Below are 144179 nucleotides of genomic sequence, written 5' to 3'. Positions count from 1 at the left end.
AGCTACCTCCATATATAATGAACAAATAAAGTAGCACACTGTAACACTAAGTATATAGATATGAAATATGAAATATGAATAGCTTAACTGCTGTAGAAAATAGAAATAAATGAAAAAAATTTTTTGAAAAATTTTTTTTTTCGCATGTAAATATGAAGTATAGAAAATGAATAGCATTACTGCTGTAAATAAATGAGAAATCTTAGCGCATAAATTGGCCAATTCATGTGTACCTGACAGCCGCGGTAAGGCGTTTCTCGATGTCAGGACCTATAATGTGAATACCTCTCTAAGAGACCTCCGTCTGCTTATGTGTGGGAAAGACAGATCCTGATGCATTTAAAACCACCTGCGGCATGGGGGTGGGTGGGGGTGGAGTGCTCAGTCAACGCTAAATCTAGTAACAATTTATGCGCTAAGATTTCTCATTTATTTACAGCAGTAATGCTATTCATTTTCTATACTTCATATTTACATGCGCAAAAAAATTTTTCAAAAAATTTTTTTCATTTATTTCTATTTTCTACAGCAGTTAAGCTATTCATATTTCATATTTCATATCTATATACTTAGTGTTACAGTGTGCTACTTTATTTGTTCATTATATATGGAGGTAGCTGCTCTTAGTAAGCACCTGTTCACACCTAGTTTTTGTAGTGGAAGTGCCGTCATTTTCTTTGTTACTAGATTTAGCGTTGACTGAGCACTCCACCCCCACCCACCCCCATGCCGCAGGTGGTTTTAAATGCATCAGGATCTGTCTTTCCCACACATAAGCAGACGGAGGTCTCTTAGAGAGGTATTCACATTATAGGTCCTGACATCGAGAAACGCCTTACCGCGGCTGTCAGGTACACATGAATTGGCCAATTTATGCGCTAAGATTTCTCATTTATTTACAGCAGTAATGCTATTCATTTTCTATACTTCATATTTACATGCGCAAAAAAATTTTTCAAAAAATTTTTTTCATTTATTTCTATTTTCTACAGCAGTTAAGCTATTCATATTTCATATTTCATATCTATATACTTAGTGTTACAGTGTGCTACTTTATTTGTTCAAATATGGAAATGGACCAGTGAACAGCTCTTCAGAGTGTCCAAGTGTGGGATCAGTTGCTGTCTGACGACATTTGGCATGGTGGGAGGAAGGAGCATCAGGGTGAGGAGGAGTATGCGGTCAAGACTCACGGCTACTAACACTTGACCGTGTGGAAGACAGACCGGAGGTGGTGGTGCCCAGGTGACTGGAAGTATTATCTGCTATCCAATTAATAACCTGTTCACACTGATCAGTTCACAATAGTGGTCTTGTTGTGTGCTTCCCTAGTAATTCGGTCAAGAACTGGGAGCGAGAAGATGTGGCTGTTGGTTGTGGGACATTTTCACCTTGGCCACTGCCCCGTCCTCTACACGCACCATCACCAGAACGTCCAGTTCCACGTCCCTTGCCACGCACCTTGCCCATTGTAAATGAAGTAAAATAGCTTACACTCCCACTATCAATGGCAAAAGGGTAATAAAAAGGAGATTAGAACCGTGGAAGAGGAAAACCACAGTTCTAGTTATCTGGCCTACACCAGAATCTTTTAAACAGATATATTGGTGTCTGAACAGTCAGCGAGACACTGAAAATGTTTTTTTTATGGAAAAAAGACAAAAGAGTGGATAATACAGAGATTTGAACCGTGGAACTGCAAAACCACAGTTATAATTTCCTGGTGTATACCAGACTTGTTAAAATATATATATTTGTGTCTGAACAGTCAGCGACACACTCAAACTGTTTTTTTTTTATGGAAAAAAGGCAAACAGGTTGATAACACCCAGATTTGAACCGTGGAAGAGGAAAACCACAGTTCTATTTCTCTGGCCTACACCAGAATCTTTTAAACAGATATATTTGTGTCTGAACACTCACAGACACACTCAATTTTTTTTTTTTGGGGGGGGGGATACCAAAAGGTTAATAAGTCGCTTATTTGTACAGTCTGACTGAGGAAAAAAAAAAACAGGATTTAGATGAAATAAAAAGAATTTTTCCTGGCCCCTGAGACCTGGGGATAAGTCTAGCAATTTGACCAGCAGGACCACACAGGACTGTAATGCAGTGTTTGTTGGTATAACCACTGCGTCTCCTATACAGCCTGCCTGCCTGATATCTGTTTTGGATATTAGTCCTGAGAAGGACTGTTTGTTTGATTTTTCAGGCTTTAGAGACCCTACACTACCTATTTCGCAGTATAAATCTCTCCCTAGCTCAGCAGCACTGACCCTACTCTGTCTGATCCGGAGCGACTGTGTCCAAGATGGCGGCGCCCGGTTTTAAATACTCGAGGTGACGCTGTGCGGCCAGCCAATCACTGTAATGCCCACAGACAACATGGCTGCGGCATTACAGTGACTGGCTGGCAATCCCTGCATGTTCATTGGCTCTGTAAAGAGCGCCAAACATGCAGGGCAGAGACCCGAGCTCCCGCCCAAGTAACCCGGAAATGCTCGGTGCTCGCTGAACATCCCGAGTAGTGAGATGCTCGGGCGAGTACAGGGCAGTGTCGAGCATGCTCGCTCAACACTATTAATGGCAAATCAATTTGACGAGAATCTCAAGTACGGCAAAACCTCTAATTGCCCAGAAAACACAAGTGTAACACTCTGAGGTCTCCTAGGGCTTTATTGAGTCCATTTCAAACCCTTAAACAAAAGCACAGCCTTATAAATGTCAAAGTGACCTCAATAAATATGGCTATGGGTAAACGGATGGCAGTTATTTTTTCACCCCTGTGCTGTCACACACTATCTCTATTGTTTATTCAATGGTTTACAATTTTCTCTCCTTATCTCTATTGCTAAGCTGTGAGATCTGAATTTCTCTCACTATCCAGATTTACTATAAAATATGTGCTGCATTCCCTGCCTCTGCTTTCATACAGTCTACGATAGTCCTTTCTGATTGGCTGCACTATACAATGTGATGTGATAGCTGCAAGGCATTATGGGAAAGCCAGCTCTGCTACACCTGAGGTCATGTGGTCCTTACCTGGCTTATGAAGTCTTCTGCAACTTGAAAAATAGTGGTGGGCACTTTTTTTGTGATGAATGAGAAACGAGTCGTTAATCAAATTTGCCAGGTGCAGCAAGTTTCCTAAAATTTGTCACAATTTCGATTTCATTAGGTAGTCACCTGGAATGGCTTTCCAACAGTCTTCCTTGACCAGGAGAGTTTATAGAGATGCTGAGCACTTGTTGACTGCTTTTGGGTTAAGGTCAGTTGATTGAGGAGGCAATGTAATTTGCGGCATCACTCCATCACTCTTGTTCTTGGTCACATAATCCTTATACAGACTGGTGGTGTATTTTGGGTCATTGACTTGTGGCAACACAAATGATGGTGCCATTAATTACAAATCAGATGGGATGGTTGTAAATTTGCAGTTTATGAGTCTGGTAACTCTGATGAACTCATACTTTCATTCCTGGTGTGGTCTTCATGAAAGTCAGTTTAATCATAGTGATTGATGGTTTTCCTAACTGCACTTGAGGATACCTTTACGGTTCTAACAATCTTCCGTATTGACTGACCTTAATGTCTTAAATAGTGGTTACTTTATTGGTTCTTTCCATATTCTGGCTTAGAACAGTTGTGGAATAGCACTCAGTACTGTGTGGAACTGTGTACCAACACTGCCTTTGCAAAAACACTTGATAAACTCAAACACTTTCTGGAAGCCGACGATTCCACAGATGAATTCCTGATGAAGTTGATAAAGCTACTTGAGAGAATCCCGCGGTAAGTAAAGCTGTCAACAAAATAAAAGGTGGGTATGTAGACGAATCTAATACATTCTGGTTTGTTTCACATGTGTTTCTTTACTTGTTATGTCCACATGTGTTCCTTCGTGGTTTTGCTGCCTTCAGTCTGAATTTACAATGTGCACATTCCAATATGAACAAGAAAAACTATTGCATGCACAAGTGTGTCCAAACTTTTAATCAGTATTGTATAACTCTTCATAACCTACTCCTTTATGTCATCATGGAAGCATCCACTATTACGGATGAGGGAATCTATAAAAATCCAAACTCATCAGTTTCACCAAATTTTTCCCCAAAATTTAATTTGTTTCAAATTCATTTACCAATAATCAAAAGTACTTCAAAGCTTCCAGTTGTCTTTAAAATACAGTATATAAGAGGTTTCCTAGGACTATATCTGTCTACTTTTAAGCTTTGTAATGCAAACACAGCCTTAGTAATGTCAAAGTGACCTCAACAAGAAGCTGCCGAGCATGTTACTTCTCAGCTGCAGGATTATCTTCCTCATGCTGGCTATCCGGGTCTTCTGCTTCAGGACATGCTTGGTTTAGCTGCTGATTGTGGCTTCTGAGCCATGTTTGGTGAAGGTGAGGTGCCACTTTCTTTCTTTTTTTTGCAGGTTTCTTAGCAGGCGACTTTTTAACATGTACGCCATTGATAATTGAAGGCACCACATCCAGGCGCAGGTTAGGGTATGAGGTTACTGGCCGCAGCATGTAGTCTTCTTCTGTGAAGTGGTCATTGCAGAATCTACTATAAATTGAAGGTTTTCACTTGTCACAATGAATGACTTTGAGCCATTTGGCATGATATTCTGGATTTTTCATTGGAAACCTGAAGAAATGTTTACCACATCCTTTTGACAGTCAATTTTTGAAGCCTTTTGCTGCACAGGCCATCATCCTTTGATCAAAATTCAGGTCAAAGTTGAGGAAATAAGTGGAGAACTGCTTGGCGCTGTGTCTTCTAGAAAATGATGGCCGCACTTCTCGGAACACAGCTGCGCATCAGAAAAAAGGTATATGATGGAACTGGTGGTGGCCAACAGCCCGTTTTCACACACTGTATAGTTTGCTCAGTATTTTATGGCTTTATCGCTCTATCTACATGGCTAAGCTGTGAGCTGTGACGTCAGCTCACTTTCCAGATTCACAATAAAATGACTGCTGTATTTCCTTCTTCTCCTTTTATATAGTCTATGATAGTCACTCCTGACTGGCTGTGCTATAACATGTGATGTCAGAGCTGTGAAGTATTATGGGGAAGCCTGCTAGGCCATGGCCTAGGCCATGTGAGTCTTGTTTGGCTGATGCAGTCGTCTGCAATACGTAAAATGGCTGCAGCCAAGTTCAGCAAATTCCTAAAAATGTAACACAAATCCAATTAGCATCAAATCAATTCACTCATTTCTATGCACAGTGACTTTTTGAATAAAGTTTCTTGACAGTGTCAAACTCATAAAGTGGTGATACTTCTCTCCGGAACTAAACAAAGTCAATTGATTGGGTTTATTGACCCTCAATGATGGATTGATGGATTACTGTTGGTTTGGCAATAAACTACCACTGACCTGCTGCCAAGAAGTCCATCACCAGACCACTTTTTGCTTGTTGGATTGTTTATCATTTTCCAAACATTAAATTTGTACCTTTCAACATTTCTAATATGCAAGCTGGAAATACTATTCATCTTCCAATCCTTCAAAACTATTTTCTTCAATATCCACTGCCCAGCATAATTGAAATACCCATTTTATAGATATCAAATTACATATTTTAGTTTTTTTTTATTTAGACACAACCGTATGTAGTTTCAAGACAACAGCCTTCTAGACGATAGGTTTCCAGGCGATTTGTGATTTAACTCTACCGAATGTAGCATTGTAATTTTCGCAATATAATTGTCCCAAATGAAACAATTTAAAATATGAAATGAAATGATAAAAGCAATTGGTCATCAGAAATGGTACAAGATGTATCTGCTCCGAGCACAGCAAACACACAAAGCCATTAATATCTGAAGATGAGTCTGTGTCACTGTCTGTAAATATAACAGGATCAATTTCTTCAAATCCATCTTAGACAGTCATATTTTAAAATGATTAGATCTTCAAATTGTAAAAGGTCCCCAGCGGGTGGAATTTAGCTAGCATTATCAACTCCGGCAATGTCTCACACAGCTACTGACGAGATAGCAAGGCTGCAATCTCAGCCCAAGAATCACAAAGTTCTGTTATTTGCTGGATCACTTAAGACTGAGATTTTCGTGAACAATGAAAATGCATATTATCAAAAGAGTGACCTTGGGAATCATTCTTAGTGTCCTTCAAATTAAGAATACCATTACGTTTTATACAGACATTGCAATCCATCAGTTTGATGAGATTAGGAAAGATAGGTATGGACAGACATATCTCTTAAGTTCTGCGGAAAACTCTATCCATCATGATTATGGTCATCGAACTAGATACGTAGATTTAGATTTTTTTTTTGTAATTTGTTAGTAAGTTGGATTCCCGTCCCCTCAAAAGTCAAGTAAGGTGAGATGGATTGAGACTTTATCCAGCTGAAATGATCTCTGTAGGGACTGCTTTATGGAAGAAGAATGTTGTGTGTGTCCTATCAGAAAAAAGATGGACCTCTATGAGGGTTAACATCCAGAAAAGCATTTCATTCCAAAGCAATCTGCAACTCATCTATGATTCTAGTTTTAATTTCTTGAACTTGGCGCAAGACACCACTTCCATTCGTTTATGAACATGGCAGAAGTACAATATAGTTCCACAATATGTCACATGTAAAGAAAAAACTAATAAAACTAAAACTTTACGAGTCCATATTACACCTTAACATATCTCTGATTGTTGAGTCATTGAAGGTTTTCCTTTCACAACTTTACATAGACTCTATTTAAAAAATGTCTATTGCAATGTTCTACATAATTTCCCTAAAATGATTGAAAATAAATTTGCCACCCTCTTGCAAAAGATTTCCAAGAGGCGCAATAAATTGCTGCAAGTGAAAGCCTACCATTGTTATGGATACTAATCGTCAACCTCTGTTTCAACTGTTGCATCTTTTGAGGTTGTCTGTAACTTGAGGTGAGTAAATCTTCTTAATTTTTTTTTCGAGCTTATTCTCTTGATTTAGTAGGGAGAAAGGATCCAAATAAACTTGTTTTGAATCAAAAGTGCCCTGAAAAGAGGTTTATTATGGTCTGAGGTTTCTTCAAATATCCATGGGGTGCCAAACATCATTGATGTCAAAGACGTGAATTGACCTCCACATGGCAGCTTGAGGCAAAGTACAGAACTTAGAGCTCTCTGAAATTCAAAATGCCAATGACAAAGGACTAGAGAGGTATAGTAGCGTAAGGAAAGGTCAGTATATAATTTTTTTTATTTTTAACCCCCTTAAAAGAAGACTTTAAAATTGTTGGGAAATTCATAACAGATTTCATTCCTTACGAATCGATTTACTTATCTCTGTCTGTAACTATCAAGCACGTTGCCTGATGTAAAGATTTGTAACTATCAAGCATGTTGCCTGATGTAAAGATTTGTAACTATCAAGCACGTTGCCTGATGTAAAGATTTGTAACTATCAAGCACGTTGCCTGATGTAAAGATTTGTAACCATTTAGCATGTTGTCTCTTCGTGACTAAAGCTGTTTCTGAATGGTCTCATTTGTACATTAGCAACTTTTCCACCATCCTAGAGTGAATAAATGACTCTACCACCATATCCTTATTTTTTAAAAAGTCAAAACTAACGACCAACAAATGTAACTTCCTTACATGTCATATTGTAGAGAAAGAATGGTGCATCAAGCACAAATTGCCTATTCACACAGACACAGAAGAGTCAGGTTAGTCTTTTGGCACACTCACCATTAGGGATGAGCAGACCCATGGATGCTTGGGTTCGTCCAAACATTAGTCCAAAGTTTGGTTCGGGTACCAGAACTCTACCTGACCTTGAAAGCGAACCCCATAGAAGTCAATGGGCACCCAAACTTTGGTGCTGTAAAATGGTCTCGCTCTCCTCCGAACTCTAAAACGGACTTCCGGGAGAAGTCCATGCTCGGAATTCAGCACCTAGCGTCCAGAACTAACCCCTAACTTTACAGTTCGGTTTTCTTATCTCTACTCACCATATATAACTTTTCTAAACTATTCTGTGAAGACTCAAAAGCAAAAGTGTTGATGAAGTGGATGGAGAGGTAACACTCTCACCTAGGTACTAATAATATCAGTATTATAAATGGCACACATGCACAGTGGGAAGCTATATTGCATATTTCATATAGGAGCTTCAAGTTACACCTACAGGATGCGAGCCATGCATATAGGTTTTCACATAGTCCCCTGTCGAAAAAAGTCAATAGTTCAAATACAGTTCAAGTCCAACATAGAGAGCAGGACAGAGATAGATGTGAATATTCAAGTTTAGCCATGTATATACTTAAGATAACCGGATAGATCGTTGCTTGTGGCTACTTAGAAAAATGGATGACTTCTTCTTTCTTGTCCTGGATATTTTCTAATTTTTTAAAATTATTATTGCTATATAAAATGTTGCAATTATGTTGCAACGATGCATTGTGTCTTTTTATTCACTAATGTATCAAATTAATTTGCAACAGTAAATATTTACATTTTGATTGTATTCTTGTACTGCCTGCAAAATAGACATTATTAGCAGATACAGTAACTTTAAACTTACATTCACCTTGTAGATGTTTATATATTAATAAGAAACAATTGCATCCATTATTGCTGTACTCCGGTGGATTTAAACCCCAAATCTGAGTATGACAAGTATGCAAATGTGAGCGCAGAACCCTGCCAATGAGATACTAGTCTGGAGGGAAAAGCACATCCACTTCATAAATCACAGATATCAAGTTAAAAAAAAGTTACTTTCATCCTGTTAAAAGGATGTAGCTTGCTTTGAAGCTCTTCTGTGCTTAATTATTCTGTACCTGATTGGCCCATATTGCACTTGCTGCTCACAACAGTTGGTGGAAGTATCCAGCACAGGAATGTAATTAGGAATCCGTATGATATCTCAGGCAAAAAAAAAAATGGATAATTTATCTCTAGCACATTTATGCACAACAGCACTGAGAGATTAGCTTTTGGTTATATACCTCAAAAATGACACTAATAATAATAATATTTATAGCAACAATTTGAAAACTAGAGCAGTTATTGACTTTTCATTTATTTTCTGTGAATTGAAATTATTTATCTTAACCATATAGTGATTTTAAAGGCCATGTACACCTTACACAGATTTTTTTTTATTGTGTGCTTCCTAATTGGAAAATGAAAAAGCTTCCTAACAGTGTAGAGCGAATGTGCTCGGATAAGGAGTTATCTGAGCATGCTCGTGTGCTTACCGAAAGTCTTCGACATGCTCAAAAAATATGTTCGAGTCACTGCGGCTGCTTTTCTGGCGGCTGTTAGACAGCTGCAGCACATGAAGGGATTGCCTGTTTCTCAGGCAATCCCTGCATGTGTTGCGGCTCTCTAACATCCGCGGCGAGGCAAGCATATTTTTCGAGCACATCGAAGACACTTGGTTAGCACACGAGCATGCTCAGATAACGCCTTATCGGTGTAACATCCCTGGCGGCGTGCTGGCATGGCTTACCACCTCCCACCATGCAAGACCGCCATCTTACCTATCAATCCAGGCTGCACACTTTGCTCCAGTACCTGCTGTGTTTCTTGTCTGATTGCTTAGGGCGGCGGCGCGGCTACTGCCTGATTCTTATAGTTACTGTGTGTGCACTCCTAATGCCTCCCCAGCCTATTGCTGTGAGTCACTGGATACTTAAACCCCCTCCACCCAGTAGGGGGTGCCTGAGCAACACTTTCATTCAGTGTGTTCTGTGCATTTGAGTTGCCAGGTCCTGTCCTGTATCTTTTCTGTTTCCGCCTCTGGGGGCTGTATACCCAGACCTGTTACCTGTATCTGTGACTCCTAGTCTGTCTCTGCCACCCTGGGGGCTGAGTTCCCAGGCTCGTTTCGGTATCTTATTCCTGGTTCAGTTCCTGTCTGAACTGTGTCCTAGCCCGTTACCTGTTTCTCTCTATGTCCGAAACTTCCCTTTTCCTGCAGTGTCTGAACCTGCACCTAACTCCAACTCGGTGTCTCTGAACTTCTGTTTGTGAGGTTTGTGTACACTCACTACTTCATTGTAAGTACCTTGTGTGTATATGGTTCTGCTTGTTCACAGCACCTGCGGTTTTGCTCTGCTCTGCTTGTTCACCGCACCTGCGGTTTTGCCCTGCCTTGCTTGTTCACCGCACCTGCAGTTTTGCTCTGCTTTGCTTGTCCACCGCACCTGCGGTTTCGCTCCGCTCTGCTTGTCCACCGCACCTGCGGTTTCGCCCTGCTCAGCTTGTTCACCGCACCTGCGGGTTTTGCTCTGCTTGTTTACCACACCTGCGGGCTTTGCTCTGCTCTGCTTGTCTACCGCACCTGCGGCTTTTGCTCTGCTCTGCTTGTCTACCGTATCTGCGGCTTTTGCTCTGCTCTGCTTGTCTTCCGCACCTGCGGGTTTTGCTCTGCTCTGCTTGTCTACAGCACCTGTGGGTTTTGCTCTGCTCTGCTTGTCTACCGCACCTGCGGGTTTTGCTCTGCTCTGCTTGTCTACCGCACCTGCGAGTTTTGCTCTGCTCTGCTTGTCTACCGCACCTGCGGGTTTTGCTCTGCTGTGCTTGTCTACTGCACCTGCGGGTTTTGCTCTGCTCTGCTTGTCTACCGCACCTGTGGGTTTTGCTCTGCTCTGTTTGTCTACCGCATCTTCGGGTTTTGCTCTGCTCTGCTTGTCTATCGCATCTGCGGGTTTTGCTCTGCTCTGCTTGTCTACCGCATCGGCGGGCTTTGCTTTGCTCTGCTTGTCTACTGCACCTGCGGGTTTTGCTCTGCTCTGCTTGTCTACAGCATCTGCGGGTTTTGCTCTGCTCTGCTTGTCTACCGCATCTGCGGGTTTTGCTCTGCTCTTCTTGTCTACTGCACCTGCTGCTCCGTTCCTGTGTCCCAGTCTGTACTGGTCCCTATCCTACCTGCATTCCTACCTGCCAGTACCCGCCTGTCTGCATGTCAGCCGTGCCTGCCAGTGCCCACCTGTCTGTATGCCAGCCGTGCCTGCCAATACCCACCTGTCTGCCTACCAGCCGTGCCTGCCAGTACCCACCTGTCTGTATGCCAGCCTAACCTGCCTGTTCCTGCATTCCCCGGTGTGGATCAATAGCTGTGACCGGGGTCTGACCTGGAGTAGCACCTGGTCCCTCTGCTCGGTTCCTCCCTGGTTCACGGAGTCAACTGAGCCGCCGTGTGACCTTGGTCGGACCGAGTTGATACTTAGTTACGCCCCTCCAGGCACTCCTCGGTTCATGGTCCAGTGAGATCACTAATCATGCTCACGCCCGTCAGTCCGGGCGTGTGCGTAACAATCGGAGCACGTTCGCTCAACACTGCTTTCTAAATAATCCTTATTAAAGACATTTTCCTACCATTTTGCTGCTTCAGAGTGTGTTCCTTTCACCTACCTTGTTTGCTTGCAAAATTATCTGATGAGAGGAGCTAACTAGACAGAAAAACCTCAGTGAGCTAGCTTTTGAGCATGTGCCTAGTGTGGAGAGTGCGACAGAACGGGGTTGTCTGGTCTAAAATGAAAAGTCTGCAGTCACTCTGTGTGACTGCAGACTTATGATCGCCCCCAGCGAGCACAATGTGCGCTACAAAGATTCGCCGGTTTCTGAGCCGAGAACGGCGGTGATGTATGTAATATGCAAGCTCCCTGCCAGAGTCCGACTAGTGGATGCATGGAGCGAGGCTGCGCCCACTAGATGTCCGCACCCACTGGATGGACGCATATCTCGATGGGGCATGGCCTCGCTCAATACAAGTGTATGGAGAGACTCTGCACCCACTAGTCGGGTTCTGGCCGGGAGTGTGCATATCGCTTACATCACCGCCATTCCCGGCTCAGAAACCGGCGAATCCTTGCAGTGCACAGTGCCAGCGCTGGGGGGATCATAAGTCAGCAGTCACAACGAGTGACTCCAGATTTTTCATTTTAGACGGGACAACCTCTTTAAGAAACATGGAGAGTATAGTTCACAGCACCAGAAACACCTCTTGGCAAAAGTTCGGGATGTACCTTGTGCTCGGTTGCGAATTCGAGGAAGTAAAGACTTCTGGTGCATTTGTGAAAAAATTGCACTTAGGGAGCCTTAATAATTAAAAACATGGCATATGGCTCAAAAAGCCCATTTAAAACGTTTGGTAAGTTGAAGACATCAAAATCTAACTATGTCCAAAATTACAAGCTAATTCTGTTCTATAGCTTAGACTTTCAGTGCAACCGACTAACCGAATGGGTTAATTCCTGCGCTGCCGGGACAAGGAAACTGTTGACAGATGGAGTCAGATACCTGTGAAGATTAAATGCGGTTTATTTTTCAACGCATTTCGAAGTGGCACACTACTTCAAGTCACTGTGGTTTGTCCTGAACAAGTTTGAAACGCGTTGACAAATAAACCGCATTTAATCTTCACGGTTATCTGACTCCATCTATCAACAGTCTCCTTGTCCAGACAGCGCAAGAATTAACCCATTCGGTTCCACTTTTCATGTTCTTTTATTCTGTGGGTCTGCAGCATCCTTTATATAAGCGCATTAATTGGTTGTGGATGGTAACACAACCCTGCCAGGTGAGGAAATCTGCCTACCTACTAACTATTGTTTTCTCATATAAGACCCTATTGTGCTATTGTCTTTTCAGTTTACTCATCTATAGGTTAGACATTGACATATGCGGGGTAACAATCTCAATCCCAGGGGTTGTGATCATGACCAGGTCTGTGGAGGAAGGGGCAGCTCCAATTGAAAACCATTGTGGAGCAGAGAGCCGCTGACTCCCTGCTCTTCACTTACTCTATAGTCATGGACCTATTAGAGGTCTGCAGCTGCAGGACATGTGAACGCAATGATGTCAGGTGGCAGGCGGAGCAATACTTTGACATCATGTACCATGTATTGGGGTCCACATAGTGGGACATTATTAATGTATGGGGGCCACATTGGGAGACATTATTAATGTATGGGGGCGATAAAAAAATCACAGTAACATGAATGAAAACAAACTTTATAGCTACATTATATTGTGAGACTTGTTCTGCACTTTTGTGGCACTGTCTTCTTTATGGGATGCAGTGTCTGGAATCCGCAGGGTAAGGTTCACCCTTGACATCAACGCTGGCCTGCCTAAGAGAAAAAAGTTGTGTGCTAGACTACCAAAGGACACCATGCCACCAGTGTGGTCTGAGAAGTTAGCGGCTATTTTTTAAACATGGAGAGTAGAACTGTACATTTTATAGGACAGTAATTTTTTTCTACTCAGAAATAGAAGGTCGCTTTAACTGGTGACGTTTACAGGATAAAATCCATGTACAGAAATCTCCACAAAGACAGATCAGAGACAGATCAGAGATAAGGAGGAGATACTGAAGGGAAAGAAGTAAAGAGACAAACAGAGATAGCTGCTGCTTTCTAGTAAGTACTTTATTTCCTCCCAGGGATAGATTCACAGCTACACTGCTTAGTACTGCTTTCTATAAAGTTCTCCATGCTGCTGCTACTTTTGAGGGTGTTGAGGAACTCCTCATGTTTGTGTGTTCACTGTATATGGGAGACATCATAGCAGCTAATCTCTATTCACAAGCTAGGAGACAATTGAAAATTAGAGATGGGGTCTGCATATGGTAAAACTGAAAAAGGCGGGATGCAAGACATATAATAATGATATTCTTTATGTACACACCTGACAGATTATTCTGAAAAGTCATTGAAAAGATTAGGTCTGATTTAAACAGCATGATGTTAAAAGATGCAAATTCACTTTGTGATAGTTTCCACCCACAAGCCTGGGGAAGCTGGACAGTTAAAAATAGTGTTTGCATGAAAGTAAAACTGCTAAAAACAATTCAGGATACAAATCATATAATGGATAGAAATATTGTTAATCCTTATGCATACAGGACATTGTATTCTGAAAAGTCATCCAAAAGTTTAGGTCTGATTTAAATTATAAAACCAGACAATGTGAACTGAGGTCTAAGATGGCAGACATACAAGAAACAGAGGCATGTTCACACTAGCAAAAAAGAAGCAAGACAAAAATATATCTCATACCCTACCATAATTATATATAAATGTAAAGCAAAGTTGCATAATAAATATAGGGTACTTAGTGAACTATTTTTGATCAAAAAAAGTATACAAGCCGTCCCACCAGCGGCAAGGTGACCCTAAATTGGGACGGTACCTATACTGCCTATATTAAAAACCTTACTGTATATCAAAGTTGAAGTAATGCATATAAAAGGGTAGACAAATAGGACCGGGTCCCAACTCCAGACCACCTAGGCCCGTGGTAAGCTACATATATACCAATCAGCTCAACAAAGGGCATGCCACACCCTTAAATTGCACAGAATGCAAACAAGTCAAAAAAACAGACAATGTGAACTGAGGTCTAAGATGGCAGACATACAAGAAACAGAGGCATGTTCACACTAGCAAAAAAGAAGCAAGACAAAAATATATCTCATACCCTACCATAATTATATATAAATGTAAAGCAAAGTTGCATAATAAATATAGGGTACTTAGTGAACTAATTTTGATCAAAAAAAGTATACAAGCCGTCCCACCAGCGGCAAGGTGACCCTAAATTGGGACGGTACCTATACTGCCTATATTAAAAACCTTACTGTATATCAAAGTTGAAGTAATGCATATAAAAGGGTAGACAAATAGGACCGGGTCCCAACTCCAGACCACCTAGGCCCGTGGTAAGCTACATATATACCAATCAGCTCAACAAAGGGCATGCCACACCCTTAAATTGCACAGAATGCAAACAAGTCAAAAAACCAGACAATGTGAACTGAGGTCTAAGATGGCAGACATACAAGAAACAGAGGCATGTTCACACTAGCAAAAAAGAAGCAAGACAAAAATATATCTCATACCCTACCATAATTATATATAAATGTAAAGCAAAGTTGCATAATAAATATAGGGTACTTAGTGAACTATTTTTGATCAAAAAAAGTATACAAGCCGTCCCACCAGCGGCAAGGTGACCCTAAATTGGGACGGTACCTATACTGCCTATATTAAAAACCTTACTGTATATCAAAGTTGAAGTAATGCATATAAAAGGGTAGACAAATAGGACCGAGTCCCAACTCCAGACCACCTAGGCCCGTGGTAAGCTACATATATACCAATCAGCTCAACAAAGGGCATGCCACACCCTTAAATTGCACAGAATGCAAACAAGTCAAAAAACCAGACAATGTGAACTGAGGTCTAAGATGGCAGACATACAAGAAACAGAGGCATGTTCACTAAGTACCCTATATTTATTATGCAACTTTGCTTTACATTTATATATAATTATGGTAGGATATGAGATATATTTTTGTCTTGCTTCTTTTTTGCTAGTGTGAACATGCCTCTGTTTCTTGTATGTCTGCCATCTTAGACCTCAGTTCACATTGTCTGGTTTTTTGACTTGTTTGCATTCTGTGCAATTTAAGGGTGTGGCATGCCCTTTGTTGAGCTGATTGGTATATATGTAGCTTACCACGGGCCTAGGTGGTCTGGAGTTGGGACCCGGTCCTATTTGTCTACCCTTTTATATGCATTACTTCAACTTTGATATACAGTAAGGTTTTTAATATAGGCAGTATAGGTACCGTCCCAATTTAGGGTTACCTTGCCGCTGGTGGGACGGCTTGTATACTTTTTTTGATCAAAAATAGTTCACTAAGTACCCTATATTTATTATGCAACTTTGCTTTACATTTATATATAATTATGGTAGGGTATGAGATATATTTTTGTCTTGCTTCTTTTTTGCTAGTGTGAACATGCCTCTGTTTCTTGTATGTCTGCCATCTTAGACCTCAGTTCACATTGTCTGGTTTTTTGACTTGTTTGCATTCTGTGCAATTTAAGGGTGTGGCATGCCCTTTGTTGAGCTGATTGGTATATATGTAGCTTACCACGGGCCTAGGTGGTCTGGAGTTGGGACCCGGTCCTATTTGTCTACCCTTTTATATGCATTACTTCAACTTTGATATACAGTAAGGTTTTTAATATAGGCAGTATAGGTACCGTCCCAATTTAGGGTCACCTTGCCGCTGGTGGGACGGCTTGTATACTTTTTTTGATCAAAAATAGTTCACTAAGTACCCTATATTTATTATGCAACTTTGCTTTACATTTATATATAATTATGGTAGGGTATGAGATATATTTTTGTCTTGCTTCTTTTTTGCTAGTGTGAACATGCCTCTGTTTCTTGTATGTCTGCCATCTTAGACCTCAGTTCACATTGTCTGGTTTTTTGACTTGTTTGCATTCTGTGCAATTTAAGGGTGTGGCATGCCCTTTGTTGAGCTGATTGGTATATATGTAGCTTACCACGGGCCTAGGTGGTCTGGAGTTGGGACCCGGTCCTATTTGTCTACCCTTTTATATGCATTACTTCAACTTTGATATACAGTAAGGTTTTTAATATAGGCAGTATAGGTACCGTCCCAATTTAGGGTCACCTTGCCGCTGGTGGGACGGCTTGTATACTTTTTTTGATCAAAAATAGTTCACTAAGTACCCTATATTTATTATGCAACTTTGCTTTACATTTATATATAATTATGGTAGGGTATGAGATATATTTTTGTCTTGCTTCTTTTTTGCTAGTGTGAACATGCCTCTGTTTCTTGTATGTCTGCCATCTTAGACCTCAGTTCACATTGTCTGGTTTTTTGACTTGTTTGCATTCTGTGCAATTTAAGGGTGTGGCATGCCCTTTGTTGAGCTGATTGGTATATATGTAGCTTACCACGGGCCTAGGTGGTCTGGAGTTGGGACCCGGTCCTATTTGTCTACCCTTTTATATGCATTACTTCAACTTTGATATACAGTAAGGTTTTTAATATAGGCAGTATAGGTACCGTCCCAATTTAGGGTCACCTTGTCGCTGGTGGGACGGCTTGTATACTTTTTTTGATCAAAAATAGTTCACTAAGTACCCTATATTTATTATGCAACTTTGCTTTACATTTATATATAATTATGGTAGGGTATGAGATATATTTTTGTCTTGCTTCTTTTTTGCTAGTGTGAACATGCCTCTGTTTCTTGTATGTCTGCCATCTTAGACCTCAGTTCACATTGTCTGGTTTTTTGACTTGTTTGCATTCTGTGCAATTTAAGGGTGTGGCATGCCCTTTGTTGAGCTGATTGGTATATATGTAGCTTACCACGGGCCTAGGTGGTCTGGAGTTGGGACCCGGTCCTATTTGTCTACCCTTTTATATGCATTACTTCAACTTTGATATACAGTAAGGTTTTTAATATAGGCAGTATAGGTACCGTCCCTATTTAGGGTCACCTTGCCGCTGGTTGGACGGCTTGTATACTTTTTTTGATCAAAAATAGTTCACTAAGTACCCTATATTTATTATGCAACTTTGCTTTACATTTATATATAATTATGGTAGGATATGAGATATATTTTTGTCTTGCTTCTTTTTTGCTAGTGTGAACATGCCTCTGTTTCTTGTATGTCTGCCATCTTAGACCTCAGTTCACATTGTCTGGTTTTTTGACTTGTTTGCATTCTGTGCAATTTAAGGGTGTGGCATGCCCTTTGTTGAGCTGATTGGTATATATGTAGCTTACCACGGGCCTAGGTGGTCTGGAGTTGGGACCCGGTCCTATTTGTCTACCCTTTTATATGCATTACTTCAACTTTGATATACAGTAAGGTTTTTAATATAGGCAGTATAGGTACCGTCCCAATTTAGGGTTACCTTGCCGCTGGTGGGACGGCTTGTATACTTTTTTTGATCAAAAATAGTTCACTAAGTACCCTATATTTATTATGCAACTTTGCTTTACATTTATATATAATTATGGTAGGGTATGAGATATATTTTTGTCTTGCTTCTTTTTTGCTAGTGTGAACATGCCTCTGTTTCTTGTATGTCTGCCATCTTAGACCTCAGTTCACATTGTCTGGTTTTTTGACTTGTTTGCATTCTGTGCAATTTAAGGGTGTGGCATGCCCTTTGTTGAGCTGATTGGTATATATGTAGCTTACCACGGGCCTAGGTGGTCTGGAGTTGGGACCCGGTCCTATTTGTCTACCCTTTTATATGCATTACTTCAACTTTGATATACAGTAAGGTTTTTAATATAGGCAGTATAGGTACCGTCCCAATTTAGGGTCACCTTGCCGCTGGTGGGACGGCTTGTATACTTTTTTTGATCAAAAATAGTTCACTAAGTACCCTATATTTATTATGCAACTTTGCTTTACATTTATATATAATTATGGTAGGGTATGAGATATATTTTTGTCTTGCTTCTTTTTTGCTAGTGTGAACATGCCTCTGTTTCTTGTATGTCTGCCATCTTAGACCTCAGTTCACATTGTCTGGTTTTTTGACTTGTTTGCATTCTGTGCAATTTAAGGGTGTGGCATGCCCTTTGTTGAGCTGATTGGTATATATGTAGCTTACCACGGGCCTAGGTGGTCTGGAGTTGGGACCCGGTCCTATTTGTCTACCCTTTTATATGCATTACTTCAACTTTGATATACAGTAAGGTTTTTAATATAGGCAGTATAGGTACCGTCCCAATTTAGGGTCACCTTGCCGCTGGTGGGACGGCTTGTATACTTTTTTTGATCAAAAATAGTTCACTAAGTACCCTATATTTATTATGCAACTTTGCTTTACATTTATATATAATTATGGTAGGGTATGAGATATATTTTTGTCTTGCTTCTTTTTTGCTAGTGTGAACATGCCTCTGTTTCTTGTATGTCTGCCATCTTAGACCTCAGTTCACATTGTCTGGTTTTTTGACTTGTTTGCATTCTGTGCAATTTAAGGGTGTGGCATGCCCTTTGTTGAGCTGATTGGTATATATGTAGCTTACCACGGGCCTAGGTGGTCTGGAGTTGGGACCCGGTCCTATTTGTCTACCCTTTTATATGCATTACTTCAACTTTGATATACAGTAAGGTTTTTAATATAGGCAGTATAGGTACCGTCCCAATTTAGGGTCACCTTGTCGCTGGTGGGACGGCTTGTATACTTTTTTTGATCAAAAATAGTTCACTAAGTACCCTATATTTATTATGCAACTTTGCTTTACATTTATATATAATTATGGTAGGGTATGAGATATATTTTTGTCTTGCTTCTTTTTTGCTAGTGTGAACATGCCTCTGTTTCTTGTATGTCTGCCATCTTAGACCTCAGTTCACATTGTCTGGTTTTTTGACTTGTTTGCATTCTGTGCAATTTAAGGGTGTGGCATGCCCTTTGTTGAGCTGATTGGTATATATGTAGCTTACCACGGGCCTAGGTGGTCTGGAGTTGGGACCCGGTCCTATTTGTCTACCCTTTTATATGCATTACTTCAACTTTGATATACAGTAAGGTTTTTAATATAGGCAGTATAGGTACCGTCCCAATTTAGGGTCACCTTGCCGCTGGTTGGACGGCTTGTATACTTTTTTTGATCAAAAATAGTTCACTAAGTACCCTATATTTATTATGCAACTTTGCTTTACATTTATATATAATTATGGTAGGGTATGAGATATATTTTTGTCTTGCTTCTTTTTTGCTAGTGTGAACATGCCTCTGTTTCTTGTATGTCTGCCATCTTAGACCTCAGTTCACATTGTCTGGTTTTTTGACTTGTTTGCATTCTGTGCAATTTAAGGGTGTGGCATGCCCTTTGTTGAGCTGATTGGTATATATGTAGCTTACCACGGGCCTAGGTGGTCTGGAGTTGGGACCCGGTCCTATTTGTCTACCCTTTTATATGCATTACTTCAACTTTGATATACAGTAAGGTTTTTAATATAGGCAGTATAGGTACCGTCCCAATTTAGGGTCACCTTGCCGCTGGTGGGACGGCTTGTATACTTTTTTTGATCAAAAATAGTTCACTAAGTACCCTATATTTATTATGCAACTTTGCTTTACATTTATATATAATTATGGTAGGGTATGAGATATATTTTTGTCTTGCTTCTTTTTTGCTAGTGTGAACATGCCTCTGTTTCTTGTATGTCTGCCATCTTAGACCTCAGTTCACATTGTCTGGTTTTTTGACTTGTTTGCATTCTGTGCAATTTAAGGGTGTGGCATGCCCTTTGTTGAGCTGATTGGTATATATGTAGCTTACCACGGGCCTAGGTGGTCTGGAGTTGGGACCCGGTCCTATTTGTCTACCCTTTTATATGCATTACTTCAACTTTGATATACAGTAAGGTTTTTAATATAGGCAGTATAGGTACCGTCCCAATTTAGGGTCACCTTGCCGCTGGTGGGACGGCTTGTATACTTTTTTTGATCAAAAATAGTTCACTAAGTACCCTATATTTATTATGCAACTTTGCTTTACATTTATATATAATTATGGTAGGGTATGAGATATATTTTTGTCTTGCTTCTTTTTTGCTAGTGTGAACATGCCTCTGTTTCTTGTATGTCTGCCATCTTAGACCTCAGTTCACATTGTCTGGTTTTTTGACTTGTTTGCATTCTGTGCAATTTAAGGGTGTGGCATGCCCTTTGTTGAGCTGATTGGTATATATGTAGCTTACCACGGGCCTAGGTGGTCTGGAGTTGGGACCCGGTCCTATTTGTCTACCCTTTTATATGCATTACTTCAACTTTGATATACAGTAAGGTTTTTAATATAGGCAGTATAGGTACCGTCCCAATTTAGGGTCACCTTGCCGCTGGTGGGACGGCTTGTATACTTTTTTTGATCAAAAATAGTTCACTAAGTACCCTATATTTATTATGCAACTTTGCTTTACATTTATATATAATTATGGTAGGGTATGAGATATATTTTTGTCTTGCTTCTTTTTTGCTAGTGTGAACATGCCTCTGTTTCTTGTATGTCTGCCATCTTAGACCTCAGTTCACATTGTCTGGTTTTTTGACTTGTTTGCATTCTGTGCAATTTAAGGGTGTGGCATGCCCTTTGTTGAGCTGATTGGTATATATGTAGCTTACCACGGGCCTAGGTGGTCTGGAGTTGGGACCCGGTCCTATTTGTCTACCCTTTTATATGCATTACTTCAACTTTGATATACAGTAAGGTTTTTAATATAGGCAGTATAGGTACCGTCCCAATTTAGGGTCACCTTGCCGCTGGTGGGACGGCTTGTATACTTTTTTTGATCAAAAATAGTTCACTAAGTACCCTATATTTATTATGCAACTTTGCTTTACATTTATATATAATTATGGTAGGGTATGAGATATATTTTTGTCTTGCTTCTTTTTTGCTAGTGTGAACATGCCTCTGTTTCTTGTATGTCTGCCATCTTAGACCTCAGTTCACATTGTCTGTTTTTTTGACTTGTTTGCATTCTGTGCAATTTAAGGGTGTGGCATGCCCTTTGTTGAGCTGATTGGTATATATGTAGCTTACCACGGGCCTAGGTGGTCTGGAGTTGGGACCCGGTCCTATTTGTCTACCCTTTTATATGCATTACTTCAACTTTGATATACAGTAAGGTTTTTAATATAGGCAGTATAGGTACCGTCCCAATTTAGGGTCACCTTGCCGCTGGTGGGACGGCTTGTATACTTTTTTTGATCAAAAATAGTTCACTAAGTACCCTATATTTATTATGCAACTTTGCTTTACATTTATATATAATTATGGTAGGGTATGAGATATATTTTTGTCTTGCTTCTTTTTTGCTAGTGTGAACATGCCTCTGTTTCTTGTATGTCTGCCATCTTAGACCTCAGTTCACATTGTCTGGTTTTTTGACTTGTTTGCATTCTGTGCAATTTAAGGGTGTGGCATGCCCTTTGTTGAGCTGATTGGTATATATGTAGCTTACCACGGGCCTAGGTGGTCTGGAGTTGGGACCCGGTCCTATTTGTCTACCCTTTTATATGCATTACTTCAACTTTGATATACAGTAAGGTTTTTAATATAGGCAGTATAGGTACCGTCCCAATTTAGGGTCACCTTGCCGCTGGTGGGACGGCTTGTATACTTTTTTTGATCAAAAATAGTTCACTAAGTACCCTATATTTATTATGCAACTTTGCTTTACATTTATATATAATTATGGTAGGGTATGAGATATATTTTTGTCTTGCTTCTTTTTTGCTAGTGTGAACATGCCTCTGTTTCTTGTATGTTTGCCATCTTAGACCTCAGTTCACATTGTCTGGTTTTTTGACTTGTTTGCATTCTGTGCAATTTAAGGGTGTGGCATGCCCTTTGTTGAGCTGATTGGTATATATGTAGCTTACCACGGGCCTAGGTGGTCTGGAGTTGGGACCCGGTCCTATTTGTCTACCCTTTTATATGCATTACTTCAACTTTGATATACAGTAAGGTTTTTAATATAGGCAGTATAGGTACCGTCCCAATTTAGGGTCACCTTGCCGCTGGTGGGACGGCTTGTATACTTTTTTTGATCAAAAATAGTTCACTAAGTACCCTATATTTATTATGCAACTTTGCTTTACATTTATATATAATTATGGTAGGGTATGAGATATATTTTTGTCTTGCTTCTTTTTTGCTAGTGTGAACATGCCTCTGTTTCTTGTATGTCTGCCATCTTAGACCTCAGTTCACATTGTCTGGTTTTTTGACTTGTTTGCATTCTGTGCAATTTAAGGGTGTGGCATGCCCTTTGTTGAGCTGATTGGTATATATGTAGCTTACCACGGGCCTAGGTGGTCTGGATTTGGGACCCGGTCCTATTTGTCTACCCTTTTATATGCATTACTTCAACTTTGATATACAGTAAGGTTTTTAATATAGGCAGTATAGGTACCGTCCCAATTTAGGGTCACCTTGCCGCTGGTGGGACGGCTTGTATACTTTTTTTGATCAAAAATAGTTCACTAAGTACCCTATATTTATTATGCAACTTTGCTTTACATTTATATATAATTATGGTAGGGTATGAGATATATTTTTGTCTTGCTTCTTTTTTGCTAGTGTGAACATGCCTCTGTTTCTTGTATGTCTGCCATCTTAGACCTCAGTTCACATTGTCTGGTTTTTTGACTTGTTTGCATTCTGTGCAATTTAAGGGTGTGGCATGCCCTTTGTTGAGCTGATTGGTATATATGTAGCTTACCACGGGCCTAGGTGGTCTGGAGTTGGGACCCGGTCCTATTTGTCTACCCTTTTATATGCATTACTTCAACTTTGATATACAGTAAGGTTTTTAATATAGGCAGTATAGGTACCGTCCCAATTTAGGGTCACCTTGCCGCTGGTGGGACGGCTTGTATACTTTTTTTGATCAAAAATAGTTCACTAAGTACCCTATATTTATTATGCAACTTTGCTTTACATTTATATATAATTATGGTAGGGTATGAGATATATTTTTGTCTTGCTTCTTTTTTGCTAGTGTGAACATGCCTCTGTTTCTTGTATGTCTGCCATCTTAGACCTCAGTTCACATTGTCTGGTTTTTTGACTTGTTTGTGACGCGCCCCCTGGGCCATATTCTTTAGAGGAATACCCGGAGCCGGATCAGATGGGGGTTGTAGTCTCCGAGTGGCTGTGACCCGGTCCGTGCCCAGGGTGTCAAACTCAGTTGTATGTGGCAGTCCTACAGATGTTATTAAGTTCTTTATTGTCGACTACGCCACCCGTTGTATTGCTGTCACTACGGCCGCCGCTGCAGCAGGGTCCGCTGAGGCTGATGGTGTTGGTGCAGCTATTGATAGTATAACCCCCAACGGGTGGGGTATAGCCTCAGGGGGTCAGGTGCAGAGGATGGGGGTTGTGGTGGTGCAGCATAGATGTTAAGTGAAGACAGAGTCGGGTTGTGAAGTTTAGGGTATTTTCTCACTGCTGATGTTCCGGTCACTCCAGCTTCAAGTGACCACCCGAGCCGTGCTGCGTCCACCAGGTCCTGGATTCAGCAAACCCCCAAACAAGTCCGGAGCGTGACCCTGAGCTCTCCTTCTGTCCTTTCCTCTGGCCGTCCCCACTAGTGATCCACCTAGGTCCAGCTCCCTCGGGCCTTCTGTTGGGAGACCCTTGGCCTTGGGTTCCCTGACCCTCCACGTGGTCTGCCTTCGGGGTGCATGTGGTGGGTGGCCGTGGCAGACGCTGCCCACGGCCTCCGGTCTCTGGCTAGGGTGTGCTTTAGCCCCCACCAGTTTGGGATCCGGTTCCCTTTTGCCAACTCTTCACCCGATGATGGACTTTGGGTTCTCAGAGTCCTTTTCTTTCACCCCCTCTGGGTCTTTCTTCCTTTCTCCTCTCTCTCTCTCTCTGGGGCTGCTCTGCTCCTCTTCCTCTACTCTGCTCTGACAAAAGGCTGACAGACTGACCCTGATCTTTGATGGTGCCCACCTTATATACTCCCTCTATGTGTGAGCTCAGGTGACCAGCACCCAATGAGCTCCTAACTTTACCCAGGCTGCTCCCCCTATCTGCCCCTACACTACTGGGATGTACCACCCCCCTCCCACTCCAGCCAGGAACAGACTCGGTCGTACCTGCACATTTCTAAGTGGGAGTACCGTTGGTCTGTTCCTCGGAAATGGGATGTGTGTAGTGCATGCAGCCTACCGAGCTCAGTCCCACACTCCATCCTTACCCGGGAGTGGAATATCACACCTCTGGGTTGAGGTGCAATACCCCTGTAGCAGCCGAATCCTCAGGGTGCTACATTCCCCCCTGGTAAATCACAGCACGTCCTCGGGCTGTAAGAACAAAACACCACAAAACATACAAATTTTTGCATAATCATATAAAACATCATACAAAACATTATATATATAAAACTTTTCATATAAAACATTCTTGTAGACTTTTCTTCGCTTCTTGCTCCTCCTCCGGTCACTGTGCAACGTGTGACCGGGTAAAGTGCGACTGTCTTTAGAACTCGTGGTTTTCCTATAAAACCGGTAGGGAGCGCTTTAGGACGCGCAACTATTTACAGGGGATATGGCCGCTCTCAGTCCTCGGCCAGGTATTAGGGAGGAATGACCGCTCTCAGTCCTCGGTCAGTGGGATTTAAGGGTTAAACGGGTAAACAGTTCACACTTGCTGGTCCCAACGGGGACTATGATAGCAGCAGTAACAGTTCACGGTGCCCCGACGGGCAACTATATACAGCTTCTGCTTCGCTGTACTTAACGACGACGTCCTCCTGCTCTTTCTTTATGGTTACCTCTAACTTCAGACCCGTCCGGGTCCTCTTGTTCTTCCTCCTCACACCGCAGCTCTTCCTCCGTCAGGCGATGCACATGGAGGGCGTAGGGTCCTTTGGCACACTTGTGCCGGGTGAAGGTGACCTCGTCCCCGATGTAAAGGTCACGACCTCTGTGTCCCTCCGGTAGGTGGGACTCAACGTCTCTCCTGGTTACAAAGACGTCGCCTGGGGTGCGGTGGTCTCGGATGAAGCCCCACCCATGCTGCATGTTAAACTTGATCACAGTCCCGGTGGTGCGGGGACTATGCGCTGCACGGGGGTCTCTCCTGGCCCGGCTCTTCTGCTCCGCGCTCCTTATTTGAGCTTGCTGTTCCCGGACCCGCCTCTCTCTCCGCTCCCTCTCGAAGACCTCGAGCTGTTGGCGGCAGCACTCAGCACGCTCCGCTGCAGCTGCCCGAGTCTCCTGAGTGAGCCCCATGAGATCTTCTCCGGTGGGGTCCCACTCAAACTGCGCTTCTGCCAGCGGGGGCGAGATCCTCTTTACGGGCTTTGGAGCCGGGATCAGGGGTTCATCTAGGGGTCTCTCTTTCCGGAGTCGGGGATGGTGAAACTCCGGTGGCCAAATAAAGGGCTGCCCATCCGGGCACGTGTGTTGGCTAAACAGGTCCTCTCCCAGATGCGGCACTCTCGGTCTTATGGGCGCGGTGGTGTTAGCGCCCGGGTTGCCCGGACCTTGCGGCCAGGCCTGGGGTATCTGGAAGGTGAAGGGCACCGTAAGGACGGCGGCGCCCTGGGCTACTTGGCCCTGCGACCAGTCCGGGGGCTCCGGAGGTAGGGGGCGCTGTTGGTATTGCGGCGCCCGGGGGTACTGGGCCTTGCGACCAGGCTGATGGTACTTCCTGCTTGGTCACGCTCGGGGTCGAGGCGTGTGACGTCACAGGGGTCGCGGCTCCCGTTTGAGGCCTAGTCTGCGGCGGTGACGTTGCAGCGACGGGCACGGCAGGATAGACTTCGGGCTCTGCGACGGGGAGCTGGGGCAGGTACGCGGTTTCCCGGTTTGGGGTATAGACGTCCCCTTTACTTGCCTCCACTCGTTCGGCTCCCTTCTCGGCGCCGTCTCCGGCCTTCAGTCCTCCCGCACCATCCTCAGAGGCGGTCTGTCTCCTCGTCTTGGGTGGCGTGCTCCGCTGACAGGTCTCGGTCTGCTGGGCCAGCTCACGGCTCCACTCCGCCAACGTCTCTCGCTGCACCCGGGCCATCCTCCTTGCGAGGCCCTCCAGAGCGGTCTGTGCACACTCCCGGTCTCGGGGGAGCTGTGCTAGGACCTCCACTAGGCCTAGTGGGGTCGTTGTTTCCAGCAGGCTCCTGACCAACGGGTCGGTGCTGCTCTGCTCTCCTTCCGTTGTCTCCAGCAGGCTCCTGGCCAGCGGGCCGGTGCTGCTCTGCTCTCCCTCTTCTGTTTCTAGCAGGCTCCTGGCCAACGGGCCGGTGCTGCTCTGCTTTCTCGCCATCTCCGGGTAAGCTCCTCCGATACACTTCTCCAGGCTTCTTGCCTCCGGGTGCGCTCTCTCCAGACTACTCCAAGCGACACCCATCTTTGTTCTCTTCTTTCGTCTCCTCCCACTTCGAGGGCGGTCCCGGGGCCACTCGGTGATTGTCAGCTCCAGGGGCAGTTCTTTCACGCTGACAGACACCTCTAGCATCACAGTCTCTGTTGGTGGGGGCGGTTTCCACTTTTGGCGCCATTTTCGGTCCTGGCCCACGATGGGAGGTGGCCTCTTGCCACCCTCTGGCACGCCCATAATGGCGTCCGCTCTTCCAAGGCGGGAAACCTTTGGAAATGGCGGGAATCGCTTCCCAGTGGCGGGAAACTCTGCAGATGGCGGGAAAACGCTGTTAATGGCGGACAACCGGCAGGAATCGATCTGTGATGGAGTCCGATGGCGGGGACCCTCCGGAACCGGCGGGAGACTTCTTTTTGAGGTAAACTCGTTCTTTTCTTCAGGCACGCAGTACCCGGGTGTTGCGGGCACGAGATCCTGCCGACTACGCCAAAGTTGACGCGCCCCCTGGGCCATATTCTTTAGGGGAATACCCGGAGCCGGATCAGATGGGGGTTGTAGTCTCCGAGTGGCTGTGACCGGGTCCGTGCCCAGGGTGTCAAACTCAGTTGTATGTGGCAGTCCTACAGATGTTATTAAGTTCTTTATTGTCGACTACGCCACCCGTTGTATTGCGGTCACTACGGCCGCCGCTGCAGCAGGGTCCGCTGAGGCTGATGGTGTTGGTGCAGCTATTGATAGTATAACCCCCAACGGGTGGGGTATAGCCTCAGTGGGTCAGGTGCAGAGGATGGGGGTTGTGGTGGTGCAGCATAGATGTTAAGTGAAGACAGAGTCGGGTTGTGCAGTTTAGGGTATTTACTCACTGCTGATGTTCCGGTCACTCCAGCTTCAAGTGACCACCCGAGCCGTGCTGCGTCCACCAGGTCCTGGATTCAGCAAACCCCCAAACAAGTCCGGAGCGTGACCCTGAGCTCTCCTTCTGTCCTTTCCTCTGGCCGTCCCCACTAGTGATCCACCTAGGTCCAGCTCCCTCGGGCCTTCTGTTGGGAGACCCTTGGCCTTGGGTTCCCTGACCCTCCACGTGGTCTGCCTTCGGGGTGGATGTGGTGGGTGGCCGTGGCAGATGCTGCCCACGGCCTCCGGTCTCTGGCTAGGGTGTGCTTTAGCCCCCACCAGTTTGGGATCCGGTTCCCTTTTGCCAACTCTTCACCCGATGATGGACTTTGGGTTCTCAGAGTCCTTTTCTTTCACCCCCTCTGGGTCTTTCTTCCTTTCTCCTCTCTCTCTCTCTCTGGGGCTGCTCTGCTCCTCTTCCTCTACTCTGCTCTGACAAAAGGCTGACAGACTGACCCTGATCTTTGATGGTGCCCACCTTATATACTCCCTCTATGTGTGAGCTCAGGTGACCAGCACCCAATGAGCTCCTAACTTTACCCAGGCTGCTCCCCCTATCTGCCCCTACACTACTGGGATGTACCACCCCCCTCCCACTCCAGCCAGGAACAGACTCGGTCGTACCTGCACATTTCTAAGTGGGAGTACCGTTGGTCTGTTCCTCGGAAATGGGATGTGTGTAGTGCATGCAGCCTACCGAGCTCAGTCCCACACTCCATCCTTACCCGGGAGTGGAATATCACACCTCTGGGTTGAGGTGCAATACCCCTGTAGCAGCCGAATCCTCAGGGTGCTACATTTGCATTCTGTGCAATTTAAGGGTGTGGCATGCCCTTTGTTGAGCTGATTGGTATATATGTAGCTTACCACGGGCCTAGGTGGTCTGGAGTTGGGACCCGGTCCTATTTGTCTACCCTTTTATATGCATTACTTCAACTTTGATATACAGTAAGGTTTTTAATATAGGCAGTATAGGTACCGTCCCAATTTAGGGTCACCTTGCCGCTGGTGGGACGGCTTGTATACTTTTTTTGATCAAAAATAGTTCACTAAGTACCCTATATTTATTATGCAACTTTGCTTTACATTTATATATAATTATGGTAGGGTATGAGATATATTTTTGTCTTGCTTCTTTTATGCTAGTGTGAACATGCCTCTGTTTCTTGTATGTCTGCCATCTTAGACCTCAGTTCACATTGTCTGGTTTTTTGACTTGTTTGCATTCTGTGCAATTTAAGGGTGTGGCATGCCCTTTGTTGAGCTGATTGGTATATATGTAGCTTACCACGGGCCTAGGTGGTCTGGAGTTGGGACCCGGTGCTATTTGTCTACCCTTTTATATGCATTACTTCAACTTTGATATACAGTAAGGTTTTTAATATAGGCAGTATAGGTACCGTCCCAATTTAGGGTCACCTTGCTGCTGGTGGGACGGCTTGTATACTTTTTTTGATCAAAAATAGTTCACTAAGTACCCTATATTTATTATGCAACTTTGCTTTACATTTATATATAATTATGGTAGGGTATGAGATATATTTTTGTCTTGCTTCTTTTTTGCTAGTGTGAACATGCCTCTGTTTCTTGTATGTCTGCCATCTTAGACCTCAGTTCACATTGTCTGGTTTTTTGACTTGTTTGCATTCTGTGCAATTTAAGGGTGTGGCATGCCCTTTGTTGAGCTGATTGGTATATATGTAGCTTACCACGGGCCTAGGTGGTCTGGAGTTGGGACCCGGTCCTATTTGTCTACCCTTTTATATGCATTACTTCAACTTTGATATACAGTAAGGTTTTTAATATAGGCAGTATAGGTACCGTCCCAATTTAGGGTCACCTTGCCGCTGGTGGGACGGCTTGTATACTTTTTTTGATCAAAAATAGTTCACTAAGTACCCTATATTTATTATGCAACTTTGCTTTACATTTATATATAATTATGGTAGGGTATGAGATATATTTTTGTCTTGCTTCTTTTATGCTAGTGTGAACATGCGTCTGTTTCTTGTATGTCTGCCATCTTAGACCTCAGTTCACATTGTCTGTTTTTTTGACTTGTTTGCATTCTGTGCAATTTAAGGGTGTGGCATGCCCTTTGTTGAGCTGATTGGTATATATGTAGCTTACCACGGGCCTAGGTGGTCTGGAGTTGGGACCCGGTCCTATTTGTCTACCCTTTTATATGCATTACTTCAACTTTGATATACAGTAAGGTTTTTAATATAGGCAGTATAGGTACCGTCCCAATTTAGGGTCACCTTGCCGCTGGTGGGACGGCTTGTATACTTTTTTTGATCAAAAATAGTTCACTAAGTACCCTATATTTATTATGCAACTTTGCTTTACATTTATATATAATTATGGTAGGGTATGAGATATATTTTTGTCTTGCTTCTTTTTTGCTAGTGTGAACATGCCTCTGTTTCTTGTATGTCTGCCATCTTAGACCTCAGTTCACATTGTCTGGTTTTTTGACTTGTTTGCATTCTGTGCAATTTAAGGGTGTGGCATGCCCTTTGTTGAGCTGATTGGTATATATCTAGCTTACCACGGGCCTAGGTGGTCTGGAGTTGGGACCCGGTCCTATTTGTCTACCCTTTTGTATGCATTACTTCAACTTTGATATACAGTAAGGTTTTTAATATAGGCAGTATAGGTACCGTCCCAATTTAGGGTCACCTTGCCGCTGGTGGGACGGCTTGTATACTTTTTTTGATCAAAAATAGTTCACTAAGTACCCTATATTTATTATGCAACTTTGCTTTACATTTATATATAATTATGGTAGGGTATGAGATATATTTTTGTCTTGCTTCTTTTTTGCTAGTGTGAACATGCCTCTGTTTCTTGTATGTCTGCCATCTTAGACCTCAGTTCACATTGTCTGGTTTTTTGACTTGTTTGCATTCTGTGCAATTTAAGGGTGTGGCATGCCCTTTGTTGAGCTGATTGGTATATATGTAGCTTACCACGGGCCTAGGTGGTCTGGAGTTGGGACCCGGTCCTATTTGTCTACCCTTTTATATGCATTACTTCAACTTTGATATACAGTAAGGTTTTTAATATAGGCAGTATAGGTACCGTCCCAATTTAGGGTCACCTTGCCGCTGGTGGGACGGCTTGTATACTTTTTTTGATCAAAAATAGTTCACTAAGTACCCTATATTTATTATGCAACTTTGCTTTACATTTATATATAATTATGGTAGGGTATGAGATATATTTTTGTCTTGCTTCTTTTTTGCTACTGATTTAAATTATGTGATGTTAAAAGGTGCAAATTCACTTGGTGCTAGTTTCCACCCACAAGCTTAGAGAAAGTGGACAGTTAGAGATAAAGCTTGCATGAAAGTAAAACTGATAAAAATGTAGGATGCAAATCAAATAATGAAGATAAAAAGTGTTATTCCTTATGCAAAACAGACAGCTCATTCAGAAAAGTCATCCAAAAGTTTAGGCCTGATTTAAACAGCATGGTGTTAAATGGTGCAAATTCACTACGGGCTAGTTTCCACCCACAAGCTTAGAGGAAGTGGACAGTTAAAAATAAAGCTTGTATGAAAGTAAAACTGCTAAAAATGCAGGATGCAAATCATACAATGGATAGAAATAGTGAAGTAAGGTAATTCCCTGTAGGGTATGTATAAAAAACAAACATGCGGCTCCAATCTCAGCGCGTTACCAATGTAACTCTCTGGTGCCCTCTTGATGAAGTTTTATGCACTCACCTCTTGCCACAAAAACTTCAAGCATATGGTTCCTCCTCACGCTTCGGGGTTTAGTCCGGGTCTGCTGCTCGCCTCGAATTGATCCTGTGTTTTATCCTGCCACGGATTCCCACAGGCATAAAGGTTCAATAGAAAATAATCCAATTCTATAGTGGCTGCGCTTCCCGTGGTAATGATTTTAAAAACTTCTTGTCTACAAATAAAATTTATTGCTCAAGCATGCAAATGTAAAAAAACGGATACAACGCGTTTTGGCGGAAACAACCGCCTTCCTCAGGTATCTGAATAAAAATACATATGACTCTTTGCTTTATAGGAAAAAAATAATTACACCTTACTACGTATTCAAATCAGGGTGTGGAAATCACCACACCTGTCTAATCAGTCTCACTATCCGCTTCATCTATAGTGCTTCATTAAATGGTAAAAACAAACCACTATACAACAAATCACAAAACTAAAAATCACTCAAGACATGTATCAATAAAATTACTACCCACGAAGAATTCACTTGATTTACAAGAAAAGTGAAAAAAGTTTTTTATATATAAATAAATAATTTTTTCTTAATGTTTTTAATTTTTTTTAAAAGGGATATATATATATGTATATATATATATAAATATAAATATATATATATATATATATATATATATTAAATTCTTTGCACTATATCATTGAGGCCATTGGGATGCAATGTATGAAGGCGATAAATCCAATATGTCTCTTTGCAGTCAAACAGAGAATTTCTATTAATAGTTTCCACAGCTACAATTAATAACGTAAACAATATAATCGCTATCGCAAGTCAGATTCTGTTTTATTCTAATCATTTCACCTGTACTTTTGCTTGCAATCTGTTTCGCACCATGGTTCAGGATCCCACAAGTATGACATTTCCTGGAACTGCATCTAAAAACTCCAACTCATTATCTTTACTTTTTCCATATTTTGCAGATCTTTTTTTATTATCTCTTAACCTACTTGGGGCTATTAGACTTTTTATCGTTTTCCCCCTCTTAAAAGTTATCCCTGGTTCCTCAGGCAGACATTTTCTCAAAATCGGATCCCGCTTAAAAATATACCAGTACTTTTTCAGAATCATGCGTATCATTTTGTTTCCCCTATTAAAAGTCGTGATAAAATTAAATTTCCACCTGCCTCCTTCACCTCATTTTCTTCTCCTTCTTTTTTACTCAAACAATCCTCCTGCTTTCTTGCTCTATTTTTTTCATATGTGGCATGAACCAATTTTTTTTTATATTTCTTTTCCTATTACTTAAGCATGATAAGAATTTTAATATAAATGGTGACACCTATAGAACAAATACCTGTGAAAATTATTAATGGAAATTCTCTGCTTAATCACAAAGAGACATATTGGATTTATCGCCTTCATACATTGCATCCCAATGGCCTCAATGATATAGTGGAAAGAATTTAATATACACTGTGTGCAGAATTATTAGGCAAATGCATATTTTGATCACATGATACTTTTTATACATGTTGTCCTACTCCAAGCTGCATAGGCTTGAGAGCCAACTACCAATTAAGTAAATCTGGTGATGTGCATCTCTGTAATGAGGAGGGGTGTTGACTAATGACATCAACACCCTATATGAGGTGTGCTTAATTATTAGGCAACTTCCTTTCCTTTGGCAAAATGGGTCAGAAGAGAGATTTGACTGGCTCAGAAAAGTCCAAAATTGTGAGATGTCTTGCAGAGGGATGCAGCAGTCTTGAAATTTCCAAACTTTTGAAGTGTGATCACCGAACAATCAAGTGTTTCATGGCAAATAGCCAACAGGGTCGCCAGAAGTGTGTTGGCCAAAAAAGGCGCTAAATAACTGCCCATGAATTGAGGAAAATCAAGCGTGAAGCTGCCAAGATGCCATTCGCCACCAGTTTTGCCATATTTCAGAGCTGAAACGATACTGGAGTATCAAAAAGCACAAGGTGAGCGATACTCAGGGACATGGCCAACGTAAGGAAGGCTGAAAAACGACCACCTTTAAACAAGAAACATAAGATAAAACGTCAAGAATGGGCCAAGAAATATCTTAAGACTGATTTTTCAAAGGTTTTATGGACTGATGAAATGAGAGTGACTCTTGATGGGCCAGATGGATGGGCCAGAGGCTGGATCAGTAAAGGGTAGAGAGCTCCACTCCGACTCAGATGCCAGTAAGGTGGAGGTGGGGTACTGGTATGGGCTGGTATCATCAAAGATGAACTTGTGGGACCTTTTCAGGTTGAGGATGGAGTGAAGCTCAACTCCCAGACCTACTGCCAGTTTCTGGAAGACAACTTCTTCAAGCAGTGGTACAGGAAGAAGTCGGTATCGTTCAAGAAAAACATGATATTCATGCAGGACAATGCTCCATCACATACATCCAACTACTCCACAGCGTGGCTGGCCAGTAAAGGTCTAAAAGAAGAAAAAATAATGACATGGGCCCCTTGTTCACCTGATCTGAACCCCATAGAGAACCTGTGGTCCATCATAAAATGTGAGATCTACAGGGAGGGAAAACAGTACACCTCTCGGAACAGTGTCTGGGAGGCTGTGGTGGCTGCTGCATGCAATGTTGATCGAAAACAGATCAAACAACTGATAGAATCTATGGATGGAAGGCTGCTGAGTGTCATCATAAAGAAAGGTGGCTATATTGATCACTAATTTTTGGGGTTTTTGTTTTTGCATGTCAGAAATGTTTATTTCTAAATTTTGTGCTCTGATATTGGTTTACCTGATGAAAATAAACAAGTGAGATGGGATTATATTTGGTTTTTATTAAGTTGCCTATTAATTCTGCACAGTAATAGTTACCTGCACAAACAGATATCCTCCTAAGATAGCCAAATCTAAAAAAAAAACACTCCACCTTCCAAAAATATTAAGCTTGGATATTTATGAGTCTTTTGGGTTGATTGAGAACATAGTTGTGGATCAATAATAAAAATAATCCTCTAAAATACAACTTACCTAATAATTCTGCACACAGTGTACACCGTATTTTTCGGACTATAAGACGCACTGGACCATAAGACGCAGCTAAGTTTTAGAGGGGGAAAATAAAAAAATAAAAATGTAAGCAAAAAATGTGGTCATGATGCACTTTTAATGGGGAGGGGGTCTTCTGCTGACACTGGTATAGGGGTAATGTCCCCCAATTCTGACAATATCCCCCATCCTGGTATATATGACGCCCCCCTTCCTTTTATATGTGGTCCCTATCCCCATCCTGGTATGCATGGCACCTCTCATCCTTATCCTGGTATGCATGGCACCCCTCATACCTATCCTGATATGCATGGCACCCATCATCCCTGTCCTGGTATGCATGGCACCCCTCATCCCTGTCCTGGTATGCATGGCACCCCTCATCCTTATCCTGGTATGCATGGCACCCCTCATACCTATCCTGATATGCATGGCACTCATCATCCCTGTCCTGGTATGCATGGCACCCCTAATCCCTGTCCTGGTATGCATGGCACCCCTAATCCCTGTCCTGGTATGCAGGCACCCATCATCCCTGTCCTAGTATGCATGGCACCCCTCATCACTGTCCTGGTATGCAGGCACCCATCATCACTATCCTGGTATGCATGGCACCCCTCATCCTTATCCTGGTATGCATGGCACCCCTAATCCCCGTCCTGGTATGCATGGCTCCCCTAATCCCTGTCCTGGTATGCATGGCACTCCTAATCCCTGTCCTGGTATGCTTGGCACCCCTAATCCCTGTCCTGGTATGCTTGGCACCCCTAATCCCTGTCATGGTATGCTTGGCACCCCTTATCCCTGTCCTGGTATGCTTGGCACCCCTCATCCCTAACCTGGTATGCATGGCACCCCTAATCCCTGTCCTGGTATGCATGGCACCCCTAATCCCTGTCCTGATATGCATGGCACCCCTAATCCCTGTCCTAGTATGCATGGCACCCCTAATCCCTGTCCTGGTATGCATGGCACCCCTAATCCCTGTCCTGGTATGCATGGCACCCCTAATCCCTGTCCTGGTATGCATGGTCCCCCTAATCCCCATCAGGCTGCACATTAAATAAAATAAACACTCATACTCACCTTTCTTCTCTCCTCCAGCGCTGTGTCTGGTCTGCCTGCACTGATCTCTCTATGTGAGCCGCGCATGACATCACTGCCATGCGCGGCTCACAAGGAGAGATCAGCTGCCGGAAGTCACTACTCCCCACGCCGGGTCTGTGTGCGCGGGGAGCAGGGACTTCACTCTCCTTCATAGCCGGCACACAGCGGAGCCGCGCTGCGGCTGCTTCTGCTGCCGGCTATCTCCTGTGCCCACTCATTAAAGGGCATGAATATTCACGCCCTCCCCACGCCCCTCCCCCCCTTTAATAGCGGGCTCAGGAGATAGCCGGCAGCAGCAGCAGCGGCAGCGTGGCTACACTGTATACCGCTATAAAGGAGCATGAATATTCAGTGCTCCCCACGCCCAATGGGAGTGGGGAGCAGTGAATATTAATTTTCTTTAGCAGCGGGGACAGTGTAGGCTGCAGTAGGCGGCTGCTGCCTCCTGTGCCCCGCTCCTCCACCGATACCGCTCCCCCCACACCACACATAAATATACACCCCCCCAATATTCGAACTATAAGACGCACCCCCCATTTTCCTCCAAAATTTTGGAGGAAAAAAGTGCATCTTATGGTCCGAAAAATATGGTATATCCCTTTAAAAAAAAAAAAAAAAAAAAAAAAAACTTTTAAAAAAACTTTAAGAAAAAATTATTTATTTATATATAAAAATCTTTTTTCACTTTTCCTGTAAATCAAGTGAATTCTTTGTGGGAAGTGATTTTATTGATACATGTCTTGAGTGATTTTTAGTTTTGTGATTTGCTGTGTAGCGGTTTGTTTTCACCATTTAATGAAGCACTACTGATGAAGCGGATAGTGAGACTGATTAGACAGGTGTGGTGATTTCCACACCCTGATTTGAATACTTAGTAAGGTGCAATTATCTTTTTCCTATAAATCAAAGAGTCATATGTATTTTTATTCAGATACCTGAGGAAGGCGGTTGTTTCCGCCGAAACGCGTTGTATCCGTTTTTTTACATTTGTATGCTTGAGCAATAAATTTTATTTGTGGACAAGAAGTTTTTAAAATCATTACCATTATTATTGGATAGAAATAGTGTTATTCCTTATGCACAACAGACAGCTTATTTGGAAAAGTCATCCAAAAGTTTAGGTCTGATTTAAACAGCATGGTGTTAAAAAGTACAACCAAAGCACCAAATAGAGTACCAGAAAACCATCAATATATATATTGTGGTAAAGCGACTTGCTCGGCTTTCCAGAGGCAGACACAGAACACACGGTTTGGGTTAACTTCCTGCTGGTTTATTGTGCGGCATAAACTCCAGCAGTGTCCCATAAAAATAAACAGACCCTCTCAGGGTTAATGGGAAAAACAAAAAGATAAAGTATGACTGAGTCCAATAGTAAGCGAGGCTCTGCCTGCTTCAGGTAGCACAGTGAAGTCTTCAGCAACACCAGTCCTCCGGTGTTGCTCTCTGGTTTCACCCAAACAGCCTGGAGACTTCACTCTCAAAACCACACACTCCACAGAGACTAAGCTGACTGAACACTTATTCCCTGTTCAGTCACACCCGGAGGGGAGGTATGGGGAATGTCTTCCCTCCCATCTCTATGTCATTCCCATAAAACCACACCATTTAAATGAGTTAACCCTCCAGCATATAACATGCTAGCAGAAAGTTTTATTGATTTCAGTTCACACAGGCCAGCAACCTGCGTGACATATACCTCTCCTCATAGATCCTACCAGTGACTCTGTCACATATTTCCCCCCTCTGCCCAAAGCCAGGGGTTTGGGCACCTTCTGACACCAGGCAGGGAATCCTAGAGAGGGCATCTGCGTTCCCATGTAACTTCCCGGGCCTATGCTCCATGTGAAAGTTAAAATCTTGGAGCCCTAGGAACCATCTAGTTACCCTGGCGTTTTTTCTCCTCTTCTCCCTCAACCATCTCAGCGGGGCATGATCAGATACTAATTTAACCCCTTAATTTCCGTTTTTGCATTTTCGCTTTTTGCTCCCCTTCTTCCCAGAGCGAAAACTTTTACATTTTTCATTCAATATGGCCGTGTGAGGGCTTATTTTTTGCGGGACGTGTTGTACTTTTACGACATCACTGGTTTTACCATATCGTGTACTGGAAAACGGGAAAAAAATTCCAAGTGCGGTGAAAATGCAATTCCACAGTTATTTTTTGGCTTTTTTTTTAACCACGCTCACTGAATGCTAAAACAGACCTGCCATTATGATTCTCCAGGACATTTCGAATTTGTAGATACCAGACATGTATAGGTCCTTTTTTACTTAAGTGGTGAAAAACAAATCCAAAATTTGCAAAAAAAAAAAAAATGGACCCATTTTCCGAGAACCGTAGCGTTTCAATTTTTTGGCATCTGGGGACGGGTGAGGACTTATTTTTTGCACACTGAGCTGAAGTTTTTATTGATACCATTTTGGGATAAATCCAATGTTTTGATTGCCCGTTATTGCACTTTATTACAATGTTGTGGCGACCAAAAAAACGTAATTCTGGCTTTTGGAATTTTTTTCTCGTTATGCCATTTACCGATCGGATTAATTCTTTTTTTATTTTGATAGATGGGGCAATTTTGAATGCGGCGATACCAAATATGTGTATGTGTTTTTTTTTTATTATTATTGTTTTATTTTGAATGGGGCAAAAGGGGGGTGATTTAAACTTTTATATTTTTTTTATTTTTTTCATACTTTTAAAAACATTTTTTTTACACTTTTTGCTTGCTTCAATAATTTCCATAGGAGACTAGAAGCAACAATTACCTGATCGCCTCTGCTACATAGAGGTGATGAACAGATCACCTCTATGTAGCAGAAATGCTCCTGTGCTATGAGCGCCGACCACTGGGCTGCAAAAGACATCATGACTCCTTTTATTAACCTTAAAAGAAGGAACAAACCTCTTCTTCTTTTCAATTTGTCACCTAAGTGACGACTTCTCTTTTAAAAAGACGACTTCATATTTTTTGCTTCGGAATTGACACTGCGTCGTTTGTCCTCTGCAGATGGAACAGGAAGGGGTTAAAGAGAAAGGTCTTTGCGAATCACATTCGAGGAGAACATTCGTTGCGGTTTCCAAGCACGGCTGTAACTACGGACAGTTAAAAGTCTTGTCAACTGTCCCTGATTTCATACCTCAGTGGTTGTTAATGGCCAGGAAATGTACTGACAATAAGTAATAGTTTTGTATTTGCTGTCAAATTATGAAATAAAATTCTGCCATCTGACAGCCTATGACGGCAGTAACTGTCTTCGGGCTCCAAGTAAAAAGGTCCTATTCAAGACCATTATTTTTCTCTACAGAAAAGCCGTTTTATTATTAATCTTGTTTTTTTTTTTTTTGTCCTTTTAGTATCAATAAAATTGCTGCAAAGATGCAGGTCTCGAAGGACAGAATGGTGCTGTCATCTTTTCAGATTCTTTCTTCCAACAATTGTTTTCTTCACTTTAAAAAATTACATTTATGTCCCGACGTTCATCCGGATCAGAAACTTCATTATGGAATCTGGCCATATGCTTGTTCTGCGTACATATATCAGACAATACATGTGTCACAGAAATGGATGCAGTTATTTATCAGTTGGACAAATGTATCCGTGACAGATATTTGTATCACACTGTAGCACTGGAAACAATAATAGTTTATGTTTTTTTTAACTCGTAATGAAAATATTGAAAATATAGAAAATTCACAACAGCATCTATTGTAGGTTGACAGTAATTGGCTTAGATCACACATATCAAACTCTGACCCGCGGGAAAAATCTGGCCTACAGGGTGATTATATTTGGCCTGCGACGTCGGCACCGCCCCCCATTATACTTTATGGAGGACTATGTGGGGCCATTATACTGTATGGAGGACTAGGTGGGGCCATTATACTGTATAGAGCACTATGTGGGGCCATTATTCTCTATGGAGAACTATATGGGGCCATTATTCTCCATGGAGAACTATGTGGGGCCATTATACTGTATGGAAGACTATGTAGGGCCCATTATACTGTATGGAGGACTATGTGGGGCCATTATACTGTATGGTGGAGTATGTGGGTCCATTATACTGTATGGAGGATTATGTGAAGCCCATTATACTCTTTGGAGGACTATGTGGGGCCATTATACTCTATGGAGCACTATGTGGGGGCCATTATACTCTATGGAGAACTATGTGGGGCCATTATACTGTATGGATGACTATGTGGGGCCAATATTCTGTATAGAGGACTATGTGGGGCCATTATACTCTATGGAGCACTATGTGGGGCCCATTATACTGCATGGAGGACTATGTGGGGCCCATTATACTGTATGGAGGACTAGGTGGGGCCATTATACTCTATGGAGCACTATGTGGGGCCATTATACTCTATGGAGAACTATGTGGGGGCCATTATACTGTATGGATGACTATGTGGGGCCATTATACTGAATGGAGGACTATGTGGGGCCATTATACTCTATGGAGCACTACGTGGGGCCCATTATACTGTATGGAGGACTATGTGGGGCCCATTATACTGTATGGAGGACTATGTGGGGCCCATTATACTGTAAGGACTCTGTGGGGTCTATTATACTGTATGGAGGACTATGTTAGGTCTATTATTCTACAGTGGAGGGTGAGTAAGTGGAGGGTGAGTATAACAATTTTTCTTATTTTTTATATATTACGTCTATTTTGCTTTGGGGTCTGGAAAGACCCCAGATCATAATAAGGGACATTAAATTTGCAGAAAATAACTTCTCCCGCAAATATAGTTTCCCTTGGGACAAAACATGAGAACAGGCGAATTCAAATTGACACTATGAAAGACACATTCAATGGCAGCAACAGCGGCATGGAGGACATTATACAACACAATTAAGCAGTGTAGCTGTTAATCCAGCTCTGGGACTACATAGACATTTACTAGAAAGCATCACTACTGTCTCTGTGTGTCTCTGTCTCTCTCTTTCACTCTTTTGTTCCCTCTACCAACTCCTCCCTTTTCCTTAGACTTCAATAGGTAGTGGTAATATGATTCCCCAGTGAATTGGCAGTCTGATTTATTTTAATCTAGATGGATAAAGTCATTGTGTTTTTCCAAAAAGAGGACCATACCCTTTTGCGAATTGTGTGTGGTGTTGCAATAAAGCTCCTCTGAGGTAAATGAGGCTGAACCTCAATACCATACACAACTTGCAGAAAAGACAAGGCATAATTTTATTTTTCTTACCTTTCCTTATTTTGGAAAATGCTTTAAAATAGATATATCCCCCCCATCCACAACCAAAATTGTCCCACATGTTCTATTATGTTGCCAAATTTTTTATATGCATCAACCTTTTTCTCTTCATTCAGACTTCTTTTGTTTTGCAATTTGATTGTATGAAGCTTTTGAATGATGCACACTGTCATGGCTCGACTCCGGGGCTTGATCCAGTAACATCTGACTTTGTGGTCAGTTTACCTCTCTGTTTGACCACAGCCTCTGTCTATGTCCAACTGATGATAATGCTCTTGGCTTTGCTGTGTTGCTTCTACACAGTTGTATTTACTTCCTCATTGGTTTGCGCTATCACATCTTAGGAGAGACTATTTATATCCACCAGGTACTTGCAGTCTTTTTGTTTCATTGCAGCCATTCGGTAAATTCTAAAAAGTTCATTTTTTTCTCATTAAAATACACTCTGCACCCCATCTTGACTGAAAGAAACAGAAATGTAGAAATTGTTGCAAATTTATTAAAAAAGAAAAACTGAAATATCACATGGTCATAAGTATTCAGACCCTTTGCTCAGACACTCATATTTAATTAACATGCTATCCATTTCCTTGTGCTCCTCCTTGAGATGGTTCTACTCTTTCATTGGACTCCAGCTGTGTTTAATTAAACTGATAGGACTTGATTTGGAAAGGCACACACCTGTCTAAATAAGACATCACAGCTCACAGTGCATGTCAGACCAAATGAGAATCATGAGCTCAAAGGAACTGCCCAAGGAGCTCAGAGACAGAATTGTGGCAAGGCACAGATCTGGCTAAGGTTACAAAAGAATTTCTGCAGTACTTAAGGTTCCTAAGAGCACAGTGGCCTCCATAATCCCTAAATGGAAGAAGTTTGGGACCAGCAGAAGTCTTCCTAGACCTGGCCATCCAGCCAAACTGAGCAATCGTGTGAGAAGAGAGGTAAAGAAGAACCCAAGATCACTGTGGCTGAGCTCCAGAGATGCAGTAGGGAGATGGGAGAAAGTTCCACAAAGTAAACTATCACTGCAGCCCTCCACCAGTCAGGCCTTTATGGCAGAGTGGTCCGACGAAAGCCTCTCCTCAGTGCAAGACATATGAAAGCCCGCTTAGAGTTTTCTCAAAAACACATGAAGAACTCCCAGACTATGAGAAATAAGATTATCTGGTCTGATGAGACGAAGATAGAACTTTTTGCTGATAATTCTAAGCGGTGTGTGTGGAAAAAAACAGGCACTGCTCATCACCTGCCCAATACAATCCCAACAGTGAAACATGGTGGTGGCAGCATCATGCTATGGGGGTGTTTTTCAGCTGCAGGGACAGGACGACTGGATGCAATTGAAGAAAACATGAATGCGGCCAAGTACAGAGATATCCTAGATGAACACCTCTTCCAGAGTACTCTGGACCTCAGACTTGGCCGAAGTTCACCTTCCAATAAGACAATGACGCTAAGCACACAGCTAAAATAACAAAGGAGTGGTGTTATGATCTGCAACAAGAACTAAGGAAAGATAGGGGAAAGCTGTCCCTAAAATAAGACTAAGCTGAATCCCTACGATGTAGCGGGCTGCCTGTTCCTTGTGAACAGACCAGCCTTTGTCCTCGGCTAGTCTGAACGGAGACCTATAGAAATAAGGGAGGAGTCCCTAAAAGTACTAAGGACTGGGACAAAAAAGGGACACCTCCTAACAGAAGTTGCTGAAGAACACAAAAGACAAACTGACACAAAGTACTAGAGGTCCCAGAGGACCAAACGAACTAGAGAGAGATAGGCACCGAAGCACCTGGCTAGAGAGACAGTCAAACAACACTGATGTCCAGCAAGACCAGAAGGGTGGAGCCGGAATATATAGGCAGATGGTCACGTGACCGCAAAACACAAAATAGAAAAAACTAACAGGAGGGTTCTAACAGTACCCCCTCTTTTATGAGGATCCTCCGGATCCTCCAGGCCCAGGCCTATCAGGAAACCTCCTGTGGAAAGCTTTAACAAGCCTAGGAGCAGAGACATCATCCGTCCTTACCCAGGAGTTGTCTTCAGGACCGAAACCCTTCCAGGAGACAAGATACTGTAATCTCCCTCTATGCCATCTAGAATTCAAGATACGCGAAATTTCAAATTCGCCGTCTTCCACCACAGGGGGAGCTGTGACAGTGGCGTCCCTATCAGATACGTCAGCCTTTTTCAACAAGGAAACATGAAAACACAGGATTAATCTTCCAGGAAGTAGGGACATCCAACCTAACAGCAGACGGGTTAACAACCTGAAGCACTTTAAATGGACCCAGTTTTTTGGAGGGAATCCTCAACCGCAGGCTCTTCGAGGACAACCAAACCATGTCATCCACAGTAAACAAAACCTCTTTACGTTTCCTGTCAAAATACTTCTTGGACTTTTTGTTAGCCTCTTGAAGGTTGCAACGTACATTAGTCCAAACTCTCTCCAAATCACCGGAAAAATTCTCCTCCTCCAGCACCGCCGACCCTAATTTGGAGAACGAACCAAAAGACAGATGTCTCCCAGTACACCAAAAAAAAGGAGAACACCCAGCAGAGGAGGATGTATGATTGTTAAGAGCAAATTCTGCGAGAGGCAGAAACTCAGACGACACCTCTTGATTGTCTGCCACAAAACAACGCAAAAACTGTTCAACATCCTGGTTCTTTCTTTCAGTCTGTCCATTAGACTCTGGATGATAACCAGACGAAAATGACAAATGGACTCCCAACCTGTCACAAAAAGCACGCCAAAAGCTATCCACAAACTGAGGTCCTCTATCAGAAACAATATCCGTGGGAATGCCATGGAGCTTGACAATCTCCTTAACAAACGCCTTAGCGAGTGTCTTGGCGCAGGGCAACTTAATGAATGGAACCAAATGACACATCTTATTAAAGCGGTCCACGACCACCCAGATGACAGTAAAACCCTCGGACACAGGAAGATCAGTACTAAAATCCATAGTGAGATGCGTCCAAGGCGCACTAGGAACCTCCAGAGGGCAAAGCAACCCCACAGCTGGAGTATGTGAAGCCTTTGACCTAGCGCACACAGTACACTGACCCACCCACTTGACTTCCTTCTGCCATCCAGGCCACCAAAAACTGCGACTGATCAGTCTCTTAGTCTCCGAAATTCCTGGATGACCTGCCAACAGAGACTCATGACACTCCACAAACAAATCTCTCCTAAAGGCTCTAGGCACGAACAACCTCCCATGGGGAGTGTTAGATGGAGCATCATCTTGAGCTTTCAGAATCCCATTCTCCAAAACGGAGTGCAAAGCCGCCACCACAACTCCTTTCTGTAAAATGCTCTCCTCCTCCTCGGCACCGACCGTAGGAGAGAAGCTGAGAGATAAAGCATCGGCTTTAACATTGTTAGTACCAGGGATATAGGTAACAGAAAAATTAAACCGAGAAAAAAAAAGTGCCCACCTAGCTTGACGAGCATTCAAGCGCTTGGCAGCATCCAGATAGATCCAATTCTTATGATCTGTGAAAACCTGAATAGGAAATCTAGCGCCTTCCAAAAAATGACGCCAATGTTCAAACGCGAGTTTAATAGCCAGCAACTCCCGATTTCCAACATCATAATTCAGTTCGGTTTCCGAATTTTTTTTCGAAAAGAAGGCACAAGGATGTACTTCACCCTTGTTCTCCTGAGACAAAACTGCACCGACCCCCACCGATGAAGCATCGACCTCAACCAAAAAAGGCTTGGTCTCATCAGGCTGCATAAGGATAGGGGCAGAACTGAACCTCTTTTTTGAGATACTCAAACGCTTCAATGGCCTCAGTAGTCCACTGGGCCGTATTCCCACCTTTCCTGGTGAGATCGGTTAGAGGTTTAACAATTACAGAAAAATTCTTAATGAATTTCCTGTAATAATTGACAAAACCCAAAAATCTCTGTATAGATTTCAAACCAATAGGCCTAGGCCATTCCTGTACAGCCTGAACCTTCACAGGGTCCATCTCAAAGCCCTCGCTGGAGACAATGTAGCCCAAAAAACTAATTTTCTGCACAGCGAACTCACATTTCTCCAGCTTAGCAAAGAGTGAATTATCACTCAATAACTGCAAAACTTCACGTACACTCTGTCAATGAGACTCCAGATCTGGTGAATAAATCAAAATGTTATCCAAATACACAACCACATTCTTACCAATAAGAGGTCTCAGGACGTCATTAATAAGGTTCTGAAAAAATGCAGGTGCATTGGTAAGACCAAAAGGCATCACCAGATTCTCAAAATGACCTACCAGAGTGTTAAAAGCAGTTTTCCATTCATCAGCCTCCTTCACGCGTAAAAAATTGTATGCCCCCCGGAGATCAATTTCGGAGAACCACTTGGGTCCCACTAACTGGTTAAACAAGTCAGGAATTAACGGTAATGGGTACGAATTGCATACGGTAATCTTATTAATTTCACGAAAATCCAGACATGGACATAAACCGCCGTCCTTTTTTTTAACAAAGAAGAATCCAACTGCCACAGGCGACTTAGAAGGTCTAATGTGACCAGCAGCCAGGCTAGTCTGTATGTACTCCTCCAAGGCCTTTCTTTCAGGGATAGTAAGATTAAACAAGCGACTTTTGGGAATAGTAGCACCCGGAAAAAACTCAATAGCGCAATCATAATCCCTATGAGGAGGTAAAACTTGCGACTCCTCCTCCGAAAAAACCCTCCAAAAATCTTGAATAAGTACAGGTAATTCCACTTTTTCCACAGCCGCAGTGCAACCATTACAACATTTATCATAGCACTTTGGACTCCAAGACTTAATCACATTAGTAGACCAGTCCAATAAAGGATTGTGCAGTTTTAACCAAGGCAATCCTAGAACAACTGGAGAGGGTAAATTATCCAAAACAACCAAGTCCAAAATTTCTTTGTGATCTCCATTGATAGTGAGGGGAAATGTAGCAGTCTTGTGAGTAATACATTTAAAGGAGTGTTATCAATTGCAACCACAGAAATATGTGATGACAAAAGTTTGGATTTCAATTTAAGGTTTTCCAAAAACCCTTTATCAATCACATTAAGTGCTGAACCACAATCCACAAATACCTGAAATTCAATCAAATCTCCCTGCAGAGTAGTACTCCCAGAAAGGAATACTCCTGCAGAGCGTAAACAAGCTATACGGGCGTAACTGACCTTTTTTATTTCTTTACTTAAACGACGCTCACAATACTTAATCAAATGGTCACTTTTACCACAATAAAGACACAATCCCTCAGCGAACCGCCGGTCTTTTTCCTGAGAGCAGAGTGACATCCCCCCAACCTCTATCGGTTCCCCACCATCAGAGCAGATTTTCTGGGGACTAGGACCTGACATTACAGGAGTCTTTACCTCATTGAGCCTGCACCTCAATCTCCAGTCTATGCGAACAGCTAACTGCATAGCTTCCTGCAGAGTCTCAGGTGCAGGGAATGCAATTAGCAAATCCTTAACCCTTTCACTCAGACCAGCAAGAAATAAACATCTCAGCGCCAAATCATTACACTTAACTTCTGAAGCCCACCTTCTAAAGTGTGTGCAATAATTTTCAACATCATCTGACCCCTGATTCAAACGTCTAAGTTCTGTTTCAGCAGATGAGATTCGATCAGGATCGTCATATAATAGCCCCATAGCAGAAAAAAATTCTTCAACAGAACTTAAACACGGATCATTAGGCTGGAGAGAAAAGGCCCAACCCTGTGGTTCTTTGCGCAAAAGTGACATAATAAAACCAATGCTCTGTGATTCATTCCCAGAGGATCTTGGTCTCAAATGAAAATATAACAAACAAGCATTTTTAAAGGAAAAAAAATCTTGCTGTTTACCATAAAAAACATCAGGCAGTCCTACCTTCGGTTCCACAAAATGCGCTCCAGGACAGCTACTCACGAGTTGCTGAAGCTCGGCCACCTCCAGAGACAATCCCTGCAGGCATTGAGCCAACTCCTGGACGGAAACCATACTGATCCCCGAATTTCTTTCCTTTTAGTTTTTTTTTGGGCTGGACTTACTGTTATGATCTGCAACAAGAACTAAGGAAAGATAGGGGAAAGCTGTCCCTAAAATAAGACTAAGCTAAATCCCTACGATGTAGCGGGCTGCCTGTTCCTTGTGAACAGACCCGCCTTTGTCCTCGGCTAGTCTGAACGGAGACCTATAGAAATAAGGGAGGGATACCTAAAAGTACTAAGGACTGGGACATAAAAGGGGCACCTCCTAACAGAAGTTGCTGCAGAACACAAAAGACAAACTGACAAAAAGTACTAGAGGTCTCTAGAGAGAGATAAGCATCGAAGCACCTGGCTAGAGACACAGTCAAACAACACTGAAGTCCAGCAAGGCCAGAAGGGCGGAGCTGCAATATAGAGGCAGATGGTCACGTGACCGCAAAACACAAGATAGAAAAAACTAACAGGAGGGTTCTAACAAGTGGCTTCAGAACAACTCTGTGACCATTCTTGACTGGCCCAGCCAGAGCCTCGACCTAAACCCAATTGAGCATCTCTGGAGAGACCTGAAAATGGCTGTCCACCAACGTTCACCATCCAACCTGACGGAACTGGAGAGGATCTGCAAGGAAGAATGGCAGAGGAGCCCCAAATCTAGGTGTGAAAAACTTGTATCATTCCCAAAAAGACTCATGGCTGTACTAGCTCAAAAGGGTGCTTCTACTCAATACTGAGCAAAGGATCTGAATACTTATGACTAGTGTTGAGCGAGCACTAAAATGCTCAGGTGCTCGAAGCTCGTGCCGAGCTCACCTTGATACTCGGGTGCTCGACCCGAGCAACGAGCCCAATGTTAGTCTATGGGAGACCCGAGCATTTTTGCGGCGGCACCCCCGGCAGTCTGTAGAAAGCCTAAAAAGTGCCCATAACGATAGTGACAGTGCTCAAAAGACATGGGGACAGCATGGGGATCGCCCCTGGAAGCAATTCTGACCCCCAGGTCACTGCTGTCAACAACGTGGTCAGAGGTATTAAGCCACTTTTACGGGCTCACAATAAAACATTCAAAAATGAAACTTAAAGTGCTTTCCTGTGAAATATGTTAAGGAATTTCCTTTCCAGGGTAAAGACTTATGTATAAGGTAAAATAAATAACCAAAAACAAAAATAATCCTCCACACCTTGGGCTATGTTCACAAGTAGAATTTTTCATGCGTTTTTGCACTTTTGTATTGCTTTCAACCGTGACAAATGCATTCACCGGGAAATGTCATTTTAACATTTTACAACCTTATCTGGCCATGTGCTGTGTGACACATGCATACAGTGCTGAAAAGACATGGGAACAGCATGGGGAAGACCCCTGGAAGCATCTCTGACTTCCAGGTCACTGCCTAAAAGTGTGCCCATCAGAAGTGATCCTTGCCGCATCAGAAGATGCAGACTTGAAACTATCCCTGTGCAAGTCCTTGTCCCAGGGCAGTGTTCAATTGTACCTCCCCCATTCCTTGCAATGCAAGCGCAAATATGCAGCCAACCACCCACCCACCCGCAGGCTGCAATACCATACTGCTAGCTTTCACTTGAAATGGGGCCTTTAGTTTGGAGGAGGCCGAAGCTGGCCACTACCTCATGGCTGCTTCGGCAGCGAGGTATCCATACTCAGTCCAAAGCCGCCCGGCGGCCGGGTGTCCATGCTCAGTCCCCAGCCGCCAGGGGGTGGCCGGGTGTCCATACTCGGTCCCCAGCTGCCCCGCGGCCGGGTGTCCACACACGGTCCCCAGCTACCTGGGGGCGGCCGGGTGTCCATAAACGGCCCCCAGCCGCCCCTATTTCTCCTTTCAACTTCCCCCACACTTTTCTTAGCCTGGCCTGCTTTAGGGCAGCATTGGACGAGCTCACCAGAGAACTAGACTCCTCCGGTGGGCCCTGGCTTCTCCATCAGGGGAGTTGAGAGTGCCAAGGTGACGAGCATGATGATGATGATAGAAGTTATCATCTGCTTTGCTTTCTTTTAATGCAAGCTTAAGTGTGCTGCCTGCCACCCACCCACCCCCAGGCTGCAATGCCATACTGCTAGCTTGCACTTGAAATGGGGCCTTTTAGTTTGGAGTAGGCCGAAGCTGGCCACTACCTCATGGCTGCTTCGACGGCCTGGTATCCATACTCAGTCCCCAGTCGCCCGGCGGCTTGGTGTCCACACTCGGTCCCCAGCCGCCATGGGGCGGCCGGGTGTCCATATTCGGTCCCCAGCCGCCCCACGGCAAGGTGTCCACACACGCTCCCCAGCCGCCTGGGGGCAGCCGCGTGTCCATAAATGGTCCCCAGCCGCCCCTATTTCTCCTGTCAACTTCCCCCACACACTTTTCTTAGCCTGGCCTGCTTTAGGGCAGCATTGGACAAGCCCACCAGAGAACCAGACTCCTCCGGTGGGCCCTGGCTTCTCCATCAGGGGAGTTGAGAGTGCCAAGGTGAGGAGCATGATTATGATGATAGAAGTTAGCATCTGCTTTGTTTTCTTGGAATGCAAGCGCATGTATGTAGAAGCGGCTAGGCCTGAGGTGGTCAGCGTTTTGGCGCATATCCTACCTCCTCCGAGGATTGCTGGATGTTTTCCTGCTACTATCCCAGTTCTATGACTCCCGTTAAAACAAAGCTTCAGGTGATATATGATGGATGAGTTGGTGGCAAAGGAGAAAGAGAAGGAGGAACAGGGACCAATCACATCAATATCAGGCCAGTCAACCACACATGTCTTGTTGGATATGTTTCTGTACCAAAAGGAGCGGTTTGGCTACACAGTTATAGGGCATACAGTGAGTGCAATGCCTACCAAAAATTTAGAGGCACTCTAATGCCCCTTGGAAGTGACATGGAGGTCAGAGGGCCTTAACTAAACCATTTTTTCCATTTATAGCAACTGGGTCTCCTGTGCACTGTTGGCCTAAGCAGTGAATGGAAGGCTTTCCAAAAATTATGAGGAACTGCAATGCCCCTTGAAACAGACGTGGATTATAGCGTACTAAAAACCTTCTATCCATTATTGGGGAGTGGGTCTCCCTTATTGTTCGCCTATGCATTGAAAAGAAAAAGCTGACTAAAATTAGGAGGAAATGCAATGCCCGCTGGAAGAGTCGTGGAGGTCGCAGTAGCTTAACAAGACGGTTTTAATGCCCCTTGGAAAAGTGGTGGAGGTCACAGTAGCTTAACAAGACGGTTTGAATGCCCCTTAGAAAAGTGGTGGAGGTCGCAGTAGCTTAACAAGACTGTTTTAATGACCCTTACAAGAGCCATACAGTACAGCATCTTAAAAACATTATTCCCATTATTGGGGAGTGGGTCTCCCATAGTCTTTGCTTATGCCTTCCAAGCAAAAGCTGCCAAAAATTAGGACAGAGGAACTTGCAATGCCCCTTACAAGAGCCATGCAGTACAGCATATTACAAACATTATTCCCATTATTGGGGAGTGGGTCTCCCATAGTCTTTCCTTATGCATTGCAAGCAAAAGCTGCCAAAAATTAGGACGGATGAACTTGCAATGCCCCTTACAAGAGCCATGCAGTACAGCATATTACAAACATTATTCCCATTATTGGGGAGTGGGTCTCCCATAGTCTTTGCTTATGCCTTCCAAGCAAAAGATGCAAACATTAGGAGGAAATGCAATGCCCGTTCGAAGAGTCGTGGAGGTTAGAGTTAATTAAAAACAACATTTCAATGCCCCTTGGAAGAGCTGTGGAGTTCAGAGTAGTTTAACAAGACGCTTTTAATGCCCCTCGGAAGAGACGTGGAGGTCCCAATAGCTTAACAAGACGGTTTAAATGCCCCTCGGAAGAGACGTGGAGGTCGCAGTAGCTTAACAAGCCAGTTTTAATGCCCCTTGGAAAAGTGGTGGAGGTCACAGTAGCTTAACAAGATGGTTTTAATGCCCCTTGGAAGAGACGTGGTGGTCCCAGTAGCTTAACAAGACGCTTTTAATGCCCCTCGGAAGAGACGTGGAGGTCGCAGTAGCTTAACAAGACGGTTTTAATGCCCCTTGGAAAAGTCGTGGAGGTTGCAGTAGCTTAACAAGACGGTTTTAATACCCCTTACAATAGCCATACAGTACAGCATCTTAAAAATATTATTCCCATTATTGGGGAGTGGGTCTCCCACAGTCTTTGCTTATGCTTTCCAAGCAATAGCTGACAAAAATAAGGACGGAGGAACTTTCAATAATGGCAACACGGACCACGGTCACCCTGGTGGTATAGTGGTGGTGGAGGCTGAGGATAAGGAGAAGAACATAAAACAGCCGAAATGAGGAAGCGTATACCCATGTGTGGGTGTGAAGCGGGGCATGTGAATACACCTCCCGAAATAACACAGTGGATTTGACTTTACGTTACTCTGCTGTCATTTGGTGGTGATGAGAAGTCTGGCCTATTCCAGCCCTTGTTCATTTTGGTAAGGGTCAGCTTGTCAGCATTGTCAGTAGACAGGCGAGTGCGCTTATCAGTTATAATTCCCCCAGCGGCACTAAAAACATGCTCCGATAACACGCTAGCGGCAGGGCAGGCCAGGACCTCCAAGTTCATTCCAAGTGTCCAGCTTGGATACCCAATAATTAAAAGGCACAGAGGAGTCACGGAGGATGCTGGTACGGTCGGCAAGGTACTCCCTCACCATCTTTTGAAACTTTCCACTCCTTGTGAGAGTACCCCGCACCTCAGGGTCTGTTCGAAAGGAGGGTCTTAGAAAACTGTCCCAGAACGTTGACAGTGTTCCCCTGCCTCTGCTGAATTGGAGTTGCGTCTCTCTCGCATGTACGCCCTGGTTGGGCAACGAACTGTGACCTCTGCCGCTAGCATGCTCAGATGGGAATTTTTTTTAACAGTTCTGCAGCAAGGGCCTTCTGGTACTGCCCCATTTTTGTAGACCTCTCCACCTCAGGAATAAGAGAGTGAAAGTTCTCCTTGGGTCTAAAAGTGTCACCAACCAGTAATGATTGTCACCCAACATTTATGACAATGTGAGGGTCACGGTTAAGGCAGCGTAACATATAGCCAGCCATGCGTGCCAGACTGGTAACGGGCAAGACTTCCGTGTCCTCACCAAGATGACGACTGACCATGCTCTCCTCCTCCTCCCCCCTGTCCTCAGGCCACCCATGCTGAACCGACAGTATGACAGTTGTACAGGCACTACCGTTTACAGCGCATGATACAAGCTCCTGTTCTTCTTCCTCCTCCTCCTCCTCTCCCTCATTGTCCGCCATTGCACGTTGGGATGAGATGAGGCTGTGCTGTGTGTAATCGACCGCTACGGCTTCTTGATCCATCTCATCATACTCTGGCTGCAATGCCTCCTCTTTAATTCTCTGCAGAGAGCGTTGCAAAAGACAGACAAGTGGAATACTGACACTAATGATGGCGTCATCAACACTCACCATCTTGGTGGACTCCTCAAAGTTTGTCAAGATTGTACATATGTCAGACATCCAGGTCCACTCCTGAGGTCTTATGTGTGGAGTTTGACCTGAATATCGATGTCCTTGTTGCAGCTGGTACTCCACAACTGCTCTCTTCTGCTCACAAATCCTTTGCAACATGTGGAGGGTAGAGTTCCAAGGTGTGGGGACATCACACACCAGTCGGTGTGACGGAAGCTGCAAACGCTGCTGCAACACAGCAAGGGCGGCGGAAGCTGTAGCCGACTTGAGAAAATGAGCTGACAGGCGGCGTACTTTGACGAGCAGATCTGGCAGCTAGGGGTACGATTTAAGAAACCGCTGAACCACGAGGTTAAGCACATGAGCCAGGCATGGTACGTGTGTGATCTCGCCTCGCCTCAGAGCCGCCACCAGGTTGCGGCCATTGTCACACACGACCATGCCTGGATCTAGGTTCAGCGGTCTCAGGCACAGATCTGCCTGCTCTTTCACAGCTATCCACAACTCACAAGCAGTGTGAGTTTTCTCACCTAAGCTTATGAGTTTCAGCACAGCCTGTTGCCACTTGGCGGAGGCAGTACTGCAGTGCTTCCAGTTTGTAACTGATGTGGTGATATCTGAGATGCAGGCTGAACATGAGGAGGAGGAGGAGGATGATGCGCAGGAGCTGTACACTGTGGGGGCAACTCTGACTGACATAGGGCCCGCAATCCTCGGTGTGGGGAGGATGTTTTCCGTCCCAAGGTCCGACTGGGTCCCGGCTTCAACTATGTTTACCCAGTGTGCCGTCACGGAGATGTACCGTCCCTGGCCACAAGCACTTGTCCATGTGTCCGTTGTTGAGGGCACAGCAGATGTTTTGGGAAACGTGCTTGTGTAGTGCGGGGATGGCACACCGGGTAAAATAGTGTCGGCTGGGGACCGAGTACCGAGGGACGGCCACCGCCATAAGGTTGTGGAAGGATTCCGTCTCCACCAGCCTAAAAGGCAGCATTTCCAACACAAGCAGTCGTGAAATGTGCGAATTTAGGACTGTGGCCTGTGGGGCATTGGCTGCGAATTTCCGCTTTCATTCAAAGGTCTGGGATATGGACAATTGAACGCAGCGGTGGGACGTGGACGTGGACGTTGATGCTGTTTCTTGAGAAACTGCCATAACAACTGAAGAATGAGAGGAGGGGGCATCTTTGCATGCAGTATGGACAGGGGATCGCCTTGCACACACAACAGGGGGTTCTTTTGCACGCACAACAGCGGAAGAAGCAGTGGTGACACCCGCTGACACTGGTCGTGGACCCTGGAGTTCACCCCACAAAGTCTGGTGCTTTGCTGCCTTCTGCCTGATCATGTTGGTGGTGGTCAGATGGTAGTTTTGTCACCCCTGCTGATGCTGGCATGGCAGGTGGTACAAATGGCCTTTTTGGGGTTATCAGCAGAGTCTTTAAAAAAATTCCAGTCTCTGGAAGACCTACAGGTTGTACTGCCACCGTCCCTCATGTTGGTGTTATGGGGAACTGTTGCCTGCCTTCTGTATGCGGCCACCACACTGCTTCTTCCTGCCTGTTGGGGTACTCTGCCTCCCTCACCCTGTGTGCTGCTGGCCACGCTCTGCATGTCCTCCTGCCACGTTGGGTCAGTTACTAGATCATCCACCACCTCCTCCTCTTCCACTTGCGCACCACGATCCTCCTCCTCACTTCCTGGCAATTGTGTCTCGTCATAGTCCACCTCTTGTGACAAATTGCCAGCGTCGACTTCCTGTGGCCGTGGCTGTTCAAATATTTGGGCATCGCTACATGGGATCTCCTCTTCCACCACTTCAAGCGGAGCGGGCGAGGGGCACAAATCTGGAAATGGACCAGTGAACAGCTCTTCAGAGTGTCCAAGTGTGGGATCAGTTGCTGTCTGACGACACTCGCCATGGTGGGAGGAAGGAGCATCAGGTTGAGGAGGAGTATGCGGTCGAGACTCACGGCTACTAAGAGTTGACCGTGTGGTAGACAGACCGGAGGTGGTGGTGCCCAGGTAACTGGAAGTATTATCTGCTATCCAATTAATAACCTGTTCACACTGATCAGTTCGCAATACTGGTGTTGTTCTGTGCTTTTCTAGTAATTCAGTCAAGAAGTGGGAGCGAGAAGATATGGCTGTTGGTTGTGGCACATTTTCACCTTGGCCACGGCCCCCTCCTCTGCACGCGCCATCACCAGAATGTCCACTTCCACGTCCCTTGCCACACGCCTTGCCCATTGTAAAGTAAGTAAAATAGCTTACACTCGCACTATCAATGGAAAAAGGGTAATAAAAAGCAGATTAGAACCGTGGAAGAGGAAAACCACAATTCTATTTCTCTGGCCTACACCTGACTCTTTTAAACAATCTGAACAATCAAGGAGAAACTATTACTGTTTTTCATTACAGAAAAAATACCAAAAGCTGAATAATAGAGATTTTTTACCGTGGAATGGCAAAACCACAATTATTGTTTACTGGGGTATACCAGACAATTTTAAATAGATATATTTGCGGCTGAACAGTGAGCGACACACTCAAACTGTTTTTTTTTAGGTAAAAATGGCCCAAAAGTGGATAATACAGAGTTTTGAAACGTGGAACAGCAAAACCACACTTCTATTTCTCTGGCCTACACCAGACTATTTTCAACAAATATATTTGTGTCTGAACAATCAGGGAGACACTATTAAATTTTTTTTTTTACGGTAAAAAATGACAAAAGCAGGATAATAGAGATTTTTTACCGTGGAACAGACTCTTTTAAACAGATATATTGATGTCTGAACAATCAGGAGACACTATTACTGTTTTTGTTTACGGAAAAAATACCAAAGCAGGATAAAAGAGATTTTTTTACCATGGAACGGCAAAACCACAGTTATAATTTACTGGTGTATACCAGACTTTTTTAAATAGATATATTTGCCGCTGAACAGTGAGCGACACACTCAAACTGTTTTTTTTTAGGTAAAAATGGCCCAAAAGTGGATAATACAGAGGTTTGAACCGTGGAACTGCAAAACCACACTTCTATTTCTCTGGCCTACACCAGGCTCTTTTAAAAAAATATATTTGTGTCTGAACTGTCACAGACACACTTTTTTTGGTGGGGCGGGTGGGACACCAAAAGGTTAATAAGATGGGTACAGTGTGAAGGAGGAAAAAAGAAGAGAGGATTTAGATTAAAAAAAATGATTTTTCCTGGCCCCCGAGACCAGGAGCTAAGTCCATCAATTTCAGCAACAGGAGCACACAGGACTGTAATGCAGCGTTTGCTGGTATAACCACTGCATCTCCAATACAGCCTGCCTGCCTGCCTGCCTGATATCTGGGATGGATATTAGTCCTGAGAAGGACTGTTTATTTGATCTGGCAGCCTTTACAGACCCTACACTAACTATTTTTCAGTATATATCTCTCCCTAAATCAGCAGTGCTGTCCCTACACTGTCTGATCCCTACCGTCTGTGTCCAAGATGGCGGCGCCCTGTTTTAAATACTCGAGGTGACGCTGTGCGGCCAGCCAATCACTGTAATGCCCACAAACAACATGGCTGCTGCATTACAGTGATTGGCTGGCAATCCCTGCATGTTCATTGGCTCTGTAAAGAGCGCCAAACATGCAGGGCGGAGACTCGAGCTCCCGCCCAAGTAACCCGGAAATGCTCGGTTCTCGCCAAACATCCCAAGTAGCGTGATGCTCGGGCGAGTACCGAGCAGTGTCGAGCATGTTCGCTCAACACTACTTATGACCAAGTGATACTTCAGTTTTTCTTTTTTAATAAATTTGCAAAAATTTCTACATTTCTGTTTTATTTCAGTCAAGATGGGGTGCAGAGTGTACTTTAATGAGAAAAAAATAAACTTTTTAGAATTTACCAAATGGCTGCAATGAATCAAAGAGTGAAAAATTTAAAGGAGTCTGAATACTTTCCGCACCCACTGTGTTCCAAGATAGATGGATGTTTCGAGTCCCAGCTCCCCAGTCAAGGATTATCTTGCTGAGATTTTCTTTAATGCTTCTCCTGCAGTTTGTTTACGCTTTCCCCTTCTCAGGACTTTTTGCCATTTTGTTACATTCAGGGTCTGGGGGTTTTCATGTATACCAAAAATCTTTTGGATTCCTTTCTTTTTCTTCCGTCTTTCATGCATGCCTTTAACCCTGTGTCTCACCCTCTGTCTGTGTGCACTACATTCTGTTGTGGTGGTTGTGGGTTACACTTTGTGTATAGTTGAGGGTGCAGTTAAGGACCCTCAGGGTTAGCCAACATTGAGTGGGAGCGCTATTGTGTCATTTTAAGATGTCAACCTCCGCAGTCAGGCAGGGACAAATCAGGATCAAGTTAGGGATTTGCCTAGTCTGTATAGTAACCTGTGGTGTGTAGCTTTAACACCTTCCCTGGTTTGTTCATCTCCATGCAATTGTTAGGGCTCAGTCATAACACACAAATTGTTTCCACACTATATAATTAGTTTAATTAAATAATCAAAGGGAACCTGTCAGGCAATTTATGCTGCCAAAACTACGAATAGCATGAATCAAATCCAGGCTGCACTGTTGTCGCAGAATATATTTTTTCAGAGAAAATACAGTATACTCTGAAAATCCGTTCATGGACTGTAGCCGGACATGAGACTGATCCTGCAGCCGGCTCTTCCTAGAACTGCTTGATGTGATTGACAGATCTCTCCCTATGTACATGTAAGAGAGACCTGTCAATCACCTGCAATGGCACTGGGAAGAGCCGGCCAGACACAAGATAAATCCTTCCGCCAACTCTTCCCAGCACTGCTAGATCTGATTGACAGATCTCTCCCTATGTATATGCAAGAGAGAAAGCTGTCAATCACCTGCAGTGGCAGGTGGGAAGAGCCGGCTAGAGGTGATGCAAGTCTCTGGCCATGGTCCCTGCCTGGATATTAAAAGTATATTTTCTCTGAGACTCTGGAGCATTTTAAAGAAATTTATACGAGACTGCAATCATGTAGCCCATGTTTTGGGTAGCATGAATTATATGACAGGTTCCCTTTAACTATGACAAATGTAAATTAAGTCATAGTGCCCCCTTTAAGATGAACGTTTCAAAAAATGTCAAACATGTGGACATTTACCTCTAGATGCTATAGTATATTTTTTTTAAAAAAAAATTATGATATTCATACAACATTTCATTATTTAACCTGGATCTGAGAAATTTTGATTTATTTCTGCCTTCACAATTTGTAACACTAGACATTTAGAAAATAGAAAAAGAAAAGAGACTGTAGGGTATTTAGAAAGTTAACAAAGCAATCAGTAATCTCTCATTACGTTGTCTGTCCACGCTCACAATAACTCCCACACCTTGTGTGATATCCGTGTGTTCAACCATCTCATTGATTTCAGAATAGAATTGTGATATGATTTGGGATTTAATATTTAATCCATATACTTAGGCAGACTTCACCAGTTCTCTTCCATCTAAAACAATCATTGAGATTTACAACATTATTACAAGCAATTGAGTTTTGCTAAAAGCCGGCTGCACAATCGAAAGCATGGAAAAAAAAAATTAAATGATTGCTTGATCCGTGTATATACCATTAATAAATAAAATAACAGAACATATTTATTTATCAGTGAAATTATCATTTATTGTACGGCATGATGCAAAACCAAATGTTATAGCCGCCATTAACACAATAAAATTCAATGGCTGTTGTGTCGCAATCAATCTTTTAAGATAAATTCACAAACGCCATGTGACTAATGCATTTCCCTTGAGAGCTAAAGACTACCTGCCCCATCAAATATTATTTTTAAAACCACGGAAAAATAATGCACATCAGTTAACTTAAAATTTCATTTTGGAAATACCTCCTAAGTTCTTAAAGGGAGTTCTCCCAATGTAATAAGTAGTGATGAGGGAGCATGCTCGTTGCTCGAGATTTACGAGCATGCTTGGGCGAGCACCTTTTATCTTCAGCGTGCTCTGGGGTTAAGTTTTCGTTGCTCCGTGAACATGATTTGCAACTGTTTGACAGCTTTAATACATGTGAGGAATGCCTGTTTTTCCAATAGACCAGTGCTCCCCAACTCCAGTCCTCAAGGCCCAACAACAGGCCATGGTTTCAGGATTTTCTTAGTATTGCACAGGTGATAATTCCATCACCTGCACAGGCAATAATTTCATCGCCTGTGCAATACTAAGAATATCCTGAAAACATGATCTGTTGATGGGCCTTGAGGACTGGAGATGGGGAACTCTGCCACAGACGATGAACAAAGAAGGAATATATATGTGTGGTCATCACTAGTGTTGAGCCACCCCCGTAGTGTTCGGGTTCGGTTCGGTTCGTCGAACTCCGGGATGTTCGAGGAACTGTTCGTCGAACTGTTCGTCGAACACCTTAGAACACCGTCGAACACCGTTAAAACCAATGGCAGGCAAACAAAAACACATAGAAACACATAGAAAACACCTGCAAAGGTGTCCAAAAGCTGACAAACTGCTCAGAAGACACTCTCTTTAAAAAAGCCGGCCGGCAAATTCAGCAGCGGCATACACCGGTACCCGACAATTTAGACAAGAAGGAATAGAGCATCACATATAGATTAGATAGATAGAAACATGTCAGTCACACATATAAGAAGCACAGTGACAGTGTTGGTTACTGCACTTGTCATTTAGTGTAAAGGATTTATTAAAAAAAATATTAGTGTTTTCATGCACCGTCTCTTTAAAAAAGCCGGCCGGCAATTCAGCATCTGTACCCGACAATTTAGAACAGAAAGAATAGAGCTTCACACATAGATTAGATAGATAGAAACATGTCAGTCACATATATAATAAGTACAGTGATAGTGTTGCTTACTGTACTTGTCATTTAGTGTAAAGGATTTATTTAAAAAAATAATAGTGTTTTCATGCACTGTCTCTTTAAAAAAGCCGGCCGGCAATTCAGCAGCGGTACCTGACAATTTAGAACAGAAAGATAGAGCATCACACATAGATTAGATAGATAGAAACATGTCAGTCACATATATATGAAGTACAGTGATAGTGTTGGTTACTGTACTTGTCATTTAGTATTAAAATAAAGGATTTATTATTAAAAAAATTGGCGTCGGGTTCCCCTTAATTTTAGGCTCTAGCGGAGGTTAAGCAGACGGCTGGGGCAGATGTTTGAAGCCTGGGAAGGGGGTAATACCCACGGAGCTTCCCAGGCTACTAATATCAGCCCCCAGCTGAATACATAGCCTTTACTAGCTATTAAAATGGGGGACCCCCCAAAAAAAATGACGTGGGGTCCCCCCTAATTTAATAGCTAGCAAAGGCTAGGCAGACAGCTGGGGGCTGATATTAATAGCCCAGGAAGGGAGCCATGAATATTGGCCCCCTCCCAGGCTAGAAACACCAGCCGTCAGCCGCCCCAGAAATGGCGCATTCATAGGATGCGCCAATTCTGGCACTTAGCCTCGCTCTTCCACGCTGCCCTGGTGCGGTGGCAGGGGGTAATAGGGTTGGGGTTGATGTCAGCTTATAATGCCAGCTGACATCAAGCCCAGGTTAGTAATGGAGAGGCGTCTATAAGACACCCCCATTACTAACCCCATAGTCAAAGTTAAAAAAAACACAAACACCCAGAATAAAGTCCTTTAATTGAAATAAAGACACAATCCTTTATTGTTCTAAATTAAACCATACTTACCATCACGCCCATTCCAGCTGAAGCCAACGATCTCCTGCAATAAAAGAAAAATAATAAAGCAACCTCATCCTTACCTTTCCATGGTTCCCACGACAGCTTCAGCTCTGCTACATCGAGATGACAGGCTGGACCGCAGCAGAACGCTGCCATCCAGCCTGTCATCCCGCAGACACTGAGAAGCGCAGGCTTGCTTGCGCTGCTCAGCGTCTCTCTGTGACGACATCCAGATGAGCCGAGTTCATGTCCAATGAACTCGGCTCACCTCATGCACGTCACTGACAGCGTGGGAAAATTCTCACGCTGAAGCGCTGATTGCAGGAGAATTTTCCCACGCTGTCAGTGACGTGCAGGAGGTGAGCTGAGTTCATTGGACATGAGCTCACCTCATGCACATCACTGACAGCGTGGGAGAATTCTCCTGCACTCAGCACTTCAGCGTGAGAATTTTCCCACGCTGTCAGTGACGTGCATGAGGTGAGCCGAGTTCATTGGACATGACCTCGGCTCATCTGGATGCCGTCACAGCGAGACAGTGAGGAGCGCAAGCATGCCTGCGCTTCTCAGTGTCTGCGGGATGACAGACTGGATGGCAGCGTTCTGCTGCGGTCCAGCCAGTCATCTCGATGTAGCAGAGCTGAAGCTGTCGTGGGAACCATGGAAAGGTAAGGATGAGGTTGGTTTATTATTTTTCTTTTATTGCAGGAGATCGTTGGCTTCAGCTGGAATGGGTGTGATGGTAAGTATGGTTTAATTTAGAACAATAAAGAATTGTGTCTTTATTTCAATTAAAGGACTTTATTCTGGGTGTTGTGTTTTTTTTAAATACTTTACTAGAAATTCATGGCGGTCATGTCTAATACTGGCGTGACCCCATGAATTTTGGGCTTGGGGCCAGCTGATAATACCAAGCTGGCCCTAACCCCTTTATTACCCAGTGAGCCACCGCACCAGGGCCCTGGATGAGTTGGGTACAGCGCCAGAAGATGGCGCTTCTATGAACGCGCCATTTTCTGGGGTGGCTGCGGACTGCAATTTGTAGCGGGGGGGGGGCCCAGAAAGCTTGGGCCTCCCTGCGCTGCAGATTCCAGCCCCCAGCTGCCTAGTTGTACCTGGCTGGACACAAAAATAGGGCGAAGCCCCACGTACTTTTTTTTTAATTATTTCATGAAATTCATGAAATAATTAAGAAAAAAAGGCCTTCCCTATATTGTTGTGTCCGGCCAGGTACAAATAGGCAGCTGGTGGATGGGGGCAGCCCGTTCCTGCCTGCTGTACCTGGCTGGACACAAATATAGTGCGAAGCCCCACTTCAATTTTTTTAAATTATTTCAGGAAATTCATGAAATAATTAAAAAAAAATTGACGTGGGGCTTCGCACTATATTTGTGTCCAGCCAGGTACAGCAGGCAGGAACGGGCTGCCCCCAACCACCAGCTGCCTATTTGTACCTGGCCGGACACAACAATATAGGGAAGCACTTTTTTTCTTAATTATTTCATGAAATAATTTAAAGAAAATTGACGTGGGGCTTCGCCCTGTTTTTGTGTCCAGCCAGGTACAACTAGGCAGCTGGGGGCTGGAATCCGCAGCGCAGGGAGGCCCAAGCTTTCTGGGCCACCCCCGCTGCAAATTGCAGTCCGCAGCCACCCCGGAAAATGGCGCGTTCATAGAAGCGCCATCTTCTGGCGCTGTACCCAACTCATCCAGGGCCCTGATGCGGTGGCTCACTGGGTAATAAAGGGGTTAGGGCCAGCTTGGCATTATCAGCTGGCCCTAAGCCCGAAATTCATGGGGTCACGCCAATATTAGACATGACCACCATGAATTTCTAGTAAAGTATTTAAAAAAAACACAACACCCAGAAAAAAGTCCTTTAATTGAAATAAACACACAATTCTTTATTGTTCTAAATTAAACCATACTTACCATCACGCCCATTCCAGCTGAAGCCAACGATCTCCTGAAATAAAAGAAAAATAATAAAGCAACATCATTGTTACCTTTCCATGGTTCCCATGACAGCTTCAGCTCTGCTACATCGAGATGACAGGCTGGACCGCAGCAGAACGCTGCCATCCAGCCTGTCATCCCGCAGACACTGAGAAGCGCAGGCTTGCTTGCGCTCCACAGTGTCTCTCTGTGAGGGCATCCAGATGAGCCGAGTTAATGTCCAATGAACTCGGCTCACCTCATGCACGTCACTGACAGCGTGGGAAAATTCTCCTGCACTCAGCGCTTCAGCGTGGGAGAATTCTCACACTGAAGCGCTGAGTGCAGGAGAATTTTCCCACGCTGTCAGTGACGTGCATGAGGTGAACCGAGTTCATTGGACATGAACTCGGCTCATCTGGATGTCGTCACAGAGAGACGCTGAGCAGCGCAAGCAAGCCTGCGCTTCTCAGTGTCTGCGGGATGAGAGGCTGGATGGCAGCGTTCTGCTGCGGTCCAGCCTGTCATCTCGATGTAGCAGAGCTGAAGCTGTCGTGGGAACCATGGAAAGGTAAGGATGAGGTTGCTTTATTATTTTTCTTTTATTGCAGGAGATCATTGGCTTCAGCTGGAATGGGCGTGACGGTAAGTATGGTTTAATTTAGAACAATAAAGGATTGTGTCTTTATTTCAATTAAAGGACTTTATTCTGGGTGTTTGTGTTTTTTTTTAACTTTGACTATGGGGTTAGTAATGGGGGTGTCTTATAGACGCCTCTCCATTACTAACCTGGGCTTGATGTCAGCTGGCATTATAAGCTGACATCAACCCCAACCCTATTACCCCCTGCCACCGCACCAGGGCAGCGTGGAAGAGCGAGGCTAAGTGCCAGAATTGGCGCATCCTATGAATGCGCCATTTCTGGGGCGGCTGACGGCTGGTATTTCTAGCCTGGGAGGGGGCCAATATTCATGGCTCCCTTCCTGGGCTATTAATATCAGCCCCCAGCTGTCTGCCTAGCCTTTGCTAGCTATTAAATTAGGGGGGACCCCACGTCATTATTTTGGGTGGGTCCCCCATTTTAATAGCTAGTAAAGGCTATGTATTCAGCTGGGGGCTGATATTAGTATCCTGGGAAGCTCCGTGGGTATTACCCCCTTCCCAGGCTTCAAACATCTGCCCCAGCCGTCTGCTTAACCTCCGCTAGAGCCTAAAATTAAGGGGAACCCCACGCCAATTTTTTTAATAATAAATCCTTTATTTTAATACTAAATGACAAGTACAGTAACCAACACTATCACTGTACTTCATATATATGTGACTGACATGTTTCTATCTATCTAATCTATGTGTGAAGCTCTATTCTGTCTGTTATAAATTGTCGGGTACCGCTGCTGAATTGCCGGCCGGCTTTTTTAAAGAGACGGTGCATGAAAACACTATTATTTTTTTTGATAAATCCTTTACGCTAAATGACAAGTACAGTAAGCAACACTGTCACTGTACTTCGTATATATGTGGCTGACATGTTTCTATCTATCTAATCTATGTGTGAAGCTCTATTCTGTCTGTTATAAATTGTCGGGTACAGCTGCTTAATTGCCGGCCGGCTTTTTTAAAGAGACGGTGCATGAAAACACTATTATTTTTTTTGATAAATCCTTTACGCTAAATGACAAGTACAGTAAGCAACACTGTCACTGTACTTCGTATATATGTGGCTGACATGTTTCTATCTATCTAATCTATGTGTGAAGCTCTATTCTGTCTGTTATAAATTGTCGGGTACCGCTGCTGAATTGCCGGCCGGCTTTTTTAAAGAGACGGTGCACGAAAACACTAATATTTTTTTTGATAAATCCTTTACGCTAAATGACAAGTACAGTAAGCAGCACTTTCACTGTACTTCGTATATATGTGGCTGACATGTTTATATCTATCTAATCTATGTGTGAAGCTCTATTCTTTCGGTTCTAAATTGTCGGGTACAGGTGTATGCCGCTGCTGAATTGCCGGCTTTTCATGTTTCACTGTTGGCACTGTTCCCATCGATTTGGGCAATCACTGTAATGCCACAACCACCATGGCTGTGGCATTACAGTGAGTGGCAGACAATCCCTGCATGATTGGTGCTCTAAATAGCGCCAGACATGCAAGACACGCTTTTGGTGCACGAACAGTTATCGAACATAACCTCGAACAGCCGAATTTTTTGCAAATCGTTCGGGTTCGTCGAACAACTCGAACACCGCCCAAAACAGCTCGAATTTGAGATTGGCGAACAGTTCTAGTCGAACACCGCTCATCTCTAGTCATCACTAGAGATGAGCGTTGTTCTACTCGAACTGTTCGCCAATCTCAAATTCGAGCTGTTTTGGGCGGTGTTCGAGCCGGTCGGCGAACACGAACAATTTGAGAAAAATTCGGCTGTTCGAGGTTATGTTCGATAACTGTTCGTGCACCAAAATCATAACTGGATTTTTTCTCAGTAATGATGAAAATTAATGTTAATACGCAGTTTGAGTGTACAGCGGGGCGGGGGGAGGGGCAGGGGATGGATCTTTGCAGGAACAATGAAGATCTCCATTTTTTTTTCTCTTTCCCGCATTTGCAGTGGGGAGGTGCAATCTGTCAGCCTATCAGCAGCGCACACACGGAGCGAAGTGCTTTTTTTCACACAAGCAAGGGCATGTGTGATTGGCAGTGTATGTCACATGTCCTTGCCCTATAAGACCAAGCCATTTTCCCCGTCGCCACCATTTTCTCACTGCTGCAGCTGCGTGTTAGACGGCACCGCTGTTGCTGTGTGCGCTATACCTTGTTAATTTCAAGCCAATTTTCGCACAAATATACAGATAGCTTGGGAGTAGGGAATAGTTGTGATTGCAGTCCTTTTAAGGACTAGGTTACAGCATTTCCTACGACTTTTATCAGGCAGGTCTGTGCTCTTAAATAGATAGATTGTGGGAGTAAAGACTAATTGTAATTGGAGTCCTTTTCAGGACTAGGTTACATCAGTTCCTATCAGTTTTTGCCAGGCAGGTCTGTGCCAGTGCTGTGCAAGTTTTTTTCACAGCATTTGGCTGAATCTAGCAAAGCTAATCCTTTTTGGCCTATTGCAGAGTGTGTTAGTCAGTGGAGTAGCCTATCTGTGTTGCAAGATATACCACCTGTGTATAGAATACCAATTTTTTTACTGCACCTAGTGAAGTAAAATCTTTTGGGCATAGCATCATTCTATTAGTCCATCTATACTGACCTCCATCAGGTTGCAAACTGAATATAATTTTTTTCTGCATCTAGCTCTGAAAAAATATTTGGGCTTCTAGCAGTGTGTGGGACTTGGTCTATTAGTCCATCTATACTGACCTCCATCAGGTTGCAAATTAAAAATAATTTTTTTCTTCATTTAGCTCTGAAAAAATATTTGGGCTTCTAGCAGTGTGTGGGACTTGTTCTATTAGTCCTTCTATACTGACCTCCAGCAGGTTGCAAATTGAATATAATTTTTTTCTGCATCTAGCTCTGAAAAAATATTTGGGCTTCTAGCGGTGTGTGGGACTTGGTCTATTAGTCCATCTATACTGACCTCCATCAGGTTGCAAATTAAAAATAATTTTTTTCTGCATCTAGCTCTGAAAAAATATTTGGGCTTCTAGCAGTGTGTGGGACTTGGTCTATTAGTCCATCTATACTGACCTCCATCAGGTTGCAAATTAAAAATAATTTTTTTCTTCATTTATCTCTGAAAAAATATTTGGGCTTCTAGCAGCGTGTGGGACTTGTTCTATTAGTCCATCTATACTGACCTCCATCAGGTTGCAAATTAAAAATAATTTTTTTCTGCATCTAGCTCTGAAAAAATATTTGGGCTTCTAGCAGTGTGTGGGACTTGGTCTATTAGTCCATCTATACTGACCTCCATCAGGTTGCAAATTAAAAATAATTTTTTTCTGCATCTAGCTCTGAAAAAATATTTGGGCTTCTAGCAGTGTGTGGGACTTGGTCTATTAGTCCATCTATACTGACCTCCATCAGGTTGCAAATTGAATAAAAAAAATTTCTGCATCTAGCTCTGAAAAAATATTTGGGCTTCTAGCGGTGTGTGGGACTTGGTCTATTAGTCCATCTATACTGACCTCCATCAGGTTGCAAATTAAAAATAATTTTTTTCTTCATTTATCTCTGAAAAAATATTTGGGCTTCTAGCAGCGTGTGGGACTTGTTCTATTAGTCCATCTATACTGACCTCCATCAGGTTGCAAATTAAAAATAATTTTTTTCTGCATCTAGCTCTGAAAAAATATTTGGGCTTCTAGCAGTGTGTGGGACTTGGTCTATTAGTCCATCTATACTGACCTCCATCAGGTTGCAAATTAAAAATAATTTTTTTCTGCATCTAGCTCTGAAAAAATATTTGGGCTTCTAGCAGTGTGTGGGACTTGGTCTATTAGTCCATCTATACTGACCTCCATCAGGTTGCAAATTAAAAATAATTTTTTTCTTCATTTAGCTCTGAAAAAATATTTGGGCTTCTAGCAGTGTGTGGGACTTGTTCTATTAGTCCTTCTATACTGACGTCCAGCAGGTTGCAAATTGAATATAATTTTTTTCTGCATCTAGCTCTGAAAAAATATTTGGGCTTCTAGCGGTGTGTGGGACTTGGTCTATTAGTCCATCTATACTGACCTCCATCAGGTTGCAAATTAAAAATAATTTTTTTCTGCATCTAGCTCTGAAAAAATATTTGGGCTTCTAGCAGTGTGTGGGACTTGGTCTATTAGTCCATCTATACTGACCTCCATCAGGTTGCAAATTAAAAATATTTTTTTTCTGCATCTAGCTCTGAAAAAATATTTGGGCTTCTAGCAGTGTGTGGGACTTGGTCTATTAGTCCATCTATACTGACCTCCATCAGGTTGCAAATTGAATAAAAAAATTTTCTGCATCTAGCTCTGAAAAAATATTTGGGCTTCTAGCGGTGTGTGGGACTTGGTCTATTAGTCCATCTATACTGACCTCCATCAGGTTGCAAATTAAAAATAATTTTTTTCTGCATCTAACCCAGCCAATAGTTTTGGCCTAATACCACAGTTTGGCCACTCAGCTCTGCTCGGTTACCATCCATTGTTTTTTTGTGCAAACAACTCCAGAGTTGTGAATTAGTTAACCACCAAAATGAGTGGAAAATGGCCTGCTGCTGGTGGAAAGGGGAATAGGCGTGTTGGGAAGGGGAAAAAAGGTTGTGTCCGTGGGGTAGGTGCAGAAGAAAGACCATCTTCCAGCCAAACTAAAATGTCTACTTCTTTTAGCGGACAATGTGATAAGATCCCTTTCTTACGGCCACGCCAATCGCTACAAATTCCAGATGAGGCACAAAAACAGCAGGTGCTTCAACGGATATCAAGTGCTCCTTTAAGTGGGCTCTCCTCCACATCAACTTCAACATCACAAATACTCCAGTCCTCAAAGGTGTCACCCAAATCGCACTTGCTTCCTCACAGCTCCCAAATCTCCAGCTGCCCGTCTGAGTATGAGGTAGAACAGATGGTTGAGTCTGCAGAGCTGTTTACTCATACTATAGCCTGGGAATCAGAGGTCGACTCCAGCGCTTCTGTGAATCCAGACGAGGAAATGATCTGCACTGATGTCTGGGAAATGTGAGTCACACAGCTGAGGAGTTGTGGTCAGCTCTGGAGAACCAATTTCATGAATGGTTGTCTCCACTGGACCTGAAACCAGGGAAGGCCGTGTGCGACAATGCTGCAAACCTGGGTGCGGCCCTTCGCCGGGGCAATGTCACACACGTGCCTTGTATGGCTCACGTGTTGAACCTGGTTGTCCAGCAATTTTTAGCCCACTATCCCAGACTAGATGGCCTTCTGCAGAGGGCACGGTCGCTGTGTGCTCACTTCCGCCGTTCGCATCCCGCAGCTCAGCGACTTACATCTCTACAGAAGTCGTTGGGCCTGCCACTTCACCGGCTAAAATGCGATGTGCCTACCCGGTGGAATTCAACTCTGCACATGTTGCAGCGACTGTGGCAGCACCGACAAGCCCTGGTGCAATACGTTCTGACGTATAGCCTGGGCCAACGAGATTCAGAGGTGGGGCAAATCACGCTGGAGGAGTGGTCTCAGATCAGGGACCTATGCACCCTTCTGCACAGTTTTGAAATGGCGACGAAGATGTTTAGTGCTGACGATGCCATTATCAGCATGACTATTCCGGTGATTTACATGCTGGAGCACATGTTAAACAGAATTCGGAGTCAGGTGGTGGCACAAGAGGAGGTGGAGGAAGTAGAGGAGGAGGAGTTGTATGCGGAAGGGCTAACATCTGCAAGGTCCAGACGGTCGGCAGCACCAGGGCGGCAGGCATGTGAGGGTGGGGGAGATGATTTTACCAGGGCGCATGGTAGCAGCCAAACTAGTGAGGAAGGTGCAGGAGCCCAGGAAGAAGTGGAGGACGAACTGATGGAAGACTCATCAGATGAGGGAGACCTTGATCACATTTCTGTTGTGCGAGGTTGGGGGGAGAGGACAGAGGAAGGAAGCATGATTGTTACCTCGCCACCAACACAACAGGGACTTGGTGCTCCTGGATGCGCAACACACATGAGTGCCTTCTTGCTGCACTACCTGCAACATGACCCTCGAATTGTGAGAATTAGAAATAATCCTGACTACTGGGTTGCCACACTGTTAGATCCCCGGTACAAAAGTAAATTTGCAGAAATTATTCCTGCCATAGAAAGGGATGCACGCATGCAGGAGTATCAGCAGAGACTGTTGCAGAATCTTACATGTGCTTTTCCACAAAATACCAGTGGTGCACGTAGTGAATCTCACAGTTCCAACTTGCCAACCGTGGGACCGTCAAGCGTTCAGCACTCAAACCGTAACAGAACCACAGTATCTGCTGGTAACATCAATTTTGCGGAATCATTTCACCACTTTTTTAGCCCATCCTTTGCAAGGCCACAGGAGACAAGAAGTCTGACACATAGTCAACGCCTAGAGACGATGGTACAGGAGTATCTCCAAGTAAACATTGAAGCCACGACTGTGTCACTGGACCCTTGCTCTTTTTGGGCTTCCAATCTGGATAAATGGCCGGAGCTAGCCACTTACGCCTTGGAGATCTTGTCATGCCCCGCAGCCAGCGTTCTGTCTGAACGTGTGTTCAGCGCTGCTGGTGGTGTGCTGACAGATAAGCGCACGCGGCTCTCCACTGATAATGTAGACAGACTCACGTTCATAAAGATGAACAAATCATGGATCCGAAACGACTTTTCTACCCCTGTGTCATCCTGGGGAGAGTAAAAGCTTGATGATTGGTTAAAATCACCCTACCAACCGTTTTAAGCTTTCAAATTACTAATCATGTTTATCTGTATCTTGACTGGAAAATAATTTGGGCTTTGTAGCAGTGTGCAGCACTGATCCTATTAGGCCATCTATAATAAGCTTCACCAGATTTAAAATTAAAAATAATTTTTAGCTGCATCTAGCCCGGAAAATAATTTTGGGGCTCCGAGATGCGCAAGACACATAAGTGCCTTCTTGCTGCACTACCTGCAGCATGACCCTCATATTGTCAGAATTCGAAGTAATCATGACTACTGGGTTGCCACACTCTTAGATCCCCCAAACTTTTCGATCAACCTTTTCATTTTAATAAAGACCAAAAAAATGGTCATTTTTGAAATTATAAGCATTAGCAGGTTGTTAGAAACTGAAATCAAACAGTTTTCAACTCAAAACTTTATTCTAGGTGATGTTACATTTTCACATAGGACCCCTTGTTCGAAAGGAGCTTCTGAACTCTCTCGTCCATTGAATTTGTCAGGTTTTGGATGGTTTCTGCTTCAATTGTTTTGCATGAGGACAGAATACCCTCCCAGAGCTGTTGCTTAGATGTGAACTGCCTCCCGCCATCATAGACACTCCTTTTAATGATGCTCCAAAGGTTCTGAATGGGGTAGAGGTCAGGGGAGCATGGGGGTCACACCATAAGTTTGTCCCCTTTTATGCCCATATCAGCCAGAGATGCAGATGTTTTATGTGCAGCATGAGATGGTGCATTATCATGCAGAAAAATGATCTTGCTGTGAAATACACGGTTCTTCTTCTTGAACCATGGCAGGAAGTGCTGTTTGAGAAAATCCACATACATTATGGAGTTCATCTTTAGCGCCTTCAGGGATCCTAAAGGGGCCGACAATCTCTCTCCCCATGATTCCAGCCCAAAACATTACTCCACCTCCTCCTTGTTGGCGCTGTAGCCGTGTTTGCGTGGGGTGTCCATCAACCAGCCATCCTCCACTCCATTCATCTGGACCATCGAGCGCTGCACGGCACTCATCCGTGAACAAAACAGTTTTGAAATCAGTCTTCATGTAATGTTTGGCCCACTGGAGCCGTTTCTGCTTGTGTGAAGTGGATAGAGGAGGTCGACAGGATGGCGTATGCACAGCTGCAAACCTCTGAAGGACCCTGCATCTTGTTGTTCGGGGGACGTTGGAGGCACAAGCAGCTTCAAAAACTTGTCTGCTGCTATGACAAGGCTTTTTTGCCGCTGCTCTTTCAACCTGACGTAATTGCCTGTAGGAAAGAGTCCTCAATTTGCCCTTATCAGCACGCACACGTGTGTACTGTGAATCAGCTACATACTTCTTGATTGCCAAGACACTTCATCCTGATCATCGCACAATGTTGATTGTAGTCATGCCTTGACCTAAACACTCCACAATTTGTTGCTTCTCAGCAGCCGACACATCCTTTTTCTTTCCCATTTTGGCAGAAAATGTAGGCTGCTTAATAATGTGAGAGAGCCTTCTTAAGCAGTCTTGCCTTTCATTGGACACACCTGCCAAACTAATTAGCACAGGTGTCTGCAATTGCTTACAGTGATATATAGAGCCCTGACACACATCACCATCAATGAGTTTAACTGACAAACAAACAAATTCTTCCCTTATCACTCCTAAACACTTTTTGCATAATAATTTGGAACGCGGTGTACATGTGCTTTTCCACAAAACACCAGTGGTTCACGTAGTGAATCTTACAGTTCTAACTTGCCAACCGTGGTCTGTATGGAATTGTTCAATAAAGGGCCCAAAATTAAGATAACATAGATGGGAGAGGTCTCTATGAATAGGAATTCCTAAGTATTTGATACCCTGTGAGGGCCAGGCAAAGGGAAAGTTGGACTGGATGGAATCCTATATGGATTTAGGGAGGGAGACATCGAGGGCCTCAGACTTCGCTGCATTGATTTTAAAATTTTACCATGTAACAAAGTGATCTATTTCAGCCATAACAGCAGGGATGGATATATGTGATTGAGTGATATATACTAGGACATCATCAGCAAATAGAGAGCACTTGTACTCGGTGCCTCCCACCTCAATCCACCTAATATTGGGGTTATGGCGCATTGATGAGAGCAGGTGCTCCGTCACTAGGATGTATAAGAGAGGGGACAGAGGACATCCCTGCCTTGTCCCATTGGTGATTGTGAAAGGTGATGAAAATGTTCTGACGCACCCCCTGGGCCTTGGGACACCCGGAGCCGGACCCTTTTTGGTGGATGCTGGTGGTTGTAGTCTTCGTGGCGGCGATCTGGTTCCGTGGCTCAGGGCGGTCAAACCAGTGGCGGAACTATTTATGTGGTTTTGATGTTTAAATGTCCGACTACGCCACTCGTGGATTGCGGTCAGAGTGAACCGCCGCTACAGGGCAGACCGCTAAGGCTGTGTAGTGCCGGCGTCCCTGCCCTCTGCTAGGCAGGGATGCTGCTCCCCTCACCGCTCTGCTCCGTGCCCGGCATCTTCCCCCCGCTCTGCTGTCAGCGCGCGCTCCGTCCCGGCGTCCTCCTCCTGCTCTGCTCTCAGCGCGCGCTCCTTCCCGGCCCCTGTGCTTAGGGCGCACGCGCGCTCCCCTCCTCTTAAAGGGGCCGCGCGCGCCGCCCTAAAGAGTCCCCGGCCAATGGCCGGAGGACTTCATCATATATAAGGCACCTCCTCCAAAATGGAGGTGCCCGAGCAATGTTGTTTGCACCTGTGTCTCACCTGTGCTTCAGCCCTCAGGTCCCGTTGCCAGTTACCTGCCAGTTTCCTGCTAGTTACCTGCCAGCTACCTGCCTGCTTGCCTGAGGTCCGACGGTCTGCCTTACTACTCCGGTCAGTCTGTCTATGGACCAGCTTGCCCGCTCACCTGGGAGCGCTTCTCCGTTATCTGCCTGCTTGCCAGCCCGGAGGCTCCGTTGTCACGTGCTGTGACCACCAGCTATCTCAGAGACTCTTGCCCGCTCACCTGGGAGCGCATCTCCGTTACCTGCCTGCTTGCCAGCCCGGAGGTCCCGTTGTCACGTGCGGTGACCACCAGCTATTCCAGAGACTCTTGCCCGCTCACCTGGGAGCGCTTCTCCGTTACCTACCTGCCTGCCAGCCCGGAGGTTCCGCCGTCACGTGCCGTGACCACCTGCTATTCCAGAGACTCTCGCTTGCTCACCTGGGAGCACACATCTACCATCTGCCTGCTAGCCTACCCGTAGTCTCTGCCATCACAGGTCGTACCTACCCCTTACCCAGAGACTGCCCTGATCACTTGCCGTAACTCCCTGTCCGTTCACCCAGAGACTGCCACCCGCTCCCTTACAAGGGCCGCCCCCTTGTATAGTAGCTCAGAGGTTCCGCCTCCCGGACCCGTTACAGTCCGCCTCCCGGACCCGTTACAGGCTGGTGTTGTGGGTGCAGCAGAGCGTAGCATAACTCCCCACGGGAGGAGTATAGCCTCAGGGCAGTGTATGCGGAGGATGGGGGTGATGGTGCAGGGCAGCAGCAGTAACGACACGGAGTCAGTGATGCAGTTCAGGGCCTTTACTCACAGTTCTTATTATCCAGACCACGTCTGCAGGTAACGGCTGCCCACGTCGTACTGTGCTCACCAGGTGAGGGGCTCAGACAACTCCCAGATAACTTTGGAGCGCTTCACAGGACCCCCTTTGTGTGTCCTTTGTCTGGCCTTTCTTACCAACACTTCTGTCCGGCTGCCTCGGGCCTCCTCTTGGTAAACTTGGCGCCAGTTTCCCTGACCCTATGTGGTGCCTTCCTAGCGGGTGGAGCAAGGGGCTGCGCCACATAAAATGTCAGAGCCTCCGGTTTCTAGCTGAGGGTCGTTTCCTGCCTCCACTAGTTCGGGGACCGGTCTCCCCCTTTGGCCTGACCCCTCCACGCAGGTGGATTCGGGCGTGCGGTGGCGACTCGCCCGTCCGCACCCCTGGGATCCCTTCATTCCTCGTTCCTGGAGCCTTCTCCGCTCCTCTTCCTTCCTTCTCCCTCTTGCAGGCCTGGGCCTCTGTTACTAGGCCCGCCTCCGGAGCAGAGCTCATGCAGAGCCCCTGCTCCCTGCCACTTCTGCTCAGACTTCTCTGCACTGAACTAAGATGGTGCCCACCTTTTATACTCCCTTCTCAATGCACCCAGGAACTGCTTCCTCCCTGCTCCTGCACTGCAGGGTTCCCCTTCCTCAGTGTTCCCTCCCCCCACTCCAGCCAGGGACAGGGACTGTCGTGCCCATCTCAGGGGCATATTGGTCGCCCTGCCCCACGGCAATGTGGTGTAATGCATGCAGGTGTCGGGTCCTGATCCACACTCCATCCTTATCTGAGAGTGAGATATCACACCTCTGGGTGAGGTGCAATACGTCTGTAGCAACCGAGCCCTCGGTGCTACAGTTCCATTTATCTTCAGCCTAGGTGACGTATTGTGATACAGGGCTGTGATTTTGGCTATAAAAGGGTCCCCTAGACCCCTACCCCAAGCTTTTTAAGAGAATCATATATGGCGTGCCAGGAGACTCTATGGAATGCTTTCTCAGCATCCAACGAGAGTATCTACTTACAAATTTTTAACTGCATCTAGCCCAGGAAATACTTTGTGCCTAGTAGCAGTGTCTGCTAGTCAGCGGATTATCCCGGCTGTTAAGCAAGCTACACCACCTGTAGTTTGGACACTTAATTTTTTCAAAGGAAATGCTTCGGGACCACGGGATACTTAGTGAAGAGCATCAGGAGGCACCCCAAGGCATAGGGGCTGGGACTGGCACTAGGATGCCTTGCGGTGGACAGCCGAGCTCGATCCTTATAAAAGCTTTTTAACTGCAGCAGCTTTAGTGGACGCTACTGGAGCTGGAATTACGCGGCTGCTGGCATGAGACTTGCCCTCCAATAGATCCTTGTAAATGGATTTAAAGTGTATTCATTCAAATTAGAGGGACAATTTAAATTAAAAAGCTTAGAGCTGCCTCCACCACAGGGGGGCTCTCTCGACCCACCAGCGGACAGGCACCAGTATTGGGAGAGGGGGGCTGGCCGTCAGGGTTCACCGCGGCTCTGGCACAAACCCGGCGACACGGAGGTGGCACGGGCAGGAGCGGACTGGCCGTCTCGGCTTCTCACTTTTTGGATTTTAGAAGGGCATGACATGCCTATATCTGTGTCTCCCCCTCCTTTTACTCCTCCACCTCTTTTCTTTTCGCATGACTATATGTACTTGTCACTTTTCCATGTGTTAGTTGTGTCTTCTGAGCAGTTTGTCAGCTTTTGGACACCTTTGAAGGTGTTTTCTATGTGTTTCTATGTGTTTTTGTTTGCCTGCCATTGGTTTTAACGGTGTTCGAAGGTGTTCGACGAACAGTTCGACGAACAGTTCGGCGAACACACGGGTGTTCGACGAACCGAACCGAACTCAAACACTACGGGGGTGGCTCAACACTAGTCATCACGCCATTCAAACAGAGTACTTCAAAACCCCCATTCTTAGGATTAGTAGGTTCCAGCAAGTGACCCCAATTGCCCAATACTCAGTAGGACATCCACAGGATAGATAATAACCTGCTTAGTTGAGATAAGCCCTTTAATCATGAAACCTATGAAATATTTTCAATGGCCGACTCAAGTCATTATTTTTGTCTATCTGAATAATAATAAAAACGATTTTTTCAAGAATTTGATGGCACAGTCCTAAAAGAAAATCAAAAACTAGACACTCAAATTAATTGTCCATATGTATTTAGAAAGATTAAAGATTGGCTCTAAACTTAAAGTGGTTTTACCAAAATTGTAAGTTGCAAGATCACTTGGTGATCTTCGAGGGTCTGACTGCTGGGACCCTCAGCGATTCCGAGAGTGGAACTCTGCAGTTCCCAGTCTTGAATGTGGTGGAGATCCATATGCTTAGTCTCCACGCTAAAGAGCTCTGCAAGCCTAATATTAGAGATTCCATTCACATTGAATAAATTTAAAATTGAACAAACGGTCATATATAAATTTCATGACTTACAGTACGTATCTCTAGTAAACGCTATAGAGGAGCAGATCTGATGAGATTCGAATTCGACAATTCGGGCAGATTTTACTGGGAAATTTGATTTACAGCAAATTTATTCTCCGTAAATTGAATGTCTCTTATTATGCTCTGGGGTCTGGAGAGACCATGGAGCATAATAAATGTTTGATGTAGACAAGAAAACAATAACTAATACTCATCTAACCACTCAGTTCTCTGGCCATCTCTGCTGATTGCTCTCCCCCTTACAATCCTGGGGGCTTCTTCTTACCACCACCACATGCTTAAACCCCAGGACTCTTCACACTAAGCCTAGACAAGGCCTAGGACATCCCTGTGCATATTATCGGGATTCTCGCTCTCGTGTAGTCACTTGGAACATGAAGCCACAGGGTTTTTATATCAAAACTAGTGTTGAGCGATACGTTCCGATATCGGGAAATATCGGATTGGATCAGACCGATACCGAAAAAGTATCGGATATCGCCGATTCCGATACCGGAAACCAATGCAAGTCAATGGGACAGAAATATCGGAATGAAAATAAACCCTTTCTTTCCTTGTAGGTTAATTCTACATGAAGGAAAACAACTAAGAATAATGTAGAATGTATTGGGGGAGGTGGGGGAGACAATAAAGGCATAGAGGTTTAGCCCAATCAAATGGAATATCAGGAATTAATATCTTTTTTAAGACGTTCTGAGTTACGGAAATATTGACTATGTTAAGTATTTTTATATTTTGTCAGATATTTATGTTTCACTGCTTCCATGCTCTTCACCTTCTTTTTTACTTCTCCCATACTTTCTCTTTAATCACAATCAGCATCAGCATCTTTTTCATCAACTTCTTCTTCACCTTCTTCATCTTCTTCTTCTTCACCTTCTTAATATTATTCTTTTTTTTTACATTCTTCATATTCTTCTTATTCAACTATTATTCTTCTTCATATTCTACTTCTTCATCTTCTTCATATTCTTCTTCTTCATCATATTCTTATTTGTGACAGGCATTCCTGTAGTTGCTATCTATAAAAGTTTGAACATTACACCTTTCGTTCTGCTCGTCACAAAAGATTTACAACAGGATTTGTCCGCGTTCAGTTTGGCCTGCAGCAGCAGGTCTTTTCCAGGGGCACTACGAGGAGGAACGGACTCACCCCCATACACTGCTCAGTCATCTTCTGCTTATAATTTAGATATTATCTTTTGCTCTGATTTTTAGTCTTATGTTTAATGTTCTTCCGCTTTTTGTTCTGCAGCTTCTTGTACTTCTGCTTCTTGGTTTTCTGTCTCTTATTCTTCTGTATCTTGGTGGTTGTCTTCTCTTCTTTGTCCTCTTGGTCAACTTCTTCAGGGTCATCTTCTTGGTCTTCTTCGGGGTGGTCTTCAGGGTCGTCGTCTTCGGGGTCGTCGTCTTCAGGGTCGTCGTCTTCGGGGTCCTCGTCTTCGGGGTCCTCGTCTTCTTCCGGGTGGTCTTCAGGGTCCTCGTCTTCTTCGGGGTGGTCGTCAGGGTCCCCGTCTTCAGGGTCGTCGTCTTCGGGGTCCTCGTCTTCTTCGGGTTGGTCTTCAGGGTCCTCATCTTCAGGGTCCTCGTCAGGGAGATCCAGAGTGATTACCAAGAACCATTTCAAAAAGCTTGAACTTGGAAATGTAGCAGAAGGTACAAGAAGGCTGAGGAACTACCGAGGACCAGCTGACGGTATTGGAACCCGGATGGGTAGCAGAAGGTACAAGAGCCAATGGAACTACCGAAGACCAGCTGACGGTACTGGAACTCGGTTACTAAGCATGAGGTACCTGTGCCAGAAAGCACTACCAAGGACCAGCAGACGTTGGTGGAACTTGGATACCGAGAAGGAGGCACCTAATCCAAAGGCACTGCCGAGAACCAGCTGACGGTACTGGAACCCGGATGGGTAGCAGAAGGTACCCATGTAAAAAAAAGTTTCAAGGCCGCGAGCCGGCCACAGTTACCAAAACCCACAGTCCTACAGGGGGTGCTTGTCCTACTGGCACTATGGAACCAGCCTTCATTGCCAGATCCCGCAGCCCACATAGGAGTCACCTAAACTGCAGGCACCATAGAGTCGGCTAACCCGACCGCAACACGACAGGACAAAGCATTGGAGGCAAAGTGACGTTGACACTACCTGGAAACAGCTGGCGTGCTGGAACCAGGCTGGGCAGGAGGGCGTACACGTGCCAAAGACACTGCCGAGAACCAGCTAACGGTACTGGAACCCGGTTGGGTAGTAGAAGGTACAAGAGCAAAAGGAACTACCGAAGATCAGCTGACGGTACTGGAACTCGGTTACTAAGCAGGAGGTACCTGTTCTGGAACCAGGCTGGGCAGGAGGGAGTACTCGTGCCAAAGACACTGCTGGGAAACAGCTGGCGGTGCTGGAACCCAGGGTAAATACTAAAAACAGAGTGGAGCCAGAGGCGTAATTGGAGCAACTTTAAAATCTGTAGTAGTGTGAATGTGGACAAAGCAGGAGAATTTGCCGGACACACAGCTGGGGAACAGCTGACGTTACTGAACCCCAATAACACTGGAGCAAGCGTTGACTGTGCAGACGGCACTTCTGAGCAGCAACTAGCGGTATTGGAGCCCAGGGTAAATACTAAAAACAGAGGAGCCAGAGGTGTAATTGGAGCAAGTTTTAAATTAGTAGTACAGTGGATGTGGACAAAGCAGGAGAATTTGCCGGACACACAGCTGGGGAATAGCTGACGTTACTGAACCCCAATAACGCTGGAGCAAGCATTGACTGTGCAGACGGCACTTCTGAGCAGCAACTAGCGGTATTGGAGCCCAGGGTAAATACTAAAAACAGAAGAGCCAGAGGTGTAATTGGAGCAAGTTTTAAATCAGTAGTACAGTGGATGTGGACAAAGCAGGAGAATTTGCCGGACACACAGCTGGGGATCAGCTGACGTTACTGAACCCCAATAACACTGGAGCAAGCGTTGACTGTGCAGACGGCACTTCTGAGCAGCAACTAGCAGTATTGGAGCCCAGGGTAAACACTAAAAACAGAGGAGCCAGAGGTGTAATTGGAGCAAGTTTTAAATCAGTAGTACAGTGGATGTGGAAAAAGCAGGAGAATTTGCCGGACACACAGCTGGGGATCAGCTGACGTTACTGAACCCCAATAACACTGGAGCAAGCGTTGACTGTGCAGACGGCACTTCTGAGCAGCAACTAGCGGTATTGGAGCCCAGGGTAAATACTAAAAACAGGGGAGCCAGTGGTGTAATTGGAGCAAGTTTTAAATCAGTAGTACAGTGGATGTGGACAAAGCAGGAGAATTTGCCGGACACACAGCTGGGGAACAGCTGACGTTACTGAACCCCAATAACACGGCAGCAAGTGCTGACTGTGCAGACGGCACTTCCGAGCGCCAACTGGCGGTGTTGGAGCTCAGGGATAATACTGAAAACAGAGGAGCCAGAGGTGTAATTGGAGCAACTTTAAAATCTGTAGTAGTGAGAATGTGGACAGAGCAGGAGAAATTGCCGTCCGCCCAGCAGGGGAACAGCTGACGTTACTGAACCCCAATAACACGGCAGCAAGTGTTGACTGTTCAGACGGCACTTCCGAGCGCCAACTGGCGGTGTTGGAGCTCAGGGATAATACTGAAAACAGAGGAGCCAGAGGTGTAATTGGAGCAACTTTAAAATCTGTAGTAGTGAGAATGTGGACAGAGCAGGAGAAATTGCCGTCCGCACAGCAGGGGAACAGCTGACGTTACTGAACCCCAATAACACGGCAGCAAGTGTTGACTGTGCAGACGGCACTTCCGACTTACTTTACCAGACTTTGGTGTCTGAGGCTGGGAGGATTCCACATCCCCCAGCAGATAACCAGTCCGCAGGGGACTGTATATTCCTTGGCCTAAGAAGCCTGGAGGCCCTGCCACAACAGAAGGGACCAGCAAAGCCGTACAAGGCTGGGAGCAGAAAGGAAGCCACGTCGCAGGCCATACAGGCGAGAATACACGGAAAGCTCGGAAACGTGGGCTGTTACCCTATAATGACGAGATAGCCAGAAGGAGCACAGAAAGCACGATAGACCTACACCCTCACCCTGACCAGGGCCAATTTCCCCGTTGCTCTCAGACATCCAGGTCCCCTCCTAGCTGGGACTGTTTGTGGGTCAGTTTACCTGTTCTAGTAAAGACCCTGGACTGCAACCTGTTGTCTGCGTGCTCCTTGCTCCTCCAGCACTATCAGCACTGGGACTCTCACTACCATCACTCCCAACATCCATTATACTGCCCTGGGGCCGCACTCTTCCAGTGGGGAGTCACACTACCCTAGCTGCACACCTCATCAGCCCCAGCGGTCTGCATGCAGCGGCGGTTCCTAATAACCGCAATCCACGGGTGGCGTAGTCGGACATAATCATCAGCACATAACGGACTACCACTGGCCTGACCACCCTGAGCCACGAAACCGGGTTGCCACTACTACTCTCATCGTTCCCCTACTGCCCAGATCCGAGTGCCCCACGGCCCAGGGGGCAAGTCAGCTTTGGCGTAGTCGGCAGGATTTCGTGCCCGCAACCACCGGTTACTGCGTGCCTTCAAAAGACTGTCATGCCTGCCGTGGTGAAGGTTCCCGCCATCCGGAGCCATTTCCCGCCATCTTCAGTAAGGTTCCCGCCATCTTCAGTCGGTTTCCGCCATCTTCAGCTGTTTTCCCGCAATCCGAAGTCGTTTTCCCGCGGTCGGACGCCATCTTCATGACGCCGCGCGGGAAGAAGAGGGGCGTGGACGCCGAAATCGCGCGAGACCCGAAGCTCCGCCCCACGCACCGACGCTGCGCAAGGTCCTGGAAGGGAGAGAGAGCGACGCTGACGTCATCAGGACGCGACGCAAGGTCCTCGTCCAGATCAGCAGCAGCGGAGCCGCGGCCTACAGAAGAGGATCGTCGGAAGGTAAAAAAAAGTTTCAAGGCCGCGAGCCGGCCGCAGTTACCAAAACCCACAGTCCTACAGGGGGTGCTTGTCCTATTGGCACTATGGAACCAGCCTTCATTGCCAGATCCCGCAGCCCACATAGGAGTCACCTAAACTGCAGGCACCATAGAGTCGGCTAACCCGACCGCAACACGACAGGACAACACATTGGAGGCAAAGTGACGATTACACTACCTGGAAACAGCTGGCGTGCTGGAACCAGGCTGGGCAGGAGGGAGTACTCGTGCCAAAGACACTGCTGGGAAACAGCTGGCGGTGCTGGACCCAGGGTAAATACTAAAAACAGAGTGGAGCCAGAGGCGTAATTGGAGCAACTTTAAAATCTGTAGTAGTGTGAATGTGGACAAAGCAGGAGAATTTGCCGGACGCACAGCTGGGGAACAGCTGACGTTACTGATACCCAATAACACTGGAGCAAGCGTTGACTGTGCAGACGGCACTTCTGAGCAGCAACTAGCGGTATTGGAGCCCAGGGTAAATACTAAAAACAGAGGAGCCAGAGGTGTAATTGGAGCAAGTTTTAAATTAGTAGTACAGTGGATGTGGACAAAGCAGGAGAATTTGCCGGACACACAGCTGGGGAACAGCTGACGTTACTGAACCCCAATAACGCTGGAGCAAGCATTGACTGTGCAGACGGCACTTCTGAGCAGCAACTAGCGGTATTGGAGCCCAGGGTAAATACTAAAAACAGAGGAGCCAGAGGTGTAATTGGAGCAAGTTTTAAATCAGTAGTACAGTGGATGTGGACAAAGCAGGAGAATTTGCCGGACACACAGCTGGGGATCAGCTGACGTTACTGAACCCCAATAACACTGGAGCAAGCGTTGACTGTGCAGACGGCACTTCTGAGCAGCAACTAGCGGTATTGGAGCCCAGGGTAAACACTAAAAACAGAGGAGCCAGAGGTGTAATTGGAGCAAGTTTTAAATCAGTAGTACAGTGGATGTGGACAAAGCAGGAGAATTGGCCGGACACACAGCTGGGGAACAGCTGACGTTACTGAACCCCAATAACACGGCAGCAAGTGTTGACTGTGCAGACGGCACTTCCGAGCGCCAACTGGCGGTGTTGGAGCTCAGGGATAATGCTGAAAACAGAGGAGCCAGAGGTGTAATTGGAGCAACTTTAAAATCTGTAGTAGTGAGAATGTGGACAGAGCAGGAGAAATTGCCATCCGCACAGCAGGGGAACAGCTGACGTTACTGAACCCCAATAACACGGCAGCAAGTGTTGACTGTGCAGACGGCACTTCCGAGCGCCAACTGGCGGTGTTGGAGCTCAGGGATAATACTGAAAACAGAGGAGCCAGAGGTGTAATTGGAGCAACTTTAAAATCTGTAGTAGTGAGAATGTGGACAGAGCAGGAGAAATTGCCGTCCGCACAGCAGGGGAACAGCTGACGTTACTGAACCCCAATAACACGGCAGCAAGTGTTGACTGTGCAGACGGCACTTCAGAGCACCAACTGGCGGTGTTGAAGCTCAGGGATAATACTGAAAACAGAGGAGCCAGAGGTGTAATTGGAGCAACTTTAAAATCTGTAGTAGTGAGAATGTGGACAGAGCAGGAGAAATTGCCGTCCGCACAGCAGGGGAACAGCTGACGTTACTGAACCCCAATAACACGGCAGCAAGTGTTGACTGTGCAGACGGCACTTCAGAGCACCAACTGGCGGTGTTGAAGCTCAGGGATAATACTGAAAACAGAGGAGCCAGAGGTGTAATTGGAGCAACTTTAAAATCTGTAGTAGTGAGAATGTGGACAGAGCAGGAGAAATTGCCGTCCGCACAGCAGGGGAACAGCTGACGTTACTGAACCCCAATAACACGGCAGCAAGTGTTGACTGTGCAGACGGCACTTCCGAGCGCCAACTGGCGGTGTTGGAGCTCAGGGATAATACTGAAAACAGAGGAGCTAGAGGTGTAATTGGAGCAACTTTAAAATCTGCAGTAGTGAGAATGTGGACAGAGCAGGAGAAATTGCCGTCCGCACAGTAGGGGAATGTGTCACCCTGGCCTGGATGCCACAAATATATTAAAGCTGTGTCTGAGAGCAAGGGGGAGGTTCTCTAGTCAGCGGAACATTAGCATGCAATGCCTCCTGTCTCAGGCCAGTAGGGGGAGCTGGCTGCCCCTATCAAAGCTGGTACTGGGGGCAGGGTTAGAGAGAACTTGAAGGCCTGTCTCAGGACTGAGACGTGTCCCGGAGCAGAGCAGGGACAGAAAGTTGTATTGCACCTAAGAGGAAGTGTGGCAGGAGGAGAGCCACAAGCCAGAGACAAGAGGCGAAGAGAGCCTGTCTTGGCAGATAAAAGACTTACTTTACCAGACTTTGGTGTCTGAGGCTGGGAGGATTCCACATCCCCCAGCAGATAACCAGTCCACAGGGGACTGTATATTCCTTGGCCTAAGAAGCCTGGAGGCCCTGCCACAACAGAAGGGACCAGCAAAGCCGTACAAGGCTGGGAGCAGAAAGGAACCCACGTCGCAGGCTATACAGGCGAGAATACACGGAAAGCTCGGAAACGTGGGCTGTTACCCTATAACGAGGAGATAGCCAGAAGGAGCACAGAAAGCACGGTAGACCTACACCCTCACCCTGACCAGGGCCAATTTCCCCGTTGCTCTCAGACATCCAGGTCCCCTCCTAGCTGGGACTGTTTGTGGGTCAGTTTACCTGTTCTAGTAAAGACCCTGGACTGCTACCTGTTGTCTGCGTTCTCCTTGCTCCTCCAGCACTATCAGCACTGGGACTCTCACTACCATCACTCCCAACATCCATTATACTGCCCTGGGGCCGCACTCTTCCAGTGGGGAGTCACACTACCCTAGCTGCACACCTCATCAGCCCCAGCGGTCTGCATGCAGCGGCGGTTCCTAATAACTGCAATCCACGGGTGGCGTAGTCGGACATAATCATCAGCACATAACGGACTACCACTGGCCTGACCACCCTGAGCCACGGAACCGGGTTGCCACTACTACTCCCATCGTTCCCCTACTGCCCGGATCCGAGTGCCCCACGGCCCAGGGGGCGAGTCAGGAACATTACTGAACCCCAATAACACGGCAGCAAGTGTTGACTGTGCAGACGGCACTTCCGAGCGCCAACTGGCGGTGTTGGAGCTCAGGGATAATACTGAAAACAGAGGAGCCAGAGGTGTAATTGGAGCAACTTTAAAATCTGTAGTAGTGAGAATGTGGACAGAGCAGGAGAAATTGCCGTCCGCACAGCAGGGGAACAGCTGACGTTACTGAACCCCAATAACACGGCAGCAAGTGTTGACTGTGCAGACGGCACTTCCGAGCGCCAACTGGCGGTGTTGGAGCTCAGGGATTACAGTTCAGGTTGTAGAAACATGAACACAGCATGAGACCTGTATACTGTTGCCAACCAATTATTTATTCTGGAAGAGGACTGGCAAATTCATGAGAGATCCAGGCCTTGTTCATTTTGAGAAAAGTAAGCCGGTCAACGTTATCGGAGGATAGTCGCATGCGACGGTCTGTTAGTACACCACCTGCGGCACTAAAGACGCGTTCCGATAATACACTAGCAGCAGGGCAAGCTAGCACCTCCAATGCATACTGACTAAGCTCTGGCCATTTATCCAGCTTACAGACCCAAAACTTGAAGGGAGAAGAGCCGTTTGGGAGTGCACTAAGAGGGCAAGACATGTAGTCTGTCACCATCTGACTGAAACGTTGCCTCCTGCTGACTGGAGCCGTCTGTGATGGTGTAGACATTTGTGGCGGCGGGGACACAAAACTTTGCCACATTTCGGCCATACTGGTCTTGCCTTGTGCTGAGGTGCTGCTTCTGTTCCCTCTTTGTGCAGAGCTTCCTCCACTGCCTCGACGCACTGAGCTGCTTTGTAAAGCACTAGCAGCACTGCTCTCGGTTGGAATGGAGAACATGATGGAATGCACCAGTGCGTCTTGGTACTCCCGCATTTTACGCTCCCGGTTCAACAGTGTTATGAGGCTTTGTAAGTTGTCCCGGTAGCGAGGATCTAGGAGGGTGGACACCCAATAATCAGCCTTGTTGAGAATGTGGGCGATGCGGCGGTCGTTTCTCAGGCACTGCAGCATGAAATCAACCATGTGCTGCGGACTGCCAACTGGCCAAGAAACGCTGTCCCCTGCTTGAGGCGTGATCTCTGCCTGCTCTGCATCACCCCACCCTCGCTCTAGATACTGACTACTAGAGCATTGTGTACCTCCCTCCTCTGGACAGATGTCTTCCTCTTTCATTGACTCTTCCTCATCCTCCTCACAAAGTGTCCCCTGCCTAGGCCTTTGTGAGGAACCACGTTGCGCAGACTGTAGAGAAGCAGATGGCATTTGTGACTCCTCATCCTCCACCTCTTCCAAAACCTCGTCCCTTAGTGCTTGCAGTGTTTTTTCAAGCAGACAGATAAGGGGGATAGTCATGCTGACTAGTGCATCATCTGCACTCGCCATCTGCGTGGAATAATCGAAGGCACGCAAAACGTGGCAAATGTCCTTCTTAGAGGCCCACTCAGTGGTGGTGAAGTGTGAACGGCGCGCACTGCGACTTGTTTGCGCCTGCTGCAGCTGGTACTCCATTACTGCTGCCTGCTGCTCATACAACCTCTCCAACATATGTAACGTTGAATTCCACCTGGTGGGTAGGTCACATATGATGTGATGTTCCGGAAGACGTAATCGGCGCTGCAGAGCTGCAATGCGTGATCTTGCGTTGCTGGAACGCCGCAAGTGAGCGCACTCTGTGCGGACCTTGTGAAGCAGTGCATCAATATCTCGATAGTCCCTCAAAAAACTCTGCACGACCAAGTTGAGCACATGTGCCAGACATGGGATGTGAGGGAGGTTGCCTAGGCCCAGAGCTGCCACCAGATTTCGGCCATTGTCACAAACTACCATGCCTGGCTGGAGATTCGCTGCCACAAACCACACGTCGCTCTGCTGCTTGATGGCATTCCAGAGCTCCTGCGCTGTGTGGCTTCGATTCCCCAAAGAAATTAATTTTAATACGGCCTGTTGACGTTTGGCCACGGCTGTGCTCATATCGGTCATCATAACAGGTAACCGTTCACGGGTCGATCTGGAGGTAGACCGTGACGGCTCCTGCAGCGCTGATTCAGAGGAACTGGAGTATGAGGAGGAGTCAATGTGTACAGACTGGATTCCTGCAATCCTTGGAGTTGGCAGAACACGTACAGCGCCACTCTCAAGATCTGTACCCGGCTCCACAACATTTACCCAATGGGCAGTGAGGGAAAGGTATCCTCCCTGTCCATGCTTTCTGGTCCACGCATCGGTGGTCAGGTGGACCTTGCTACTGACGACGTTTTGTAGTGCATGTTTAATTTTTCCCTCCACATGATGTTGCAGGGCAGGGATGGCTTGCCTGCTGAAATAAAAGCGGCTGGGCACGTTGTATTGTGGAACTGCCAATGCCATAAAGTTACGGAAGGTGTCAGTCTCCACCAGCCTGAATGATAGCATTTCAAGGGCCAGTAGTTTAGCAATGTCAGCATTCAGAGCCTGTGCTCGGGGGTGGTTTGCCGAGTATGGGCACCTTTTCTCCCATGCCTGTGCTAACTATGGCTGTAGACTGGCCTGGGAGTGTGAGGATGACTGGGAAAGTGATGCTGTGGGTGGAATTACACTGTGTCTCTGTACAACAGTGCCAGAGATTCTTCCATGGCGAGCCTGTGAGGAAGCCGAACCAGCTGTGTGTGAGCTGGAGGAAGAGGCTACAACACGAGCTGAAGAGGTGGTAGGTGGCACTGTAGGTTGGCCTAGGTCTTCAGTGTGTTTTTGTAACTCCACCACGTGCTTGGTCCGCACATGTTTCCACATTTTTGTGGTATTGAGGTTGCTGACACTTTTCCCTCTTTTCACCTTCTGATTACACAGCTTGCATTTGACAAAGCAAATGTCATCTGCAACTGTGTCAAAAAAGGACCAGGCTCTGCAAGTCTTGGGAGCGCCCACTTTGGATTTTGGAAGAGCCATGCTTCTAATGGGTGCCGAAGTGGAGGCTACAGGCAACCAAGTCTGCCCCCTCCCTCTCCCTCCTTTTTGGGCTGTTCGGGGAATCTCTTCCTCAGAGCTGCTCCCACCACCTTCCTGTCCCTCACGCCATGATGGGTCAAGGACCTCATCATCTACACCACCCTCTTCAAACAACTGCTTCTCCTGGGTAGTCACGACAGCACAGTACGCACCAGAAAGTGGCACCTGAGTCTCATCATCAGATGCGTACTGAGGTGTGCTGCTGACCATAGGCACTGGCCCACTCGCCTCTTCAGATTCAGAGAGACAAAATGGTTGCGCATCACTGCATACTACCTCTTCTTCAAATTCTCAAATTCTTCTTGGCTGGCCCCCTCTTTCCAAGCCAAGAGATTCAGAGAACAGAAGTAGAGATGGCTCCTGTCCAGGGCTCTCTGACTGCCTGGGCAATTTGGCAGGTGGTGAAGAGACAGATGGGTGCTCTTCAGTGCTCAGGACCTGAGAGGATCTGGAACTAATTGAAGTCGATTCGTTAGCTGCCATCCATCCGACAACGGCTTCAATTTGGTCCTCCCGCAGCAGTGGGGTACGGCTAGCTCCTACAAAGCTGCGCATAAAGGACTGTTCCCTGGTAAAACTGGGGGATGCTGAGTCACTGGTGCCCGCAGCAGGCACAGAATCCCCACGTCCTCTCCCTGCAGGCACAGAATCCTCACGTCCTCTCCCTGCAGAAACTCCACGCCCACACCCACGACCACGACCACATGCCTTACTCCCTGACTTCTTCATCTTGGTAGACTGATAAAGATAGGCAGAAAAGTACTAAGGGCTTAGTGTGCTTATTCCTGAACAGCTGCTAACAGGTATAAGAAACACTAATTTTATTAAGTGTGGACTAGACTTTAATATGAGCTAATGTGGCCTACACAACTGTAAAGTGGAGTGTTTGGTGAACTTTATTTAGGTTTTTTTTGTCACAAAAAGACACTGGATGTGCCCAAAGATGTAATACCGATAGTATCACAAACTTTTTGTAGCTATTACTATGTAGGAAGGCAACCTACAATGCAATAGATGAGGCTACAAAAAATAGGCTAATACTAATCTGGCTGGGGCTGCAGGGCACAATGCTTCAGAAAGGCTCCTCTAACTACTCCTATATAGTGTGTTTGGAACCAATTTAGCTGAATACGGATGGAACCACCACACTAATAGGAGAAATCAGAAAAAATTATAAATTGGCAAAAAAGGACAATGTATGAGGCAGTGACACACACTGAGTGCACTACAACCAGACGTGGCTGAAGCACATACTACAGGGTGAGCTGCACTCACACACACAGACCTTGCAGACAGCGGTGAACAGTGCAGATGCAGAGCACTGTGCACTAGCGCTGCAAGACAAAAAAAATTTATCTACTCCTATATAGTGTGTTTGGAACCAATTTAGCTGAATACGGATGGAACCACCACACTAATAGGAGATATCAGGAAAAATTATGAATTGGCAAAAAAGGACAATGTATGAGGCAGTGACACACACTGAGTGCACTACAACCAGACGTGGCTGAAGCACACACTACAGGGTGAGCTGCACTCACACACACAGACCTTGCAGACAGCGGTGAACAGCACAGAGAACTGTGCACTAGCGCTGCAAGGCACAGCGATTTATAAAGTAGCTTGGGTAAAGCAGAATAGACCAAATAGGTAGCTAAAACTGTCCCTCAGAACAACAGCGTCCTATCCCTAACTGAATTCACAGCAGAGTGAGCTCAAAATGGCGGGGGCAGCTTTTATAGCGCATCATGACATCATTTCAGCAGCCAATCACAGACATGCCATTAGTTAAGATGCCTACATGCCTAACAGGATGTGCCCACACTTCTTAGGATCCTCATTGGCTAAATAAAATGAAACTGGCTCATTGCATTATGGGAACTTCCGATTCCGGTATACGATATTGCAAAAGTATCGGAATTAAGTATCGGAATTCCGATACCGCGAATATCGGCCAATACCCGATATTTCAGTATCGGAATGCTCAACACTAATCAAAACAGAATGTTTATTTCCACAGGTTGCTCATTACCAAAAAGAAAACCATAAACATAAAAAGTCTAGCTTTGTCCAGGCGCTAACTAAACAATACAGATCCTGGCTACTTAGACACAGAGCTAGTTCCAGTTCAGGCACATAAAACAGCTATCATCCATAGCAATCAATGATACTTGCAGTTTGATGCACAGGGCCCGTGTAGTCTCTTCTCAGAGAGATTCTGGCTTGTCTCTCTCTCTAGCTCCAATACAACCCACTTTGTTCTGTTTCCCCCAGATGACTGACCAGTAAGCACATGGCCTGGTTCTAGTCATAGCTATCCAGGTGCATATAATCAAGACCTGTAGTGCCAGGATTTAACCCTAGCCTACCTACTATTTCTGGAAACTTCAGTTTTTGTACTTATATCACCAAGGCTAGCCACCTTAGTGACACATATCTCCCATCCAAGACTTTGTATCCTGCTTTCTTAGAATACGCATCGCAACCTAACGATGTGCATGCATAATGATGTCCAGGGTCTACTGTCAGCCATAAATCCCAACCAAGAGTGCGTGTCTTAAGATTGTACCACAACGTTGTGATGTCACAAAATTGCGACCTTATTACGAGCATTTACACAGCATTTCAAAGAGTGCTAGCAGTAAGAAGACCATACATGAGAGAGTGAACAGTGGAGGTAGCCGGAGAAGTGAGCGGTGAGCTGAATATTATTTATTTTGCAACCAGTTGGCCGCCTATTTGCTGAATTTGGAGAATACTGATTTTTGGAGAACTAATTTCCAGTCGAATAAATTCGTTCCACTAAGGACCCGTAAAAAAGTCTGGTATTTGCACTTCTAACAATGCATTAATTTTTGATGTTTGGCTGCACACACTATCATCCAAGCAGATTACAAGTTCTCCAACTAATGGCTAAGTATCTGATGTTCTAGTATAATACCTCTGGAACTGAACACGGCATTGGACTCTTGTAAGATCGATTGGGAAAGTTAAGAATGAACTCTCGGCTGTGTTTCTAGGCTAATTCAGTTCATCTTACAATTATATAATCGATTTTGCTTTCCACAACAGACCGCGATGGCATAAATACTAGAAAACAACCATATGAATTCATAAACTATAAAAAATGGGGATATCAGTATGACGATCTATCTACAGCTATTGTATAATGTGACTGGATATACTGTATGTAAATTAACGAGCCCATCGCTACAAGAGCCATGAATTTATTTGACAAGTTTCATGACAATATGCATTCAGTATATTTTATACTGTTTTCTTGACCGAATATGTTTCTTTAACATCTAGGTCAGATTGCGGTTCACCAATGTTCTTGCAGTGTAAATAAATCCAATTTGATGTGTGCCGTAATAAAGAAAACAAACATGAACAAAGTCATGAATAATTCAGAAAACTTTCATGGTACAATATATTTATAGGTCTGATACAGATTAAGGTGACCAGAACATTGTATTTATCCAGAGCCCCTCATGAAAAATGCATGGTGCGGGGTTGTAATAATTTGGAATGAAAGTTTTATAAGTATCTTTACAGGTATTTGCTCTTTACAAAACTTGCTATATGATATACAATTACGCCATAATCACTTTATAAACAAATGTAATTTGTAATTCCCTGTATTATTAAATTCCTAGACTTAAATTTTTCAAATTTTTTATCTAAAAAAATGCAACTTGCGCAGATTAATTTGATTTTTTTTCCATTTTTTATCAGTTGCATAACAAGTCCTTAAAAAAAATATTACAAAAAACTTCTAAAATGGTATCCAAATATGTCCAGGATTTGCTGCTTAAAATTCTACAGCATATCCACTAGTATAAGCATTATTATTGCAAGGAAATTGGCAGTGACAGATTTGCACCAAACCATGCAAATTTTGCCACTGATTTCCCTGCAGACTTCAGCAGCAAATAGAGCAATAAAAATTACTGTCCCCTCTTCTGCCACTTTTACCACTACTAAGATTATTTCCAAGTCAGTCTCCATAAAGCAGCAGAAAGGCACATTTAACAGCAGCAGGGAGGTGGGTCACTGAGTAGCAATTCTGACAAATGGGCCCGGCCAAGAAAAAGATGCAGCGCTATCCATGATTTGACAACCTCACTGTAGAAGTTAAGCCTAAGACTCTTGAAAAGATTTACTGCTTCCTGGACAGCATCAAAAAGAAAAAGAAGGGACTTTGGAGATGATTCTACTACTGAAACATATGGTATGGCAATATAGGTCTTAATATAATGATAAAAATTTTACTACCTACTGTTACGGGCGTCAGTCAGTGGTTGCCCAAAAGCTCTAAAAAGGGACAAGCTTTACACTGGCTACTTCAACTGGTCCCAGTGGAACACTGGCCTTCACCTTTTAACTCCTGTACATTGATGTGGACTTACACAGGGGCTTTGGGTTGAGTCCTTAGAATATTCATTAACCAGTAGTGCAACTGGTAGGAATGGTCAGGTTGACAGGTCAGAACTTAGAGGGCATACAAGGTACAAAATAGGAAGAAAGAAGAATGGTCAAGAAACGAGATGAGTTCAGGGCACAAAAGCACAAAATCAAACAAGGGTAAAACAAGCTGCAGTTAACCAGAGGTGGTATTAACTATAACTGGCCCAGGAAACTGACTCTCAGGAGTTTTAGTAGAGAGCAGCAGTTAACTAGCCAGGAATTAACCCCAATGTTGACAGGCTGGTCGGAACCACAGGTCCCAGTAGTAAAGCCGGGCTAATGAATAGTCACCCTGAGACGACGAATGACCAAACCAATAATAGAGAGCACATGCACTGGCATGGATGTCACACTTGTCTTGCACTAATCGACGTGCTAAAGCCGAGAAATCGAGCTTTGAATCCACATAGTAATTAGCCTAAAAGAGCATATTGATAAACTTGGGAGTACAGTGATATCCCCCCAATACACTTGCAGGATAATTTGCATGTACTATATCTGCAAAGCTTGATTTCTCAGCTGGCTCATTGGATTATTGGATTTATTGTTTCAGTAATAAAATCATCCTGACCGTTTATCTTCAAATAAGTTAGAAGGGAGAAGATTGAGTAGAAACATAAAAAAAAATAATTGTACTGTCATTTTGATGGAGAATTTAGTTGCAAGTACACAAGCTTTTCAGTTTTCTCATTGCATTAAACACTTTCTATTGGTTCTTTTTTTTGCATTTTAATTTTTATAAGTTTTTTATGAATTTTTTTTGGTACAGACCTCAGGTACACATCAATGTATATACTGCACAGTAGGAGTGTCAATATTACCGTCGATATGCTATATATGCAAATTGCCTCTTCAGAGAGGAAGAAGACTAGACCTCTATAGCGTCACCTATTGGAAGTAGCGATCCTATAAGTCACTATCGACCCTTTAACTAGCCTTGTAATATGACTTAGGATAAAAGCTAAATCAGAATCTCAATTTGTAGACACGGTGTTTCGGGCTATTGCCCCTCATCAGTGCAAAGCATGAGATCTGATTTGACTAGGTGAGAGGCTCTGGACTGAGGTCTAAGGGGTAGCGTTTCTATGTATTCCCCTTACCAATTCTTGTCTGCTAATCTTCCAATAATGTCCCCTCAGTCTCTGTACCTCCTGTTTTGGCTGGTGACTGTTGAAGCCAATGACAAGATGGCCACAGCTGCAGCTAATGCTTGGCTGGAACAGGATAAAGACAGACTATATGTTTCTTGATTGACATGATCTGCGTGGGTCGGTAAGTATATTTTATTTTATAGTTTTTTTCCATTCTGGGTATTTTTAGTTCACCCCTGACAACTATCAAGAGTTGACAAGCCCTTTATATCCATGTTCAGCACAGAGCAGTTTGTTTGGATCTCAGCACAGGTCCCAGTAGCCTTTCCCTAGAGTTATTCTACGTCACCATAGACTATAATGATATTTGTTTAATGGAAACGTTATCAGCTTTTTTAACAAATATCCATTACACGTAGTCTATCGGTGATGAATGCTGCTATTCGGCATAATTTTAGTCTATCCATCACCCATAGGCTATAGTAACATCTGTTTAACAGAAACATCATAGAGCCATTGAAAAGTCTATGATGTACTGTATCTGTAAAACAGATTCCATACAAACACATCTGTCACCCTCAGGTTTTCTTTACAATGTGTTTTACCCTCACATCAGTGGTTCCGTTATGGATACGCCAAAAGCCCTGTAAAACGTGATTTAGGAGTATGGGCTGATTGCGCCATTTACTGTAATGATGCAGAAGAAGTCAATGTGTGCTGTGCCAGATATCATTTTTGACTCCATTATGTGGTCAACTGCGTCTTGCTACCTGCCTCAAATATGGCCGAAAATTATGTTTGGCGGAGCACACAGTTACTCCATCTGCATCATTACAGTCAATGACCCCATCAGCACTTATGGCCAAATCGTATTTTCAAGAGTTTCATTTCCTGATGGAGCCACTGACATCAGGTCAAAACTCAAGGTGAACCCCGGCCTTAGTCTTTTATGTTGAAAATTTCATACATTCAACATTCTTTTAACTGTCTTTTGTGAGATGGAATAGTCTACTAACTACTCCACCTTTTTTTGTTGCATAATAGCTCGTACATAGTTTGGTCTTCTCTGTGGTAACATACGGATGCAAAACCTGGACGATAAAGAAATGAGACAGAAGAAGAATCAATGCCTTTGAAATGTGGTGCTGGAGAAAGATGTTATCAATACCATGGATGGCAAGAAGATCAAGCAAATCAACCTTTGATCAAATCAAACCAGACATGTCATTCGAAGGAAGAATCACCAAGCTACGACTTGCCTACTTTGGACACATCATACGAAGAGAACAATCACTGGAGAAGGACATCATGGTCAGAAGAATAGAAGGAACAAGGCAAAGAGGAATACCAGCAACACGATGGCTTGATACTATCAAGATAACGGCAGAGAAGACCCTGGTGGACCTATCTAGGCTTGTACAAGATCGATCTTCCTACAGAATGTTCATCCATCAAGTCAACTCCCCCCAAAACATTTACCTGCCATCAAGAGGTCAAGAAGACAATCTCTTGGCTTAGGCCTAACAATAGAGTCCTGTGGATGAGTCTGTCTTGAACGTCAAGAGCTACCCGTGATCTGAACAAGGCCTGCTATAAAATGACCAAACCCTTGTGAAATGAAAGAATATGTGATTTACAAACAATACAGAGTTTTCGTAAAAAATTAGTTACACGGCACAATCTCAATCATCGTACTGAAATGGTCAGATTTACAGACTACAGAGCGTGAACTGGCCAAATATGGTCTAAAACCGACAAAGCTGTGAGACTTACGGACGTGAGAAAAGCAGGAAGAATTTTAGGATTCTTTTTCATTACATTTCCCTTTTTTTCCCCCTTCTTATCTCAGATTGACCAATTTACTCTGCTTTACCTCATTTTCCGCCATTCGCACAGTGTCCATTTATAGCTAAAATGCCACAAAATTCCTTTCTTTACGGACTTACCGTGTCTGATTCGGTTTCAGCAAGGGACCTCGGCTCGGAAGGGGCCTATTTTCTATGTGTGAGAATTAGATCAGTCTCACTTGTTAAGAGGACTGATACCGTTACTGGATCTCCAAACTCGCCAGACCATTTCAGGGATTTTTAATAGTGAAATCAGAACATCAAAATCCCAAACCTCAAATGTCTCATTTGACTGTGACAGCGTCCCGGCCATGACAGCTAGCCGTCTAAATAAAGAGCGATTCCGCAATCGCCAGCTCCAGCACCGAGGCGCAGTCCCTCATCAGCCGTCACCTCTGCTCCCTGACACAATTCATTATGTGGAAAGAGACCATAAGAAAGAAAAGATAAGTATTGATTTTTGTGAAATGAACACTCACAGCCTCATTTCGGACTCTGATGTCTGGGGATTAACATTTTAAAACATCAAAGAGAGATCTTCAGTTAACCGGGGCATTCCAGTAGAAATGCTAAAGGTAATTTCAAGCAGCTCTGAAATGTTATTTCGAAGGAATTAACTAAAACTGAAGTTTTTTTTTTTTATTTCACTATGGAATGATATAGGACCTTTTGGCTGCAGTGACAATTATGAAGTAATGTAGAATTAATTGGTTTGTGTCGTTCGATTTGTTAAAGGTTGAGTCACCTGTTATTGGAGCCAAATAAAAATGCTATCGAGCCCGTATTCATAAAATATAGTAAAAAAAAAAAAAATGTTTTGGGAAAAATTTGCATTCGGCAGTTAATATTAGCTCAGACGTTATTAGATCGGACAGTAATTAATTCTACAAATTAGAGAGTGATTACGCAGAAATGTCTCGCTTGATTTGTGAGCTTGTCTAGGGAAGGCACATTATGTGCTGTAAAACTCCCCGAGAAGTATACAGACTGCTCGCAAAAAAAATCTTAAGAAAAAAAAAAGTTACGTAACGTTGTTTCTAATTTTCCATTTTTGATCGTTTTACATCGCTCGTTTCTCTCTTCTCTATACAAGTCAAGATCCCAGATTGCCTTGAGAAACTAGTAATAAGTTATGTAAGGGATTCTAAGAATATAGAGTAAGCACGTTCTAATCTAAATAGAGTGTTGGAACGGTGCAATGGATAAAGGGGATGTCCAGGGCGGCCCCAGGAGTGTGCAAACTGTGCATGGAGCTGCTCAGAAACAGGAAGAACAGCATATAAAAGCATTGAGCAAGAAAGTGAAGAAAATGCAAGTCCATTCCTCTGCATGGCCCAGAATAGTAGTATAAGAGAAAGAACTGCAGAGAACCTGCTTCACTATTTGGGTTGGGAGCACTGCAAATAGCCTGCTGCACTATGTGGATTGGGAGCACTGCAGAGAGCCTGCTGCATTATGTGGATTGGGAGCACCTCAGGGAGCCTGCTGCATTATGTGGATTGGGAGCACTGCAGGGAGCCTGCTGCACTATGTGGATTGGGAGCACTGCAGGGAGCCGGCTGCACTATGTGGATTGGGAGCACTGCAGGGAGCCTGCTGCACTATGTGGATTGGGAGCACTGCAGGGAGCCTGCTGCACTATATGGATTGGGAGCACTGCAGGGAGCCTGCTGCACTATGTGGATTGAGAGCACTGCAGGGAGCCTGCTGCACTATGTGGATTGGGAGCATTGCAGGGAGCCTGCTGCACTATGTGGATTGGGAGCACTGCAGGGAGCCTGCTGCACAATGTGGTTTGGGAGCACTGCAGGGAGTCTGCTGCACTATGTGGTTTAGGAGCACTGCAGGGAGCCTGCTGCATTATGTGGATTGGGAGCACTGCAGGGAGCCTGCTGCACTATCTGGGTTAGAAGAACTGCAGGGAGCCTGCTGCACTATGTGGATTGGGAGCACTGCAGGGAGCCTGCTGCACTATGTGGGTTGGGAGCACTACAGGGAGTCTGCTGCACTATGTGGATTGGGAGCACTGCAGGGAGCGTGCTGCACTATAAGGGTTGGGAGAACTGCAGGGAGCCTGCTGCACTATGTGGATTGGGAGCACTGCAGGGAGCCTGCTGCACTATGTGGATTGGGAGCACTGCAGGGAGCCTGCTCCACTATGTGGATTGGGAGCACTGCAGGGAGCCTGCTGCACTATGTGGGTTGGGAACACTACAGGGAGTCTGTTGCACTATATGGATTGGGAGCACTGCAGGGAGCGTGCTGCACTTTAAGGGTTGGGAGAACTGCAGGTAGCCTGCTGCACTATGTGGATTGGGAGCACTGCAGGGAGCCTGCTGCACTATGTGGATTGGGAGCACTGCAGGGAGCCTGCTGCACTATGTGGATTGGGTGCACTGCAGGGAGCCTGCTGCACTATGTGGATTGGGAGCACTGCAAGGAGCCTGCTGCACTATGTGGATTGGGAGCACTGCAGGGAGCCTGCTGCACTATGTGGTTTGGGAGCACTTCAGGGAGTCTGCTGCACTATGTGGTTTGGGAGCACTGTAGGGAGCTTGCTGCACTATGTGGATTGGGAGCACTGCAGGAAGCCTGCTGCACTATAAGGTTTGGGAGCACTGCAGGGAGCCTGCTGCACTATAAGTGTGGCGCCCCTGAGGGTACGACCACCACAGGGATGCTGCACTTCTCTAATGGAGTGTAGTGTTCCTCCTCTGAGGTAAGAACAGTGTGCTAGTTGGGACCCAACCTTGCATCCAACACCACATTTCTCCACCAAGAGGGAGCTAGTATGCACTAGGTGCTGCTCCCCTGGTTACAGGGAGACTGGGGAACCAAGAGTTAGGGGAACCAGTTAGTGGGCGAGGGTGGAGGACTTACAAGTTAGTTACACTTTAAATTTCATATTTAATAAAGAGCCATCTTTGGTTTTGGTCCTTTTGTGCTGTCAAATACTGTGTGTAACCGTGACCTCCCACCCTGAGTGTGGATCCTGGGTGGACCTGCAGGGGAGGGAGACACGGTCCTCGTACCCCGGCCTTGGGACGAGGGGTAGGTTGCAGACGGGGAATGTCTCAACCCAATGACCAGGACCAAGAAGGCCCGGAGCTTAAGAGTGTGACTCCACAGTAAATGGATCCCAGGCAGGATGCAGAAGGAGCAGAGTACGCCACCTGTCCTCGCCATGCTGATATATTCAGAGGGAGTCCGGCTGCAAGAGGGGTACCGGCCCCCGATACCCGACCTTGCTACTCCATGTCCTGGTCGGGAAAGCCCGAAAGGCCCTGAGGATCCCACCGGGTATCGGACGGAGCGGAGCTGCCACCCGTGCCCTTGTTCTGAGAGGAGCTCAGAGGGAGACCCGGCCTATTTGCGCGCACATGGACAGGAAAGGATTAGGCCCGTAGTTCAGGAACACTCTGGTGTAGGGTCCCGACTGAATGCTGGACTTACTCGGAGGTTGTCGGACCCCCGTCCCTGGTGAGCGCAGGACTCCGCGGGGAGCAGGGAGTCACCTTCCTCATGCCATCTATGTGAGTAAAGCCTTGGAAGTTCACCCCTATGGCCTCCGGACTGTTTATTCTGCGCCACACCGCGAGACGTGGAGCCCGCACTCCTCTACTACTACCCCCTCCATCCTGTCCCTCTGCCCTGAGGCCACGCTCCGCCTGTGGGGAGTAGTAATAACTTTGGCCGCCATAACACCATGCCTCAGTGGACTGCAGCGGCGCTGGTGGCCCTTCACCAGGCACCACAGGTGGCGTAGTCGTTAATCAGCCACTCAACCCGGATAAGCCCACACCATCCTTTTTAAACTGTGACGGCCCTGAGCACGGGTCGGGTCCGGGCCACCGCATCTCTCCATCGAAGGACCCGACTCCGAGTCCCCCATCTCCCAGGGTAAACTAAAGGGCTTTTTCGAGCAAGAAGCGTCACAGACCTGGCGTAGTCGGCAGGATTGCGTGCCCACAGCAAAGGAAGGAGTTGCCCATTGCTACCGGGTACTGTGTGCCTTACACCTTGAACTGTCATTTTTACACTTAAAATGGCGCCCGCCCTAGAAGAACAGGCGCCATAATGCTGTGAAAAGACTTACTTTGAACACCTCTAATCGTGAGCTGGGCTCCCGCATGGCGCCAAAAATGTGGACTACCCCTTCCATCAGAGACTGTCCGCGGGGTAATGCCCATCAAACCGGATGGGCTGAACGAAGGCGGGCCTGTCAACATGCCGCCCAGGAACCGCCCTGAAAGAGGAGCAAGAAGAAAAGTAACAAGGTGCGGCCATTGCAGTCTCAGCATCGCCACCACTGAAAGCGGACACGGACGCTGCGGAGGGAACTCGAAAAGAGCCTTCTGCAGCTGGCCCGGCTGCCAGTACCGGTGGAGACAGAGCCAGTAGAAACCCGCACTGGCGAGCGCCCCAAGTTCCCAGCGATGGACCGAGCAATCAGGCCCAAAGGTGCATGGAGGCGGCTGCGCTGCGGCATGAGGAGCAACGGCGGGAGAAAGAATCCCTCCGCCAAGGAGCAGCAGATCAGGAAGAGGAGGCTTCGGAGGGCGCCTGCGGCCTAGAGACGGGTGAGTCAGAACCCCTTACCCCGGCCGCTGAGGAAATGGTGCCCCTCCTGGATTTCTGGTCTGAGTGCCTACTGCCCGACGTAGTGACCTGGGAGCAGGCTCTGGCTCCGGAGCTCCAGGTTGCCGCCATCTCGGGAGACCTCCGTGGTCTCCCACCTCCATTACCGGAAGACCCCGGGCCTGCATGGGAATCTATGGGCCCCAACCAGGAAAGGCCCGTGGACTCGGGCCTGCTGCAGCGCCCCTAACGCTGCTTCCGGGCCCCACAGTTACCTGCCCGGCGGCGGAAGAGAGGGCCTGGGACAACCAGGGGGGCAACCTAGAAGGCTTCCCCCGGGAACCCCAGGCCGAAGAGAGGAGAAGGGAGCAGTGCCTCCAACAAATCCTCCAACTAGACCAGGAGCAGCAAGAACGGGAGGCACGGTGCGAGAAGCTCCGAGTTCAGTCCAAAGCTGCGAAGTCCAGAGCCCGCCAAAGGGAGGCGTCCCACCCAAGCCCCCGTGAAGAAGGGCAGGTGGTCCGCTTCCACCAGGAGGCAGGATGGGGCTTTATCAGGAATCCCGGGCTGAGACAGGACGTCTTCTTCAACCGTCGCGACGTCGAGCCCCAGCTCAAAAAGGGACACCCTGGCCGGAAACTCACCCCGGGTGATGTAGTGTCCTTCACCAGCCACAGTGGGGTGCGGGGGTGGTACGCCCTGGATGTTTACAGAGTCTCCAGGAGTGAGGCCCCCGCGCACCCACCTGTGGAGGGCCGGTCAGCCTCTGTCGGGAGGAATGAGCCCTTTCCCCAGCGGGAATATATGGACTAAGCAGCCCCCGGCTGCTGTTAAAGTTGAAGTTAAGATGTTTCTATCTTGAGTTAATTTACTACCCGTTACCAGAGACATTGGTCCCTGTGGACTATGGCAGGCGGCAGACTTTACTTGTATATAGTTTGCATCTTTTCAGGTGCTCCATATTGGTTTTATGTAAAACCGTGTATACTTCTCTACCTCAACACCGCAGAAGGAAAACCTGCCAGGGTGGCTCTCTGGGAGGTCCAACTCGGGATCTTTATGCCCTGCAGCCACCCCTGGGCCCACGTTAAGAGTGTGGGACAGGTCCCTCGCACTTCTGAACTGACTCTGCGTCTCTGCACTTTAACCCACCTGTCTGCCCAAAAATGTCTCTGGAAAATGTTAAGTACTTTTATAATTTTATAATTTTATACTTTTATATATTTTTTGTACTGTGTAACCTGTTATGCAACGTTTAAGAAGATGTGCCTCCCATAAAGGGAAGATAGTTCGTGTTTATCTAAAAAGAAAATTTCCTGGGTGTTACTTCTTTTGCAGCCCACGGAAGCGCTGTGTTTTACCAGGGGGGAATGTGGCGCCCCTGAGGGTTCGACCGCCACAGGGATGCTGCACTTCTCTAATGGAGTGTGGTGTTCCTCCTCTGGGGTAAGAACAGTGTGATAGTCGGGACCCAACCTTGCATCCAACACCACATTTCTCCACCAGAGGGAGCTAGTATGCACTAGGTGCTGCTCCCCTGGTTACAGGGAGACTGGGGAACCAATAGTTAGGGGAACCAGTTAGTGGGCGAGGGTGGAGGACTTAAAAGTTAGTTACACTTTAAATTTCATATTTAATAAAGAGCCATCTTTGGTTTTGATCGTTTTGTGCTGTCAAATACTGTGACGGCCCTGAGCACGGGTCGGGTCCGGGCCACGGCTGCACCCCATCTCTCCATCGAAGGACCCGACTCCGAGTCCCCCATCTCCCAGGGTAAACTAAAGGGCTTTTTCGAGCAAGAGGCGTCACATAAGGGTTGGGAGCACTGCAGGGAGCCTGCTGCACTATGTGGGTTGGGAGCACTGCAGGGAGCCTGCTGCACTATGTGGGTTGGGAGCACTGTAAGGAGCCTGCTGCACTATGTGGTTTGGGAGCACTGCAGTGAGCCTGCTGCACTATGAGGATTGGGAGCACTGCAGGGAGCCTGCTGCACTATGTGGGTTGGGAGCACTGCAGGGAGCCTGCTGCACTATGTGGGTTGGGAGCACTGCAGGAAGCCTGCTGCACTATGTGGATTGGGAGCACTGCAGGGAGCCTGCTGCACTCTAAGGGTTGGGAGCACTGCAGGGAGCCTGCTGCACTATATGGGTTGGGAGCACTGCAGGGAGTCTACTGCACTATGTGGTTTGGGAGCACTGTAAGGAGCTTGCTGCACTATGTGGATTTGGAGAACTGCAGGGAGCCTGCTGCACTATGTGGATTGGGAGCACTGCAGCGAGCCTGCTGCACTATGTGGATTGGGAGCACTGCAGGGAGCCTGCTGCACTATAAGGGTTGGGAGCACTGCAGGGCCCCTGCTGCACTAAAAGGGTTGGGAGCACTGTAGGGAGCCTGCTGCACTATAAGGGTTGGGAGTGACACGCCCCCTGGGCCGTGTGTGGGGGAATACCCGGAGCCGGGTCTCTGTGTAATGTCAGGGGTTGTAGTCTCCATGGCGGCGACCCGGTCCCGTGGCTCAGGGTGGTCAAACCAGTGGCGGATCTGTTTACTTGGTTTTTAATGTTTAAATGTCCGACTATGCCACCCGTGGATTGCGGTCACTGAGAGCCACTGCTGCGGGGCAGACCGCTGAGGCTGATGTTGTGTGCGCACCAAAGGGTAGTATAACTCCCCATGGGAGGAGTATAGCCTCAGGGCAGTGAGTGCAGATGGTGGGGGTGATGGTGTGCGGGAACAACAGTAATGACTCAGAGTCCAGTGATGCAGTCCAGGGTCTTTACTCAGAGTTTTACACTCCAAGCCACTTCTGCAGGTAATAGCTGCCCACGTCGTACTGTGCTCACCAGGTGAGGGGCTCGGCCAACTCCCAGGTACTTTTGGATTGCTTTTCAGGACCCCCTTCGTGTGTACTTTCTCTGGCCCATCGTACCCCTCAATTGACCACGTTTCTGTCCAGCTGCCTCAGGCCTTGGCGGGCAAACGTATGTTCCATTTCCCTGGATCCTATATGGTCCCTTCCTAACTGGTGTAGTGAGGGGCCGTACACGTGCAATGCCACGGCCTCCGGTTACTAGCTGAGGGTAGTTGCTCTCCTCCACTAGATGAGGGATCCGGTTCCCTTTCTTGGCCTGACCCCCCTACTCTGGATGGCGGGCGTACGGTGGCGACTGGCTGGTCCGCACCGCTGTGGGTCCCTTCACTCCACTCCTGGAGCCTCCTCCGTTCCTCTCCTCTCCTTTCTTCTCCTCCAGACCCAGGCCTTGTGACTTGGCCTGCCCACGGAGCAGAGCTCGTACGGAGCCCCTGCTCCCAGCCTTCTTCTCTCTCTGCTCTCCTCTCTCCCTCTTTGACTCCAAGATGGTGCCCACCTTATATACTCCTCCTTTCAGTGCACCCTGAATCTACTCTCCCCACCCACACACTACCTGGTTCCCCTTTTCTAGGTGTTCCCTCCCCCCACTCCAGCCAGGGACACGGGCAGTTGTGCTCAATCTTGGGAGCATTGTCGCCCTGCCCCCCGGAAATGTGGTGTAGTGCATGTGGGTGTTAGGGTCCTGAGCCACACTCCATCCTTACCTGGAAGTGAGATATCACACCTCTGGGTGAGATGCAATACCTCTGTAGCGACCGAACCCTCGGTGCGCTACAGAAGCACTGCAGGGAGTCTGCTGCACTATGTGGATTGGGAGCACTGCAGGGAGCCTGCTGCACTATAAGGGTTGGGAGCACTGCAGGTAGCCTGCTGCACTATAAGGGTTGGGAGCACTGCAGGGAGCCTGCTGCACTATGTGGGTTGGGAGCACTGCAGGGAGCCTGCTGCACTATGTGGGTTGGGAGCACTGCAGGGAGCCTGCTGCACTATGTGGGTTGGGAGCACTGCAGGGAGCCTGCTGCACTATGTGGTTTGGGAGCACTGTAAGGAGCTTGCTGCACTATGTGGATTGGGAGCACTGCAGGGAGCCTGCTGCACTATAAGGGTTGGGAGCACTGCAGGGAGCCTGCTGCACTATAAGGGTTGGGAGCACTGCAGGGAGCCTGTTGCACTATGTGGGTTGGGAGCACTGCAGGGAGCCTGCTGCACTATGTGGGTTGGGAGCACTGTAAGAAGCCTGCTGCACTATGTGGATTGGGAGCACTGCAGGGAGCCTGCTGCACTATGTGGATTGGGAGCACTGCAGGGAGCCTGCTGCACTATGTGCATTGGGAGCACTGCAGCGAGCCTGCTGCACTATGTGGATTGGGAGCACTGCAGCGAGCCTGCTGCACTATGTGGATTGGGAGCACTGCAGCGAGCCTGCTGCACTATGTGGATTGGGAGCACTGCAGGGAGCCTGCTGCACTATATGGTTTGGGATCACTGAAAGGAGCCTGCTGCAGTATGGTTGGTATTTTCATTTATCCCTGTCCATCTTCCCTTGTTTGTCTGGTTAGTGTTTTCCTATACACTTCAGCTCCCCACTTCTCTGGGCAGGGGAGGGGACAGATCAGGGTTGATATAGGAGCATAGCAATGTACGTGAGCCCGGCGTCTCCACCTTCAGGAGAAATCCAGGCGACAGGGATAGACTATGGTGCCCCTAGTTCTAGGGACCTGGTTTGCGCCCAAAGTCCCAACACCAACGTGACATTAATAGTATATTTCACCACAGTGCATTTCCTCTTACTGTAGCATTTTACATTTCTTATTGAGTAGGGTAGAGTGAAAAATAAGTCAAAACTTTCTGGTTGCTAACCTAATTTTTGCTTGATATGATTGACAAATTTTTTAAAAAAGTATCCCCATTGTTATAAGGTGCATTGATGCTCAAAACTGTTCTGCACATAAATAGAAACTCAAGAACTAAATTTGAGCCGAGCGGAAAAGCAACAATCTGTATGCAAGTAAATACAATGCTATAATTCATGGGTGAACGTCACCTGCTTGATAAACGATGTTACTTGTGTTTAAGCGATAGAATAAATGCATTTAGTTAAAGATTACCTGGAATATGAAAAATGAATTCTCACTTTTCCAATTGACTTATAAACCATACGAATTTGGAAGGGCTTTAGTGTTTTTCAAGAACCATTTTTGATAGAGTGACAAATTAACCTCTCTTATCTGGCAATCAAACAATCACTTGCCCTTACATGGCTACACAGAAGCAAAGTAAGGCTTTAACGCCCATCAGTTCTTGTGTCTATGGACCATGACAAATGGAAAACGGAAGGCAATCTAGAAGATTACAGATATAGAATGTATTACAATAAGTGCTTCCTGTCAATATATATGGAAAGATGGGTGACAGCTTGTCCTTTTAAAAGGTTATACAGTTTCATCCACATTTGCACAATTACAAAAAAAAGTACATACAATGCATCGCCTGCACAGCCACGTAAAATACACAGCCACATACACAAAATGCAAAATTTTCCATATACACGAGACAATACACACATACACACCTATATATTCACCCATATACATATATATGACTCTCCCCCAGGGACCTTACTATTCGGAGTGGCCCAGGGCGGTCAGTGCACAAAGGTGTAGCAAATACTAATAACTGTTCAGAGAATTTGTGACGCCACCTGTGGTGTCTGGTGAAGGTCACCAGCACTGCAACAGTCCTCTGAGGTGGGTGTCAAGGCAGCTAAAGATGGTACAGCTCCCCACAGGTGGAGCGGGCCTCAGGGCAGTGTAGATAGATGAATTAATGGTGTGCTGGGCGTTGTAGTGCGGTAAGGATTAGTGGCGCTGGTAAAGAAACAGTCGGAGGCTGTTCGATGCAGTCGTCCAAGGTTTTACTTACAGTTCTTAGGCAATTCACAAGTGCGCTTTACAGGTGAAAGCCTCCCCCGTCGCGCTGCGTTCACCGGGCAGGGGTTCAATCCTTCCTGAAGCAGTTTAGGAATGCCTGGCGGAACTCCACTTTCTCGTGTTCCTACTTTGACTGTCTTCACACTTAGTCCTTCTCACCGCTGCCCTACGCTGCACACTCTCAATCCCGCTCGGGTATGCTGAAGTCCTTCCTGTACGTCGGATCTGGGACCAACCTGACCCCGTGGGGATTAGAATGAAGCAACCGATCCTTCCTGACACCTGGCAGGAGCGGGGCGTACAGGTGCCGTCCTGCACGCGCCATACCCCCTGGGATCCTCTTAGTAGAACGGAGCCTACTTCCTGCTCCCCTCCGGGGCCTCTATCCTGGGCCCTAACTTGTGGAGCAGAGCTCTGACTGAGCCTCTGCTCCCGGACTGTTCCTCTGAACAGCCCACACAAAAACTGAACTCAACTCAAAATATGGCTTCCCATTATATACCTACTGTATAAGTGCTTCCTGTTATTGCTTCCTCCACCCACACCCACTATTGGTTCCCCCCCCCTACTCCAGCCAGGGTCAGGGCTCAGCAGAAAACTACATTGCGTCTTGCCCATCCTGCTGGCCTGGAGCAGTGTGGTGTTGGATGTAGGTGGTTGGGGTTCCATGCAGCACTCCCATCTTACCTGAGAGAAGGGAGACACCGCACCTCTGGGTGAGGTGCAGTATCTCTGTGGCGACTGAACCCTCAGGGGCGCCACATATATATGCAGCCGAATAGAGATTGAGAGCTAAGGGATATTACTCTAAACTCCTTTTTAGAGTAACATGCCTGGCATGACAGTGTAAGGAGACTTATAAGCCAGACAATGCTCCTCTGAGAAATTAAATATGCAAATTGCCTCTTCAGAGAGCAAGAAAACTTGAACTCTACTGCCACTTATTGGAAGTAGCAATCCTAAAAGTCAATATCGACCCTTTAAAGAGCCATGCCACATGACTTATAAAAGGATTAAAGCCAAACTAAAATTTCAATTTTCAGATGTGTGTGTTCGTCATGTTGCCCCTCGTCAGCTCAAAGCATGAGATCTCATTTGGCTTCTGACTGGGATCTAAGGGGTAATGTTTCTCCTTGCATTCCTTACACTGGCATGCCTGGTGTGTCACTCTCCACAAAGAGAAACGTTACCAGTTAGACCCCAGTCAGAGGCCTCTCATACTACCAAATCAGATTTCATGCTTTGCCCTGAGGAGGCTCAACACCCCGAAACACGTGTTTGCAAATTGGGATTCCAGTTTGGCTTTTATCTTAAGTCATGTAACAAGACTTGCTAAAGGGTCAGTATTGATTTTAGGATTCCTACTTCCAATAGGTGGCGCTAAAGTTGAAGTCCTCTTCCTCTCTGAAGAGGCAATTTGCTTGCCGATTAGAACAACACAGACAAGTACATACAATATGTAACCACAAACTAGCTGCATTTATACTTACAGCCGAATAGAGACACACAGAAAATTTACACACACGCAATAATTTTATTTAGTGACTACTGACACACTTTCTGAATAGTCTTCATTAAAAAGTTGCTACCATTTTACTGGTGTAGCGTCTGTGTAACTCCTTCACATAGCTGTCCTGTTGCTATAACATCCAAAAGGCACTGATCCTGCCTCTCATCCCATTCTGTTGGAATATAGCAACAGCTGCAGCTTTTACTGGTGGGACTATATCAAAACAGACAGACGATGGTGCTGTTATCATTTGAATTGTACTGTATGTTCTCTCTGGTTGAGTGTGTTAGTCCTCTACTATATCTTCCATGTTGATGGTGAAGATAATGATTGCTGTATACTACAGTTAAAATAGTTTTTGGGAACTGTTTTAAAAGGGAATTCAATAATTTACTTAAAGTGGACCTGGCACCATGTGTTGACTTGTCTGTTTTAGTAAATAGTTGAATTCCCCACAAATTGACAAATTTTGATGCATTTTTTCTTATGGAGTCTGCATTGCGCCATTCCTTTGTTATTCCTAACAGTAATTTATCAACACATTTACAACTGGGTGGTTATCAACACATTTACAACTGGGTGGTGGGTGGGTCCCAGCCCCTTATGATTGGACAGTGTAAATCTTTGTCATTATACTCCCCTTGGGCAGGGACACACCCCTAAACCAAGAGAAATGGTAACATCAAGTTGGAAATGGGAACACACAGTTAGCAATTTTTCATAAATTTCTAGGAAGAAAAACAGAGAAAAAGTGCAGTTCTTCAGGATTTTCTTTTATGAGAAATATATGTTCACTAAAATATACATGTCGGCAGGTGACAGATTCTCTTTAAACTAGAATGACAGATTAGCTAATTGGTCATCTTTAAAATATAATAACATCTTTAAATATAATCCTAACTTGAAAATGAATAACTTTTTTGAATGCTAAATCACCTCGGGAAAAAATGTGATCAATGTAAAAGATGTTTCCACAAAATAAAAATCATAGAACTTATATAGAACTTATATATCTAACATAAATAACAGAAAAAAAACTATAGAAAATTCAAATCTCATTGGTTTTAAAGTACATTTTTCATTTTTATATTATTTTTAGCTGTTGTCATGCCTTTGTCTAATAGCTGGCATTATGCTAGCACAACATTTACTTCTGGTCAGTAGAATCAGTAGGTACCATGTACAATTTATATATTTCATTTATTTATTTTTCTCGCTTATGTAGCGCCATTAATTCTACAGACATCACCATCACTTGTCCCCATTGGGGCTCGCAATACAAATAATAGTTTTGCATTTCATTTATGTTAGTGAATCGTTTCTACAACGTTTGATTCCTAATATTAAAGAGAGTAGTCCAAAAGGGACAGGAAGTGTTTGGAAACGGTTTGTGTGAAGAAGTAGGCTAAAGTGACTCCTTATGATTTCCAACCTTAATAGAACAAACCTTTCCTTTGTTGCCCTACTCCCCACAACAAATTAAATCTGCTTTAAGTGCACATATCAGTTTATTAAGTCCAGTAACTGTTTGGATTCTCATGTTCTTTAGCTTGCCATACACACAATTTGAGTTTGTGATCCTCTTCATCAGGATTCTGCCAGCACTATAGGTGCTAGAACTTTCTTTCCATTACTCCCCTGTATGCATCTCTTTTATGCCTGTGTGTTGTTTGACACAAAGAAACAAACTTTTTTATAGAGAGACAAAATCCCACTGCCATTCCTGTAGAGTCAAAGAACTGACCCCACTTCTAGCAGTCAAACACAGACCCACCCCTACTTCCTGTGAAAAGATAAAGACCCATCCCCACTTCCTGTGGAGAGTCAAAGACCCACCTGCTTCCTGTAGATAGTCAAAGAACTAGCACCACTTCTAGAAGTGAAACAAAGACCCAGCTCTTCTTCCTATAGAGAGACAAGCACTCACCCTCCATATGGTAGAGGAGATAAAGACTCAGCCACATGTCCTATAACTTAACATTTCTGCTGCTAGCAACAGATTACACCTGACAACAGGCAGTGAACTTCAAGTTAGACAGAAGGAAGACACCTAGTTGAGAGAATTTTAAAGTCATTTTTCGAAGGTAAGACAACATAATTTTTAACTAAAATAATTTGCAGATTGTCTACTTCTAAGGGTTGCATGGGTTAAGGCAGGAGTCTCAAACTCGGCTGGGTATAAGGGCCGCACACGAAAAAAAAAAATAATTAATTTGGGGGGCCGCATTCTTTGAAGGACAAAGTGACATTTTTAGTGATACCATTTTTATTCTATACACCTTTTGAACATTTTTGCTGTTTTATTTTTACTTTTTATAGCTTGGGTCGTTATGGATGTGGCGATAATAAGCGTGCACTTTTTTTGTTTACTTTAGTTTATATATAAAGCAGCATTATTTTTTCATGCTTTATTTTGAAGTTTTTCCGGCAAAAATCTTGTAATAATTTGACCCACCCTGGTCGGCATCTTGTAATGTCCCCCATCTTTGTCCCCATCTTCTTGTAATATTCCATACTGGTCCCCATCTTGTTGTAATGTCTCCCATCCTGGGCCCCATATTGTCGTAATGTCACATACTGGTCCCCATATTGTAGATATGTCCTCATATTGTAGTAATGCCCCATCCTGGTCCCCATCTTGTTGTAATGTTCCCATCTTGTAGGAATGTCCCCATCATGGTCCCCCTCTTGTAGTAATGTGCCCATCCTAGTCCCCATCTTGTAGTAATGTTCCCCATCCTGGTCCTCATATTGTAGAAAAGTCCCCATCCTGGTCCCCCTCTTGAAGTAATGTGCCCATCCTGGTCTCCATCTTGTAGGAATGTCCCCATCCGGGTCCCCATATTGTAAGAATGTCCCCATCCTGGTCGCCATATTGTAGGAATGTCCCCATCCTGGTCGCTATATTGTAGGAATGTCCCCGTCCTGGTCCCCATCTGGTAGTAATGTCCCCGTCCTGGTCCCCATCTGGTAGTAATGTCCCCATCCTGGTCCCCATATTGTAGGAATGTTCCCATCTTGGTCCCCATCTTGTAGGAAGGTCCCCATCTTGTAGGAAGGTCCCCATATTGTAGGAAGGTCCCCATATTGTATGAAGGTCCTCATCTTGTAGGAATGTCCAAATCCTGGTCCCCATGTTGGAGGAATGTCTCCATTTTGGTCCCCATCTTGTAGGAATGTCCCCATCCAGGTCCCCATCTTGTAGGAATGTCCCGATCCTAGTCCCCATGTTGGACGAATGTCCCCATCCTGTAGAAAGGTCCCCATCCTGGTCCCCATCTTGTAGGAAGGTCCCCATATTGGAGAAATGTCCCCATCCTGGTCCCCATATTGTAGGATTGTCCCCATCCTGGTCCCCCTCTTGAAGTAATGTGCCCATCCTGGTCCCCATCTTCTAGGAATGTCCCCATCCTGGTTGTCATATTGTAAGAATGTCCTCATCCTGGTCGCCATATTGTAAGAATGTCCCCATCCTGGTCACCATATTGTAAGAATGTCCCCACCCTGGTCGCCATATTGTAGGAATCTCCCCATCTTGGTCCCCATGTTGTAGGAATGTTCCCATCTTGGCCCCCATCTTGTAGGAATGTCCCCATCCTGGTCCCCATGTTGGAGGAATGTCTCCATTTTGGTCCCCATCCTGTAGAAAGGTCCCCATCCTGGTCCCCATCTTGTAGGAAGGTCCCCATATTGGAGAAATGTCCCCATCCTGGTCCCCATATTGTAGGATTGTCCCCATCCTGGTCCCCCTCTTGAAGTAATGTGCCCATCCTGGTCCCCATCTTCTAGGAATGTCCCCATCCTGGTTGTCATATTGTAAGAATGTCCTCATCCTGGTCGCCATATTGTAAGAATGTCCCCATCCTGGTCACCATATTGTAAGAATGTCCCCACCCTGGTCGCCATATTGTAGGAATCTCCCCATCTTGGTCCCCATGTTGTAGGAATGTTCCCATCTTGGCCCCCATCTTGTAGGAAGGTCCCCATCTTGTAGTAATTTGCCCATCCTGGTCCCCATCTTGTAGGAAGGTCCCCATCCTGGTCCCCATCTTGTAGGAAGGTCCCCATCCTGGTCCCCACATTGGAGGAATGTCCCCATCCTGGCCCCCATATTGTAGGAAGGTCCCCATCCTGGTCCCCATTTTGTAGGGAGGTCCCCATCCTAGTCCACATATTGTAGGAAGGTCCCCATCCTGATCCCCATATTGGAGGAATGACCCCATCCTGGTCCCCATATTGTAGGAAGGTCCCCATCCTGGTCCCCATCTTATAGGAAGGTCCCCATCCTGGTCCCCATATTGTAGGAAGGTCCCCATTCTGGCCCCCATCTTGTAGGAAGGTCCCCATCCTGGTCCCCACATTGGAGGAATGTCCCCATTCTGGTCCCCATCTTGTAGGAAGGTCCCCATCCTGGTCCCCATATTGGAGGAATGTCCCCATCCTGGTCCCTATATTGTAGGAAGGTCCCCATCCTGGTCCTCATCTTGTAAGAAGGTCCTCATCCTGGTCCCCATATTGGAGGAATGTCTCCATCCTGGTCCCCATCTTGTAGGAAGGTCCCCATCCTGGTCCCCATATTGGAGGAATGTCCCCATCCTGGCCCCCATTTTGTAGGAAGGTCCCCATCCTGGTCCCCATATTGTAGGAAGGTCCCCATCCTGGTCCCTATCTTGTAGGAAGGTCCCCATCCTGGTCCCCATATTGGAGGAATTTCCCTTGTGCCGTTCTTCACATACACAGATAAGAGAAAAAAAAAAAAGATTATTCTCACCTGTCCTCCGTTCCTTAGGCGTCCTTTCTGCACCTGTGGCCCGCAGGCACCATAGCCCCCTTGACGATCGCGGCCCGATCCAGAAGCCGCCAACAGCTGCGCTTTAGTTCGTGTATTGCAGCGCAGAGATGGGCTCTCTGCACAGCAATACCAATGCCAGCCACCGGCCTATCAGAGACCAGCAGCTGACATCTGCCCATGGCAGTGATGACATACCCGCTGCACTGGGACGCAGATGTCAGCTGCTGGCCTCTGATAGGCCGGCGGCTGGCACTGGTATTGCTGTGCAGAGAGCCAGTCTCTGCGCTGCAATAAACTGAACTAAAGCGTAGCTGTCGGCGGCTCCTGGACCTGGCCGCGATCGGGGTCTATGATGCCCGCAGGCCGCAGGCCGCGTGTTTGAGACCCCTGGGTTAAGGTGTTGTTTTGCAATTCTAGACACCAGTGACATGGGTTCCTCTGGGTGTGTGTGATGTTATTATTTTCCCACTTAGGCCTTATACCCTCAGATGACGCAGGAACCCCAAATGTAAAGTAACAGCAAGGAATTATTCAGTCCATTTTGGAAAAAATAAAGTGAACTTTACTGTTGGAACTGGTAAAACATACACAGTAGGTAGTAAGTGCAAAGCTTGATTTTCACATCTTCAGAGGCACAGGCATAATGGTCACATGTGGTGGCATATTACTTGTTAGCAACAACATTTCAGTAAAATGGCATAGCTGACTTGAAAACTCCATTTCAAATGATTGTCCTTCACTGACACCAGCACACTTTCAGTGGTACCCATTCCCTGGTCTGGAAAGTTTAGTATTTCATCACTAAGACTGGCCTACATATTGCCTCTTCAGACCCACTTTGCCTGTGCCATCTCAGGGTTACCTATAATCCTCAGCTATACCTCCTTTGGTTCCCGGCCATATCCAATATAGCTGAGCTCTCCTTCCTTGTCTGTTCCATTTCTCAAGATGTTCTGGATGTTTTAGGATCCAGACTGTCACTTTATCTAGTACAATTACAAAGCTTCCTACCTCAGAAACCTCTTCCTTGCACACACACACAGTATGCAGCCTCGTCTATCATACTCACTTTTACTGGTCGCCCTTTCTTCACTTCACTACTATCTGCTGAGTCCTCTAGCCAGGACATAACTCTCTCCTCACTCCTAAAAAATTCTGCCCACTGCATGGCTGGCTAACTGGAACACTTTTTTCACCCTCTGCCTGCGATGTTATTTTCACTTTCTCCACACATTTGCATTAGGAGTCATTCATCTAGGGGTGGACATACCATTGGTGCAACCTGGACGCTCACTTCCACCTCCAAAGCAGCTTTGCTCACAGAATTAGAAAAAGCAGCTGACAGCTGTCATTCATGCCATGGAGGTGTTGCAACTTATTTATAGGGCTGCCTATATTTTTGGAAAAATTATACTGCTTGTTTGTTTTATTTAATATATTGATTTCAGCATATTTTATAAAGGGTGCTAGATACAGGTGTGTACATTTTTGAAAAAAAAACATTTTGCCAAATGCCAAAGCATGATGAAGAAAATTGCATTTTTTGGCTTTACTTTTCCTTTAACCTCCAGCCCGTGTATTTATGCTGAGCACTCTCATATCATTATCCAAATTAGGCTGTTCATTTTCTGCTTGTTTTTTTTTTTGTTTCCCTTCACTTCACGGTAAGAAAAATCAAAATTTTTTTTTTTCAATTCAATTAAGGTTTTAATCAGATTTTTTTAGGGAGGGGCGACTGGTTACTAAAAGAGCGAGGGATAATGGGAACTGCGGAGCCCACCATGGCAGACAAAAGCAGAGAACCAGTGTTCGTTATAAGCCATTAACTTATAATTCTGTTCATTTTAACACGACTGGCAGCTGAAAGCAGATGAGGTGTTAAAGGGCTGAATTACCGCGAGAACGTTAATCAATAGTACATTGCGTTGCTTTGATAGAAGACACATAAAGCCTTGTCTGAGAGATGATTGTATTTTAGCTTTGTTTATAATTCACACTTGGTGGCGTCTTTAGTCTTATAAAGAAAATTGCAGACTTTTCCCAGTTTTGTGGTTAATGAAAAATATCAATAATCACAAGTGAAGATTAAAGAAAAAAAGCCTTTCAAGGCTCGGAAGGGCAGAGATAGATCAGGGATGCAGAACAATATAGCAGACCTGGTTGCTGCTGAGTATGTGGAACATAATGAGCCGCTCTACGGCAGTGGCTGAAAATGAAATTATTGTTGCATCGGGCAGCCTATTAAATCTTCAAAAAGCTTTACATAAACATTAATGGAGCCTTTCGCTAATTCTAAAGCCTGTAATGAATCACGAGGCGGCATGTGGGTCACAGGTACGTAGATCTTTTTGTGCTCCGTGACCCAAATCGAACATCTATTTGCTTCATTTTTTAATAATTGCATTTGGCCATCTCCCTCACTTTATAGCTGCAGACTCCTTTGACTTTTTTTTTTCTCCTTACTATCCACAATCATTACCTCGATACATTGTTATATTCTCCTGGAAGAGTTATTCAATATCAGGTATTAAAATCAGGAGATGTTGAAATTGAAAACCAAGTAATATTTTGTCTCTAAGAGAAATATACCAATGAATGTTAGGAATGATAGAGATGACAAAGGACTAATTGATCGAATTAAAACTATGCTGAGTGTGTTATAGATTAAGGAGGAAATGCTGATATTAGGAAAAAATTTCAAGGCAGACTGGGGTTTAAGGAATTGTCCACTACTAGAACAACCCCTTCTTGATCTAAATATTTGGCCCCGATAAAATAAAAAAGATTATACTCACCTCCCGTGCCGACGCCGTTCCAGCGATGTCGGAACATGCGGTCCCGGGGCTACCGTGAGGTTGTTGTGACACATGAGCCAGGCACCCAATCAGTACCGCATCACTGTCCCTGCTTTCTGTTGAATTGAACATGAAGAGGAAGTCCTGGCTGCAGCTGATCTCTGACTTCCTCTTCATGTTCCTCTTCTTCTCTTTAGAGGTAATTTGCATATTTAATATCCTAGAGGAGCGTTACATGGCCTATAAGTCTCCTTACACTGGCATGTCAAGCATGTCACTCTCCACAAGGAGAAATGCTACCCCTTAGACCTATATAATATATACAGACTCTATCATTACAGGTAACTACAGTATGTCATACTCTGAAATACTCCGGCTATTGATTTGATGACATTAGTAAACCAATTGTCGTTATTCGCTATTACACCGTATAACTGTTATAGAATGACGCCTTCTTCCCCAGATTCTCTCCAGAGTTGAGAGTTGTGGAAAGATCAGTTCTGTCTCTGGATCACTCTGTGTCCTCTGTACAAGTACTACACCTGTCAATCAATTTATCTAAAGAGCTTTGAATATTATTTTTTTTTCTTCTACCACAAAGTAAAAATTGATTTTATAATAGCATCGGCACTGAACTTTAGCTTTAAAGCATGAGCCTCAAAGAGTAAAGTAATATTTTCTTTATAGATATGAAATGCTTGAAAAAAAAGAAAGCCTTTAAAATACCGGAATTATTTAAAGTTATTGTTCTGAAAAAAATTTTGAGTCAATACTAGAGATGGGAAGATCAATTCGCGGGACTCCAGTCCATCAGTAAGTTCAGTCATCTTTGGGGACTAGATGGTAGGCTCCAGAATATCTTACCTTTTGGAATCCCAAATGCAACTTTTGGTAGCCGAAATGGCACCATGTCATCACTGTGGCGTGACGCTCAGATGACCCCACTCCAGCCGGTTAATCAAAAAAAGAACCAAGGATTCCTGAAGTTAAGAGATTCAAGTGCCAGCTCTCCATTGCTGATAGACCAGTGACCTGGCCAATAGACTGGTGTCCTCCAAATTGATACGCCCATCTCTAGTCGATACTCACCCTCCTCTTCAGACACCTGTTTTGCCCCAGCTGGTTTCTACTTCCAGGTCCCGTTTCAAGATATTGGAACTAGATAGATATGCCAACTCATTCACTCACTCATAGCATTTTTGCCTTCAGCCATTTCGTGTCATCAGATGATAAGTAGATACTTGCTGGGACTGAGTAACCATTGGAGTGGGAGCATCGGGGGGATCCATGTCGGTAAGTCTGACTTTTATTATAAATATTTTGAACAGTCTAAGCCCTTAAAAAAAATGTTTTATTTCTTAGAAAGCCCCTTGAATTCAAAGGTTGGACCACTAATCCTTCATTAAAGTAAACCAGGCAACTAATTCATACTGTCCGAACTAGGTAGCGTGAATCAGAGACAAGCTCTATTATTGAAGCCATGTTTATTTTGAATACCTTTAAAAGGTGGCTGGGAATGATACAACGAGAATGACTAGTCCAAGAGGCGGGTCCTCGGCATCTTCTCCCCGCCCTGCGCTGTAGACTGACAGGTTTCTCCTTATGTGTGTGTATAGGGAGACATCTGATGACTTGGACTAGTCGTCATAGTCTCATGGTCACCGGACAGCCTCCAACAGTATGTTTTCTCTGAAAAGCCACAGCGTCTGATCCATGCTAACCGTGGTCCTGGCGGAATTAATAAGTTGTCAGATTTCCTTTAGAAGGTATGTCTCATCAGATGTTATACCTGAGGGGAACCTATATTGGGCCATACATTCCAACTGGATATTGACTAAAATTGTCTTGATTGGGTGGGATTTTCTATTTTTTTATCAGCCCTTTACTCTGTCTATTAGACAGGAGTCCTGAGCAGCGGACCCCCTCTGTGAAGTTTTTATACCCTAATAAGCCATATGGAAAATGTTTGTTTTCATAGTATTGCATGTATTTTACTTATTCTACCACCTCTTCTACTACTGTGACTACCTTTATTACAACCATTGCTGCTACTACTACTATTGGTTATAAGGGGATATATCACCAGGTTTTTTGCCTTCTAATTTGAGAGCAGCATGATGTAGGAGCAGAGAACCTGATTCCAGTGATGTGTCAATTACTGGGCTTCTTGATGTAGTTTTGATAGTTTTATCAGCAGGAGATTATCACTAGAGAACTAGTAAATCTGCTGCCATGTAGTCCTCCATATTCATGAACTCTGTATAGCCCCACCTCCATCACTGATTGGTAGCTTTCTGCCTATGCACAGTGTACACTGAAAACAGCCAATCAGGGGTGTGAGTGGGGTTATACAGAGCTCAGCATTCAGAGACCTGCTACCTATGCACAGTGTACACAGAAAACAGCTAATCAGGGGTGTGGTTGGGGTTATACAGAACTCAATATTCAGAGACCCGCTAGATCTAGACAGAGATTTTATCAAAACTACAGCAAGCAGCTCAGTAAGTGACACATCGCCGGAATCAGGGTCTCTGCCCCTACTTCACACTGTTCTCAGATGGAGTAGCAAAAACCTGCTGACAGATTCCCTTTAAATTTCACATCATTGCATGAGCTTCAACATTGACAGTCACTTTTCTAAAAAAAATTCCTCCATGTAGCTGTCAGTGCCCCATTCCTTTTAGTGAGATCAAACATCTGTAGTTTAGGCATTTTTATCATTGAGATCCAATTGGTAAAGTCATTTCTGAATAAAATGTTAAATTGCTCAAAATATTGATTTTTTTTATATTTCACACATAAAGATATCTATTTTGTAATATTCTGCTTTTGTTTACATTTTTATTAATTGTATCAATATTGAACACCAGAATTTAGATTTCAGATTTTTTCCAGATTATACCTGATTTCCCGTGTACCCTAAATTCTATGCCTAAATTTATTTTTTCACATAATTTTATTTTTATTTTTGTGTGTGTTGTTATCTTTGACCTTTAACAATTCACAATCTCTTATATTTCTTTGGCTCCAGCTCTGCGCCTTCTCCCAGCTATCTGTATTACCATTCATTCTCTGCATTCATTCATTAATTCAACCTTAAGCAACCGACAAGCAAAATCATTATTTGAATTTCAATAAAAGGTTTCACTACATGCGAGAAAAGAAAATCAAGAATGTTTAAAAAAAAGAAAAAAAAATGCAAAGATTTTAGATGTAGCAGCTTGTTCCCCAGGCAACACAACAAACAGGATCTATTATAATGCCGAATATCAATGAGTTTCTGCATGAAGCTGTGTTGTCGGAAAAAATAACAAAATATCTCAATGTTTTCCCTACCATTAAAATAGGCTTCATATACCGTGAGCTTGTACCGGTCTGCAACAATGCTTTTAAAGACGTGCTTCTTAAGAAAGCGAGAAGACGACCATATGCACCATATTTGCAATAATTGTATTTCATTTATGCCAATGATTTCAGTATAGCAGACTGAAGACCAAACACATCTAACATAATCACCATATAACAAAATGCCATTATATTTTTTTCTACAAAAAAGTCAATAACATGGAGAAAAAAAATTAAAAATGCAAAAACATTAATGCATTCTCTCTCTCTAGGTCACACCTGGGTTTCCTGTATGCTACCCCATTGTGTATAGGAATCATTTCTCTTATATAGGGCTCATGCTCACTGAAGTATCATTTCTCTTATATAGGGCTCATGCTCACTGAAGTATTACATGTGTTATGAGCATATATTGTACTCCTATTTGTCTTTAAAGAGAATTTGCCACAAGGATTTTGCAACCCCATCTGAGAGCAACATGAGGCCCTGATTCCACTGATGTGTCACTTACTGGGCTGCTTGCTGCAGTTTTGATACTTCACAATTTTCTCTGCTTCAGTATTGCAAACCTGTCCCAGATCTATGATTTGCTTCCTTCACCTCGGTCTGCCAAACTCTGCTGTCGTCCATGCTGGGCTTTGCAGATGGTGGAATCCCATGTGATCATTTGCCTGGTCCTATGTAAGGCTTACCACCTGTGTCATGGTATCAAGGCTTTAGTTTTCCTGAGTTTTGTTTGTCTGCAACCTTCAGTATCTCTGCAAACTGTCTGTGACCTCCAAGAAGTATTCTGGCTGCTCTCAGCTTCCAGTCCCTCAGTCTCCTAAGTGCCTGCACCCTGTCTGCAGTCTACAAGACATATTCTGATTGTATGCAGCTTCTAGTCCCTCAGTCTTCTACCTACGGTCTTCAGTATGTATGTAACCTTTCTGTTGTCTCCAAGATGTCTCCTGGCTGCCTGTGGCTTCCCGCTCCTCTGTTTCCTGTCTGCTTTCGGCCTTCAGTATGTCTGTAACCTGTCTGTTGTCTCCAAGATGTCTCCTGGCTGCCTGTGGCTTCCAGTCCCTCAGTCTCCTGTCTGCTTGTGGCCATTAGTATGTCTGTAACCTGTCTGTGATCTCCAAGATGTCTCCTGGCTGCCTGAAGCTTCCTGTCCCTCAGTCGCTTGTCTTCCTACGGCCTTCAGTATGTCTGCAACCAGTCTACAGTCTCCAGGATGTCTCCTGGCTGCCTGTAGTTTACAGTCCCTCAACCTCCTGTCCACCTGCAGCCTCCAGTACGTCTGCTACCTGTTTCCCATGTGCATCACCTGCCTGCCGCTCTGACGCCCATGTACCCAACCAGACCTGGGGCCTGAAGGCTCCACCTCACTGTGTGATCCTAACATACAGATGTACCAGTTCTCTGAATGCTGAGCCATGTACAATCCCGCCTACACAATCGATTGACAGCTGTCTGTGTTCACAGTACATGGGCAGAAAGCTGCCAATCACTGGTGGGGGTAGGTTTGGACTACTTGGTAGCAGGATTACTAGTCCTCTAGTGATATTCACCTGCTGATAAAAAAGTCATTTTATCAAAACTACAGCAAGAAGCCCAGTAACTGACACATTATTAGAATCAGTCTCTAGTTTATACTGCTTTCAAATTAGCAGGCAAAAACCTGGTGACCGATTACATTTAAAGGGGTTCTCCAGGCATAACATATTGATGACCCTTCCCTAGCATGGATAATCAATATCAGATTCGTGGGGGTTTGCCAGATCAGCTATTTTTAGCTTTGGTGGTGGCTGGATGCAGGCTCGGACTAGCCAACAGGGAAACAGATACATTTCTCGGTGGGCCCCTGTGCAGGAGTAAGCCTCTTACTCCCCAACATGAGCAGTAGTTGGCCGAATACATGTGAGTCACTATGTACAGACAAACACAGAATCTTATCATTCATTCACTCAACAAAATGTTGAGTATATTATTATATAGAATCTTAGGTACATTTGTGAAAGAGGATAATGTAATATTTTAGCTGAAGAGTGGGCCTCAGAATCTGTGCTACAGGTGAACCCTTGCCACCACAGTGCATGGAAACAGGGAGGGAAAGAGGAGGAGAGTCAGCTCACCGGAATGAAGTCTGCAAATCCTCTGTCCAGAGATCCCTGAGTTGAAGGGCGTCGATTTGACTGATGTAATTCCTCACTGGAGCAGATTTATGTGATGCTACTTGTATTTCTCGGATGAACTCAAAGATTTTTTTTATCTTAGACCTAATAAATTACTATGTTTTAACTTTACCCTACGCTGGAGAATTTCCCTTTTTTTCTCTTGCCACCACAGTATGACACTGGGTGGATGTAAACAGTTAATGGAGCCAAGTGTTAGAACCCTCCTATTTGTTTTTTTCCATCTTGTGTCTTGCGGTCACGTGACCATCTGCCTTTATATTCCAGCTCCGCCTTTTTGGCTGTGCTGGACTTCAGAGTTTGACTTTCTCTCTAGCCTGGTGCTTCGGTGCCTTTCCCTGTCAGTTCACTTGGTCCTTCTGGGACCTCTAGTACCTTTTGTCAGTTTGTCTTTTTGTGTTCTGCAACAACTTCTCTTTTTACTAGGTGTCCCATTTTTGTTCCAGTCCTTAGTTCTTTTAGGGACCCCTCCCCTTATGCTATAGGTCTTCATTCAGACTAGCTGAGGACTAAGGCGGGTCTGTTCGCTAGGAACAGGCAGTCCGCTACATCGTAGGGATTCAGCTTAGTCTTACTGTAGGGACAGCTTTCCCCTATCTTTCCTTAGTACATGTTGCAGATCATTATACCAAGCAGGGTAGCTCCATTTAGGCCAGGGTCACATGATCATTTTTCTCTCATCCAAGAAAATTGGGCCATTTATGCTAATCACACTCTGATCAGAGTTTGGTCACAGTTTGGTCAGAGTGTGGTCCAATTTTCTCGAATGTGGAGAATTAAAAAAAAAATTCTCCATCGTCTCCATTCTGTGATATCGAGTGTGGTCCAATTTTTTCTACGGATCCATAGATATGAATGGCTAAGTGTGATATGTTAATCAGATGCAACTCGCACATGCTGCCATTTTTTTCTTCAGACCGAGGAAAAAATTGGATATGTGCACAGCCCCATAGAATAACATGTGAACGAGTGCAAGACACAAAAACAACAGATAAACTTGTCCGAAATCTCTGGTTGTGTGCACAAGCCCCAATTGTGGTTCTCAACTGCTGCAGCTCAACTCCTATTGAAGTGAATAGGGGCTGAGCTGTAGCATTCACAAACAGTCACTTCACATTATATGGATCTGTGGTGTGTGGTTCCATTCGCCGTTTTCAACCATCACCTCTAGAGCTGAAAGTAGCTGATTGATGGAGAGCTGGAAGTCAGATCCTAATCAATCTCATACCAATGACCTATAGTAAGGGTAGGTCATCAATATCAGGAGCTTTGAAAACCTCTTTAATTTTATATTTTTTAATCACAGAGTCACCTAAAATCTATGGAAAAAACATATTGGCCTTTTCCAATGCATGGCATATCATGAGGTTTTCTATGCTTCTTTCAATGAAGAGAGAAAACAGTGCTCAATGGAAGCACCGTATGGTGGCGCACAAAGAGAAGAATTTAACAAAATCTGGTGCAAGTAACAATTGCTAAAAAAAAAATGCCCCTCTTTTCAAAAAGGCTTAGCAAAAGAGGCGTAGCCAAATTCAGCATGAAAAATTACTATGCAATCTCATAGATGATGTAAATTTCATTTTCTCAAGCATGGATGCGCCTCTGAATGTATATGATGTACCTTATACCCCTTTGAGAAAGCAACAATGTGGGTTCCACATGGGTAAGCATCAGCAGGCTTTTCTCTGAAGCTTCTCTTATATTTCTGTTCACTAGAGGGGGCCTCTACTTGCACTATGTTGATGCAATTGATTGGTTTGATGACTATTTGTTGATATTTCTTGGCTCCATGGTGCTATCCCTTACCCTACAAAGGACTGTGCCACTCCCTGCATGTTTTCCATGTTTTCTCCCTCTATATAACCTTGAAGTTATATATGGCATGTGTATATATGTTGCTTTAAAAAAAAAATAGTGTAGTTAAGGAATGATAGAGAATTTTAAATTCAAGTATATAAGAAAACAGTTTAGATTATGGCATTAAATAGATAGAGATTTAAGATGAAAATTACTTTGCATGTCTGACCATTCCTTTAATCCTAAGGCACAGGACCTTAAATAGGCTTAGGCAGATGATGTTATTGATCCATGCAAGGCAAATTGCAAAATGTGACATGGAGCCCAACAGAGGGCAGCGGACTTAGGTGAAGGAAGCAGAGCCCGTGATACCCTGGACAGGTGTGTAACAACAATGTGTGCAGAATATGTCACACATGAGATTCCACACATATAATGCTGAAATTCTGCTTAATTGAAATGCAACAAAATGTTTTATATAAATATCCAGCAATAATGAAAACTAAGACTTTTTCTGTAAGTGTCAGTATAATATAGATGTCTTAAAGGGATTGAAATAAAAAAATACAAGAGATATGCAATTAGTAAATAAAACATTATGGTCTCTCCAGTAAATGAGCTCATGCACAATTTGAATTAAAGGGCCGTCAATCTTGAGCATCTTTTTAACGTTTGCTGTGGGATTGGATTCCTGATAGATTGTCCAGCACACGATCACCACTTTATTCCACATATTTCCAGTTCTGAAATGCTCCGCATTTATGTACTTGTGGTTGAAAGATATTAGCTGCACATTTTTTTTATGCTGTACTTTTATATTTCTAGTTTGACATCATGTAAAAAAGTTTCATCATTGTATATAAAAAGTTATACAGTTCTTATAAAAGTTCTTCCTGCAGACAGCTAGAATTTTAATATTATTGGAGTTGTGTATATATATAAAAAAAAACACCAACACAGTATGATCCCCCAACTGCCCCACACCTCTCCACACTCCATAGAATATAATGCACTCGCCATGGTCCTCCACACAGTATAAGACTCTCGCCATGGTCTTCCACACAGTATAAGGCACTCGCCATGGTCCTCCACGCAGTATAATACACTCCCCATGGTCTTCCACGCAGTATAATGCACTCCCTCGTGGTCCTCCACGCAGTATAATGCACTCCCTCGTGGTCCTCCACGCTGTATAATGCACTCCCTCGTGGTCCTCCACACAGTACAATGCACTCCCCGTGGTCCTCCACACAGTATAATGCAATCCCACATGGTCCTCCACACAGTACAATACATTCCCCCATGGTTCTCCACACAGTACAATGCACTCCCCCATGGTCCTCCACACAGTACAATGCACTCCCCCATGGTCCTCCACACAGTACAATGCACTCCCCCATGATCCTCCACACAGTACAATGCACTCCCCCATGGTCCTCCACACAGTATAAGACACTCGCCATGGTCCTCCACTCAGTATAATGAATTCCCCCATGGTCCTGTACGCAGTATAATGCAGCCCCCCACAGAGTAAAATGCAGCCCCCCCCCCACCCGTAGGGTAAAATGCAGTCCTCCAGTATTATCAGTACACACTGATTTAAAAATAAATACATACTTACCGCTCCTCGTTCCCCGCTGCTTCAGTCTCTGCAGCTGATCACCTCAGCAGCTGCCACCTCCACTGTCTGACAGAGCGTGGAGCATCATCACGCCGCTGCGTCAGACGCAGAGGAGGAATGATTGGAGAGGGAGTGTCACATGATGCTCCCTCCTCCAGGTTTTTGTGGGCCCCGGGTGAAAGAGTCTCAGTGGCCCCTTTAACACATCCAGCCATTCATGAAGCACAGATACAGCAGAGAAATTATAGATATAGATATAGTACAATGCCAAAAATTTCACTGACTTCTTACATTTCATGAGTGATATCTATTGTAAATTCTACAATAGCTCAGAAACCGGTGAATCCTCACAGCGCACAGTGCAGACCGGACAGTATAGTCCTCCATACAATATTATGGGCACCACATAGTCCTCCATACAGTATTATGAGCCCCATATAATGCTCCATACAAAATACTGGATCCCATATAATGCACCATAGAGAATACTGCCTGGTCCCCATGTAATGTGACGCACCCCCTGGGCCGTGGGGTACCCGGAGCCAGGCCTGTAGATGCTGGGGGTTGTAGTCACCGTGGCGGTGACCCGGTCCGTGACCCAGGTGGTCAATCTAAGGGTAGTTTATGTACGTCTGTTATGCATAGTCCGACTACGCCACCTGTGGAATGCGGTTATTGGGAACCGCCGCTGCGGAGCAGTCCGCTGAAGCTGGTGGTATGTGCAGCAAGGTGATGTAACTCCCCACAGGAAGAGCTTCAGGGCAGCGTGTATGAATGATGGTGGTGGTAGTGCAAGGTATCAGTAATGACAACACAGAGTCTTTGCAGTGCAGTCCCAGGGTCTTTACTTTTGGCAATTATATGGGCCCCAACGGGAGTACCGGCTAGTGATGAGGGCCTGATCAGTCTGGAAACAATCCTAGAGTCCTCCTGGCCAGGTGGAGTTGCAGGCCTGCCGTTCTGACTATACTCTTTGGCTAACCCGCTTATAGTCGTGTTGTAGCCCACGTCCCTGAGTGTAACGTGCAGCGCTCACCCGTATGGCTGGCGACTCGAACCTTGTGTATTCCTCGCTCCTCTGTGGCTGTACGGGTCCTTTCGTGTGGCTGAGCCTCCGGGCTTCTGTTGGGCCAGGAGACCTGCAATCTCCTGCCCTGCGGTATCTGCTGCTGGGTATGCAATCCCCACAGCCTCGGACTCCGGCGTCCGGTCCTCTGTGGATACTATCCAGGACGAGCTAACTCCAGCTCCAGTCCCTGGCTCTTTACTCCTTCGTGTCCTACTCGACTCAGCACACTGAGCTCTAGACTCCAACTTAGACTTAGACTGACTAACCCCGCCTCCAGATCCAGTTATATAGGGCTGTATTCTCCCCTTTCTGGTGTGGGGCAGGAGGTGTTGCTTGTAATGTGTTCCTAACCAGGAAACTCCTGTTTTGCTCCCAGACATGGTATTACTACCACGGTGGCAACCAGACCCTCTGGGGTGCCACATTCCCCCCTAGTAAATTTCAGTACTCCGGGACTGAGCATATTTTGCAAAAATATAACAGATAACAATAAACAATAGCAATAACAATACATGAACGGATTTACAGGCATTACTGTCTTTTTAGGTCACAGTATCATCCATAACCAGGTGTCCATTCCACTGAAGAAGATGTAGTTTGAGGTACCCGTCCCAAACCCTCCACAGGGGCCCTGGGGTGGCTGCAGGGCATAGATGATCCAGGTGTTAGACCACGTCTTCGGCCACCTCCAACGGGTTTTTGTTCAGTGGTCTTTCACAAGGGGGCACTTTTACAAGTGCAACTATTTACAAAGGAAAGTTCTTGGTTATTCACTGTCCATAACCTAAAAGTCTCTGGATCCCTTTCGGGTAACTGGATAAACAGGTTAAATGCACTCATATAAAACATTTCAAAATAGCATTGTCTCTGGCATACCTTTACGGGTAACTATATACAGCATACATTTACTTTAAACTTTACATTTTTAAATTCTCCAACGGGCAGGGGGCTGACCTCTTGTACTTCTGGAGGATCTACGGAGTACACTTTCTGTCAGTGCTCTACCCTGGTCCCTTGTGTCTACCCTTGGTGTGGTGGGTTCAATGTTCACCATACTACAGGTGTTTTCAGGTGTCTCTGGTAGATTGGGCAGCTTCCTATGGATCCTTTGGCTTACCGTGGGTACAACAGGTTCGCTACTAGCAGTAGGTAGATTCTCCTGATCTGCTGATGAGGAATCTTCTGCCTCCGGGGCCAATGGTTCTACCAACTCTACTGGGACTTCTACAGCTCCCTGAGGGGCTGGTTGGAGAAATGTTAGGACTGGCACAACAATGGCATTATTCACTTGCGTCCATGACCGGGGAAATTCTCCGAGTACTGTGCTGACCATTTCTTCCACTTCCTCTGCGGGTTGAGGGATATCTTGGCCTTCTTCAGCATGCTGTAGCTGCTCTGGACATTTCTTCAGGTGGTCTCTGGAAACTGTTGCTGTCGTTTCTCCTCCATCCTTACTTATGAGGTACACCTTGGTGTTATCATGACTTGATGGTAGAATGGTGTAAGGCTCTTTTTCCCACTGGTCATCCAATTTATGGAGCCGCCTTTTTCTCTTTAGGACTTGCTCTTCAGGTGACAAGGGGGCAGCAGGTGCATGTTGATTGTAAGTCCTCTCTTGCCTTCCTCCTGCTTGGGACAGACTTCTTTCAACACTTTCCTGTACCTCCAGGGGCAACGTCTTCAGTAGGTCTATCACCACCTGATTCATCTTTTCACACATCCCATTGATCTGGGGGTGATAAGGCGTTGTCCTGATCTTCTTGCAGCCGTACAGGTTGCACAATTCCTGGAATACTTCTGCTTCGAAGGCCGGACCTTGGTCAGTTAGCACACGTTCTGGGTAACCATGCGGGCAGCAGAAGTGCTGTTGGAAAGCTCTGGCTGCTGTCTGAGCCGTTTGGTCCTTGACTGGCACTACTACCAGGAACCGGGAGTAGTAGTCTACGATGCTGAGAGCGTAGACGTAGCCTGACCTGCTCGGGGATAGCTTCACATGGTCCAGGGCTACCAGTTTGAGTGGCTGCTTGGGGAGCCCTCTGGCTGTCACGGTCTTTTCTTCTCAGGTTGCATGGTCCGCATTCTCGACACCACCTCTCGACTGCTTTCCTCATGCCAACCCAATAGAACCATTCACGTAGCAGGACTTCCAGCTTCTTCCATCCAAAATGTCCCGCTCCATCGTGGTACGCTTCCAGGACCATAGACGCATCTCGCCTCGGGACTACCACCTGCCAGACCAGCTCATGTGTCCGGGAGTTGACAGTTCTTCGACACAGCTTCCCTTCATAGATGAAGAGCTTTCCCTTTTATTTCCACAGCTGTTTGGTCTGTTCTGGAGCATCTGAATCAGGGTATGAGTCAGCTTGTGTCAGCAACTATTTGACTAGGCGAACAGCCGGGTCACTGTCTTGTGTTTCTGCCCATCCATGGTGGGGCAATGGATTGAACGTGGCTTCTCTGTTAGCAGAGCACCTGTTTTTCACACAATGGGAGCACTGCTTTATCCCATGGCAGTGGAATGCGGGGATTTCTATCTCTTCCAGCTCCTCTGGGTCTTCTCTCCCATCTGGCAAGTTAGGCATTCTGGACAGCGCATCTGCGTTTGCATTCTTGTGCCCTGCCCGGTACTTGATGGTGAATTCGTAATTAGACAGTCAGGCCATCCATCTTTGTTCCAGGTCACCAAGTTTTGCAGTGTCCAGGTGTGTCAGCGGGTTATTATCCGTGTACACAGTGAATTTGGACGCGGCGAGATAATGTTTGAAGCGCTCAGTCACAGCCCAGACGATGGCAAGGAACTCCAACTTGAAGGAGCTGTAGTTTTCTGGGTTTCTTTCTGTGGGCCGGAGCTTCCTGCTGGCATAGGCTATCACCCTTTCTCTGCCTTGCTGGATCTGGGACAGCACCGCTCCTAGTCCCACGTTGCTCGCGTCCGTGTGAAGGATGAAGGGTTGGCCATAATCAGGGTAGGCCAGGACCTCGTCTCCTGTTAGGGTCATCTTCAACCTGGTGAAGGACTCATCTTCCAGCTTGTCCCATTTGAATGGTGGTTTCTGGTTCTTGGCCTTCCTGGACTGGCCTATCAGGAGGTCCTGCATGGGTGCCGCCATCTTGGTGAAGCCTGGTATAAACCTTCGGTAGTAGCCTACCAACCCGAGGAACTGCCGCACTTCTTTGATGGTGGAAGGTCTCGGCCAGTCCTTGATTATGGTGACCTTGTCGGGGTCTGGTGCTACACCATCAGCGCTTACCACATGTCCTAAGTACTGTACTTTGGCCTTCAGCAGGTGGCACTTAGACAGCTTCACCTTCAGGCCGAAGCCAGCCAGGGCTTCAAACACTTCCTCCAGGTGCTTCAGATGATCCTCATATGTTTTGGAGTATACTATGACATCATCCAGGTACAGCAGGACTGTCTCGAAATTCTTATGCCCTAGACAGCACTCCATCAACCGCTGGAAGGTTCCTGGGGCATTGCAGAGCCCGAATGGCATGCTGTTGAACTCGCTGAGGCCCATCGGGGTGGTGAATGCGGTCTTTTCCTTATCCGCCTCTGCTACTGGAACCTGCCAATACCCACTAGTAAGATCCAAAGTAGAGAAATAATTAGCAGATTTTAACGCAGCTAGTGACTCCTTTATCCTGGGTAGCGGGTATGCATCTTTGTGTTATGCGGTTAATTTGCCTGTAGTCTACACACATTCTCATTGTGCCATCCTTTTTCTTTACAAGAACTAATGGAGCTGCCCAGGGGCTACAACTGTCTCTTATTACCCCAGCCTCCTTCATCTCTCGCAACATCCCTTTGGCATTTTGGTAGTGTGCTGGCGGTACAGGCCGGTACCTTTCTTTAATGGGTGGATGGTCTCCCGTGGGGATATGGTGTTGAACCCCTTTTACCTGTGCGAAGTCGAGAGAGTGTTTACTGAAGACCCTTTCATACTCTTGGACCACCCGGTATACTCCTTGTTTTTGGTGTTGAGGGGTGGAGTCAGTGCCCACATGCAGCTTCTGACACCAGTCTTCCATCTGTCCCTCAGAGCCATTACCCTCCGCCTGGTTGGATGGAGGTAAGGGTTCCACTGTTTTTATAGCATTTTGATTGACGGTAAATAGCTTGGCTAGGGTGGCATACCGGGGCAAATGGACTTCTTTTTCCCCAATGTTCAGGATGCGGACTGGCACTCTCCCATGGCGGACATCAACCACCCCACTGGCTGTCAAAATGGTGGGCCTACTGTCAGAGTAGACGGGCTCTACCAGGGCCTGGTAATCTATACCCCGGAGACCGATTGCTGCCCGGCACCATATCAGCATTTCACTTCTTGGGGGCATGGCAATAGGGAATGGGTCACTCATCCTGACACTGCCAAATTCACCACCAGATAGTTCTACCTGTTGTCTTTTCATCAGGGCTCTGATCTCTCTTTGTAGAACCCGCTGCTGGCTGGAACTGGCGGTCTCCACAACCTGCTGTAACAAGACAATTATTTCTGCAACACAATTTTCAATGACATTAGTGCCTAAGGTTATCATGGGATGACTTTCTCGGCGATCAATGTCGACAATAATCAGTCCTTGTGCTGGCAGTTCGACTTTGCCAACCTTTATGGTCACTTCTTTGTACCCCACCTGAGGTACGGGTTGACCATTACTAGCATAAATACTCAAATGTTCGTCTGGACGGCGGGTAATGTCCGATTCAGTCCAGTATCGTTTGAAAACAATGTAGGGGATGGTGGTCACCTGGGACCCAGTGTCCAGCAACGCGCTCATTGGAAAGCCGTCCAGCACGATAGGTAGGACTGGTCGTCCTCCCACATATTTGTCTCGCCAGCTTGATGCGCCTGGTGGTCTTACTCCTGGGGGTTGGCCCTCTGCCCCAGGTTTTGCTCTTTTAAATGACAGTACCTTGCATAATGTCCTGGCTGGTTGCAGCGGCGGCAGATGGGTTGTCCGTCCTGGTCGTAGCGGTCGCTGTTCCCCCCTCTGGACGGCGGAATCCTCTTCTGTCGGCACCACGGGACGTCCTCCGGACTGGAAGCCGGCTGGATCTTTCCTTTGGGATACACCTGCAAGGACTGCACAGTTTTGGTTAGCGCAGCTACACTTTTAGTTAACTCTTGGACCTGATGGTGCAGGTCTGTAGACGGGGCATTGTCCAGAGTCTGTGCATCAGCTCCTACAGGCTCCAGGGAAAAGGGTGCCGCCTCCTGGTGGTAGGTGATAGCTGGGCGTTGGTGAGCTGTAGCGCCACCTGGTGCTGGTTCCCGTAGCACCCGGATGTCCCTGTCCTTAAATTGAGCAATGTCCAAGTCAGGGTTTTGCAGAGCCATTATGCGCAGCTGGGTTCGGTGGGCGCTGGACAGTAAACCCTCAATAAATTGCTCAGTTAACAGTCTGTTTTCATCACGCACACTGTCAGGGTCTACCTGTTTGATGGCCCTCAGCGCCTCCTGCAGGTTTAAAGTATAGTCCCGTACACTGTCCTGTGCCCGTTGTTTGCACCCATAAAACTTCATCTTTATCTCTGCCATAGTACGGGTGTCAAAAGTGTCCTTTAGGCGGGCCAGTATCTCTTTTACAGTCCCTTTTTCTCTGGCTGACCAGGATTTTACTTCTCTCTGGGCTGCACCAATCAACTGGCCTACGAGGATGCTCACTTTCTGCTCCTCGGACAGGGGGTATACTTTAAATAAACTGCTTAGTCTCTCCTTGAAGTCACTCAGGGTGTGCGACTCTCCTGAGTACTGGGGCAACCACGCCGCCCCCGGTATATATGGCATGGAGAGTGGCATTACCGCGGCAGCGGCCGCGCCGGTGGTTGAAGTTCCCTCCATGTCGGGCGTCTTCCTCTCCCCTAGTGAACCGTGGCCTACCTTCCTTCTCTTTTCTTCCATAGGCTGCAGTTCCGCTGGCGATGGTCTCTGTCGAGGACCTGGCGTCGCACGCGTCTGACGTCAGCGTTCGCTGTGCCTCCTTCCAGAACCTGGCGCTGCGTCCGTACGTGGGGCGGGGCTTTGGACTTCGCACGTTTCCAGCGATCACGCCCTTCTTCTTCCCGTGCGGCGACTTGAAAATGGCGGACAATGGCGGGAAAACGGCGACAAATGGCGGTAAATCTTCACCACGGTATGCGACACAGTCTGTGAAGGCGCGTAGTACCCGGTGGTAGCGGGCACGCAATCCAGCCGACTACGTCAAAGTTGACCCGCCCCCTGGGCCGTGGGGTACCCGGAGCCGGGCCTGTAGATGCTGGGGGTTGTAGTCACCGTGGCGGTGACCCGGTCCGTGACCCAGGTGGTCAATCTAAGGGTAGTTTATGTACGTCTGTTATGTATAGTCTGACTACGCCACCTGTGGTATGCGGTTATTGGGAACCGCCGCTGCGGAGCAGTCCGCTGAAGCTGGTGGTATATGCAGCAAGGTGATGTAACTCCACACAGGAAGAGTGGAGCTTCAGGGCAGCGTGTATGGATGATGGTGGTGGTAGTGCAAGGTATCAGTAATGACAACATGGAGTCTTTGCAGTGCAGTCCCAGGGTCTTTACTGTTGGCAATTATATGGGCCCCAACGGGAGTATCGGCTAGTGATGAGGGCCTGATCAGTCTGGGAACAATCCTAGAGTCCTCCTGGCCAGGTGGAGTTGTAGGCCTGCCATTCTGACTAGACTCTTTGGCTATCCCGCTTATAGTCGTGTTGTAGCCCACGTCCCTGAGTGTAACGTGCTGCGCTCACCCGTATGGCTGGCGACTCGGACCTTGTGTATTCCTCGCTCCTCTGTGGCGGTACGGATCCTTTCGTGTGGCTGAGCCTCTGGGCTTCTGTTGGGTCAGGAGACCTGCAATCTCCTGCCCTGTGGTATCTGCTGCTGGGTATGCAATCCCCACAGCCTCGGACTCCGGCGTCCGGTCCTCTGTGGATACTATCCAGGACGAGCTAACTCCAGCTCCAGTCCCTGGCTCTTTACTCCTTCGTGTCCTACTTGACTCCACACACTGAGCTCTAGACTCCGACTTAGACTTAGACTGACTAACCCCGCCTCCGGATCCAGTTAAATAGGGCTGGATCCTCCCCTTTCTGGTCTGGGGCAGGAGGTGTTGCTTGTAATGTGTTCCTAACCAGGAAACTCCTGTTTTGCTCCCAAACATGGTATTACTACCACGGTGGCAACCAGACCCTCTGGGGTGCCACAAATGCCCCATGCAGGCTGGGCCCCATGTAATGCCATATGTAAGCTGGACCCCATGTAATGCTCTATGCCTCCTGGGCCCCACAAGCCCGCTGCATCCCCCCCAGGGCCCCCACAAGCCCGCTGCATCCCCCCGAGGCCTCCACAAACCTGCTGCATCCCCCCGGGGCCCCCACAAGCCTGCAGCACCCCCCACAGAGCACCCACAAGGCCGCAACATCCCCCCAAGTGCTCCCACAAGCCCACAGCATCCCCCCCAGGGCCCTACAAGTCCACAGCATCCCCCCAGGGTCCCACAAGCCGCAGCATCCCCCCAGAGCACCCACAAGCCCGCAGGATCCCCCCAAGGGCCCCCACAAGCCCACAGCATCCCCCCAGGGCCCCCACAAGCTCACAGCATCCCCCCCAGGGCCCCACAAACCCACAGCATCCGCCCAGGGCCCCACAAGCCCACAGCATCCACCCCAGGGTCCCACAAACCCGCAGAATCCCCCCTGGGCCCCCACAAGCCCACAGAATCCCCCCAGGGCCCCACAAGCCCACAGCATCCCCCCTGGGCCCCACAAGCCTGCTGCATCCCCCCCAGGGCCCAATGAGCCTACAGCATCCCCCCAGGGCCCCACAAGCCCAAAGAATCACCCCAGGGCCCCACAAGCCCACAATATCCACTCCAGGGCCCCACAAGCCTGCAGAATCCCCCCCCTGGGCCCCCACAAGCCCATAGCATCCCCCCCAAGGCCCCACAAGCCCACAGCATCCCCCCAGGGCCCCACAAGCCCGCATTATCCCCCCAGAGCACCCACAAGCCCGCAGCATCCCCCCCAGGGCTCCACAAACCCGCAGCATCCCCCCCAGGGCCCCACAAGCCCACAGCATCCCCCCAAGGGCCCCCACAAGCCCACAGCATCAACCCCAGGGCCCCCACAAGCCCACAGCACCCCCCCAGGGCCCCACAAGCCCACAGCATCCCCCTAGGGCCCCACAAGCCCACAGCATCCACCCCAGGGCCCCACAAGCCCGCAGAATCCCCCCTGGGCCCCCACAAGCCCACAGAATCCCCCCAGGGCCCCACAAGCCCACAGCATCCCCCCTAGGCCCCACAAGCCTGCAGCATCCCCCCCAGGGCCCCACAAGCCCACTGCATCCACCCCAGGGCCCCACAAGCGCGCAGAATCCCCCCTGGGCCCCCACTAACCCACAGAATCCCCCCTGGGCCCCCACAAGCCCACAGAATCCCCCCAGGGCCCCACAAGCCCACAGCATCCCCCCTGGGCCCCACAAGCCTGCTGCATCCCCCCCAGGGCCCAATGAGCCTACAGCATCCCCCCAGGGCCCCACAAGCCCAAAGAATCACCCCAGGGCCCCACAAGCCCACAATATCCACTCCAGGGCCCCAAAAGCCTGCAGAATCCCCCCCCTGGGCCCCCACAAGCCCACAGCATCCCCCCCAAGGCCCCACAAGCCCGCATTATCCCCCCAGGGCCCCACAAGCCCGCATTATCCCCCCAGAGCACCCACAAGCCCGCAGCATCCCCCCCAGGGCTCCACAAGCCCGCAGCATCCCCCCCAGGGCCCCACAAGCCCACAGCATCCCCCCAAGGGCCCCCACAAGCCCACAGCATCAACCCCAGGGCCCCCACAAGCCCACAGCATCCCCCCCAGGGCCCCACAAGCCCACAGCATCCCCCCAGGGCCCCACAAGCCCACAGCATCCACCCCAGGGCCCCACAAGCCCACAGCATCCCCCCTAGGCCCCACAAGCCCACAGCATCCCCCCTAGGCCCCACAAGCCTGCAGCATCCCCCCCAGGGCCCAATGAGCCTACAGCATCCCCCCAGGGCCCCACAAGCCCAAAGAATCCCCCCAGGGCCCCACAAGCCCAAAATATCCACTCCAGGGCCCCACAAGTCTGCAGAATCCCCCCCCTGTGCCCCCACAAGCCCAAAGCATCCCCCCCAAGGCCCCACAAGCCCACAGCATCCCCCCAGGGCCCCACCAGCCCGCTGCATCCCCCCAGAGCACCCACAAGCCCGCAGCATCACCTCCAGGGCCCCACAAGCCCGCAGCATCCCCCCCAGGACCCCACAAGCCCACAGCATCCCCACAAGGGCCCCCACAAGCCCACAGCATCCCCCCCAGGGCCCCCACAAGCCCACAGCATCCCCCCCAGGGCCCCACAAGCCCACAGCATCCCCCCAGGGCCCCACAAGCCCACAGCATCCACCCCAGGGCCCCACAAGCGCGCAGAATCCCCCCTGGGCCCCCACTAGCCCACAGAATCCCCCCTGGGCCCCCACAAGCCCACAGAATCCCCCCTGGGCCCCACAAGCCCACAGCATCCCCCCTGGGCCCCACAAGCCTGCTGCATCCCCCCCAGGGCCCAATGAGCCTACAGCATCCCCCCAGGGCCCCACAAGCCCAAAGAATCACCCCAGGGCCCCACAAGCCCACAATATCCACTCCAGGGCCCCACAAGCATGCAGAATCCCCCCCCTGGGCCCCCACAAGCCCACAGCATCCCCCCCAAGGCCCCACAAGCCCACAGCATCCCCCCAGGGCCCCACAAGCCCGCATTATCCCCCCAGAGCACCCACAAGCCTGCAGCATCCCCCCCAGGGCTCCACAAGCCCACAGCATCCCCCCCAGGGCCCCACAAGCCCACAGCATCCCCCCAAGGGCCCCCACAAGCCCACAGCATCAACCCCAGGGCCCCCACAAGCCCACAGCATCCCCCCCAGGGCCCCACAAGCCCACAGCATCCCCCCAGGGCCCCACAAGCACACAGCATCCACCCCAGGGCCCCAAAAGCCCGCAGAATCTCCCCTGGGCCCCCACAAGCCCACAGAATCCCCCCAGGGCCCCACAAGCCCACAGCATCCCCCCTGGGCCCCACAAGCCTGCAGCATCCCCCCCACGGCCCAATGAGCCTACAGCATCCCCCCAGGGCCCCACAAGCCCAAAGAATCCCCCCAGGGCCCCACAAGCCCACAATATCCACTCCAGGGCCCCACAAGCCTGCAGAATCCCCCCCTGGGCCCCCACAAGCCCACAGCATCCCGCCCAAGGCCCCACAAGCCAACAGCATCCCACCAGGGCTTCACAAGCCCGCATCATCCCCCCAGAGCACCCACAAGCCCGCAGCATCCCCCCCAGGGCCCCACAAGCCCGCAGCATCCCCCCCAGGACCCCACAAGCCCACAGCATCCCCCCAAGGGCCCCCACAAGCCCACAGCATCCCCCCCAGGGCCCCCACAAGCCCACAGCATCCCCCCCAGGGCCCCCACAAGCCCACAGCATCCCCCCAGGGCCCCACAAGCCCACAGCATCCACCCCAGGGCCCCACAAGCCCGCAGAATCCCCCCTGGGCCCCCAGTAGCCCACAGAATCCCCCCAGGGCCCCACAAGCCCACAGCATTCCCCCTGGGCCCCCACAAGCCTGCAGTATCCCCCCCAGGGCCCAATGAGCCTACAGCATCCCCCCAGGGCCCCACAAGCCCAAAAATCCCCCCAGGGCCCCACAAGCCCACAATGTCCACTCCAGGGCCCCACAAGCCTGCAGAATCCCCCCCCTGGGCCCCCACAAGCCCACAGCATCCCCCCCAAGGCCCCACAAGCCCACAGAATCCCCCCAGGGCCCCACAAGCCCGCAGCATCCCCCCCAGGGCCCCACAAGCCCGCATCATCCCCCCAGAGCACCCACAAGCCCGCAGCATCCCCCCCAGGGCCCCACAAGCCCGCAGCATCCCCCCCCAGGGCCCCACAAGCCCACAGCGTCCCCCCAAGGGCCCCCACAAGCCCACAGCATCCCCCCAGGGCCCCACAAGCCCGCATCATCCCCCCAGAGCACCCACAAGCCCGCAGCATCCCCCCCAGGGCCCCACAAGCCCGCAGCATCCCCCCCCAGGGCCCCACAAGCCCACAGCGTCCCCCCAAGGGCCCCCACAAGCCCACAGCATCCCCCCAGGGCCCCACAAGCCCACAGCATCCCCCCAACGGCCCTGCAAGCCCACAGAATCCCCCCCAGGGCCCCCACAGGCCCACAGAATCCCCCCAGGGCCCCACAAGCCCACAGTATCCCTCCAGGTCCCCACAAGCCCACAGCATCCCCCCAGAGCACCCACAAGCCCGCAGCATCCCCCCCAGGGCCCAACAAGCCTACAGCATCCCCCCAGGGCCACACAAGCCCACAGAATCCCTCCAAGGGCCCCACAAGCCCACAGCATCCACCCCAGGGACCCACAAGACCGTAGAATCCCCCCCAGGGCCCCCCCAAGTCTGCAGCATCCCCCCAGGCCCCCACAAGCCCGCAGCATCCCCCCCAGGGCCCCACAAGCCCACAGCATCCCTCAGGGCCCCACAAGCCCACAGCATCCCCCCCAGGGCCCCCACAATCCCACAGCATCCCCCCCAGAGCCCTCACAAGCCTGTAGCATCTCCTTAGGGCCCCCCCAAGCACGCATTATCCCTGCATTATTCCCCAGAGCCCCCTAAGATCTCCACAAGCATTAATTAACCCCACCAGACTGCCCTCCAGCATTAACCCCCCAAATACCTCACTTCCAAGTATCAAGCCACCTCACCCCAAAAACAACAAGAAGAAAAGAAATCAGACCAGCAATTAATAGAACAATCTCCTGTTTCTCAGCTTAGGATACTGACCTCCTCCTGCAGCTTCACCGGCAGCTGTCTCTGCATGAGACTCTGGCGTCTGGTGCTGAACTAGAACACGCCCCCGGAAATGACATCATACCTGAAAGGAGCCCATACATTCTAGCGTCTAGGGCACGGGAAGAGGTAAATATTGTGCCGGCCTGGGCCCTGAGCAGGCGGGGGGGGTCCATAGCGCGTCGGGATGCCCGACGGCGAGTAAGCCCCACCGCTTGCTCAGGGCCCCGCCATTTGTCTGGGTGCAGGAGGGGGATCCGATGTGGGGGTACACAGTGCAGGCGACTGCTATGGGGCCCCCCCAGCTCATGGGCCCCATAGCAGTCGCGTGGCCTGCCGCCATTGGCGGGATGCCACTGACCTCCAGGGTCCTACTGTCCAACCCCCTGCTTAATGCAAGATTCACTAAACCATCTGAGACAGATGTCTGTCCAGCTCTGTTTGAAGACTTCCATTGAAGGAGAACTCACGACCTCTCGTGGTCGCCTGTTCCACTCATTGATCACCCTCACTGTCAAAAAGTTTTCTCTAATATCTAATCTGTATCTTCTCCCTTTCAGTTTCATTTCATTGCTTCTCATGTTTCCATGTGCAAATGAGAATAAGGATGATCCCTCTACACAGTGACATCCCTTCAGATATTTGTAGACAGCTATTAAGTCTCCTCTCATTCTTCTGTTTTGCAGGCTAAACATTCCCAGATCCTTTAACCATTCCTCGTAGGACACAGTTTGCAGTCCGTTCACCATCCTGGTAGCTCTTCTCTGAACTTGCTCCAGTTTTTTTATGTCTTTTTTAAAATGTGGCGCAGAGAACTGGACACATTATTCCAGATGAGATCTGGCCAAGGAGGAGTAGAGGGGGATAATTACTTCACGTGATCTAGACTCTATAGATCCAGCTGTTGGAATTTTAACTGCTGGATCCTTTTGTTCAGTGGAGAGGAAAGACACTGCCAAAAAGTCTAGCAGTGGTTCTCTCATAGAGAACACAAGAGCAGGGGCAGACATATCATTGGTGCAACTTTTGCAGCCCGAGAAGTAAGGGGGCCCATTTCCACCTCCAGAACAGTAAGCAGCTTTCTTATTGGACTGCAAGTGTCCCATAATCTGTTCTTGCACAGGTGCCCTTTTCTATCTGTGTACACCCCTGCACAGGAGCACTCCTATTCTAGTAGGACTTAAATGTTTTGTTTAAACATTTTGTCTCAGGAGTGCACTGCAATCCTGCGGTTTGGCTTCCACCTTGCACTCATAAAGATTGACAGTCCAAACAAGCGGCATGGTTGGGTTGTGCTGTTGGTGGAAACTCTGCACTATATAATGCTATTGTATTAGACAGCTTTGCTTCTGATGCATCAAAAAATAACAGAGACACTGAAGCTCACCTGATCAAGCGATTTGGCTTACTTCAGCACAGCACTTGGAGGATCTATAGTAATGAGCTTGCAAGTGCTGAGATCCTTGTCTTGCAGACCGACCCCTGGTAATACACCTAAGCAATGAGCAATGCACAAAAGAATTAAAAATCCTTCTTTTTCTTGATAACTTTTTAAAATAAGAAGTTCATTACAGAGTTGCTTGTTTTTACCCAACAATGAACTTGAGAATAACCCCTTAGAAGAAAAAAAATTAAAATTAGGTTTAAAAATATAGTAAAGAAAAAAAGAAACATGATAAAAAACCCTTTAAAAATGCTTAACTATACAAAATGAGAATAAAAACCACATAATTGGTATCGTTGCATCTGTAACGAGCCCAACTATAAATGTAATTTTCGTGTTGTTTAACTTGTTTGGTTAAGAAAAACAAATAATGAAAATAATGAAAAATTAGCTCCCAAAAATAAAATAAAGAGAAATAAAAAATCCATGTGTCCTCCTAGTGTTTCCATCAATGTAAAAAAGTAATGTCTCTAAAAATAGGGCAATAAAAGAAATACAATTTATTTTTGAAAAGTTAAATTTTTCAAAAACAAATTTAGTATTGCTTCAATTTTAGTTAAGTTAAATTTTAATTTTAATAAATTAAAAATATCAATTGTGACTCGTACAATGAACGCCGTAAAGCGAAACCCAAAATTCTGGTGTGTGTTTTTAGCAGCTTAATTAGAAACCTTCATGAAAAAAAATTTAATTTCTTGTTATTCTATTTCCAATTTATTTTGTAGGAAATTCCCCTGACATAAAAGAAAAATAAATACAAGATCATTACCTAGTCACTACATGTTTCTGACGAGCCCTGAGCTCTGCTATCATTATGACTCGGCTCTGAGCGACTCCCAAGATTCCAGAAAGAATCCCTCAAAGTCACGGGCGCATAAACACACAGAAAAGGAGGCACAAGGTCATAAAACTGTCAGCATTTTCCAAAAGAGCCAAAGCTGCAAAAACTATTATTTGTGATTTTTACGAAACCACGTCCATACTACCTACCAGCAATCACCTACCTGAATTTCCAATGTGCATTATCTGTATCTATAATCTTGTAGTAGCCTATTAACCCCCTCCGAATTTCCTTAGCTTTCCAGACACCCTGGTGGTGGCCACTGTGGTAGAGCAGGAAACTCTCACGCACGCACTAAACGGACAGCACAGTATTATCTTTCACTCGGCAGCAACATTACACAAAAATAGCCATTTTCATTTTATCTGCACAAGTCAATCTCTCTTCTCTTCCAGCATTTGTAACATGGAATTCAGCCAATTGCACAATAGACGAAATATAGGAGATTTGGAAAGAAAAAAAAAAACATTAGCAGCAAAGTGTTCTCATAAAATGCAAAATTGACTTTTTTTTATCACCTCCCTGCAATATATATTTCCTAGCTTCCAATATCTGTACATTCTAAATATCTATATCTCCACTTTACAGAAACTTTTTTTTTTTTAAGAATTGTGTTTTTCCATTTCGCGCATTAAAACTCCCTTGAAAAGCGGTATGTATTCTCTATGGCATTAAATAGCAATTTTGTAGGGAGAACCATTGTACTTATGTTTCTATTTTGTTTCTGCTCATTTTGACAATGTGATCGTAGCATTCTTGCTTTCTTATTATTATGGATAAGCTACTAGATCCCTAGTTTCCATTTCCTTTAACATTTTGCATTTAGGGTCCAATTCATTATTGCATTTGCTGTTATATTTTTGCCTAGCATTTTCCTATTCCTATAAAGAGTAACAGTCATTTTAATTTTTATTTATTAAATTAATAGTACACATGAAAATAAGAAACTTTGTAATATATCTTATCAGTAGCAACTGTCATCTCCTGTCTCAGTAATGTAAAAATCTGTCTCCACTGAATACAGATTTTATCCGTGAGTTGAGAATTTTTACTAGAGGAGAAAGAATTAGATTTCCCTGATAAGATATACACTGCTCAAAAAAATAAAGGGAACACTCAAACACTCAAATAACACATCCTAGATCTGAATGAATGAAATATTCTCATTGAATACTTTGTTCTGTACAAAGTTGAATGTGCTGACAACAAAATCACACAAAAATCATCAATGGAAATCAAATTTATTAACCAATAGAGGCCTGGATTTGGAGTCACCCTCAAAATTAAAGTGGAAAAACACACTACAGGCTGATCCAACTTTGATGTAATGTCCTTAAAACAAGTCAAAATGAGGCTCAGTATCGTGTGTGGCCTCCACGTGCCTGTATGACCTCCCTACAATGCCTGGCATGCTCCTGATGAGGTTGCGGATGGTATCCTGTGGGATCTCCTCCCAGACCTGGAGTAAAGCATCCGCCAACTCCAGGACAGTCTGTGGTGCAACATAACATTGGTGGATGGAGTGAGACATGATGTCCCAGATGTGCTCAATCGGATTCAGGTCTGGGGAATGGGCGGGCCAGTCCATAGCTTCAATGCCTTCATCTTGCAGGAACTGCTGACACACTCCAGCCACATGAGGTCTGGCATTGTCCTGCATTAGGAGGAACCCAGGGCCAACCTCACCAGCATATGGTCTCACAAGTGGTCTGAGGATCTCATCTCAGTACCTAATGGCAGTCAGGCTACCTCTGGCGAGCACATGGAGGGCTCTGCGATCCTCCAAAGAAATGCCACCCCACACCATTACTGACCCACTGCCAAACCGGTCATGCTGAAGGATGTTGCAGACAGCAGATCGCTTTCCATGGTGTATCCAGACTCTGTCATGTCTGTCACATGTGCTCAGTGTGAACCTGCTTTCATCTGTGAAGAGCACAGGGCGCCAGTGACAACTTTGCCAATCCTGGTGTTCTGTGGCAAATGCCAAGCGTCCTGTACGGTGTTGGGCTTTGAGCACAACCCCCATCTGTGGACGTCAGGCCCTCATACCACCCTCATGGAGTGGGCTTCTAACTGTTTGTTCAGACACATGCACATTTGTGGCCTGCTGGAGGTCATTTTGCAGGGATCTGGCAGTGCTCCTCCTGTTCCTCCTTGCACAAAGGTTGAGGTAGTGGACCTGCTGCTGGGTTGTTGCCCTCCTACGGCCTCCTCCATGTCTCCTGGTGTACTTGTTAGAACCCTCCTGTTAGTTTTTGCTATCTTGTGTTTTGCGGTCACATGACCAGCTGCCTATATATTCCAGCTCCGCCCTTCTGGCCTTGCTGGACTTCAGTGTTATTTGCTTGTCTCTCTAGCCAGGTCCTTTGGTGCCTATCTCTGTCTAGTTTGCTTGGTCCTCTGGGACCTCTAGTACTTTTTGTCAGTTTGTCTTTTTGCTCTGCAACAACTTCTGTTAGGAGGTGTCCCATTTTTGTCCCTGTCCTTAGTTCTTTTAGGGACCCCTCCCTTTATTCTATAGGTCTCCGTTCAGACTAGCCGAGGACGAAGGCGGGTCTGTTCACAAGGAACAGGCAGCCCGCTACATCATAGCAATTCAGCTTAGTCTTACTGTAGGGACAGTTTTTCCCATTCTTTCCTTAGTTTATGTTGCAGATCATAACAGTAAGTCGAGCCCAAAAAAAAAAAAAACTAAAAGGAAAGAAATTCGGGGATCAGTATGGTTTCCATCCAGGAGTTGGCTCAACGCCTACAGGGATTGTCTCTGGAGGTGGCCGAGCTTCAACAACACGTGAGTAGCTGTCCTGGAGCGCATTTTGTGGAACCGAAGGTAGGATTGCCTGATATTTTTTATGGTAAGCAGCAAGATTTTTTTTCCTTTAAAAATGCTTGTTTGTTATATTTTCGTTTGAGACCGAGGTCCTCTGGGAATGAATCACAGCGCATTGATTTTATTATGTCACTTTTGCGCAAAGAACCACAGGGTTGGGCCTTTTCTCTCCAACCTAATGATCCGTGTTTAAGTTCCATTGAGGAATTTTTTTCTGCTATGGGGCTATTATATGACGATCCTGATCGAATTTCATCTGCTGAATCAGAACTTAGACGTTTGAATCAGGGGTCAGATGATGTTGAAATTTATTGCACACTCTTCAGGAGATGGGCTTCAGAAGTTAAGTGGAATGATTCGGCGCTGAAAAGTTTATTTCTTGCTGGTCTGAGTGAAAGGGTTAAGGATTTGCTAATTGCATTCCCTGCACCTGAGACTCTGCAAGAAGCTATGCAGTTAGCTGTTCGTGTGGACAGGAGAATAAGGTCCAGGGTCAATGATGTAAAAACTCCTGTAACTTCAGGTCCTAGTTTCCAGAAAATCTGCTCTGACAGCGGAGAACCAATGGAGGTTGGGCGATGTCACTCCGCTCTCAAGAAAGAGATCGGAGAATCGCCGAAGGTTTGTGTCTTTATTGTGGTAAAGCTGATCATTTGATTAAGTATTGTGAGCGTCGTCTTGGAGTCCGAAGTGCTATGATAAATGTTGTAATGGTCGCATTGCGGCTGTGGAAAAAGGGGAATTACCAGTACCTATTCAAGATTTTTGGAGGGTTTTTTCGGAGGAGGAGTCGCAAGTTTTACCTCCTCATAGGGATTATGATTGCGCCATTGAGTTTGTTCCAGGTGCTACTCTTCCCAAAAGTCGCTTGTTTAATCTTACTATCCCTGAAAGAAAGGCCTTGGAGGAGTACATAGAGACTAGCCTGGCTGCTGGTCACATTAGACCTTCTAAGTCGCCTGTGGCAGTCGGATTCTTCTTTGTTAAAAAAAAAAGACGGCGGTTTACGTCCCTGTCTGGATTTTCGTGAAATTAATAAGATTACCGTACGTAATTCCTACCCATTGCCGTTAATTCCTGACTTGTTTAACCAGTTAGCGGGAGCCAAGTGGTTCTCAAAAATTGATCTCCGAGGGGCATACAATTTGTTACGTGTGAAGGAGGGTGATGAATGGAAAACTGCTTTTAACACTCCGGTAGGTCATTTTGAGAATCTGGTGATGCCCTTCGGTCTTACCAATGCACCTGCATTTTTTCAGAACCTTATTAATGACATCCTGAGACCTTTGATTGGTAAGAATGTGGTTGTGTAGTTGGATGACATTTTGATTTATTCACCAGATCTAGAGTCCCATTGGCAGAGTGTACGTGAAGTTTTGCAGCTATTGAGTGATAATTCACTCTTTGCCAAGCTGGAGAAATGTGAGTTCGCTGTGCAGAAAATTAGTTTTTTGGGCTACATTGTCTCCAGCGAGGGCTTTGAGATGGACCCTGTGAAGGTTCAGGCGGTGCAGGAATGACCTAGGCCTATTGGATTGAAATCTATACAGAGATTTTTGGGTTTTGCCAATTATTACAGGAAATTCATTAAGAATTTTTCTGTAATTGTTACACCTCTAACCGATCTCACCAGGAAAGGTGCGAATGCGACCCAGTGGACTACTGAAGCCATTGAAGCGTTTGAGTATCTCAAAGAGAGGTTCAGTTCTGCCCCTATCCTTATACAGCCTGATGAGACCAAACCTTTTTTGGTTGAGGTCGATGCTTCATCGGTGGGGGTCGCAGCAGTTTTGTCTCAGGAGAACAAGGGTGGAGTACGTCCTTGTGCCTTCTTTTCGAAAAAATTTTCAGAAACCGAACTGAATTATGATGTCGGAAATTGGGAGTTGCCAGCTATTAAACTTGCGTTTGAACACTGGCATCATTTTTTGGAAGGCGCTAGATTTCCTATTCAGATTTTCACAGATCATAAGAATTTGATCTATCTGGATGCTGCCAAGCGCTTGAATGCCCGTTAAGCTAGGTGGGCACTTTTTTTTTCTCGGTTTCATTTTTCTGCTACCTAAATCCCTGGTACTAAGAATGTTAAAGCCGATGCTTTATCTCGCAGCTTCTCTCCTACAGTCGGTGCCGAGGAGGAGGAGAGCATTTTGCAGAAAGGAGTTGTGGTGGCGGCATTGGACTCCGATTTGGAGAATGGGATTCTGAATGCTCAAGATGATGCTCCATCTAACACTCCCCATGGGAGGTTGTTCGTGCCTAGAGCCTTTAGGAGAGATTTGTTTGTCGAGTGTCATGAGTCTCGGTTGGCAGGTCATCCAGGAGTTTCTGAGACTAAGAGACTTATCAGTCGCAGTTTTTGGTGGCCTGGATGGCAGAAGGAAGTCATCAAGTGGGTGCGTCAGTGTACTGTGTGTGCTAGGTCAAAGGCTTCACATACTCCTGCTGCGGGGTTGCTTTGCCCTCTGGAGGTTCCTAGTGAGCCTTGGACGCATCTGTCTATGGATTTTATTACTGATCTTCCTGTGTCTGAGGGTTTCACTGTCATCTGGGTGGTCGTAGACCGTTTTAGTAAGATGTGTCATTTGGTTCCATTCATTAAGTTGCCCTGCGCCAAGACACTCGCTAAGGCGTTTGTTAAGGAGATTTTCAAGCTCCATGGCGTTCCCACGGATATTGTTTCTGATAGAGGACCTCAGTTTGTGGCTCGCTTTTGGCGTGCTTTTTTTGACAGGTTGGGAGTCCATTTGTCATTTTCGTCTGGGTATCATCCTGAGTCTAATGGACAGACTGAAAGAAAGAACCAGGATGTTGAACAGTTTTTGCGTTGTTTTGTGGCAGACAATCAAGAGGTGTGGTCTGAGTTTCTGCCTCTCACAGAATTTGCTCTTAACAATCATACATCCTCCTCTGCTGGGTGTTCTCCTTTTTTTTGTTGCACTGAGAGACATCCGTCTTTTGGTTCGTTCTCCAAATTGGGGTCGGCGGTGCCGGAGGAGGAGAATTTTTCCGGTGATTTGGAGAGTTTTGACTAATGTACGTTGTAACCTGCAAGAGGCTAACAAGAGGTCCAAGAAGTATTTTGACAGGAAACGTAAAGAGGTTTTGTTTACTGTGGGTGACATGGTTTGGTTGTCCTCGAAGAACTTGCGGTTGAGGATTCCCTCTAAAAACTGGGTCCTAAGTTTGTGGGTCCATTTAAGGTGCTTCACGTTGTTAACCCATCTGCTGTCAGGATGGATGTCCCTACTTCCTGGAAGATTAATTCTGTGTTTCATGTTTCCTTGTTGAAAAAGGCTGACGTTTCTAATAGGGACGCCACTGTCACAGTTCCTCCTGTGGTGGAAGACGGTGAATATGAAATTTCTCATATTTTGAATTCAAGATGGCATAGAGGGATATTACAGTATCTTGTCTCCTGGAAGGGTTTTGGTCCCGAAGACAACTCCTGGGTAAGGACGGATGATGTCTCTGCTCCTAGGCTTGTTAAAGCTTTCCACAGGAGGTTTCCTGATAGGCCTGGGCCTGGAGGATTCGGAGGATCCTCATAGAAGAGGGGGTACTGTTAGAACCCTCCTGTTAGTTTTTGCTATCTTGTGTTTTGCGGTCACATGACCAGCTGCCTATATTTTCCAGCTCCGCCCTTCTGGCTTTGCTGGACTTCAGTGTTATTTGCCTGTCTCTCTAGCCAGGTGCTTTGGTGCCTATCTCTGTCTAGTTTGCTTGGTCCTCTGGGACCTCTAGTTCTTTTTGTCAGTTTGTCTGTTTGCTCTGCAACAACTTCTGTTAGGAGGTCGCGACCAATCAGCAGAGCGGCGTTTAAATTTGCCGCCCATCTCGCTGATTGGTCGCGGCCGGCCACAGTGACCAATCAGCGTCGTATTAGTGTGGGCCCGGGAGCGGCGCTGCTTGTGCGGCTCCGTATTAGCGAGGATCGGGGAGCGGCGCTGCCTGTGCGGCTCCTTCTGCTGCGAGAAGCCGGGAGATGAGCGGCTGCTCGCAGCAGAAGCATCCCGCTCCCCGGTCCTCCGTTCACACTTGCTGTCGGGAGATCAGCGGGCCAAGCCGCTGATCTTCCGACGTTAGCCGCATGGAGGTCAGCGGCGCCGGTCGGGGTAGTAGTGCTGCTAGTGCCGCTCATCTCCCCGCTGCATCGCCGCTGACCTCCGTGCGCCAGATGAGCCGCTAACGGCCGCCATCTTTTTTCAGAAATCC

The sequence above is a fragment of the Phyllobates terribilis genome, unplaced genomic scaffold (genome assembly GCF_046119375.1).
Source record: "Phyllobates terribilis strain yellow unplaced genomic scaffold, ASM4611937v1 Scaffold_12__6_contigs__length_324123572, whole genome shotgun sequence".
NCBI lineage: Eukaryota > Metazoa > Chordata > Amphibia > Anura > Dendrobatidae > Phyllobates > Phyllobates terribilis.
This window is presented reverse-complemented; position numbering follows the sequence as displayed.